This window comes from Artemia sp. Qi Xiang Cuo, chromosome 14 (genome assembly GCF_049724085.1).
Source record: "Artemia sp. Qi Xiang Cuo chromosome 14, ASM4972408v1, whole genome shotgun sequence".
NCBI lineage: Eukaryota > Metazoa > Arthropoda > Branchiopoda > Anostraca > Artemiidae > Artemia > Artemia sp. Qi Xiang Cuo.
Window position 1 is genome coordinate 41,640,343 of NC_142807.1, and position 144,179 is coordinate 41,784,521.

The 144,179-nt window shown below is 35.7% G+C and overlaps 1 protein-coding gene across 1 annotated transcript; it reads left to right on the forward strand.

Annotated features, from left to right (window-relative positions):
- The first annotated feature begins 29,911 nt into the window (after positions 1-29,911).
- On the forward strand, positions 29,912-82,235 carry LOC148944480 (putative RNA-binding protein CG14230). The gene is made up of 8 exons (XM_089099821.1): positions 29,912-30,087; positions 54,861-54,955; positions 57,305-57,922; positions 67,757-67,951; positions 73,097-73,287; positions 77,875-78,007; positions 80,940-81,192; positions 82,034-82,235. Exons 1-8 carry the CDS (start codon positions 29,922-29,924, stop codon positions 82,195-82,197), a joined length of 1,815 nt encoding a protein of 604 aa, XP_088955947.1. The 5' UTR covers positions 29,912-29,921; the 3' UTR covers positions 82,198-82,235.
- The last annotated feature ends 61,944 nt before the right edge of the window (positions 82,236-144,179 follow it).

Here is a 144,179-nt window from a genome sequence, read left to right on the forward strand (position 1 = left end):
CCTTCGAACCTTGCCAAACTTTATTCCCTCAAAGAAGAAGTGTAACATTGTAAACGGCATGTTATTCATGAAAATCCAGCTTTACACAAAAAGTATGCTATTTAAGAGTTCAAAAAAATATGTATTCATTAAGGCACGTATGAGTTTGAACTAGGGTTAATAAAAGAAAAACAAACATTTATACGGATTATGAAAAATTTAAAAATAGTTTCTAATGTAATCGGACAAAAGTGGAAACCGTAAATTGCCGAGATTTGGTGAATAGATGAATAGAATCATACCACCTGTAATGTGCTTTAACAAGGGCTTGATGTTAAAATTTATTTCTTCTTCAGAAACACGTTTGAATAACCCTGAATTGGAAAATATAACAATAAGGCTTAATTCCCGAGAATTTTCTCTTCAAATCAAATCCATGTAAAATCCTAACCTAGTAAAACAAATAAATAAATATATACAATATTTAAAGTAAATAATAGTTTGTGCCTCAGGATCCGAATAAATCTAAAAATTAGAACAAATCTGCCCCAAGACCATTTCAACACTCTGATAGCTTTAAAAGTGTAAAATATCGCGAGGGAAGAAAAAAAAAGTACCAGAGAATATAGGTAGTGTTATATTCAAATGTATGAACCCCCCCACTTTCATCGCGTGGCACCTTCGTATGGCACCCTCGTGGCACCAACGTGTGGCACCACGAAATCAGAGTAGGCATAACGAACGGATTCCTTTCAGAAATGTAATGAGTCAAAGCATAATACTACTTGAATGATTTATAAACAAAAGGAAAGAGAATAGTAAAATTGGAAATATATGATAATTCTGAGTCTTGTGGAAACAAGACTAGCCCAAGCTAAACTAAATAAGAACTCTAGTCACGTGGGCTAATTTTACGATAAAAATAATATAAGATAAATAAATTTTTATACCTTATGCCAGGCGCCCATTCAAACGCATACACATATCCATGCAAAATTTTAGGCAATATCATACCTCTGCCACGTGGCACTATCTCTGCCACTGAAGCAGAATAAGCCGACACATTAAACATTGATAAAGTATTCACTTGAACTGTAAAATCTATTCTTTATTAACTAGGCTTCGTATTCCACCAATTTAAGCACAATTCTGAAATAGCCTGAAATAAGGAGTTTATCCCTACATATTCTAACGGTAATATTTGAGTAAACATCAATGCACAATTCTTCATTCGATCTAACTTAAGAAATAGCTATCAAAATAAGCAATTAAGGAAGAACAGCCTTCAATATAAAATAAATTAACTCCCTTTAACTTAATCGAGTGCGAGACTGAAAAAAAAATCAATAGATAATTTAATAGCAGGAAATTATGAAAAAATAACCTTTAATCAAAGCTGAATAAAATGTGACAATAAATGAAAATGCCTTACAGTTTGCTAGCTTACTATTGCCCTGTAATAAGTATTAAGGCCTTAGTTCTCGATGGCCTTAGAAGATGAGTTTATATTTTCGAACTTCTGTGGTAACGAAATTTGTTTACGTTGGCAGGATACGCAATAACTACGGATGCTTAAAAGATTGTTGGATATGAGGATTCACCAAGTATTCATAATTGTGCATAAAAACAGGGATCGAATGCCCACATTAAATCCTAAAAGAAAATTTTAGAACTCCTTCAAACTGATCGTCGGTTCTCGCATTAATTAAATCCAGCTCTTTTGGAAATGTACCGTTTGTCTTTCTGTTAATTTCTCGTTCGCATTTATTCAGTACTAGTGCAGACGGGATTAACAGAGAGTAAAATTTCATTCTAATTTCGTCTATAACTTCCGTCACAAAAGATTAGACAGAGAATTTCTTCGTCACTAAAATTAAGATAATCTCGTGAACAGTCAAATGAACAAAATATTAACTATTCCTCACGAAAAAACACTACTATTCGCTTTTTATAATTCACGGTCGAGAACCCACTCAAAACTAAGTAAAAAGACACTTTTAGCTGAAAATCAGTAGGGATACCCCACACACTTTGGGAGGTAATGAGAATAATTTTGTTTACTCTTGATAAGCAGTGAAGGCTCAATATACACGTCGAATCTCCTTTATAAGAACAAAATAATCAAATAATGGGCGAAAACCCCCATGAAGTACTTGGAGAATGATGTCGGAGGAACTATTCAAAGTAACCATTGGAATTAAAGTGACATTTGTGAAAACAGACGGACCCCCAACCATGGGAGGTTGAGGCCATGGGTTGGCTTAGCGCATACTATCCTGCTACGCAAGCACTTGATCCTGATCTTCCTTTGAGTAACAACTATACAGATACGAGACGTGCATAACAAGAAATCATTGAGCTAGGGATTATTACTGTGATTCGACAAATTTTTTTTTAAAACAAGAGGATCATCAGTCGTGGGAAACCATGGCACGCGGGAGTGGTAATGGTGTCATTATCCTGTTTCCATTGCCATTTGGCCTTGGCTCTCTATGAGAAACAACTATACGGATACGAGTTGTGATTACATAACAAGGAAATAATTAAGAAATAGATGGATCCTCAGTCGTGGGAAGTCGTGGTCATGGCGACGGCGGTGGTGTCTACTAACCCTCTGCCGCCACCTTGGTCTCTGACTCTCTATGAGAAACAACTATACTGTTAGGAGAAATGATTGTTAAATAGTAAAGAGTTATAAATTATAGTTAAATCACACGACTCTACAACGTGGGGATCCGCTGGTCAACTGTTCTGACCTGTGGTGCTTTTATCCCATTGGTCATGACTGTTTGACCGAGGAACTTTCATGAAAAGATCAACCTATCTCTCGAGGAAAAGTGACCCGCAAGAATGACCCTACGTTACCCCTTCCATTAGAAGGACCACTTCAACAAAAGTGACCATACGAGAATCTGGAATGAAGATGGAAAGGAAGTCCGATACGTGGGGAATACCTTTGAAGGGCTTGGCTACACGGTTGATTGTTTTGTGGACAAACGCCCTGACAAAGTATTTCCTTACGAAGAACAAATTTTACAGAATAAGGAACCCAAGAAGACCAGTAAAATTAAATACCATAAAATTATAAAAGCCAAGTAAACAGCTATAACTAATGACAAACATCATCAAATTGAAAGTGCCTAACTATTACATAATCATTACTATACCTTAAACTACTATAGCTCAACATAATTACTTTGAAAATATACTACTACTACGTAATCATTTACTATGTAATCATTGATTAATGTTATATAATAACACATTTACAGATACGGTACGTTAGTAACCGTCGGCAACTGGTTAAGGAAAACGTCGAAACAAGCGACCATACGGTACGTTGCTAGTTTTAACCTAAAATCTAGTAGAATAATTCAAAAAAAAAACAGCAAAAAAACAGCAACTATGATAAGATTCCCAAGCCTGCCATAGTTAAGTAGTTGTAAACTAGAAAATATAACCTCATGGAAACTCAAGAAAAGCCATAGCACGGATAATATTAATGATTCCTTAGAATAATGGGTTCCTATCAAAACAGTGGAGAATCTTGACTGCCCCACACTACATTTCCTTTTAAAATCTCCAAGGAAAGTCTTGGAAGAAAAAATAATCCGAAGATTAATAGCAACCTTAGTGCTTTATAATTTTAGTGCACTTACAAGGACAAGAACAATCGAATACACCAGGCTAAGCGCCAACCTAGTATTCCAAATTTTAATACAAAGAATCCCAATGACCAAGTATGCCTCATTATCCGAGTACATTGCAAGCAACATTTGGTATGATCACGATGATCATAACGTCACTACAATTTGGCCTATTAAATTTCTCTCCATTCTAATAGACCGAGGGCACATGCTAGAGGGAGAAAGCTTCCTTAGGGCCCTGTGCGTCAAATGCGTAAATAACACATACCTAAACCCAATTAACCCTTCAACAGGATCTGCTATTTATCAAATCACCCCAAGGGATTATAAAGACATAAAGAAAGTAACCCTGAATTTCTTCCAACAAGACGGAAATTTTGGAATCAAAATATTCCCCGGCTTAGAAGAAATTAAGAAAATAGCAGAATTGTGGAATGAAGTAATTAACCCCAACATGGGCTTCTTACAGCCAACCTCACTAGCGGAAGATTTGACGCGATCAAGCGCCAATCTCAATATAACAAGAAATAATTCGGAAGAAAAATATTATGGATTCGCAGTGCGTAAAACAAAGATCCCACCAAAAACAATGCAAAGAGTTCAAATCTCACAAATGGTCACCCCCGTAAACGACAACTCCGAAATTTGGTTTGCATCCCCGTGTGGAGAAATCCCCGAAAATCTATTTTGTGAAGAACAGATAATTTTATACGAAAAAGGAGAGGGTTTTATTTGGTTGACAAATACACATGAAAATGATACGATTACATGAAAAAAGGGAACATGCCTTGTTGAAATACAAGTGATTTCTGAGTGCGAGCAAAACAAGTGGAAAAACTCCAAAATAAGCTTAGTTAATAGCATTGGGGTTAGTAATCCAAGGAATAGGTACCCACTAACAAGACCCCAATTTTTGGAAAAATTTAAATTAGACCATATCCAAGATACGGAATTAAGAAAAAAATTATTTGAATTGCTCTGGAACCTTAGAGATATATTTTCTACGTGTGAAGAGGACATTGGATTGATACCGTTCTATGAACATTCTATCCAAACTATAGGGCTGCCTGTCGCTAAACAGCCCTATCGTATCCCTCATCCCTACAAAAATTGGTTAAAAAATAAAATCTGCGAATTAGAGAGAAATAATATCATACGCCCAAGCATAAGCCCGTATTCAGCCCCTGTTATACTAGTGCCAAAAAAGAACAAGGACCTTAGGCTCGTTGTAGACTATATAGCTCTGAACAAGCAGGTAGTTAGCGACAAATTTCCCCTGCCCCAAATTGACGAGATCTTGGACTCCATCTCAAACAAAAATAAATTTTTTTACCTCTTTCGACCTCACACAAGGTTATCATCAAGTTAAGATAGCAGATAATGACGTTTATAAAACAGCATTTTCTACAACTGAATGTGGCTCTTATGAATATTTAAGAGTACCCTTCGGACTTAAAGCTAGTTTAAGTGCACTATGTAGACCTTTGTTACATTTATTAAGAGGTGTAAAGAATTTTATTCATTTTGTGGATGATGTAATTTGTGTAGGAGAAAACCCAGAGGATCATTTAGCCACATTAGCCAAAGTTTTTGAAAAATTCAGAGAATGTAATCTGAAATGTAGACCTGAAAAAGTAAATTTACTTCAATCCGAAACAAAATTCTTGGGAATGATAGTGACCCAAGGCCAGATATCACCGGACCCCGAGAAAATAAAATTTGCAGAAAACTTAAACCTCCGAAAACTATAAATTAATTGCGAGCCATTCTTGGTTTAACCAGTTATTTTAGAAAATTTATACGTAACTATGTACATATTGCAAAACGCCTATCGGATCTAACCAAAGGGACCCCCAAAAATATTACCTAGTCACAAGAATATCAAACTTCCTTAGACACTCTCAAGAAAGCACTTACTTCTGAACCAGTATTGTCGCTACCTGATTTCGGAAAACGACAATTTGCGGTCACCACAGACGCATAAGCTCTGGGCATCGGTGCAATCCTTTCCCAGTTAATCCCCATAGAAGACTACTCGGACCCCCTACACAAATCCCCTCAGTATATAGAGAAAGTCATATGCTATTCAAGTAGAACTCTATCAAAAGGCGAAAGCAGTTATTCTGCAACGCAATTGAAACTACTATCTATAATTTACCATTTAGACAAATTTAGATATTATTTAGAGGGTCAAAAATTTAAGCTACGTTCGGACCATAAAAGCCTACAGTACCTAAGCACATTCAAAAATCCAATGGAAATCTTAGCTAGATAGATAATGAAAATCCAAGATTGGGACTATGAATTTGAGCATTTGACCGGTAAACAAAATGCACCCTGTGATTACTTGAGTAGATACCCCGAAAACAACTCCTCAGATAACGAAAACAAAGAAGTAAATTCCGTTAATCCCAGTAAACGAAAACACAAGAAGAATAAACATAAAATCCAAATAGAAGAAAAAGAAATTAATCATAGCCCCTTATCGCTGGCTAACATTAAAAGAAACCAAATTAAGGACAAAATGTGTTCGACTCTCATTAATTATTTTGTGAATTTTAATAACCTCCCCGATAAGTTCAAAGCCCTGAGAAGGGAAATAGACAATTTTAATTATGATTTAGACGAAGAAATCCTTTGCAGGATAGTAACAGGCGATACAAATAGAAACCAAACCTTGATAATACCTGTATTACCCCAAAACCTAATAATACCTGCCTTCGAATATTTTCATTCAGATACAGGCGGACACTTGGGAATCACGAAAACCAATCACAGATTAAAAAAATATTTCTTTGTTCCTTCAGCACTAACCAAACTCAAGGATTTCATAAACAATTGCGAATCATGTAATTTAAGAAAGAATCCACAAACTTACCCCCATCCCCCGATGGGAAGAGCGCCAGTGGCGAGGTTTCCTTTCAATATTGTTTCATTTGATTTATATGGAGCCAATGGATGCTTACCTGTTTCCAACAGAGGCCATACTTGCATTCTTTCAGTAATAGATCACTTTTCTGGGTTCACTTTCGCTAAGGCATTGAAAAATCAATTTACTCGGCGCATACACTACGAGTAAAGCACTAGTGAAAATATTTCTAAAATTTGGCGTTCCTAACAAGGTTATAAGTGATAATGGAAGTAATTTTGTTTCAAAGGTAACAAAAGATTTAATGATTTTTCTTAACATAGAGAAATTGGTGACATCTCCCTATCACCCGCAAGCTAATGGGAAAATCGAAAACAGGCATAAAATATTTTCGAATATCTTGAGCATTTATACAAAAGATAACAGGAACGATTGGGATCAATTCCTACCTTACTTAACCAATGTAACTAATACTGCCTATTCAGAGACAACTAAAGAAAGTCCATTTTATCTTTTATTCGTGCGCGATTTTAAAATACCCTATCAGGAACTTTTAGAATCCAGACAGTATTACAATAATACAGAGGACTACAAACAAAATTTTATAAATAGGATGAAGAAAACCTATAAGGTAGTTAAACAAGAATTAGAAAAATGTAAAATAACCCAAGAGTTGAGAAACGAATCCAAAGTCAAAGGGAACATAAATTTTAAGATAGGAGATTGTGTCTACCTAAGGAATGAGTTAAAGGTGGAAGGCAAAAAACTTTCCAATAAATAATCTGGACCTTACAGAATAATCAAAAAATAAGGCAATGATTTTACTTTTAAAATGATAAACCCTGACAACGGAAGAACATATAAGGCACATGTTAGCCGTATAAAAGGGCCAAGTACCCGGACAGATGGACACTGAAACCTTCATCTACCGATTCGTCAAACGCGGAAAATGAATTCCCCAAGTCAAAGCTAGCCGAGTTAAAACCTTTCAATTTCAAACAAGACTATTTCGAAAATGATAGTGACGAGGAAAACTTTGAAGAATTTTTAGCCATGAAAAATCTAGTCATCCCCAAAAGAAAATCTTTAAAACCAATGGCAACAAAACCCCAAAAAGGTCCAAAAAGTTCATCGTCAGAAAGATCAGAAGAGTTAGACTATACAATGTCCCCAAAAACCCGATTTTTCCCCGATAGAATTTCAACCCCTTATCCCCCCCCAAAGATTTCCAGATGATATGGTATCACCAGCAACCCCGATCGAGAGGCCCCTATCGCTAAGGGATGAATTAAATAGAGCTGTGGAAACCCCGGGTGTAAAAATAAAGAAAACTCCACCCAAGGAAACAAACAAAAAAATTTGAGAGAAACTATGGACATTATTAATTACCCTATAAAAACAAGGCAAAGTACCTTGCCTTCGACCCAGGAATATCTTGAAGATGAAAATCTAGGACAATATCATCACATAACGGCATCCAAAGTCAAGTCCAAGGAATCAGCCTCCTGGCGACAGACTATGTTACAAAAAATACCCCCCCCCCCCCCGATGATAGGGCATTCAAACAATGGAAACACTCTCCACAAACATTTGACTCCTCCCAGAGTTCTTAAGAATCTTTTAACTCCCCCGAAACAGGAATTCAGCGTGAGAAAATGGAAAATAAACCCTCTACTTCGAGAGGAGACGAAATATATGAAGCAAGGGCTGGTGATACTCCAAAATTGCAAAGGACCACCCCGGAAAGCCCTAACGATGAATCCTCAGAGACCAGTTCTACTGAATCAGGCGAGGAATCAGCTCTAGACAAACCCCAAGATGCACAAAAACGAAAACCGACTTCGGCTACAGCTCAAGCGAAAGACGCTAAATTAAAAGGTCAAAAATTCTTATTGAAACAGTACAAGAAATTTGACCTAATCTCTATGGGAAGGTCAAAAAAGAATAGAACGCCAGAAAGCGAACAGGAAGTTACCACAAAATCTGACAAATCAATTAAAAAACCAGATAACTGGAAGTACGTCTAGAGATCAAGTACCCCAAAAAGTCATAAAATAATTTTAAGACGAAATGAGTAGGTTGAATAAGCAAAAAAAAACTTAAAACAAATGTGTATGGATACGACACTTCAACGAAAGCTATCCGTAAAAGGTCGAAGGAAAATAAGAGTTAACTTTTGCAGATAAACTGAATCCCGGCTTGATAGAAAACCCTGAGGATAGAAGTAGAACAAGAATTGTTCAACCCCTCTTCCCAAAAAAATACCTGGTGCCACCTCGTTACAGACGGAACGACTATGGTCCAGCTATTACAGGTGCGATCGAAACTCCTAGACGCTTCGGCACAATTAATAACAGAAAGAATGAAAATCGAGAATATGATAGAAGCCGTACTTAAATCTTTTAGTGAAGTTAAGGCTTCCAAAGAAAAAATTAACAAAAAAACAAATGAGATCCTAGTGACTATACAAATGGATAAATTAATCGAGACTGAGTTTATGGAAGTTAAGGAGCAGACCGCCAAAATCCAGAATGAAATGGAATCAATAAGCGGTGCCACGCTTGTTAAGGGATATAATTATCTCGATAAACTCCTAAAATTACAAGCATTATATAAGACAATGCAAGAAATCGGTAAAAAGTGGAAGATTATAGAAACAGTACTGTTCTATCTGGAACAATAGCGGTACAAGAAGCGCTGGCACCTGAACAAGTAAAGCTCCTAAACTTACAGCATGAATACGACCACTTAAAAGCACAGAAAGAAATAATTAAACTACAACAGGAGAGCTTAGAAAAACAACTGAAGGAAAACAAAGCCGAAATCAACAGAGAATTGCAAAAGCAAAGAGAATTCTGCTCAAACTTAGAGAAAATGGTGGAAACCTATTTCACAATTGAAGTTGACCTACCCCTAAACCCCCAATTGGAAAATATTTTTGCTAACAATTACAACGAAGGGTCACCACAACCCTTGTGTTTCACAATTCCAAATCAAGCCTGGCATCACCTTATAAAGCCACAAATGGAGTCTATTCAACAAAAGCCTCCAACGGACAATAACGTAACTATTAGGACCCAATACCCCACCATGTAAATAAATGATACAACTGGCCAGAATTCCTCAAAGATCTCTTCACCACAAGGAACACCCGAAACGCATCTATTACCAGACGATACAGAAAACTAAGAAAATATTAAACATGGCTGTTAATTAAACTCAAAAAGGAGGTAAAAATTCTTTTCTCGATTAAATACAAAAAAAGAAATATTTTTTACAACTTTAATATAATAAATTGTGTAAGCAAGGGTATAGCGATAATCTAATAGCCCGTGCACGATCACGTTAAACTAGAGGACTCGTATTTCTGCTGAGCAGAATATAGTATTTCCTGAATTTTGGACGAAGTACTATATTTTGGATTTAGCCGTAGAAGATAAAGTATAGTTGGAACAGCCGTCCTAGTTTTGCCTGTCCCAGATAGCCCCTGGAGTAGGTCAACATGAGGATCATTAGGGTTTCCCATGTACTAAATTCAATTATATGTCAATGCACAACCCCAAATCACAATAATTCAGAACATACTTTTTATCTTAATCGAGTATTCAAATGCGGATCTGAGGAGACTTTCGGTATGTCAAGCCTCGAATTTTTTTTTGTATTTCGAGGTTTGATATACTGAAGGTTTCCTTAGGGTCGATCCTACCTCTTCTGAAATTAATTTTATCTGATAACTTATCCGAATTCAAAAACCGCACGCGAACAAGATAATCAAACATCGAATCGTAGAGTATCCTAACCTTTCTCTTCTCACCCTCAGCATAAGGCGTATTCAGTATTTTTATTATTAAGACATTGGAATTCTTGACAAACCGCTAAAACAATTGATCAAACGTAAAACCTTAATTTCGCAATATCTTGTTATTATCATTAGTATTATCATAATAGCCACTCAGAAGACACGCGACGTTCAATTGCCTAAATAATAAATAACCGCTTCTAACAGTAACACAAAACTTTAAAAAAAACTTTAACACAAATATCAACAAAAAAAAAATTCTTTCAAGAAAAAAAAATATAATAAAGTAGTCCGAATTTAATCACAAGAAAAGATGACCGGAAGTAGCCATGCTAACTTGTTGTAAAATTTATAAAATACTAGACAACCTAAAATACATATTCGGCAAAAATATGTACGAGTCGTTATCGCAATAATTATAACCAAGGTTTCTCAGTTATTAGAACACACATTTGGTAATTAATGGATATGTAATAATCAAGCATATATATAAGGGTAGTAATGATGTGAGGCATGATTTGTTAGCATGCAGAAACATAATAGTTAACCAAGTCATAAATATAGAGTTTCTGTCAATCTAAATAACAGAAGCAGACTTGACTAATCTTTCAAATCTGTTCATTTACTAAAAGAAAAAAAAGCTATCACTAATTACCCGAATCAATATATGAACTCAAGAATTTGGCAGAAATTCCCTCATTGAAAATAAATGTAAGTAAAATTATATATCTTTTCTTTGATGACATAAATGGATCTTTAATCCGTACGTAAGACATGTGATGATGAGAAGCTTAAATTATCAAAACCATCCTTTATCAGTGAAATAAAAAGAAAATTAAAGGTGGTCAATGGGAAATGAGAGCATTCTTCTGAGCTTTAAAATAAATTCAGTTATTTAAAGAACCCCTGGAAATCACTAAACGAGACCAAGCAGATTCTCTTTTCGCAATTTTTTTACTAAACTAATCCTACTTCTCTTAGCGTTACAAATCATTTATGCAGTTCAAGTGGCCCTACGTATAATGCTAATTCTTGGGGACCACACCACACCAGTAACTTAACTATGCTTTCCAAAAACTCACAAAAACTGATGGGAAATTGATCGACTTATTTATGTGTTTCTCCGTCAAAATCGAAATACTTTCTCTCTTTTAAAAGTCAATACTAGCAATGCAGCTTAATTAACCCCGTGCAGTGCATTATATCTTAGAAATACTTTTGTAATAAACAACTCATGCTTCTAATATTATCAAAAGACAGTGGAGTGGTTTCAAAAAAATAGATAGATTTAAACTAGCGTTATTAGGAACTTCTAACAGGCGCTAGATAGTGAAAACGCGTACCTAACGGGGCAAAATATCCATCAACCCTACGTATAACCCGTGAACAAAACCGAGCCCACCATTTCCCAAACACATTAGAGTCATGATAGAATATAAAAGCAGCCTTAAAAGGCTCACCTTCCAGTCATCATAAATCCTAACCAAATGAACGCAACACAAAAAATCCAAGAACTCAAATACAATTCAAAAAGTACGAAAGCTAAATGACAAAATCTGATTAAAGCCCTTCCCGATTTCTGCGCGTTTTCATTTGTTTTCCTCAAAAATGCAAGCTCCAACAAATTAATTCAAAGATACCCTTAGTGCTGGTAGTAATAAGTAGTTGAACCGTGTACTATTTTATATTCTGAACTATTTTGATGCCCTTAATGAGCAGTCTATTTGCTTAAAAAAAAAGATCATAGTAATAAATAACTTACTGTGATAAAATTTTATTTAAATACCAAACAATAAAAACGCCAACTTCAGCAGTAAGATAAAATTACCCCGGAGCAAATGAGAAGATCAAAAAAATATATTTTGGTCTCAAACTATTGATATCTTCGATATATTTTTATTTATATATATATATATATATATATATATATATATATATATATATATATATATATATATATATATATATATATATATATATATATATATATATATATATATATTTGATTATATTTTGGCGTGGAATAATCCAAAATACATGAATTAGTGTACTAGTCTGTTTTGAAACCTAAATAAACAAAGAGGAATAATTGCTAAAGAATCGAAAAAAAAATCAATACCCTGAACGTAAAAATACATCAAAATTTTAGCATTTATAATGCTGATTTTTGCCCGTAATTATCAAACTAGAGAAATGCGATATAATCCTTACTATGAGACACGTTCGTAGATACAAACAAAACCTCAAGGGCAGTATAATTCTTAAGGTAAAAAAAAATTGAGCCCACAGAAGAGCGTAAAACATAGGAAGACCTGAAAGGAAAAGTTTTATGACCTTAGTCTATTAATCTTTTCGGCTTGATGTACTTTTTGTGTGACATAATCCAATTGTAATTCACAAATCTATTAAATCAAACGTTATTCATGTAGAACATACAGCTTAATGAAAAAGGCTATCCTTAAGCCCAAGATGCCGATATTTATGACACCCTATATCGTGCCATTAAATAGCGTAACGACCCTTGGTTTAACTTCAGCAGGAAAAACTTAACTTCAGCATAACTTCAGCATAAATTATTTATAAATTATTTTATAGCAAATTTTTGCCATATGCTAAATTAAGATTGAAATAGAAAAAGTTGCCATGGCTCCTTATCCCCTTGGTAATTTCAATATGATTATGATTATGATATGATTATGTATTATTTTTTTAATCGTCATCATTCAAGATATAGGAAGATTGGTTCGTAATAAGTTTGTCTTGAATGTTCAATTTAATTTCTTCTCACTTTAAGATTTTTTTTTCATCCATTTCCATAGAAGGAACATGAATGATGGATGAGAACGTAATTATAGCTACCTTAGACGACCAAAAAATCCAAGAGTGGCAAGCCCAAAAGGGCCAATCTATTTCTTTGAGTTTTTACTCCTGAGCTAAAGAGCTGTTAGGGAGGAAGTTTATTTTAAATTTGGGTTGATCCGAGAGGATTGGAAGAATTTGTTGGGGGTAAGGGGGATAGTTTGTATTTAAGAGAGAAAAGAAAAGTTCGAGGGAAAGTTTAAGCTGGTGGTCGGCCCTTACTTTTGCCCGATGTGTGGATGAAAATCTGTTTTATTTTGTATCCAGGTGTGAAGAGCTTTCTGAGTTATGGAATGAATGTCTTGTAAGAAAGTCTGGGCTTGATTGGATGTCTGAGAGAAACGCGCGTGCCACTAAACAGCTGTTTAAGTTTCTTCGTATAGGGGTTAAACATGGAGAATAATGGTTGAGTTGAGGTTTAACTTCAGCATAACTTCAGCAGGAAAAAAAAACAATGATAACTGCAATAAGATTAATGTCTCATGAGCTCCACAATAAAAATATTGCTCTACTTCAGAACCTAGATAAAGAAAGAAAGATACCTTGTAAAAGAAAGGAAATCGCTAAAGAATTAATCAAAACCCACCGCTGGGAATAAATCGAGAATTACCGCAGGTAAAACATAGGAATGGCCCGTAAATTCATCAAAAAAAGAAATATATATATATATATATATATATATATATATATATATATATATATATATATATATATATATATATATATATATATATATATATATATATATATATATATATATATATATATATATATATATATATATATATATATATATATATATATATATATATATATATATATATCTTGAAAAAAAAAAATAATAACCCGTAGAATAAGCAGAAGCCTAGAGGAGGTCAACCATAATGTAGGAGTTATTAAACTGAATATCCAAGAAACATAAGAAGTGTATACATATAAGCTTAGTTTTCCAGAGAAAGACTAGCCCAAGAAAAGCGTAAAACATAGGAAGACCTGAAAGGAAAAGTTTTATGACCTTAGTCTATTAATCCCTTCGGCTTGATGTACTTTTTGTGTGACATAATCCAATTATAATTCACACATCTTTTAAATCGAACATTATTCATGTAGAACAGACAGCTTAATGAAAAAGGCTATCCTTAAGCCCAAGATGCCGATATTTATGACACCCTATATCGTGCATTAAATAGCGTTACGACCCTTGGTTTAAATACCATAACTTCAGAACGAAAAAATAGACAATTATAACTACAATAAGATTAATGTCTAATGAGCTCCACAATAAAAATATTGCTCTACTTCAAAAACTAGACAAAGAAAGAAAGAAACCTTGTAAAAGAAAGGAAATCGCTAAAGAATTAATCAAAACCCACCGCTGGGAATAAATCGAGAATTACCGCAGGTAAAACATAGGAATGGCCCGTAAACTCATCAAAATAGAAAATATATATATATATATATATATATATATATATATATCTTGAAAAAAAATAATAACCCGTATAATAAGCAGAAGCCTAGAGGAGGTCAACCATAATGTAGGAGTTATTAAACTGAATATCCAAGAAACATAAGAAGTGTATACATATAACCTTAGTTTTCCAGAGAAAGACTAGAAGCCAATAATATGCACGCAGACACAAACATGTCGCAAGCCCTTTGTCAACAAGTGGTCAATCGCAAAAATCATAACCCTAATATCCTAAAAGATAGGACAAAACCCCCCTCCCCCCGTTCGTTAACAGGAACTTTTGAAACTAAATCCGCGCTATAGTTGTCACGACTGTAAGAATAATGTTGCGGTTTTAGCCTAATTCTCGTGGAATTGCGTAAAAATAATGTGTAATCCAATTTCTATAGGTTCTCACAAAAGACGCGAGTTCCACAACATGTCGTCCAGACGAGTAGGTCAAAATTGGACGAATATAGGCCTGCCAATGTGCAGACTAGCAGCCGAGACTAATCAAAAACTAACGAGTTAAAGTACAAATAAGCAAATTCTCCCAAAAATTATCGTAATTTGTGAACGCTCATATAATAAGAACCACGGTATTTAATAATTTTTAGTAACCTTATGAGCTGGTCACGGCCTTCGATCCTTGCCAAACTTTATTCCCTCAAAGAAGAAGTTTAACATAGTAAACGGCATGTTTTTCATGAAAATCCAGCCTTACAAAATGCATGCTATTTAAGATTTAAAAAAATATGTATTCATTAAGGCACGTATGAGTTTGAACTAAGGTTAATAAAGGAAAAACGAACATTTATACGGATTATGAAAAATTTAAAAATAGTTTCTAATATAATCGGACAAAATTAGAAGCCGTAAATCGCCGAGATTTGATGAATGGATTAATAGAATCATACCACCTGTAATGTGCTATAACCAAGGCCTGAAGTTAAAATTTATTTCTTGTTCAGAAACACGTTTGAATAACCCTGAATTAGAAGGTATAACAATAAAGCTTAATTCCCGAGAATTTTCTCTTCAAATCAAATCCCTGTAAAATCCTAACCTAGTAAAAACCAAAAAATATATACAATATTTAAAGTAAATAATTGTTTGTGCCTCAGGATCTGAATCAATATAAAAATTAGAACAAATCTGCCCCAAGACCATTTCAACACTCTGATAACGTCAAACTTGTAAAATATCGCAACAAAATTCAAAAAAAGTAACAGAGAATATAGGTAATGTTATATTCAAATGTATGACCCCCCCCCTTATCGCGTGGCACTTTCGTATGGAACCCTCGTGGCACCGACCTGTGGCACCACGAAATCAGAGTAGGCATATCGAATGGTTTCCTTTCAGAAATGTAATGAGTCAAAGCATAATACTACTTGAATGATTTATAAACAAAAGGAAAGAGATTAGTAAAATTGAAAATATATGACAATTCCGAGTTTTGTGGAGACAAGACTAGCCCACGCTAAACAAAATAAGAACTCTAGTCACGCGGGCTAATTTTACGATTAAAATGATATAAGATATATAAATTTTTATAACTTATGCCAGGCACCCATTCAAACACATACACACATCCATGCAAAATTTTAGGTAATATCATACCTCTGCCACGTGGCACTATCTCTGCCACTGAAGCAGAATAAGCCGACCCATTAAACATTGATAAAGTGTTCACTTGAACTGTAAAATCTATTCTTTATTAACTAGGCCCCGTATTCCACCAATTTAAGCACAATTCTGAAATAGCCTGAAATAAAGAGTTTATTCCTACGTATTCTAACGATATTATTTGAGTAAACATCAACGCACAACTCTTCATTCGATCTAACTTAAAAATTAACTATCAAAATAAGCAATTAAGGAAGAACAACTTTCAATGTAAAATAAATTAACCCCCTTTAAATTAATCGAGTTCGAGACTGAAAAAAAATAAATCAATAGATAATTTAATAGCAGGAAATTATGAAAAAAAACCTTTAATCAAAGCTGAATAAAATGTGACAATAAATGAAAATGCCTTACAGTTTACTAGCTTACTATTGCCCTGTAATAAGTATTAAGGCCTTAGTTTTCGATGGCCATAGAAGATGAGTTTATATTTTCGAACTTCTGTGGTAACGAAATTTGTTTACGTTGGCAGGATACGCAATAACTACGGATGCTTAAAAGATTGTTGGATATAAAGATTCACCAAGTTATCATATTTGTGCATAAAAACAGGGATCGAATGCCCACATTAAATCCTAAAAGAACATTTTAGAACTTTTTCAAACTGATCGTCGGTTCTCGCATTAATTAAATCCAGCTCTTTTGGAAATGTACCGTTTGTCTTTCTGTTAATTTCTCGTTCACATTTATTCAGTACTAGTGCAGACGGGATTAACAGAGAGTAAAATTCTATTCTAATTTCGTCTATAACTTCCGTCACAAAAGATTAGACAGAGAATTTCTTCGTCACTAAAATTAAGATAATCTCGTGAACAGTCAAATGAACAAAATATTAACTATTCCTCACGAAAAAACACTACTATTCCCTTTTTATAATTCACGGTCGAGAACCCACTCAAAACTAAGTAAAAAGACACTTTTAGCTGAAAATCAGTAGGGATACCCCACACACTTCGGGAGGTAATGAGAATAATTTTTTTTACTCGTGATAAGCAGTGAAGGCTCAATATACACGTCGAATCTCCTTTATAAGAACAAAATAATCAAATAATGGGCGAAAACCCCCATGAAGTACTTGGAGAATGATGTCGGAGGAACTATTCAAAGTAACCATTGGAATTAAAGTGACATTTGTGAAAACAGACGGACCCCCAACCATGGGAGGTTGAGGCCATGGGTTGGCTTAGCGCATACTATCCTGCTACGCAAGCACTTGATCCTCATCTTCCTCTGAGTAACAGCTATACCGATACGAGATGTGCATAACAAGAAATCATTTAGCTAGGGATTATAACTGTGATTCGACAAATTTTTTTTTAAAACAAGAGGATCATCCGTCGTGGGAAGCCATGGCAAAAGGAAGTGGTAATAGTGTCATTATCCTGTTTCCATTGCCGTTTGGCCTTAGCTCTCTATGAGAAACAACTATACGGATACGAGTTGTGATTAAATAACAAGGAAATAATTAAGAAATAGATGGATCCTCAGTCGTGGGAAATCGTGGTCATGGCGACGGCTGTGGTGTCTACTAACCCTCTGCCGCCGCCTTGGTCTCTGACTCTCTATGAGAAACAACTATACTGTTAGGAGAAACGATTGTTAAATAGTAAAGAATTAAAAATTATATTTAAATGAAACGACTCTGCAACGTGGGGATCCGCTGGTCAACTGTTCTGACCTGTGGTGCTTTTATCCCATTTGTCATGACTGTTTGACCGAGGAACTTTCATGAAAAGATCAACTCATCTCTCTATGAAAAGTGACTCGCAAGAATTACCCTACATTACCCCTTCTATTAGAAGAATCACTTTAACAAAAATGACCATACGGGAATCTGGAATGAAGATGGACAGAAAGTCCGATACGTGGGGAATACCTTTGCAGGGCGTGGCTACACGGTTGATTGTTTTGTGGACAAACGCCCTGCCAGAGTATTTCCTTACGAAGAACAACTTGTACAGAATAAGGAACCCAAGAAGACTAATAAAATTAAATACCATAAAATTATAAAAGCCAAGTAAACAGCTATAACTAATGACAAATATCATCAAATTAAAAGTGACGAACTATTACATAATCATTACTACACCTTAAATTACTGTAACTCAACATAATTACTTTGAAAATATACTACTACTACTACGTAATCATTTACTATGTAATCATTTATTAATTTTATATAATAACACATTTGCAGATACGGTACGTGAGTAACCGTTGGCAACTGGTTAAGGAAAACGTCGAAACAAGCGACCATACGGTACGTTGCTAGTTTTAACCTAAAATCTAGTAGAATAATTCAAAAAAAAACAGCAACTATGATAAGATTCCCATGACAGCCATAGTTAAGTAGTTGTAGACTAGAAAACATAACCTCATGGAAACTCAAGAAAAGCCATAGCACGGATAATATTAATGATTCCTTAAAATAATGGGTTCCTATCAAAACAGTGGAGAATCTTGACTGTCCTACGCTAGACTTTCTTTTAAAATCTCCAAGGAAAGTCTTGGAAGACAGAATGATCCTAAGATTAATAGCAACCATGGTTCATTATAATTTTAGTGCACGTACAATGACCAGAACGATCGAATACACCAGGCTAAGCGCCAACCTAGTATTCCAAATTTTAATACAAAGAATCCCAATGACCAAGTATGCCTCATTATCCGAGTACATCGCAAGCAACATTTGGTATGATCAGGATGATCATAACGTCACTACAATTTGGCCCATTAAATTTCTCTCCATCCTAATAGACCGAGGGCACATGCTAGAAGGAGAAAGCTTCCTTAGGGCCCTATGCGTCAACTGCGTAAATAACACATACCTAAACCCAATTAACCCTTCAACAGGATCTGCTATTTTTCAAATCACCCCAAGGGATTATAAATCACCCCAAGACGTAAAGAAAATAACCCTGAATTTCTTCCAATAAGACAGAAATTTCGGAATCAAAATATTCCCCGGCTTGGACGTAATTGTGCGCGAGCAACTATGTTGTTGCCAGTCGCACGTAAACTTACGTTTTTCCGTAGCAAAAATAATAAATGACCCGTTGTCAAGTCATTCGACAAAATATGCGAAGGTACGACATAACTGCCACATTGGAAGGCCTTCGCCTCCCAAACCAATTACTAGTGTATTTAATGTAATTGAATACGTCTGAAAGCGGTAAAAATAACGTAGTTTTAGAACTCAAATTTCTCAGTTAAAATGTATCATAATGGGAAAATAATCGACCTACCAATATGCTGACATCCTCAAGTTCAAAGGCGGCATTGCCTGATGATGCACCCATATTAAAATTAAAAGCCGATATCCGTGGAAGAAACTGTGTATATAAATAATCCCGTTAAATTAAATAATGGACAGGCTTGCCAATATTACCTGAAGTGTTATATCTAGATTAATGAGCCACTATTTAGAAAGTGCATTATATGAATAAACTAATAGTGTGCTAATATTTTATATCCAAGAATTTATATATTTAGTTCTTTAAATTGACAAAAAAAGGTAGTTTCTTGAAAATCTCAATACTTTTGAGCCTGTATGAAACTTTAGAGAATCGAATTACGTTTGAATACACGAATAGCCAAGTGCAAGGTGGCACTGGTGAAAAAGTAGTTGACCTCGACCTGAAGTTACCTTACATTCCATTCAAAGTATATACTCATTATTTGTTAATATGGAGCTTTAGAAGAATCGAATTATGTCGAACGAATAAGTACTTGAGTATGAGGAAATACTGGCGAAAAGGTAGTTTGACCTCGACCTAGAGTAAACCATGATTGTAACTAATATTGAAAAAAATAACTAGACAAAAGCCAATAGAAACTATCTTTCATTTCAGAACAATGGCCAAGGCAATTATTGACACAGAGTTTATAACTATCAAGTACGCAAAAGAAAATATGATATACTCTGCAGCAACCCTTATTGTGAATAAATCAGGGGAAGAAATGTTCGCGAAAAAATGGGATGTCAAATATAATTTAAGAGAATAAAACATAGGATCGTATCGTTTTGGACTACAATTGGCAAATACATCCAAATATCGGCCCGCGAGAGGAAAATTGGGAATAAAATATAACGGCAGAAAGGGCAAGTACCTTCTATATATACAATATGAGATAAGAAAATTGCAAAAAACAATATAAAGTTCAGTACTGGTTCGTTAAAGGTCCATGTCAGACAGATTTATTGCTTCTAGACAAATGCAGAAAACAAAAATTAGTCTACAAGATTGAGGGAAATCCAAACTGCGTAAAATATCAAGGTCAACACGACCAACTCCAAGAAATAAAATATTACAAACAATATCTCTACAACCCAAAAAGCGTAATATATAGAGCGAAAAGAAAAGAAATTATATTTAAAAGAATAAAAACCAATGAATCAAAATTAAAAGCAACCAAAAATTAATAGAACTTTCTCTATTGAAATAATTTGGTGCGCTATAAATCAAAGTCAACCCACATACCCTTTAGGTTAAAAGAAAAATTCTTGAATGAAACCATCCAAAATAACTATCATCCCGAACCTAACAATCAGCCGTATGTGTACCATAAGCAATCAATTAATTATATCGCCACGAATCTTAATTTTACCGTGTCAATTTCCCCGAAAAAAAATTCTTATAATAGGAATTTAAATTCTCATTCGATTAACAGTAATAAGGATTTGACCCATATTATAATTAATGACAAATTAATTCCAGAAACGACGAAAAAAAAGATGTGGCTAACAAATTTCATGACAATCTTCGTTGCCCAGACCATAGCCCAAGATATCGTAAAACATGGAATAATCTTCAAACACGAGAATTCGTTGCTTGCAAGTCACAATGCATGGAAAATATTTATGAAACTGGATCCCAAACCGTTCGAAACCTTGTTTCAACAAGTAATGAGACTAGAGAAAAATACTAATGAACTAAAGGACTTTATATTCCAATTCTTAAAATCGGACAAAAGCCTGCAATCAAAGAAAGACATGCACCACAAGGAAAATAAAGGAGATCTACCCCCCATTATTCCTAAACTAAAATCGAAATTCATAATAGATGAGTTTGACAAGAAAATGACAGAAATTGATAAGGCTCTAGGAACTAACAACAGAGGAATCCGAAGAAGAAGAGCATTAAGTAATGTGGACGGTTCCATGAGCGAACATACTACGATAAAATCTACCACAAGTTCCTCCTTGACTATCTCCAGGAAAAATAAACTCTATGATGAAAATTACGCCATGTTGAGTGAATTACCAAGCATATGGACATACCTTCAGCAACTATGGCAAGATCATACTGCGATCAACGTTACTAAGAAAATATCACCAAAAGAAAAAAGGAAAATATTGACAAGCCACAAAGAAAGAAAAATACCACAACAACCACATCCAAACTCGAGACAAGAACCGAGGAAATAAAGCCCTCACTAACGGACACCACAACCAATGCAAGTCCAGAGTTAATCAAACTCAATAAAGTATCGCAAGAAAAATTAGTTACCCTGACGCATTTGAAACCAACGACGTTTACAAAATGGACAAGGTCCACAGGACCAACATTTACAAAGAGCCCCTCTTTCGGCAAAATGTATATAAACTTAAGAGCAAGACTCCCAGTATTGCATACCAAGACACAAACTATATTAGTTCAAGGATACAATTCGGATAGGAAAAGGAAATTTTCTGAAAGTAAAAAGAAAGAAAAATACGTACCCGAGAAATGTTGGACAATTGACGGCAAATATACATGTGCCAGACTGGCCATGGACGACGAACCAACCAAAGACTACGTCAAATCATTACCGGGGCCAAAGGAGAAAAACGCCCTAAGAGTATTAATTCACCAATCCTTCTCAATATTGTATAGGCAGAGACTGCAAGCACTATTTGAATTATTCAATACAGAAATACAAAAGTTAAAGCAAAGTACCACAAGAATTTTCGAAGTATTCTTTCGAAAAGCAAATACCACAGATCAGCTAGTCTAATACCAATCGTAGGAGAATTGACTTCACGCTTATTTGGGCTGTCAACTGAAGAAGACCTGGATATCCTAAGGGAAAATGTGAGAAAACTAAATAACGCCATGAACGTGACCTTACATGTCCAAAAAATACAAGCCAGTATAGCCCATCATCAAAGAGACAAAATTGAGGCAATCTCAAAGAAAATCTCAAAGACAGTAAATATAATGAATTACTTGAAGAACGAAGTGGATCACGTAATATCTAATTAGAGCCTCAACATGGTGTCACTCGACATAGTGACAATGTCATTACTTAGCCTAGCAACTGATGTAAGCAAATTTAAATTCCCATTGTTTGCCCTTACTGGAGGAACCTTATCCTACGACCTGGTAGACCCTTCCAGCATAAAAAGTATCCTGGATGAAATAAAAACAGATCTAATATTCGGTCTACATCTACCCACAGAACCAGAAGTAGTATACCTATTCCACTATTACACTAAGCTAAAGGTTCACATCATGGAGATAAACGAACAACTATTTGCAGTAGTAACAATTCCATTAACGAATGAGCAATCTATACATGACGTATATGAAATTCATACATTCCCAGCGAATATAGGCAGAACCAGTTCATTTATGATATCAAACCTGAGTTGGAATGCTTTGTAGTCGATCAAGAAAGATGGAAACATGCTTCAACTAGCCCAGAGGACCTTAAGGAGTGTTTAGTATTCAAAATCTAGTATGTCAGCTAACTCAGCCTATTTATAACGTAAAATCTGGATCCTGTATGTTAGACATATTCTTAGAAGAAACTCAACAGTAAGAAATTCCCAATTCATACGAAGCGCTAGTAGGAGGTACAAAACGAGAGATATTTATTCATCTTAGAAACGACCTGTGGCTATTTTCTGTCCCAAAGGAAACAGTAGGAACCATCTCATGTTATAATAACACAGAAAGAATCGATCCAAGCTACAGAACTGAATTACTATTACAGGACGTGGGAACAATAACCATAAAACAAGGGTGTCGATTGGTAACCAAAGAAGCCACGGTACAAACACCATTGATAACCACGAGCACGAATATAATAAGCCCCAAGGTGATCAATTTCAAACCAGTCAATTTATCGCACACCATTCCAAATATTGATAACGAAGAAGTAAAAGCCAAAATATAGTCAAAAATAGAGAATGTCAAGGGAGCCTTACCACTAACAAAAATAAGAGAAGCTTTAGACTCTCAAATTCCCCTATTTACTAATGAAGACCAAAGATTGACGTATGTAGAAAGTAGATATGGAATATTCTCAAGAAATTTTCGGTGGAACATACTCCTGACAATAGGCTTCGTATTACTGATTTCTCTGACTATAAGAATAATATTAACCCTGAACTATGGAAAAATTATGACAACACGTAGAAAAAGAGCAAAGACAGATCACATCGAGTCGAGTGAGATGCAAAACCTAAACCCGGAACTCCCTGATAACCCTTAAGCCATAAAATACGGAAGGACATAATCGAGCGAATGGGAGTAGAGGTCCTCATTCGTGCCATGTCCAGTACCATCTCTCTATTTACTGTTAGCGTAAACCTATGCAACTACAAAGATAAAATGTGTATTTCATCGGCGGCATGGACGTACCCAAGCAGTAAAAGCATCAAAATTTATAGTAAATCAAGACCTCTCATAAAACCATGTAACCTACCTCATGTGTAGTTAGATAGCTGAAAAGTAAATGCTGAAGTAGTTGAGTGTTGAGTAACATTTAAAATATATTAAATGCTGAACATGTGCCAAATATCCATATATATATATATATATATATATATATATATATATATATATATATATATATATATATATATTATATATATATATTATATATATATAAGCATTAATCTTGATATTTTCATATTGTTTTATTTTTCGTATACTCAATCATTTTTTATGATTACTGAGCTTATCTCACAGTATTCCAATGTTGCTGCAATATGCATGTAAAAAGCACGAAAATTGCTCTTATTCGTTTTATCTCTAAGTTTAACTTTACCCATATTAAGTTGATATTGCTAGTGTTACTAATTACGACTATGACTTCAAACAATAGTACCTGTACAATATTCTATAAATTATGTATTATTGCTGTATGTGTTTTAACTTACGTAATTATAAAGAGCATATGATTCTGCCTAGATATTTATATTCTAGGAAGCGGAGTAATCAGTTGAAATTCATTAATGGTATACCAGCACGCAACACAGATACAACCTAGTAGCATCTACTCCCATCATTCGTCTACCACCGATAAATACTCACCAAAAAAAATCCCTGAAGACAATACCCTAATGACGATCCAAGTTACCAAAGCCTAGTACCAGGTAACACTTCCTCAAGCAATATCGTCAAGCCAAAAACCCCACATATATGTATATATCTGAACTAATGATTATCTAGAGAACCACCCCGACCCAAACATGTCGTAAAACTGCATAAAATTCCGTCAAATAACTATCCTTAGACGGCAAGGTCCCAAACATTAAATCCTAAGGACCAAGAATAATCCTAGAGTTAATCCCTCAAGAATTATGCATCTTAAACCCCAAATCAGAGACAATATGTTGAAACAAGATCCCAAGTTTAAGTTTTGACCCTATCCAATCATTATTAGATGTCGCAAAAACAAACCATCCTCCATGAGAAGAAGAACCAAACATGAACAATTGTCTGGGAAATATAAACTGTACGTGCTAAGTTTTTCCCAAAATGAAGTGTTCAGAGAAGAGACTCAACCAAGTTATTATTGTTATAATCCCCATGATTAATCCCTCAATGATTGTGTATCATTGAACCAGGAGTCAAAGACAATGAGTCGAGCAAAGGCCCTAAGATCAAGTTTTGATCCAACCATAGTTACCTTTACATGTCGTCACACAACGCTTTATTCAAATAAAAGAAGGACTGAACATGAACAATTTACGCGAAACATAAACTGTACGATAATTAAATTTCCCCGAGGATAAAATTGCCCAACAAGAGATACCCAGCCCAGCGATCAGGATACCCCTCCCCTGTAATGTCCCCAAGGTATATGTACCTTGTAAACATTTCCACGACTCTATAACACCAACCCCTCGTATATGACGTGACAAACCACGCACGGACAATTTTGTGCAAGTAATCATACTTATTAACAATATAAACGCTTATCCCAAGCAACAAGTGCCAAAAAGTGAAACACCACGAAGACAAAGCATAAAAAACTAGCCGACCCAGTAGTTAATTGAACGGAAGCACAAAATAAAATGACAACGTATGTGAGTATTATAGACACGTAGAATGATGTAGTAAGTGTGAAGTCATATGTATCTAACTCGTAACTTTAATGAATATTGAGAAACTTTTCATAAAACAGATGAAAACAAGTGCAAGCTACATTATCCCAGTGTTGCAATCAGATATTAAGTTTAAATCTATCAATGTGTCAAACTTTTTTTCTTGCAAATTATTTTAATTCATACCTATCAGTGTGTTAAAATTTAGATGTAATAAGATGCTCTTGAAGTCAGTTACTTATCGTATCAGTATAGCGTCAGGTAGAAGTGTAATCTAGTATTAGAAGTAGTGAACGTGTACTTTCAGTAATCAGTACCATGTCAGGTAGTAGAATAATTGCAATGGCAGAAATTAGAAAATTAAAACCATGTGGAATTATTAGCATATCAGGTGAAGGTAATTTTAGTATTAGGTGGAGGAAGGTATTAATTACATACGTAATCATATAACCAATGTGTTAGTCAATGGAAACTCTTTGGCCCTTTCGCCAAATAGAGTGAATAGGTGATGGACTTTTAAGTAATTTTTTCATATATGTAATCACACAAAGCAATCGGGAATATAAAAAAAATATACATCTTATTAAATGTGAGTTAATTCAAATAATAAGTGCCAATTTTAATTTTTTTTTTTAACAATGATGAAACGAAATCAAAATTCAAAAAATAGAGAGAAGTAGTAAACACAACGATGAGGAGATCGTTAACAATGGGAAGGAGGATATATAACGGGATCAAAATTCAAAACCTCAAAATTTGATAATTAAAGTTACTCAAGTAAAATAAAATCACCCAAAATATGAACCTAAAAATTCAAGTAACCTACAGATCGAGTTAGGCTTAAGCGTCCAGTTTAAAAATTAGCAAAACAAGTGTATTTTAATTGGACAAACTTTGTAAAATCTTTCCCATAGTCAGATCAATAGTAATGGATAAACCCGCACTGTGTCGCCTAAATACGCCCTAAATATCAGCATTACCAAGTGTTATACGAAAGGCGACCAACAATGTAGCTTTAATTTTTTGAGATAGAATTCACAAACTATCAAGAGAAGGTAGAATTTATCATACAAAAAATAGTCACTAGAGATACAAAGTATTTTCGTGTAATCTAGTTGCATTGTTCTGAAAACTAAGTTTAGGATTATGTATTCCAATGCAACTAAGTTGTATTGTCCCTTAACAAGTTTCACAGTGATATATAATAAGTCATCTGGAAACTAAGTGACAAGTCCTTAGCAGTAAAATTATAAAAGTAAAACTATTTTTTGTCAAGAAAAATTCCAAAGAGAAGTCATAGAGCTATAAATCGTATCAAAATTGAAGTAGCCAATTGGTGTATCCCTGTCCAATAGTAATATAGGAGATACGATGAACCAATAGGACAAATGTAACACATGTTTGAGCAACGCCTGAATATAACCTCTGGCGAAATTGGAGGGTATAGTTAGCAGAACTTAGCAGTTTTGCGCCAGTCTAGAAGGAGTTTTTAGAACGAGTTTAGAGTGAGACTTCGAATAGAGTTTGAGAACAATCAAATGTAAGCAATCTAACTATTGATAATTCTTGACATTGTTATCAGAACATTGTTAATCCCATGTTGCATTGTAATGCCTCAGTGTATAACATTGTCCTAGTGCCTATGATTGTGAAGTGTTATACAGATAATTGTGATATTCCTGAACCAACTTTGTACCGCTAATGTGAGTAAAAATAAATACATTACTTTCTTAATTTTGTCTCTTCATGTTAGTATTTCTCAAGATAATTAGTCCTTGTGGCTCCAACCGCTCTCAAGGGAACCTGAATCCTTTCAATCTGATTTCGACTCAGTATGGCCATTAACATATGCTCCCCGTTTGAGTCGCTATTTTAATTCCTCGCTACACGAAGCTCCCCCTCAAACTATGGTATAAAATATAAGAAAGATATAAAGAAAACCCCCTCATAAAATATAAGAAAAGAAATAATAAAGAAACCCCCCCCCCATTAGAACTGTTTGTGGTGAAAGCCACAAAATCCAACAAGGGTTATCCATGACTAATGTACCTTATACTATTTTATTGGGTTTTTTGGGAAAATAGGTCTAAACATGGTAGAAATAGTGGTAAATTTCTACCAAATCATATTATTCACTTACGCATAAAGTGAATATACCACTTGATGCCTTTTTTTATGCAGATTATAAATAAAGTAATCATTTCTATTGGAAATGAATTTCAGCCCCCCTATATATGCCAATTCAGGGTATATATTTCTACAACCTAACCTAACCCTGAATTGGCATATATAGGGGGGCTGAAATTCATTACTGATAGAAATGATTATTATATTTGTAATCAGCATAAAAAAAGGCATCGAATGGTGTATTCACTTTATTCCTAACTCAATAATATGATTTGGTAGAAATTTACCGAAATAGTTGATAAAGATCTTGGTAAGGATCTAGAATTGGGGCCATTGAGAAAGCACCATTTAAGAAAACAATTCTTAGGGCACTAGCCCCTTTTATAATCATCCTCAAAGACATAATTTCCGGATCCTTCCTTCAACTACATTGAAAAAATGGCTATCTCACAATTTTGATTGAATGTGTTTGGGTAAATGGTGAGCATGGGAAGGGGGTTAGTTTCCCTTTAGTCACTTTCAGCTATTAAAAAGGGTACTATCCCTTTCAATATCCAATCGAATTAGCCCTTTTTGAAGTTTCTACGATGATTCCTTTGGTATGAAGTGTCCTGGTCTAAACAAAAAAAAACAAAAAATAAGTACAAATAAAATAAATAATACAATATGCCCACATCGCTATTTACTTAGGCTGTGCTTTTGCACTGCCTATGATACAGACAGATTCCCTTGATAAATCTATTTATAATTAAATACTTTTAGGTGGTATGGGTCATCAGTAAAATCTAACAGAGACCACACAAAGTAACTGAAACTTTGTTTCAAGCTTGTTTGCAAAAAGAAACAGTCTTAATAATTAATAACATGTTAATAATTCAACTATTAAAAACTAATTACAAAAATAACTACATCCCAACCCCAGCTAGAGTAAGTGGGCCCAGCCCCAAACCCACCACTACGTTAAGAGGTGCATCCCCCTGGCCCCCACCTAGATCCGCCATTGAAGGGTGTATTTTACGTGAAGGATTTTTTTGTGAGGAGTTTTTCATAGAGTGAGAGAGAGAGAGGTGGATTCCGGCATGATTTTAAAAACCACCGGAAATTAATTTAAAAAAAACAACCTATTTTTCAACTGAAAGTGAGGAGCAACAAAAAACTTAAAACAAACAGAAATAGTTCAGCATATGAGTAGGCTGCCTCCTCCTTAATCCCTCTCTCTTTACACTAAAGTTTGAGTAGGATGATATCTGTAGGTAATTTTTCGGGGGGAGGAGGGATGGGGGTGTATTTTACATGAAGCATTTTTTTTGTCAGAGGTTTTTCAAAGAGAGGCAGGTTGATTCCAGCATGACTTTAAAAACAACCAGAAATTAAATTATAAAACAAACGGTTTTTTCAACTGAAAGTAAGTATGTAGAATTGGCATTTGAATTAGCACCAAAGACACCTATATTTTTATTGATAGACATGCACAATGGCGTCCACTCAAAAGATTTCTATGGGGATAGGCCAAATGCATTTTTGAAAATATATGGGAGGGTACCATTTTTCAATGAAGATACTCTAAAAAATATTTGTCAAAATCCTAGCAGATGCCCTAGTGATTACTTTACCTCAACTAGAGTAAAACGAAAATGATTTTTGATTTTCAGGGGGATTACAACTGATAAAGAAAAATTATAAGAAGAAAAAATAAGCATTTTGGTTAGACCACCACTGGTTATGATTCACCGACCGGCATGATAAGCCGAGGGTGCTAATTAAGGAAAATGTAGGGGGGCAGAGCAACGATTCTTTCATATTTCGCGATTATTGTGCCTTAGAAAAATATGAAGGTATGTTTCACAATTTAGGAAAGGACTGGCACTTTTCCCCGCGCTGGTGCCTTTGTGTTGAACATGCTAAATGAATTGCTTAAATTAAAAAAAAAAAAAAATAATAATCATATTGATAACAGTGAAACAGCAACAAAAATCTGAGGTTTCAGAGACAAAAGCATATTGCCTTTTAACCCAGCTAAATTGTAATTTTAATGATTTATTTGTTGATTTAGTGATTTTTATCAAGAATGTAGTGATTATTGCTGATTTAGTTGTTTTTCCTTTGAAGAATTATGTTCTTTGCCTGCTGCCAACCCTGCTCGTAGCAACTTGACTAGTTTAAAATTACAAAACGTGGCAGAAATGCCTGAAGCAAGATTGTTCATTGGGAATTTACCTGAAAATTTTGAAGAGTCTCAATTGGGAGAAATCTTGAATATATTTCAAAGCATAAAAGATGTGAAACTGAAGGAAAATAGAAATTTTGTTCATGTTACTGTTTGTGGCGAAAGCCACAAAATCCAACAAGGTTATCCATGACTAATGTACCTTATACTATTTTATTGGGGTTCTTGGGAAAATAGGTCTAAACATGGTAGAAATAGTTGATAAAGATCTTGGTAAGGATCTAGAATTGGGGCCATTGAGAAAGTACCAATTTAAGAAAACAATTCTTTAGGCTACTTCATAATAGCCTATGCAGAATAATTGTAGGCCTATCTTACACATTTTCACTACAGTTCCACTGTAATTTTCCCTCCCAACCCAAAAGCCTAGACAAGTTGACTTTTGCTAGCTTGGTAGGGGTTAGGAAAATGAAACTAAATTTTTCTGAAAGCTGCAATTTGAATTGAAATATACTAAATCTTGTTGAGCAGTGATTTGATATGAACAATACTAAATCTTGCTGAGCAGTGATTTGGGTAAAATTCTACTTTAGCTACTTTTGGCTATCTTGGAAGGGGTTTAGGTTAGGAAAATGAAACTTTCAGGCATGGTTCTACAGGCCAAAGAATGTCCTGGGAAGGTATTTGGGAGTACCTACCTCCACTCCTTCTCCCTCTAGAGGGTCCTGACATTTGCCTACATGACAGGTCTTTTCCCATTGAAATTTTGACAAAACAACATTTTACCTTAATTTTCAGTTGTCAGTTTTCTTTTCTCTGGCTTTTGCTCTGAAAATGCAATTTCAGTTATTTGAGCAGAATTTTAGGTCAATATATATGAAATCATATTATTGAGTTAGGACTAAAGTGAATACACCGTTTGATGCCTTTTTTATGCTGATTATAAATATAATAAGAATTTCTATCGGAAATGAATTTCAGCCCCCCCCCTAAATAGTCCCATTCAGTGTTAGGTTAGGTATATTAGACCGAGGGGGAGGGGGGGGGGGGGGGCTGAAATTAATTTCCGATAGAAATGCTTATTATATTTGTAATCAGCATAAAAAAAGGCATCGAATGGTGTATTCACTTTAGTCCTAACTCAATAATATGATTTCGTATATATTGACCGAATTTTAAGCCATATTAATGTTTTTTTTTCAAAATTTAAGAAATGTATTTGCATATCTTTAAAACATTATTAATTGGGATTGAGCAAAGTTTTGAAGCTTGAAACAATTTTATTGTACTTCAATTAAGCAGATGATCTATTTTGCAACGTTTCACTTTTATAACACACAGATTTTTAAAGGTCATCAAAGGTCAGGGCCCTCTAGAGGGAGAAGAGAAGGAGTGGAGGTAGGTACTTCAAAATACTTTCCCGGGACATACTTTAGCCTGTAGACCCATCCCTGAAAGTTTCATTTTCCTAACCTAACCCCTTTCTGAGATAGTCAAAAGTAGCTAAAGTAGAATTTTACTGTGATTTGATTTGAGAAATACTAAACAGTTTGAATTATTCATTTTTTTTGGGAAAAACTTACCACTAGCTTCTGAATTTCATCCTGAATCCAAATTTTACATTCATTTCTGTTGCAAATTATTTTCAAAATTGCATCGAAGCATCTTTAAAAACAGCAAAACTTCTTTCATCCAAACAAACATTTTATGACAGCTACATATGCAGTTTTATAAATATCAGATAATTAGCACTTAATGTAAACAAACTAATCACTCATATCTAACTCTTCATCATCACTTTCTGATGCACTAGGGGTGTCACTGTCTGGTGCTCTAGGGGCCCTATTGATTCCAAGGGGATAGAGCTTTGCAGGTTCAATCAAAAAATTATGAAGTTGGTCTTTTTGCTCAAAATTTTGCTGAAATAAGAAGCACAACACATACTGCTCCATGTATGCTGTTTGCATCCCTGGTCTATTAGAGTGCTTTTTGAAGCATCTACACAGACTTTCTATATTTTGAGTATGAATGGAACAGTCTATATTTTGAGTATGAATGGAAAAATAATTTGCAACAGAAAAATGAGTGTTATATTTGGACTCAGGACAAAATTCTGATGCTAGTGGTATGTTTTTTTTTATCTAGCTGATTAGTCTGTTAATGTAAACCCTAACCCTGATTTCTAGGTCTTAGAAATTTGCCTACTTGACAAGTCTATACCTAGTGGAATTTTGACAAAACAACATTATGTCTTAATTATCAGTTTTTTCTCGTGGTTTACTTTTAAAATGCAATTTCTGTTATTTGAGTAGAATTTTAACCCATATCAAAGTTTTTTTTTTATTTAGGAAATGTATTTGTAGATCTTTAAAACCCTATAAATTGGGATTGAGCAAAGTTGTGAAGCTGAAACATTTTTCATGTACTTCATTTAAGCAGAAGATCTATTTTGAAAGGTTTCAGTTTTACAAAACAAAATTTTTGAAGGTACCCTCTATACAGAGAAGGAATAGAGGTGGGTACTTCAAAATACTGTCCCATGACATACCTTAGTCTGTAGATCCATCCCTGAAAGTTTCATTTTTGTAACCTAACCCCTTTCCAAGATAGCAAAAAGGAGTTTAACTAGAATTTTACCCTAATGTGCAAATATATTACCTTTAATTGCAGCTGGGAACAATCTAAAGATTTTTCCTTGTAAAGCTCCAGAGTTAATGATATAAATTTCTTCATTGTTGTCTAGTGACCTAGTGCATTTGGATGATTAGTAGCCTCCCAGTCAAGTTTCCACTCCCTTGAGGACCACTCAGTATCTAGCCTTTGATTGAAGATGTCAACAGATTCAGCAGTAACTATGTCTTCAGAGAGTTTATTCTAATCATTGACATTTCTTAAGGAAAAGGATTGAGTGCAGACTCTGGTTAGGGTAGACTGCTTTACAAGTTTCAGCCAATGACCTCATATCTTGAATTATGACCAAAAGTAAGACATATCAGTGGAAACATGTTGGCCTTGTAAAAACTTGTTGTATAGCAAAAACTTTGTTCAATAATTGTAGAAACCCAAGTAACTAGAATAGAAAGATAATTTAGAATATTACATCTTTCCTCCTTTCCGAAACCAGTAGGCAGATACAAAAATATACTTATTTAGCAACAGAGGAATAACTAATTCAACTTTGGTAACATCAATGCTACTTGGGAATAATTCATATTTCCTTCTATAATTTCACTTTACTAATGAAAAGGCACTAGGCTCACTTCTTTTTTTTTCACAAAAATGAAAGAGGTCATCCTTTATAATGATTTATCTACAATGTCTTGACTTTAACTGGGACTTTTAGCATATTAAAACTCCATTTATCATCTTACTTCACTTTGCTTGGAATAAAGCATTCCACCTATTTTCTCTATATATCTCATTTGACTTTTGACACTTAAAGGTTAAGCTTCTTTACAAGCTTTACATAATTACCTGAGCGGGTTGAGTGAAAAGCAATCTGCAGATCTAAATGGGCTGCAAGATCAGTGCTGGTTGTGGGTATTGGAGTGTGAAAAGCTGGAGTGGTATTGTGGGCAACTTGTTGTGGGTGTAGCAGCCTGCTGAGCTTGCTTGCTTAATAATTGCTTGTGTGTTTTTAGTGTTGCTTTGCTTGTGGTGGTTATATTGTTTTATTTATAGGTGCTTGGGTCATATTAAAGAGTTACATTAACTTGAGCTATAGGAATTCTACATGGTATCAGAAGTGAGCAATTGAACAGCAAGCATGGATAGAGTAACCCCTCCAGCAATCAATTGGGAATCAGAGAATCTTGATGAAGAATGGTTGAAGTTTGAAGAACATACAAAAGTCATGTTTCTTGGCCCTCTCTCTGGTAAATCAGAGAAGATTCAGTGTGCCTATCTACTCATATGGACTAGTGAAAAGGGAAGAGATATTTTCAATACCCTGGATATTGAAGTAGCAAATACAGATAAATTAAGTCTTATTTTCTGAAGTTTTGTGAATATGCTGCTCCCAAAAAATAAGAACAAAGTGTTTGCCAGATACATCTTTCAGAAACATGATCAGCATGATGGAGAAACACTTGAGAAATACATAACATAACTGAAGTTATTAGTCAAGCTATGTGGATACCATGATCCAAAAGAGATGACCAGAGACAAAATCATCTGTAGCATCAGAAATCCAAGAATCCAGGAGAAATCATTGGCTGAAAGTAACACTTTAACACTAGAAAGGGCAGTAGAAGTTTGTAGAATTTATGAAACAACCCAAGCACAGCTGAAGTCATTGAAAAACCACCCTAGCCAAAACCCCAGAGTCAAACAAGAAGTGAATGCTGTATACAGAAAACAACATAAATCAGCAGATGCAGGATCAAGAGCAAAGGGCACAGAGTGCTACTTCTGTGGAGGAATTTATGGCCCTGGACACAGCTGTCCTGCAAAAGGTGAAACATGCACCAACTGCAGAAAATTAAACCACTTTGCCAAAGTATGCTGTAGTAAAGTTGTGAATGACAAGTGGAGCTAAATATCAGAAATTGCCAAAGACAGTGAAATACTGCTATATGCTCTGCAGCAAAATGGGAGTAAAGACGAGACATTTTTCCCACTAAAGATCAACAATCAGACTATTATAAGCTTCAAAATCCATACTGGGGCTCAGGCAAACATCATACCCCAACATTACTTCAATATCCTTGCTCCAAAGCTGCTTATACAGCCAACAAAGCAAAAGCTTACCAGCTACTGTGGCTCTACAATTCTAACAGTCAGAGTATGCCTCCTATCATGCAACTATAATGGAACCTTTGAGCAGTAGCATAGGTTTTTATAGTTGGAGGTAATTCTGTTCCCATCTTAGGATTCAAGTCTAGCAAAGACATGAACCTAGCAAAACTTGTCCATAATATAGATACCTCAGGTGATGGCAAGTTGATGCCAGATCTGAAGCCACTCCTCAAACAATACAGAGAGCTGTTCTTGGGCATCAGGAAAATACAAGGTGATTGCAAGATTCACCTAAAGGAAGGATTTATTCTGACAGCATATCCTGCCAGAAAAGCACCAATTGCAATGCATGAGAAACTCAAGGAAGAGTTAGACAGACTCAAAAGTCTGGGGATCATAGAAAAGGTGGAAGAACCCACAAAGTGGGTCAACTCAATGGTGCTTGTTGAAAAGAAGGATGGAAAAGAAGAAAGAAGGATAAGTCCATCAAGCACCCTCATTACCCAATTCTGACTTTTGAAGATGCCATTGCTGGTCTGAGTGGTGCAAATTATTTTTCTAAACTTGATGCCACCTTGGGGTGCTGATCGCTTGTGCTTTCAAGAGCAGTTTCAGTGCTCACAACATTCAACGCAATCTACAGGAGATATCAATGGAAGAGATACTCCTTTGGGTTGTTATTATCTGCACAGGACAAGTTCCAGAGGAAGACGGAAGAGATATTTTAAGGTCTGGAAGGTCTGAAAATACTTGTAGATGACCTACTTATCTATGGAGATACCCAAGAAGAACATGACAGGAGACTTGCAGCCACGCTAAAAAGAGCTGAACAGAAGGGTTTGAAATTCAACCAATCAAAGTGCCAGTTTGCAGTCCAGTCAGTCTGCTACTTTGGTCACATCATCAGCAATGCTGGCATTAAACTAAACCCTGAGAAACCCTGTGCCATGAATGAGATGCCTACCCTAAAGTCAAAGGAGGAATTCTAGACTCTTTGGAATGCTGGACTATCTTTTGAGATATATTCCAGACCTGGCAACCCAGAACCAGCCATTAAGGGACCTGATTATAGCAGAAGAGTTTGAGTGGAAAGAGCTCCACGCCACCAGTCTGAACCAGCTCAAAGAGTCCATAGTCACCAACTTGGCTTTCTTTGACAGCTCTAGCCCAACCCTTGAGCTCAAAGTGGATGCTTCAAGACATGGACTAGGAGCACAGATCTCTTTGAGCAGCAAAGTCTTTGCTTACACATCAAGATTGCTGAGCAAATCTGAATAGAACTACTTGCAGCTGGAGAAAGAACTATTTGCCATAGTATATAGATGCTGACATTTTCACCACTACATTTTCTTGATACTGCCATTTTCACCACATATATAAGAGAAAAGTACAAGTCATCACAGATCATCAACAACTTGAGTCCATACTAGTATTCCCCTCCATACAGCATCACCAAGGATTCAATGCCTGATGATGTATCGACAGCCTTATGGCTTGACTTTTAAGTACCATGCTGGTACATAAATTCCTGTTGCAGATATGCTCTCAAGACTTCATTTTCCAGATATTGACAAAGAATTACATGAAGAGATCAAAATCTTTGTACATTCATTTATGAAATCCATACCTGCAATCAGGATTAGACTTGGGGAGATCAAACAGGAGACCACAATTGAGATCAGTCCTCCCTGTCACACAGAAACATCTAGAGAAGAAAATCATGCCTGAAGTGAGCTTTTGGACTCAAAGAGAGAAATGTAGAATGGGACAGAAGGAGTACTATGATAGGTCTGCTAAATCCCTGCCCAAAATTCAAGCAGGGTCAAGAGTGAGTGTCCAGGCAACACCTAGCAGTCCTTGGAAGAGAGGAGCCATTTTTGAAGTTTGGCCCCAGCCATGATTGTACACAGTTGCTACTGACAATGGATCAATGCTTCAATGTAATAGGGGTAGACTATCCCACAGGAAATCAGACAATATTTTGAAATGACGGAACTCAAAACAAGCAGAAATTAACATGAGTAGGGCTCAAAACCCCTATGCCTTCCCAAGGCCAGAACATAATTTGCACTTTAATGAAAAAATATAAATGTTTTTACTTTTATAGTTTTAATAAATCAAATAATATTAACATTTTGATTACTAAATATCAGTATATTTATATTAAACTGACAATGCACATTCATTTGTATTGTGGTTATCTCAAAATTTTGAATGGATGTGTTTTGGGAAATGGTGGGTGTGACAGGGGGTTACTTGCCCTCCAAGGGCACTAGCTGTTTCAATTTCCAATCAAATGATTCCTTTATGAATTTTCTACAGCAATGCTTTCTATAAAAAAATACCTTATATGCCCCCAGGGCATAACTTACGACCCTTGCTGTGAGGGCTGTGGGGGGAGTGTCATCCTCAAAAACATAATTTCCGTACTTTTTAACTACGTTGAACAAAATGGCTATTTCAAAAATTTGATTGGATGTGTTTGGGGAAATAGTGGGTGTGAGAGGGGTGTTAGTTGCCTTCCAATCGCTTTTGACTATTAAAAAGGGTACAAGCCATTCCAATTTCCAATGAAATGAGCTTTTTCAAGTTTCTACAACAAAGCTTTTAAGAAAATCCTTATATGCCCCCAGGACATAACTTACAACCCTTACCCTGAGGGCTGTGGGGGAGTGTCATCCTCAAAGATATAATTTCTGGACCTTTCAACTACTTTGAACAAAATGCCCATCTCAAAATTTTTATTGGATGTGTTCAGATAAATAATGGGCGTGCAAGGGGTTTTAGTTGCCTTCCAATCACTTTTGCCTATTAAAAAGGGCACTAGCCATTTTAATTTCCATTCAAATGAGCCCTTTTTGAAGTTTCTACAACAATGCTTTCTATAAGAAACCTTATATAAGACTTAATTTCAAGAACTTTCAACTACGTTGAACAAGGTGGCTGTCTCAAAATTTTGATTGGATGTGTTTGGGGAAACGGTGGGCATGAGAGGGGGGTTAGTTGCCCTCCAATCACTTTCGACCTTAATAAGGGCACTAACCCTTTGAATTTCCAATAGAATGAGTCCTTTTTGAAGTTTCTACAACAAAGATTTCTATAAAAACTTTATAGGCCCCCAGGGCATAACTTATAACCCTTGCTCTGAGGGCTGTGGAGGAGTTTCCTTCTCAAAAACATAATTTCTATCTGGAAATCAATTATGGTGAATAAAATGGCTTTCTCAAAATTTTGATTGAATGTGTTTGGATAAATGGTGGGAGTGGAAAGGGTGTTAGTTGCCTTCCAATCAGTTTCGTCTATTAAAAAGGGCACTAGGCATTTCAATTTCCAATCAAATGAGTTCTTTTTGAAGTTTCTACGACAACGCTTTCTATAAAAACCTTATATACCCCCAGGGCATAACTTATAACCCAACCCTTGCCCTGAGGGCTGTGGGGGGTTGTCATCCTCAAAGACCTAATTTCCACAACTTTCAACTATGTTGAACAAAATGGCTATCTCAAAATTTTGATTGGATGTGTTTGGGGAAAAGGTGGGTGTAAGAGGGGGGTTAGTTGCCCTTCAATCACTTTCAACCTTAAGAAGGGCACTAGCCCTTTCAATTTCCAATGAAATTATCCCTTTTTGAAGTTTCTACAACAAAACTTTCTACAAAAAACATATATGCCCCCAGGGCATAACTTACAACCCTTGCCCTGAGAGTTGTGTGTGTGTGGGGGGGGGATTGCCATCCTCAAATTTAAGTTCCAGAACTTTCAACTATGTTGAAATAATGGGTAATAATAATGGGTTTTGGCTTAAGGGTGTCAAAGTTCCTTTCTGGTATAATATTGTCTGTCTTTTATAATTTATTCTTTCAAGGCAGCTGTTGTATACTCACATTCTCGAGCCAAAAACTTTAAGTCTGTGATATACTGATCAATAGTTTCACCTTCGTGTTGGTCTCTTTTGTGAAAAATATATCGCGAGTATACTGTAGGCCCGTTCTTTTGCACTAAGATCTTACATCTAAGATTTCACATCTTTCTGCAAAGATTTCCGTTCTTTTAACTCATCTTTGTTCTAAGATCTTACAGCTCACTGATGTTAGCAAATAGTATGAAAGACGCCATCTTTCTGCCATACAGAACAATAATGATACTCATCATTGTTCTTAGACCGCTGATCAGAGCAGTATGATGAAAGACGTTTGCAAAAGAACGCTATAAGATGTAAGATCTTAGTGCTAAGATTTCACTTTGAAGCGCTCTTTGTCACATAAAGAAAGAAAGACGAGCAAAAATGTGGTTTTTATAGGCCAAATGAAAATACTGAAAAAACAAAGCAAATATTTCGAGAGGACAAACGCCTCTCTTCTTCAGCGCGAAACGAAATTATGTAATCAAAGAAAGTGCCAAAGAAAAAAACAACAAAAACAAACGCGGAAAGTCAATGTGAAAAGAACCGAAAAATCAAAGAAAAAAATCAAAAACTTAAAAGATGAATAAAATTCAATAAAAGCCAAAAATTAAAGGAATTAAAGCCAAATACCTAACAACCATAAAAGCGAGCTATTCGCCAATATCCGCGATTTGCACAAAATCCAAAAAAAATATGAACTGCCATTGACGGATACTAGCGAACAACTGACAAAGAAAAGGAAACAATTCATTCACTCAAAAACAAAACGAACCAGCAATTAAATAAGTTGGAGAACTATGTCATCTGATTTCGGATTTTAATTAATGCATTTCTTGCAGACACCCTTTGAGACCTAAGGGGTTGTTCACATGTTTGATTAGATGATTGGGAAAGTGGCTCAAGGTTTATTTCAGGGATTACTAAAGTATCAGCTTCTCTTTTGAGAAAATCGAAATTTGACTCGTTTATTCTTAAATCACCAGAATCTCTGTTTAAAGCTAGACCTAAATGTTGGTATTTATAAATTTCAACAGCTTCTCTGTAGTGCTGGACAATACCTTTGTCATGCGAAATAAGGCTAGCTTGATTAAACAAAATAGTATGGTCTGGTTTTTGAAAAATGTGCTCTGCAAGGGCAGGGTCAAATTTCTCAGTTTTTTCCGCATTTTAAGTGTATTATTAATTGAACTAGAGTGCTGAGTTAATCTATCCGTAAGTCGTTGATCAGTTCTTCCGATATACCAAAAACCACACAAACAAGGAATTCTGTAGACACTGGAGTTTTCACCTATCGGGATAGGGTCTTTACCTTGATAAATTTGGGACCTGATAGTTTTTCTGGGTCTATACTAAGTGTAAATGTTATTTTTCCTTAGATTTTTTGAAATGTGGTCTGAAACCCCTTTAACATATGGGAGACCAAGATAAACCGAATTGTCCCTTTGATTTGTGTTTTCTGTGGAACTATCTGATAATTTTTTAATGCGTTTTGCAATTACAGAATTTATTAAACTAATTGGATAACCATTCCCAAATAAAATATCTCTAAGGAGGTTGAGCTCTAAATCCAAGAAGCGTGTTGAACAAACTTTCAATGCTCTATCAACTTGAGAAGTGACAACTCCTCTTTTCACAGCAGGAGAATGATTAGAGGAATAACTTAAGTAAAGGTCATTATTTGTGGGTTTTCTTTAGACACCAAATTCGAAACTACACTATAGAAAACCATAGAAACTATTGTACAGAAGACTAATGGCTTTGGGGGAGTGAGTAGAAAGGATATTCTTAATCAGACCCAGAGTTGAATTTGCACCAGTAGCTAGCAGACTTCCTAGCATTGGTACTGACTTTTAATTCATTGTCAGTAGTGACTCCAAGATCTCACTCATTATTTATAGAGGAGATTGGGTGGCCTGAGATAAAAAAAAAAGAGTGACAAGGGTTCTTTTGCCAAAGTGAATGACATAGCACATGGTAGCATTAAATTCAGGAAGCCAAGCCTTAGCCCATTGACTAAGCAATTTAAGATTATTTTGTACAATGGGGTGATCTTAACATGACAAGGCTGTTCCAAGAACCTTTGAGTTATGAATACAGAGCATCAATTTACTGTTGATAGTAGTAAGAGCATCATTAATAAAGATCTTCAATAGTGTAGGACCCAATAAACATCTGAGGAACTTTGCTCAAAACTTGTTTAGAAGCAGAAAGAATATTGTTACCAGAGCCATCAACTAGCTGAAAACACTGGGATTGCTGGTTAAAAAATAAAGGATCCAGAGCAGGGATTTCTCTCCAAGCTTGACTGCATGTAGCTTGATTGCAAGTTGTTTGTGACAAACTTTATCAAATGTTTTAAAAAGGTCAAGCAGAACCATGTCAGCAGATACTTCTGTATCAGGTAATTAATGACATGGTCATAGTCATACAATTCAAGGAGATTGGTATCAACAGACCTTCCAGAACAAAAGCCATGCTGTGAGCTGTGTAAGAGATTATTTGCTTCAAGATGGTGGATTATTCTTTCAAGAACTTTAACAACCACTGGTTTTATGCTTAAACATTGATAATTTTCAGCAAGGTCCTTTCTACCTTTTCTAAATATTGGAATGATATGGCAGTTTTCCAGTCCAGTGGTAGTCTAGAAAGATTCAATGATAAGTTGAGTAGAAAGGAAAGTGGTTGAGGTAAGACTGTTTGACATTCATACAGGATACAAAGTTGAATGCAGTGAGGACCAGCAGATTTGCTAGTTTTAATGGATGTAAAGCCCTTAAGATCTCTTATATAAGTAATTAAAGTTGGTTCCATCTCAAGCAATACTTCATATACAGGAGGAGTAAAACAGTGCTGGAATCAGAGGAAGAATGGATGAGAATTGTTGGATGAGAATCTCAAGTTTTAGCTCAAGATTAGCCACAAGTTGACTATTATGCAGGATATCAGGGACTGAGCATTTGCTACAGCATTTTTTGAGGCATAATACCAGAAATATTTTGGTTATCTTTGACATCCTCTGCCATTTTCTCCTCAACACCTTGATTTGGTTAGTTGCCTGGTTACAAAAAGTTTTGGAGACTTGATAATTTAACATTTTTTTTTTGTGTTAACAATTCCATGCTCAACGTTTTCTGTTAATTAGCCTACTAATTTCAGGAAGACTAAAGTCACCCAGAAAGACAAAATCATAGTTTGAAGAATCAGATTTCACTTCTTTGGCTTCTATACAAAACACCCACAACAATTGAGGATCTTTGGTTGTGTATTTTTATCCCAAAAGACTCAATCCACTTAATAGTCAGAGAGTTTAGATGAATGGCACTAACCTTTAGTCCATCTCTTACATAGAAGAACACTCTTCTGCAGCACATTAGGGAATTCAGGTTTGGAGAGATCTGATAACCACAGATTTCAACTTCATTAGGCGATATAGCCCAGATTACAAAATTTCCTATGCATTCTGCAATTCCACCATACTTTTGTTTTACTGGTTCTTGTTTTGCCATTGTGGATTCAGTTTTCAGGTACACAGGTTGAAACAAGAGAGATGCATTGAAAATATGTTTATTTGGGCTATACATATGCATATTAGGGGGGAGGGGGTAAAGGATAAAGTAGAGCTACAGTTAAAATGTGTTAACTACAGCGGTTTTGTAGGCTATATTCTGAAGCAAGAATTGTTTTCTTAACATGGTTTCTTCTCAATACCCCCAATTCTAGACCTTTACCCAACTCTTATTTTCAAGGTTGGACATCTTAAAATCTTTAGTTAGTGTAGCCAAGATTTTATTTCTTGTAAAACCTCTCTTTCTTTATACCATTGCACCTTACAACCTAGGTAAACAGTTGTAAAATAATTGAGAATTTTATAGGATGTGTATCATTAACATCTTTCGAATGATATGTTTCAACTAGTAGGCATGTCACATTAGATTCTATTTATTTCCTGAGTGGCTTTGGACAATGTTTAAAAACAGTGATAAATATACACAAAATTCCATAACTGGCATAGGGATAAGGCTAGTACACTACTTGATTCCTTGTTTGTGCTCTTCATCAAATCACTTGCAAATATTGCCTCCCCCTGATGGTCCCATATATAGCCCAAGGAATATCTAAAAACTAAAAGAAATGCTTAAGCAATGGAATTCTTGATTTAAAATATCCAGGATGCTTCTACACATCAGACTATGATGTTTCCTTCCATTATTGTACACTTTTTAAAAATTCTTTCAAATGATATCTTTGTAAATACCACTCTCAGTCCCACATGAAGATACATTGCAAACTGAGGAGATAACTGGTTTAATATAGAAGCTAGAAGGTACAACTGTATTTATAAAATGAAGAAATACATTGTTAGGGCTATAGGGTAAGACCCCCAGTACTCAGACAGTGCCTAATCTTTGACAGATATCCTAACCAAAAAGTATATTTCCTAAACATAGACAATAAGCTGCTAATCTTGGACATTAAGTATATAGGTTAGGCATTTGGGATTGGCTGATAGTTAGGACTAGACTGCTTTAGACCAGCTGATAACATTCTTCAAAAACTTATGTTTTTTCAAGACTTTAAGTTAGACAAAAGTTACCCTGACTGCCTATCTTATTTAAGTGCAATTATTCCATTTCTTAGATTAAATCTGTCTAAGATTGACTGTGTGGTTTGAATATTTTGCTTTAACTTTAAGATCTTTAGTCCAAGATTAGACAGCATGGTCCAACATCAGGCTCAATGTTTAAATTTATGTCCAAGATTAGACTCCACTCTTGTATATAAATATATTTGAAATTATGAATGTCATATATACTTCAAATATTCAAGGTAATTATATGCCTATTAGAAAGATTTTGACAAATCCAATGGTAAAATAACTTACTTTCTAGGTGGTATAATCAACATTTTACAATGATTTAATTGCTGAAGTGATTAGCAGCGCGTATAATCATGATTCTATCACGTGATTTTATCAATCGTGATCGGGGTTTTACATTGATTTAATTGTTGAAGTGATTAGCAGCATGACTATAGGGTATTTTTACCCTATATGGGACCATTAGGTGGGGAGGGGTGCATTTGCATGTGAATTGATTCGTATATTGGGACAGAGCATGCAAAAAGGAATAGTATTATCATTTTTTCCCTATGTCAGTTATAAAATCTTGTATATACTGAACAAAACATTAAATCACCGAAATTGTTTTCAGTAATAATAAGTTTCAGAAATTTAAATAAGTTACACTTTTGGTTGGATAGGGTTCACTAGATCCCAACCTAATATAGCTTCTTACCTAGGCCTATGAGAGATGTGTTTAACTCTGTCTGTCAGCTATCACAGCTCAGATATTACTGATAATACACATTAGATGGCCTTCTGAATAACATAGTAAACCTGAGACATAAAACACCATCCTATTTTGGGTCTATTAGACCCCGCCTGACCAATTAAGGGTTTAGTACAATTACTGTGCTTCACTACTCTTGCCTTATATGGAATGTATTTGTTACCGTCAATGTCCGCAAATTGGTGAATGTTGACATTCTCTGGTGAATGCCTAAAATACCTTTTTTTCTCCTTGGATTTAGTCAGCGTTGCCAGTCAACTTTTCAATCTAATGCAAGGCTTGATGATGACAGGTTAGGCTAGAATAGATTAGGTTTGGTGAGGATGGTTTTTTAACCCATTTCTGATATTTAGAACCAAATTTAGGTTAAAAATTAATATAACCTAACTTTAACTTTTAATATCCTAGCTTGTATAAGACTGAAAAAGCTGACTTACAAAGCTAATTGAATCCAAGCAGAGAAAAAGGAATTTTGAACATTTGCTGGTGAATGTCAACATTATCCAGATTTTGGACATTCACTGTAATATATCAATGATAGAGTCTGTGTATGATTTAGATACTTAGTCCTAATTTTAAGATCCTTTGTCCATGATTGGGCTGTATTTTCCAAGTTTATGTTCAAGCTTGAAGTGTGCATGTGTAATTAGGCTCCTTTGTTGGCTTTCAGTGCATTTAAAATAATTAGTGTTGTAAATAGTTAAACATTCAAGCTAATCATAAACTTATTGAGAAAATCTAGAAAACTCCAGTGATGAAACAATCCACTTTCTAGGTGGGATAATAGAGCTTTTATGGTGATTTTACTGTTAAAGTGGTGATTAGCTGTCCATTGCCCTATATAATTCCTAAGGATTGCTTTGCTTAACTTAATTCTCCCCCCTCCTAATGGAAAAGTATCTAGCCCAAGGCTATTGAAAATACAATGTGTATGTATAATATGGGCTGTATATTTGTTGATTATGAAGAGTATGATTATGGCCTGATGAGAGTAAAGTGAAGCAAAGCAGCCTTTAGGAATGATACAAGTAAGTATTTTAGAATGTAGCTTTTAGCAATGTAGTGTACTTTCAAGTACTTTTCAGAATTACGTGGTGTTTTCTTTACAAGTGGTCATGCACTAGACTGATAATTAAGTAGCGTTTCCTTTAAAACTGGTTATGCACTAGCCTGATGCCATATCCTTCCCTTATTTCATAGGCTTAGAAAAATTGCATGGGAGACTGGTAACAAATTCTTAAAAATCTAGGGGGGTAAGAATAAGTTTTTTGAACTCTAGGGGGTAACTTTTTGTTTTTTCCAACAAAAAACTAAAAAAAATTTTTGTCAAAATAAATAAGATACATTTACCCCCCCCCCCCCCCCCCAATTGGCACCAGTAGTCTATACCTATTTTTACTATGAGAAATGAATCTAGTTTAGAAAAGAACTTTAATAATTTAATTATTTAATAATTTAAATAATCTAATTTTAATTATTTAATTCCACTCTATCTAAATGTGCATATTAATTTCAAGTAAAGATGCAGAACAGGGAACCATTTGAAGATAAACCTAAAAAAAAAAAATCTGAAAACTACTTTAAAACAATAAAAACTACTTACTTGTCTCATTCTTAAAAAGGCATTGCTTCACTCCCCCCCCCTGACTGATAAATATACAACATGCTATACATGTTCCCTTTTGTAAGTGCAAACAGTTGTAACCCTCCCATTTATCTATCTTATCAGCAGGCATTACAACCATCTGTAAACATGGAGTTTTTTCCATTACTTACCTAGGAAGAATATGAGGTGTGGAAATTGCTAGGAAGCAATTGAGAATTTGCCCCCCTCCCCAGTTTTTCGTTTACCCCCTTCAACCACTTTAAGGATAAATCCTTTTTTATGAATGTGCCTTTGTATATCCTTCATTCAATGAAAGGTAAAACTTTTTTCCTATACAAAACCTTAAGGTATGCCCAGTATGCATTACAATTCTGTTCATTCCATTGACAAGTCAAATTATTCGCATTTTCTGGATATTCAATGAACAGGTTAGTTAATTGTAAATACTGTCATCTAACACACTTCTAAGATTATAAAAAAATCAATAATTTTTTCTGAATTTGGTATTTGGGACTTTCCAAATTTTAAAAAACTCTACACTGGGTAAACAGAAAATTTTTTGTTTTTAAATCGTCCAGGGTTTTCCAGCTGAATTAGACTAATTTTGATGCTCTGAGTGTGAAAATAACCTTGTTTTTGCTCAATTAGGTCAGGATATTTTGCTGCAGAAAAAAAAAAATTTGCATAAAAAAAACGAATTTCTGTGGATCACCAAAGGTAATTTCTTAAAACCCCTGAAGATTTTTTCCGTTTTCTTAAAAAATAACAGTCGACACATGCAAGTTCAGTTTTTATTTACTTCATCAAATTTGATGAGCATAATTCATGATATTATTAAAAGAATGAGCGTTACATGACACAAAATTTTATAGTTCACAGCATAAATGAGCGTTTCTTCGATTTCCGTGTGAACGCAGCTGCTCGGTTGTCTCTCTTCAGTGACCAGTAGTAGTCTGCCATCATGACTGCGTCCTACCTTCCCTGGTACCTCTCCTCCATTTGGCGCATGTCCTGATGGAACGTTTCTCCCTGCTTGTCGCTCATTACCCCAAGGTTTCTAGAAAACTTCTCTATGTGTGAAAACAGGAATTGCATCTTTATACTCATCAAATACCTGATTTTTTGGCAGGACTCTATCATGCTGCTGACGAGTAAGGCGTGGCTGCCTTTGTGTTCCCCAGGAAGCTGTTCACCACCTGCACAAACGATTTCAATTTGGCGCACCCTAGTGTGTTCATGGAGTTTTGGAACTCTGTCCTTTATGAGCTGCCGTATCGGTGGGTCATCGAAAATGCTGGTATTTAGCTTCTCAATGGTCAGTTGAGGAAAGGCACAGCACAGGTAGTTGAAGCACCTCCCATCCTTGTCCAGAGCGCGCATTAACTGTTTCATTAATCCAAGCTTCATGTGTAGTGGTGGGATCAATATCTTCTCCCAGTCAACAAGAGATTGGTTTATGAGGTTTGTTGCCCCAGGTACTAAGTGCTCTCGTGCCGGCCATTCTTTCTTTACACAGTGTTGGGCTCTGTCTCGACTGTTCCACATACATATAAAGCATGGGTACTTCGTGAACCCGGACTGCTGACCAAGTAGAAAGTTCACCACCTTGAAGTTGATGCAAATGATCCATTGGTGCTGCTCATATTGGACTCTGTCAAGTATGTACTTCACTGCTTCATGTTTCTCTTTGAGAGTTGTTGAATGCGCAAGAGGGATTGAGGAGAACTGGTTCCAGCTGTGGAGGAGCACACACTTCAAAGAGAACTTGTTACTGTCAATGAAGAGTCGCCAAACTCTCGGATCGTATTGATGAATGCCGAGTTTACCAAGAAGACCGGTGACATCTCAGCAGTACACGTGGTCTTCCTCCTGGCAGAAGTAGCACATATAGTCCTCATGCCTTCTATGAAAGAAAGTGATACGCGCGTCCTCACTAAGTAGATGTTTTTTTCTTTGAGTCTGGAGGCCAACAGCTTGAAGGAATTATGTCAGCTTGTCCTTCACAAGCTGAGATCTGAAACCCGATCATTAAGCTCGCATTGTGAAAAAAGATGCAGACCATCTTGTGCTTTATACTCCTCTTCTGTGTATCCTCCCTCGTCTGCACTAGTGGCCTCATCATCGCTGTGGGAAAGCTCTGTGAACGCTGGTGCAGGAATTTCTTTGCAGTGAGCAGCTGGATACCGAGCAGCTGGAAGGCTGGGGTACTGGAGGCTGTGCTGATTCTTTCAGTTGATACCAGTAGTATTGATGGCGCAGAAGTAACAATCTAATGCATGGTGTAACGGCTCCTTCCAAACCATTGGAATCCTAAACTTCAGTGAAGTTTTTGCGCCCTTCGTCCACCACCGGAGGCATTCCACACAAGTCTTGCAAACCATGTGCGGTGCCCAAGACTTATCTTGGCCACCCAGTTTGACTTCAAAGTAAGCCTCGTAAGTGTGCTTTACAAATCCTGTGATGTTTTTCCTGTCCACTGACAGCGTGTAATCTCTGCAGATGTAGCAGAAAACGTCAGGATCATTCCTGCATGACTGTCACGGCGAAAGCCATATCAATCAACTGAAAGAAATAGGAAAATGCAGGTTTCTGTCAGGCAATTAAATTTGGAATTAATTTGATTGGCTAAGGGGTAGAAGTTCCCATCCCTTTCCCCCTTTCACGGGTGTAGAACCATCACTGCATGGAGAGGAATTTTCCATGAAGGGAGTTTTTCCAGGGGGGATTTTACTTGATTTTTCTTTGCTCTGAGATCACAGCAACATGCAAGTGATAAGCTAGTAAAGTCTATTTGAAATTAAGATGATGAACTTCATGGAGCCTTAGTGACCAAGCCTATAAAGATTACAATGAATGGATTTATTTGTTGCCTTTGTCAGTATTATGCAATGAGTCAAAGTTAGATATTTGATATTTTTAATCCTGAGAAACCAGTTAAAAAAGCAAAGTTGATGAATATTTTAGCAGCACCAGAAGCTTTGTCAAATGAGGTATGTAAATTTGTTATTTATTGCAACAATTGAGAGAATCATAAAATTTTCAAACTTAAAAGTCAGACATTCTAAACTTCATAGTCAACCAGGTAACTTTGGAGCTGAGACGAAGGTTTAGAGGAAACTACTACTGCTGCTACTACTACTTACAACTCACCACAGCATCAAGCCGCCTGAGGCCGACACAGCTACGCACGCTCCTCCTCCATCCCAATCTATTCAAAGCCTCCCTCTTTACACCCTCCCAGGGAGTTCCCATTTCCTTTAAATCTTTCTTTATGACATCCTACCACTCCAGACGAGGACGATCTGCTTTCCGTTTTTGCCCTAGACGGTTGGCCGAAAAGAAAAATCTTCGGCAATCTGTCATCCTTCATCTGCAGAACGTGCCCTAGCCATCTCAACCTTTCTTACATTATAGCCCCAGAAAGCAGGATTGAACCTCATTTTCCGTACATCTCACAGTTTGAAGTACGGTCAGTCAGCCAGGTACCCAGAAAAATCCGTAGACAATTTCTCTGGAAAACATCTTGTAAATCTTAATCCGCTTTTCGGAGCGCCCATGTTTCTGAGCCATATTTGACCACTGTCATCACTGTACCTTCTAATATTCTAATCTTGGTTTTGCAGACTTATCTTCCTATTCTTCCAAACTTTTTTTTTACTGTGAAAAAACTTCCTTAGCCTTGGCTTCTACTTTTAATATCTTCACTGCTCCAACCGTCTTTACTAATACTATTACTAAGGTAAGTGATGCTGCCCACCTGATTAATCTTTTCGTTTCCCAACACCACCTTTTCATCTTCACATATTCCTAGCCTTAGTGACTTAGTCTTCTTAACATTAATTTTCAAACGTATTCTAGCACCCTGAACTCGCAGAACCTCTAAAAGGTCATTTATTTTGCTCACATTTTCATCCAGGATGCTTAAATCATCAGCATAATCTAAGTCCAGGAGAGTTTTTCCTCCCCCATTTGATTACGTGGTCTTCAATTGCCTTTCCTGTGCTCCTTAAGACATAGGTAATCAAAATGATCCATATTTAAGGGGGGATAGAACACAACCCTGCTTAATCCTTGATTTAATACAAAACCGGCTGCTAACCTCATTTCCTACCTTAACCGCAGAAGTGTTATTCTCGTATATATCACTAATCACTTTAATATATTTAGCTGGTATACCATGCAAGTATAAGACCTTTGCTAAAGCTCTTCTATCAACATAATTGAACGCTTGCTCATAATCTATAAAACTGAGGACCAATGGTGTTTGACAGCTAAGGCACTTCTCAATCATCAACCTAAGAGTGAAAATTTGATCGACACATCCTCTACCTTTTCTAAAACCGCACTGTTCTTCTCTTAAAACTTTGTCTACAGCACCTTTCAGTCCAAAAAGTATCATATTACTAAGTAATTTGCTACCTACAGAGACCAGACTAATGCCTCGATAATTACGACACTAATTTTTATTACCTTTCTTTATAGCGGTTTAATTAAGATTTTCCTAAAGTCGTTAGATACTTCTCTTTTTTCAAAAATCATATTCATAATATTCAGTAACTTATTTCTAACCTCAGAGCCACCATGGAAACTTCTTGGTAACTTCTTTGGAGGAAACTTCTTGGTAGTTTGAGACTTAGAAGTCTTGGACCCAACCTCGCCAAAGTTCCTTAATCCTAACCTTGTACAAGACTTTGTAAATGAATTTCCCTTGCTATCAGTCAAATGTGTTCATCTTTGAGTCAGGTATAACCTGTGCAAAACCTTATTTACAGAGTATGACGCCAGAATGCCCGTCAAAAGCTCTTGCATACCTTTACACAAACAAGGACGCCTTTGCTACCATCTTGGAGCCCTTTGCAATTGCTATAACACATATGTTTCGATTGCCTCAAATGAAATATTTTTTTCATTGCTTAAGAGGATTAAAACATATATCTGAACAGCTCTGACTTATGAGTGACAGCGTTTTATTGGTCATTGCAATCCAGCCAGAAAAATCTAAGAATTTTGACTACGATATTGCCATCAATGAGTTTGCTGCCCTGAAGCAACAGCTTTTCCCATTACAATAGTGGCTGGCTCTTCACTTACATTTGGAAAAAAAAAACGCCTGCAACAGCATAAGGATGACAAAACCAAGGCTTTAAATTCTAACTACGCACCTAGTTCTTTTGATTCAGGTATAAGCAGCGATATTGCTGGAAACCCTAGCCATGCAAAACTTTTTAAAACACCTCCCTCGCTAGTAACAGTAATGATTCGGGTATGAAACAAGTTGTTCAAAAGGCAATAGAAATTAAAGTGAAGTTAATTTATAATACTTCTTTAAATATAGAGTTTGGAGAATATTCACTCAGCACATTATGAATCTAATTTAAAATGATTTAGCAAATTACATTGCTAAGCCAGTACTTAATACCAATGAACTTGTATCAAAAGGCTTTAGAGGCTGGCTGCCAAACAGTGGCGGATCTAGGGGGTGAGGAGGGCGCTCCCCTAACATAGTCTAAAGTACTGTAATTTACTTGATTAACGCAAGTTTGCGTTAATTAAACTTGCTCCTAACGCAAGTTTATCAGATCAACCTATTTTGCACCCCCCCCCTAAAAAAGATCTTGATCCGCCACTGCTGCTAAAAAAGCAAGAATCATAGGCAGCCTAATAGTGCTGCCTAAGTAAAGAACGATGTTAGCACAATGTATTACTTATTTTTTAATTTTGTTTTTCCTAAAGGAAACTAGGGCACTTCGTATCGAAGGAGTTGTCGTAGAAACTTCGAAAAGGACTCTTTCGATTGGAAATTGGAATGGCTAGTGCCCTTTTCAATAGTCGAAAGTGATTGGAAGGCAACTAACACCCCTTCCACGCCCACCATTTCCCCAAACACATCCAATCAAAATTTTCAGATAGCTATTTTGTTAAATGTAGTTGATTTCCAAATGGAAATTATGTTTTTGAGGGGAACAGTCCCCCCACAGCCCTCAGGGCACGGGTTGTAAGTTTAGCCCTGGGGGCATATAAGGTTTATATAGAAAGTTTTGTTGTAGAAACTTCAAAAAGGGCTCATTCGATTCGAAATTCAAAGGGCTAGTGCCCTTTTTAAAAGTCGAAAGTGAACGGAGGGCAACTAATCCCCCTCTCACGCCCATTTTTTTCCCAAACACATCGAATCAAAATTTTGAGATAATTATTTTGTTCAACGTAGTTGAAAGTTCTGGAAATTAAGCCTTTGAGGATGATAACCCCCCCTCCCCCTCAGCCCTCAGGGTACGGTTTGTAAGTTATGCCCTGGGGCCATTTAAGGTTTTTATAGAAAGTGTTGTCGTAGAAACTTCAAAAAGGGCTCATTCGATTGGAAATTAAAATGGCTAGTGCTCTTTTTAATAGTCGAAAGTGATTGGAAGGTAACTAACACCCCTTCCACGCCCACCATTTCCCCAAACACATCCAATGAAAATTTTGGGATAGCCATTTTGAGCAACACAGTTGAAAGTTCTGGAAATTATATCTCTGAGCAGGAAATTCCCCTCACTGTAAGGGCAAGGAATGTAAGGACATTCCACCCCACTTTCTTCAGGGCAAGGGCTATAAGTTTTTATTATAAGGTTTTTATTATAAGGCATATAAGGTTTTTATTGAAAGCTTTATAGTAGAAACTTGAAAAAGGGCTCATTCTATTGTAAATTCAAAGGGCTAGTGCCCTTTTGATAGTCGAAAGTGATTGAATTGAAACTAACCCCTCTCTCACGCCCACCGTTTCCCCAAACACATCTAATCAAAATTTTTACATAGGCTAGTCACTTTGTTCAACGTTGTTGAAAGTTTCGGAAATTAGGTCTTTAAGAGGATGGTACCCCCCTCCCCCCACAGCCCTCAGTGCAAAGGTTGTAAGTTATGCCCTGGGGGCATGTAAGGTTCTTATAGAAAGCGTTGTCATAGAAACTTCCAATAGGGCTCATTCGATTGGGAATTGAAATGGCTAGTGCTCTTTTAATAGATGAAAATGATTTGAGGGCAACTAACCCCCTCTCATGCCCACCATTTCCCTAAACACATACAATCAAAATTGAGTTTGTCATTTTTTTCAACGTAGTTGAAAGTTCTGGAAATTATGTCTTTGAGGATGAGAACCCCCCCACAGCCCTCAGGGCAAGGGTTGTCAGTTATGCCCTGGGGATATATAAGGTTTTTATAGAAAGCGATGTTGTAGAAACTTCAAAACGGCCTCATTCAATTGGAAATTGAAAGGGCTAATGCCCTTTTTAATAGTCGAAATTGATTGATGGGAAACTAACCCCGCTCTCACGCCCGCCTTTTCTCCGAACCCCTCCAATAAAAGTTTTATGATAGTCCATTTTTTCAACGTAGTTGAAAGTCCTGTAAATTAACTCTTTTAGGATGAAAACCCCCCCACACCCCTCAGGACAAGAGTTGTAAGTTATGCCCTGGGGGCACATACGGTTTTTATTGAAAGCTTTGTTGTAGAAACTTGAAAAAATGGCTTGAATTCAAAGGGCTAGTGCCCTTTTTAATAGTCGAATGTGATTGGAGGGCAACTAACCCCTCTCTCACGCCCACCTTTTCCCCAAACACATTGAATCAAAAATTTTAGATAGCCATTTTGTTCAAGGTAGTTGAAATTTTTGGAAGCTAGGTCTTTGAGGATGACACCCCCGCCCCCACCACTGCCCTCAGAGCAAGGGTTGTAAGTTATGCATTGGGGGCATATATGGTATTTATAGAAATTGTTGTCGTAGAAACTTCAAAAAGGGCTAATTCGATTGGAAATTGAAATGGCTAGTGCCTTTTTAATAGTCGAAAGTGATTTGAAGGCAACTAACATCCCTTCCAAGCCCACCATTTCTCCAAACACATCCAATATAAAATTTTGAGATAGCCAATTTGTTCAACGCTGTTGAAAGTTCTGGAAATTATGCCTTTGAGCAGGACTCTCCCCTCACTGTCTTCAGGGCAATTCTATTTTTTCAATTCAATTCTATTTATTACAAAATGATATAACACATAACATTAATCTAAGTGGCTGCCCAAAGAAGGACATAAAAGCCCTTGATACTGGGCGACCACATAAATAACAAACACTTAACAAACAAAACTCTTAACAAACGAAAAAAAAAATGGAAATAAATAATAATAAATAACCAAATTATGACCAATCTCTAATCATAGAAAAAAAACATCTATGACCCAAGACCCAAAAGAAAATTTTTCATTTTTCTTTTAAACAAACCAAGGTGCTCCTCCGCCCGAATGCTCACTGGAAGATAATTCCAAACCTTAGGACCTATATATCTGACAACCTGCTCTAGTTCCACTCCTGTATTCAGTGACTAGATTGTCAGCATTGCGGGTACTATAACTATGAAGTAGTATATTTTTCTGTAAAAACCATGAAATACCTCAGAACTGATACAACTCCAACACTGATACGGGAATATTCCTGCTTATCAGTGTCATTGACTGTTTCTAAGTATCCAGCAATAAGTCGTATAGCTTTGTTCTGAAGAATTTTTACTCGTTTAGGATTTGAATAAAAGTTGCTTGACCACAACAAACATCTATATGAAATGTATGGGTGGACTAAAGCATTAAAAAAAAGGAATAAAATTTGTGGTGGTAAAAAATTCTTAAAATGTCGAATTGCTCCAACTCCTTGTGCAACTTTCGTTGCAACAACATCACTACGTCGTTTCCACGAAAGATTGTAATCCAGGTAGAATCCAAGGTATCGCGTTTCGTGCACTTCTTTCACTGGCTCCTTCGCAAACAAAATTTTTCCATTAATGCCCTGGGGCTCGACTACTCTTGAATATAAGGTAAACTAGTTTCCGCGATATTAACAGACAGTAAGCCTAAACTAGTAAAAATATGGAAACTTCTTAAAATGTGATTAACCTTCAAAATCAAACTATGTAAACACCGGCTAGAAAATGTTAATGCAGTGTCATCAGCAAACGAGGTGAGACAAGAACCTGGCAGATAAAACCTCATCGTATCAACATAAACCAAATAAACCAAATAAAGAAAAGACATTCAATATATGTTTTTTTTTTTATTTCGAACCTATTCAAGAGAATATAACATTCTGAAATAGTTCCTACTACCAGACTAGGGGACCAGGAACAGGTCAGCTAGACCAGGAGCAAAGAAAAGTAAAGAGTGCATCAGGTATTTAAAACAACATTGTTCTATATATATTGAAAAAAATAATAACTATAGTATAATTAACGAACCAGTAATATAGAAAACTGCGTTATTCTTCGAAGATTGAAAAGTAAAAATTAGTTCTGAACTTGAACCAATTGTAAGGAAAAAAAGCTAATGTCAGCTTCTCAACTTGCAGGCATCCAAAAACTGAACAATAGTCGCTACCACGGAAATATTATACGAGTGGAGGAAGCTAAAGAAAACTTCTTGGATCGCTTAAAGCGTGAACAGGTATAGACTTCGGCCTTTGAAGTTATTCTGTCTTATCACTCTGAAATAAACAGGTATCTGTGTATCCCTGTTTCATTCAGTCTCTTTCCCTATTAAGACTGTTTTGTACATGTGCTTTGAAGAGGATTATAGAATTATTCTTGTTGGTGCTAATTTGTGTTGGATGCTAATTCGAAAATAATAACTATTGCGGGTTTTAACTGAATAATGATTTTAATTATGGAAATTTATTTTAGAGAATTTTAAAAAGAGCTTGAAACCCACTAGACACTACTTGACGTCTAATCAAATCGCCTTCCTTGAAAAATATTATATAGCACTTTTTGGTCTCCTTTTCAATAAACCTCTAATAATTAAGCCGACCCGCTTTCTCAATTAGATTTCGGATCGAATCATGTTCACTTAACCTAGTTCATTATCTGCTTCGGAGATGTATATACTGTATGACCAAAAGTAATTTAGGTTTATTTATTATAAATTTCCCAGTTCCATATATCTTAGCATTAACATGTATGTCCATTGATGTGTCTTGAGGGACAAAAGATGTTAATACTCGATAAACACTCTATTTAAATACTGTAATACCTTCCATCATAAGCAGAAGAGCTCAGTTAAAAGCTAACCGTTTGATCTAAATGTTTTTTTTAATAGATTTGTCTTAATGATGCAATCGTAGAGTAACTCATCAGACCAAAAATGAGACCTATTTTGACATTTATGAAGTGGGAAGGCTGGGAAACAAATATAATGTACTATTGACATCTCTAAGGTCCGGAACGCTTAGGTGGATGTTTGATATTCCACCTGTTGAACACGCCCCCTCCCAGTTCCTTTAGTAAGTGGAAATTAAAAAAAGCTCTTAAAAAATATTTACTGCGTAGTTAAAAAAAAAAAAGATCTACGTTCATTGCTAAAGCATAGCAAAAAATAAGTTGACTTTTCCATATTATCAGTGATTTTTGAATATCCAATCCGAAGCTTAAGCCTAGTGTCGGAAACTGTACATGAACAAAATGACTGTAAATTATTTGTAATCATAAAACCAATCACGTGATTGGTTCAACATAAGATGTTGGAAATTTATTACAACTGAGTGATGAAATAGAATGAGCCTTGCAGCAAAAAAAATATTCAAATACTTTGGATAGAAAAATGTAACCGATTATAGAAAAATATGAAACAGGTATAGGAAGATAGGAGGAGGAGGAAAATGGGCCTTTTTCTACCCTTTAAAATACGAGCACCTATCAAGCAGCTAAATGGCGATTGAACATCAGAGCAACTGCAAATAGAACAATACTGGATCCCAATTATTGCATCAACGATCTTGAACAATCTCATTGAATCAACTGACTTGAATTTTAAACAAAAGTAAAAATAAAAAGTTTTCCTGATGGATAAAAGAGCGAAATTCCAACATCAAAGAAACCCAAATTATCCTATATATTCATGGGGATGCCTTCTGTCTTTATACTATGCATAATCCTGTACATTACACGGGTGCCTACCTCCAACAGTGACTACTCTTTACGGTAAAGTTTGACCATGGTTTCCCAGAAAAGATTGTAAAAAAGGAAATAAATAGCGGTTGCAATTATGAATTTTGCATTTGACGATCCATCAGTTTGATTAAAATTGTACTCAATTAAAAAAGGCAAATCTCATTCAAAAATACAAATTATTGGCTGGTACTATTCTGAAACATTTAAAACCTTAAAATAGACCGATGCTAATTGTAACTGTTTCTTTTTTCAATTACTTTCAAAATGTCTGAATCAACAATTCTATTTTTTTAAAAGATTCTATTGTTTCTTTTTTTTACATTCCCGAATTAGTTTTTTTTTTGTTCTGGAAATGAGGCTGTAGAAATGTCGTTTATTTTGCGACATTGTTCTTACGTTTAAGTTTATTTTCTTGAAACGTTGAGATAACAGGGTCAAACTTTAGCATAAACAGCAAGGAGTTTAAGAGGGCGACAGCCGCCCTAATATAGAGGACTATGTATAGTATAGGATTAAAGATGGGTTGCACACCCTGAATATACAGGATAATTATTCTCTTTATATGCATCATGAAGAATTTGTTTTTATTTTTTTATTTTTTTTCTTACGTGCCAGTGGTATCTGACAAAATCAGTTTATTTAACAGCGACATCTATACAAGCTCATTTGCTTTGTATAGTTTATTTACCTGCAATTGGCCTATCTTATTTGTTTGAAAAATATTTTATTGACATCTTGACATCTATACAAGCTCATTTGCTTTGTATAGTTTATTTACCTGCAATTGGCCTATCTTATTTGTTTGAAAAATATTAATGCCGAACTCTAAATATGTTTTTGGTTCCAGGAAGAAAAGAGGAAGAAAACAGAAACCGAAATTAAAGTTTCACCAGATTTGAGAACCGTTGTTACCGACAGCGGTGAAAGAGATGAGCATAAGGCAACTAGATGCATTGAGAAGAACAAAAGAAAAACACACAACTCGGAAAATGAAGAGTTCCAATGGAAGATCAAGCCTTTTAATGGTACTTGCGCTGTAACTACAGGAAAAATAGATGCTACTCAAATAGTATATAGTATAACTAGTAATCAAGGACATGAAAGCCAGACTACTGATCTAGTTAAAGAAGTATCAAGAAAGAAAAAGCGTGAAGTTGAAAACAAGAAAGATGTGTTAGAAAATGAGAAAATTGTCTGTGAAAACAAGAAATTTCAAGAGGGAAATTCTGACATTTTGAAGTCTCTTGAGAAGTTTTCTTCTGTGTGGGCTGATACTAACTCTGATAATGAAGTCAAAGTAAAAAAACCAAAGAAAAAAGAAAAGAAGGTAGATGACCAGAAGAAACATGTGGATAAATATTCTAAAAAGAAGAGTGATAATGAGAAGCGTTTAAAGTCACTTGAGGAAAGGAGTAAAGCTTTCTTAAGTCAAAAGAATCTGGTGAAGGCGGCTTTATCATTAGTGGTAAGTTTTTTTTTATTATTATGACAAATTAGTTGTTTTTATGATAGCTTATGGGGAAATTGCATCCAAGCAAAAAATAGAGGTAACAGCACCTCTTGTACAAGGTTATTCTCTTCCATACTTTGATAGAAATTTAGTTGCCCCTTGATCTCAACCTACTCTTACTCCTCTCTTAACTTTTAACCTTGTTATTAATAACAAAATTTTTTTTTTCATCCAAAAAATGGGGAAGGCAATGGTATTCAAAAAATAATAAACAGTGGAATCTTTTTCACGCTTTTGTTGTAACTTAAGGTTCTACAACTTGTTGATTTTGTTTTATTTTGTTAGGGTATGGCAAATTGTTTATTGGGTCTAAAGGATTTAAAAAATATGTATTTTAATTATAAAAAAAAATTGCTGAGAAAGAAAAGTGCACGTGCAAGGCCTAAGGAAATTCTAGAATAATTTAGAGGAATTGAGTTTGAAACGTGTTTGGCTAAGTCATAAAATTGGATGTATTAACAGATGAATGCCCTATGAGACCTCCCACGCCCTTCTTAGCTACCCTCCCCCCCCCTCCAAGACATCCGATTAAAACTTTGAGGTAGGCATTTTGTTTAAAATAGTCTGAGAACCAAATAACTATGTCTCTGGTGATTACATGACCCCAAATAGCCCCTGGGACAAGGGTTGTGAGTTATGCAAGTTTTTACTCTTACTACTTGCAACTGCGACCATTTTCGTCTATGACTGCGATTACTTACCTCTGCGACTATAACTATTTGCGACAACTTCTACTACTACTCCAGTTGCGACTGTGACTGTTACTGCTTTCGCTACTTCTCTTCCTGTTACTGCTACTACTATTGAAGTTAATCAAAAGAGTTTAAGTGTATCTAGATTGTCCAATGGGCTAAACTCCAATGTCTAAGGAATGACAAAGGTTATTAACTTGAAATTTTCAGGGAATGTTGAGGGAGATATGGAACTAAACCAAGGCTTCTTAAACTTTTCATTCACGACCCCATTTGCGATTCCGAGTTTCCTGGCGACCCCATATAAATATGAAACAAAAAGATTAATATTTTTTGTTTGATGATTTATTTATTAGGTAATAATATAAATATTCATACGAAAATTTATAGTATTAGAATTCGTTGAGAAACATGCAAAAATTTTAAATTAAAAACTGCACAAAAAGTTGCAAAATTGTATTTATCATGATTATAAAAAATATATGCCCTATTTCTCGCCAAAATTGCATTTTTTGCAATAAGACAAATAAAAAAGAATTCTGACCGTCTGATTTCGCTCGAATATATTCGAGTGCAGACATTGAGTGGTAAGTATTAAATGAAAATTAAAGGAAAAAATTTAATGAGATGGATGTGCCGGTTTTTTTTTATCGCATAACAAATTAAATCTTGGTGGGATGTTTGATGCTGCTGGACATAAGACCTCTTGAACATTTTTTTGTGATGAACAATATTGAGATTTAATACTAAGTAACTTGTGTAACTTAATAATTTATTTATGTTAAGGAACTTAACATAAATATGCGGTGTTGAATCGGAGAAAAAATATTTAACACCGTATCAGCGATTGTGGGCAATTCAGTTCAAGTTCTGATCCAGAATTCAGTGGAGGTTTTTTTGGAAGTTGTATTTTTAAGTCTGAGTCACTCGAAAGCCCATCAAATTCCTCTTGAACTTTAGGTGGCAGGTGATAAACCTTACTTAAGCCAATCCAAAAAGCTTTTGAATCCAAGCTACCTCTTTGAAATAAATATTTAATATAAATTATGTACAGAACTGTGTTTCCAGGGCTTTTAAGAGGATTTGATACTTTTAACATCATTTTGTGAGCCTCAATGTCGACTGACTGTCTCAAAGGCAAAGGGTCAATTAGCGACTTCTCCCAGGAATCTACTTATCATTGAAACCTATTGAGAATTTGTGATTTAATTATGAAGTTTGATTGACAAGGCAATGTATTTCTGTCGGCAAAGTTTTCAATCAAAGCGGGTTGTACAACAGAAAATTTGGAGAGCTGTCAGATTGATCAAATGATATTTCTTATAAGGTTATTTTGGGCATTTTCCTAGCAGATATACTAGAACGTTTTTAGGGACAACTCTTTCCTGAATTTTAAAAAGAAAATTTGGCTCCGTTTGATCGAAAAAAAGCGACAAAATTTACACTTCCTAATGATATAAGTTTCTCTAAAAGTAAATATATCTATCTCCAGCACAAAACAAGAGAAGTTACAAGGTTTTTCAAAGATTTCAGGGAAAGTAGATGTCGGCTTTTAGTTTTCTCCCGTTTATTTGGATTACTCATCCAAGCTCTACAGGTTATGGTAAGATCACCCAATAAATTCTAAATAGTTTGGCCACACAAACTAAAAAAAAAAAATATAGTTGACAAGCTAAGCTGATTCTTCATGGCATCAATTTCATCATTTTAAGTAAATTTATTGTATTTTCTTCCTTGAATAGATAAGATGAGATTGTTTAATTTTGCAAAGATGTCTGACAGATAACACAACTTGGATAGCCATAAGTCATTTTGAAAAAAAAACCCAGCAATTTCACATTTTTCCTTTGGTTAAAAATATTTCAATTTCGTCCTTTAATAAAAATAATCTTCTTAATCTTGATCTCTTGACAACAATCTTACTTTTGCATATAATAACAAAGTTTTGTGGTTGTAATCCGTATCCTTAAAGATATTTGAAAAAAAACGCCTGTTAAGGGCATGACTCTTAATAAAAATTTATAATCTCAACCGCATCCTGATGCAGATCGTTTAATTCTGGTGCTATGTTTTTCGTTTCAAAAAATATATTCTCTTGGAGAATAAGGCAGTGATTAAAATTTATATGATCATAATGAGCAGCTTGATGTAGAACCAATTGTTTTGCCCGTTATTGTTCTTGCACCATCTGAGCATATTCAACAGCAATTTTTCCATTCTAAACCTTCAGTATTAAAAATTTATCCACTTTACAATATATGTCTTTCCCTTTAGTACGATCCTTCATAGGACGTCAATAATTCTTCCTCCATGAATCTTTATAAATACACCTGATATATACTAACAACTGAGTCAATTTAGTAACAACAGTTGTTTCGTTCAACTGAATTTAAAATTTTGGGCTTTCTTTATTTCTTGTAATAAGTGTTAATATCAAAAATTCTATTCGAGACAGTGTCGTTTGATAAAGAATTTTTTTTAATATAATTGACATATTTACTTCCATATAGTATATCTACTATTTTTCTACAAATAGCAGGAGGCAATACAAGATCTTATCAAATGGTGAACGGCATTTTAATTTTAGCAATACTGTATGAAACTTCATATGACGCTAGTAAATATTTTTCATTAATTGTCATAAATTATTCAAAGGATTTTTTTTTGCTTTATTCAAAGATTTGTAAGGTCTTTCAAAATATTATTTTGGTTTATTGACATAAAAAAGTCTTTGATTCAAGACGTTTTAATTTTGAAGGTTTCATACTCTCTGGAGCCAATAATTTATTGTAGGCTAGATCAAACAAAGAGGTTTTTCATAGTTTTAAAATGTTAAGCAAAATTGAAGGAAAGACCCATCATATTTTCTGTTTCGCATATTAAATGTTTGTTTTTCAATACTTTGTCCTGTCTGAGCTGACTTTGTAGCATTATTATCTGCGTCATTACTATTTTTATTTAAGTTGAACCATTTATCCTGGCTAAACATTATTTTGATCCCAAAATCAAATAAATATATAAAATAAGATATTGCATATAATAATTGATTAATTAGTGAATAAATAAAAAACAAAAGGAAATCTCCTTACGGTGGAACACTCACAGTTGACTTCAGTAGAGGGCCCTGTGTTGTCAGAAGGTAGAAAAAATAAATCCGAACCCTGAAAAACCATTTTTACCGTGCCAAATGCAATATCTGAGAACATAACTCTGGATCTATTAGAAGAATTGACGAACAAAGGCCTTTACTTTGTCCTTTCCAGCCTTTCGAGCATACAGAGAGTACAGCTTCGTTATATGACGTAAAAACTTATTGGATTTAAATGATGTATGGATGTGTGAAGAAATTAATTTTTTCCCAAAAAAGTAGTTAATGCCAAAAAATAGGCCAGATCACAATAAAATTAGCCAAGATTTAAGCTGGTGGATAGATTAAAAAAATTCTCACCAGTCAACATCAAAATAAGCCAGTCTGGGGAGAAATAATCCAATGTGGTAACACTGGGAAGAGAGTCAATACTACACTAGTTCACATTGCAGCCAGTGTTACTGAATCATTGTCTCACTGAACGCGTGTGTGCACATTCCAACCTATTTTGTTTGCAGGTTTGTGAGAGTAACTTTGCAAAAATACAAATCTAGATGTTATGAAATCGTGTATTTAAATATTTAACATCAAAATCTTTCGCAACCCCAGAATTTTGCCACGCGACCCCATTTGGGATCGCGACCCATAGTTTAAAAAGGCCTGAACTAAACCAAAAGATACTACTTTGTGTATCCAGGTTCTCAGAAAGGCGTATTTGTGATATCTCTGGAACTGCAAAGGGTATAAACCTGAAGCTTTCAGAGAATGTTGAAGGTGGTATCGAACTTAGTCAAAGGATACTATGTTCATCCTAGTTATCAAAAGGGGGTATCTGCTATGTCTCAGGAGTAGCTAGGAGTATTAAGTTAAAACTGTCAGGAATCAATTGGGATTTTGAGCTTTATCAAAAGACATCATGTGCAGCCAGGTTGTCAAAAGTGTGCATCTGTAATATCTCATGAACAGTTAAGCGTATTGCATTAAAACTTCTAGGAAAATTGAGGGGGATGGTGAACTAAATCAAAAGATACCTTATGTATGCAGATTGTGAAACCGGCATATCCGTAATATATCAGGAACAGCAGAGGGGACTGGGTTGAAATTTTAGAGAATGATTTGAAGCGTTTTGAACTTAAAAAAAAACGATGTGCATTCCAGCTATCAAAAAGAGATACATGCAGTATTTCAGGAACAACTAAGAATATTAAGTTGAAACATATTTTCGATTGGGATATTGAACTAGATCATAAGAAACCATGTGCAACCATTTTGTTAAACGCGGGTATCTGCACCATCTCAGGAACGGCTAAGGGTATTAAGTTAAAACTTCCTGGGGATGTTGAACTACGCACATCGGAAGATACTATGTGTATGCAGGCTGTCAAAATGGTGTGCACAATACCTCAGGGACGGCTAAGAGTATTAAGATGAAAATACTAAAAAACACCCAAGGCTATTTAGTTGAAACTTTCAGGGAAACTTGAACTAAAGGAAAAGACTTTGTGTACAATTAGGTTTTCAAAATGGTTGTCAAAAGAGCATGTGTGGAAGATCTCAAGATTTGCTAGGGTATTAAGTTTGAACTTTCGGGAATGTTGAGAGGGACGTGGATCTCAGTCAAAAGACATCCTATGTATCCAGAATGTCAGAATGACATCTTTTCGACACTATACCAAGCAAGCCCTCATGCCAAAATCATAGAAAAAATTGCTGAAGGAGTATACCTCAACGCCGTGCCGGTTTTCTTTTCGGCGGCGAATACCGTCTTCCCTTAGCAAAACGGTAGTGCGCATTGGCGCGCCGCCACTCGACGTCAATTTTCTCCATCAAAAAGGTGTTTCAAGTCTGTTGAAAATACGGCGAGTGACGTATCGTTCAAATCTGAATAATCTGACGTGTCCATTAAAGCCCTTTTGGATCTCCAATTGATGCGCCTCCTACTTGGCCCTTGTTCTAGACGGCCGAAACATCTATTGATCCGTGTCAAAACAATGCAGAACGGGGCGATGAAAACATGGTTTAATGGAACATGGACAATCCTCCCCAAAGGTAAAATTGAGCGAACAAATTAAAATTAAGACAGATAAAAAGAAAGAAGAAAAGTGTTTAATTTTACATAACATATTATGAAGGAGAGGTGGTGGGTAACTTTTTTTCCGGGGGGGGGGGGGGGAATGGATGCCTCAAAATGTGCATCTTAATGAAGAAATATCTCAACTCTCTTTGAGCCTTCAAATAAACATAGAATTAGTTCTAGGGAGGGGAGAGGGAGGTAGAGACTGGTGCCTAATCTCTCTTGATTTCAGGGAATAATTCTTGACTACGCCTTTATTATTAAACTAAATAGTAACATTAAATCCTAAAATTAGCAGAATTTATCGTTTATAGAAGAGCGATACCCTCTTACCCCCCCCCCTCGTGGACGTGAAAACTTCGGAGATGCTCGGGTTTGAAAATTGATGTTAAGAAGACTAAATCGCTAAGGCTAGGAATAAGTGAAAATGAAAATGTGACGTTGGTTAACAAAAAGATCGATCAAGTGGACAGCTTCATACACCTTGACAGGGCTATTACTAAAGACAATGGGGGCAGTGAGATGTTAAAAGTAGAATAGCCAAGGCTCAAGGTGTTTCTTCGTAGTTGAAAAGAGTTTGAAAGATTAGGAAGATAAGTCTGCAAACCAAGATTAAAGTATTAGAAGCTACAGTGATGACAATGGTCAAGTGTGGTTATGAAGCATGGGCGCTCCGAAAAATGGAGGAAAATTTGTTAAATGTTTCCAAGAGAAATTGTCACGGATTGTTTGGGTGTCCGACTTAGTGACCGTATTTCAAACAGCAGGCTTTTTGAAAAGTGTGGTTCTATCCCGCTATCTAGGGCTATAGTGAGAGAAAGATTGATATGGCTAAGGCACCAGTGCTTCCACTTTTCGATTTCAATTTTCCCTATTTTTATATCAATTTTCCCTATGTTTAGGTCTGATTTCTCCCTATTTTTCTCCCTAGAAAGAAGGTATATTTTGCTTTACATTTCCATACAATCTACATGATTGCATGATTTGATGTTGCACAGCGCAGGATCAAATTGTTATTTTTTTACTTCAGATAATGATATATATGCGCTTCCGCAATTCCGGATACATGATTTCGCCACTGCGAGTCTCTAGACTAAATATCTCTATCCAGTACTGCTCGACTAACATGTCTTCAACATGGGTATCTCCCAAATGAAGCTCAGTGACATCAGTCATTGCTTGTAACCTCCATTCTATGTCCATTTTCTGGAGGCAACACTTTTCTCTTAGAACAGGAAATCTTACAAACAGTAGCCTTAGAGATTTTGGTTTCAAATTTCTTGCATCCCTTGGTTCAACCAAAGCCTCTTGGAAGGGTCTTGGATGTGCTTGTTTAGGACTATTTAGTGTCTTCAACAAGACTGATAAAAGAGATCTATATTATCACTTGGCCCTTGAGCATCTACGAGTCCTTGCATTGCATTGGTTACAGCTATTCCCAGATATGTCTGGTTTAAAGGCAGGTACTCACTTGAAAGGTAAGGATCCAGTTCGGTAAACAAAGCAACGCTGCGAATACAGTCCAGTTTCATGAAGTTAGACGCTTCATCATTCACAAGTTTGCTGACACTTGCCTTTAGGGAGTGAAAAACTTGAATTCGTTGGAGAGGCAAAGAGAGTAGTCCATGAATTCAGGTTATGGCTTTGTCAACTTGATTTGTAATGTTGACAAGATAAGGTCATTGGTTGCAGTTGGGTCGTCAAAATTGGTTTTTATGAAATACTGAGTAATAGCAACCTGATGCTTAATAAGTCTCTTTATGCAGGCCTGAAAGAACAACAAACGGGTTTATCCTGGTGCAAAAAATGAGAGTGCTTTGGATTGAAAGAACTCCTGAAATTCAGTATACTTATCTCCTAAGCATGCATAGGATGAACATAAGTGAATAATATGGCATGAGCATTTCACATTCAATATATGGGACACCATGGCATTCATTAGTGTTGAAGCAGGTCTATTGCCTCCAAACTGACATTAGTAGTATTTGTACAAAATTCAACAACAGTTTTTTTTTCAATGACTTGTTTGATACAGTTAGTGAGACCCTCAGCCAATCCATCACTAAATTAATTTTAGTGATGGTAAAGTTCAGGGGATAAAGTTTATTTCCGATGCAAATGCATGTTAAATTTTGATTCAGGATGCACTTTTGACTATAGAGGTAAGTTTATTTCTTAGCTACCTGAATAATCCGTTAATATAAACCTTGCCCACAATTGCTGCATAGCCTAACCAATAATCCCTTATGTCGGTAGTTTACCCCAATCATAGCCATCGCATAAAAAATAAAATAAATACTAGGCTACCTAAATAATGTTCCAGGGTTCAGCTTTTTGAAATATCGGCAATTACAGCACCGTAAAACTTTTTAAAAAACCGAGCATGCGCAATCTTTGAGAATTTTTCAGCCTTTTGTTTGAAAAAATTAAATTTTCCCTTAAAATACTTACTTTACCCCAGATTTTCCTAAAAATCCTGACTTTACCCCAGATTTCCCTTTGTCCCTAGATTCAAAAGAAGTGTCCCTAAAAGAAGTGATTTCTCCCTAAAATAGGGTAATCTCCCTAAAAGTGGAAGCCCTGTAAGGCACGTTCTGCGGATGAAGGACGACAGATTGCCAAAGATCTTCCTTTTTGAACAACCGTCTAGGGCTAAACGAAAAGCAGGTCGTCCTCGATTGGGAAGTTAAGATGTCGCACAGAAAGATAAAAGGCAAACTGGGATTTCCTGGGAGACTGTAAAGAAGGAGGTGTTGAATAGATTTGGATGGAGGTGGAGCGTGCGTAGCTGTGTTGGCCTCAGACGGTTTGGTGATGTGGTGATTTGTTAGTCGTAGTAGCTTTGACAGCTAAACTCTAAGAAACGGTTAAAAATAATTTAAATAAAGTAAAAATAAACACTATAAGATATTCTACATCGCATATTCTGTTTTTATTTTGGAATAATGGGAGAATCTTCCTGGCGGGGGGGGGGAGCCTAGCATAGAAAAAAAGAAACTAACATAAACAAACTTATAAAGTAAGAACAGGGATTTCACTGCGGTTTGCACCCCATTACTTTTTTATACGTATCGAGCGCTTTTGCACTGAACCACGATGGCTTAGGTATTTTCACTACTGCAAAACTTAAATATTATAAATTTTAATAAAACAGATTTCATTGCACCATGTCTAATTGTCCAATAGAGTTCATACTCATACCATAGAGCTCCTTTAACAAGACCTTTCTTAAGAGGGTTAATCAACTTCTTATCCTCCTCCCCCCGTTCTGGACATGGCACCAAAAGTGTCTTTCTAGGTGTCATATGACAATTTGTCTGGTTCTATCAGCCGCAATTTATACACAGCGACTATATGTAAACACTAGCTTTCGAATAAACCTTTAGTCATATCTCCATAACCATCCATTAAGCTGCAAGTGAGGATAAAAAAAAAATAAAAGAAAACAACCGACACAGGAAGGGTGATTCCGGGCTGGAATAGGATACTTGTTACTTCTCGTGATAGGGGGTGGTGAATCGAAAGTTAATGGTTTTCAGCCAGAGCGATTTCTTTTTCTTCCTAAAGGAATAAAATTTCGTTTTGTTCTTTGTTTTCTTCCTCATTGCTGACTGAGCTGAGCTCATGCCGTCAGATTAATCGGTGGCGTCCTGCCGCGCCGATGGTACCAACGGTTCGCTAGCGTGCTGCCGAAATTGTTTTCCTACCAGCGCGTATTTCATTGGCTTTTTGCCGCCGATGAATCGGAGTGGCGTCGGAGTCTAGTAACTAGTGAGAAATAAAGAAAACTGAGTTATTGTTCTTGATTATTTACTCTCCATTATCCCAACTGTCCTACTTCCCTTCTGCCCTATTCTCTGTGTCACTTTTGCTGCACTCTCTCTTTGCTTTGGTCCCTTGCTACTGCCTTAGCTAAATATTAACCTTATTTTCAGGATGCTCCAAAACCCACAAAGATGATTTTTAATGATGAAGGAGAAGAACAAGGCGATGGTAAAGGAACAGTGGCTACTGACACTTCAAATCTCAATATAGATAAAGCCAGACTCTTTGATGAAGAAGACGATGCTAGTGATTTTGAGGCCGATTTCACTGAGAGGCCGCAATTTGAAGGAAAGAAAGGGAAAGAGGTATCTTGGGAATCACTTTCAGGTCTAGTTTAAAATACAATTAATACATTAATAACAGCATTAAGCCAGCGTTAAGAATGTAAGTGTTGGTTTCGGCTCAGTGTGTCCATGAACTTTAGTTTTACAATGAGCCTAACAGTAAAATCAAGCTCTTTTCTGGCTAAACCTGTTTTTGCACACTTTCAAATGTCAATTTATTTAGAGTGTTAACTTGTTTTATGAATAAATCCCCGGGGGAGACCCTTAAATAGTTATTTGAAAGATTTTCTTAAAGTATGCTCAAATCTCCGCCATGAAAAACTTCGTATAAATGCCCGATTCTTTTTAAAAGCCTATTTTTTGTATAATCGATCATTCGCTTTTTCTATTCGAACAGCGTCGTGCATTGCCAGCCTTAATTTTGGTTTGATGGCTTGGAAAAGTTTTTGGTATATTGTGATCAGTACTGTAATATATCTTAAAATAATCAAGATTAAGAAAGTGTTTACGTTGCTCATTTGAAGAAAAAAACACTTGCATTAACTAGATAGTGTACCAAATAGCTCGCCAAAAGGATCATCTTGTTTTCCTGAAGCTGATAGATTTAGGCCAGTGGTGGTAGAATTGTACTGTTGTTTTGAAGGTGATTTGCCGATCTAAAGATTATAGCAAGAACCTCAATTTGTGCATCTTATATCAGTACATGCACGAGACTCATAGTCAAAACATAGTGGATTGTTTTTGTTTTTGTTTTTTACAGAGGGGGCTGAAATCTTGATTAGGTCTTGGAGTGGAATTGGTCCCTTGCTTCATTTTTTTTTTTTTTTTTTTTACGTCGGATAACAATCTCTATGCGTTCTACTGCTCAGAAATATTGAATGATGAGTGAAAGTTTGATGGGGTTGAAAATGCAAATAAAATTATGCGGTCATCCTACACTGTAAGCCAAAAGTTGGTGTAATTGAACAAATCATGGTAGGAGTTTCATGTAGTATCCCAGAAGATGTCTTAAATGTGACAAATACTGTTTCATCATGATGAATATCGTCCAATAAATTACCATTTCTTCAAGGGACATTTTTACTGTTTGCAATTTAATTTTCCCTTTGTTTTTGTAATTAAAAGGAATTTGTTTCTTTTCTCAACAGATTATTTATGTAAAACAAGTTGTGTTTTCGTTTTATCGTTTCATTTTTTTTCTTATCTTTCTCTCCTTTCTATCCAGATTCTTATTTTCTTCTTTTTTTTCTTATATTGTAAGCCAAATTTGTTATTTCCAATTAGTTAGGCTATGGACAAGATATATCCTGTGGTCCGTGGATGGACCACCTCTCTTTTTGCACAATCTAGACTGTCACTGGAAATAAAAGGTGCTTCCATGGCCTTTAATGGGAAACCAAAGAAGAAAACCATGAACAACAACGGATATGTGGCTAGTAGGGAGAAAAGAAGAACAATCACACTAATATTTCACCTGTATATGCCTACAACAAGACGTCCTCAAACTTTTTCTTAAATATATTTATAATGGGGAAGAGTAAATCATATCAATTGTAGTGCGTGTAAATGTTCTTTATTTTTTCTGTCTTATTTGAACTTACTCTTGCCACATCATTTGAGGTTAAAATCAAAAGACTTTGTATATTTAACAATATTCATATTTACTGCGTAAAATATGGTTTTATTTAATTGTCTCCCCTCAACTCTTCTTCCTTTTCAACTATGTGTTTCTCTTTTACTCTTTGCCTCTTTTTCCCCCTATGTTTTAATTTCACGGCAAAACTCCCGCTCGTAATTATCCACTGTCTTATCGTTTTGTTTCTTACCTAATTGCTTGTGTACATATCAGGGAAATGCAATTGATACTTGCTTGAATTATTCAATGTGCTGAATAAACTTATTCATTTTCAAGCTATCATTTTTCAATTATTTGAACCACTGTAATTTAGTCAGGACCAAACAGTTCGTGGTAACGAACTGTAAGTTCGGAGCGACTCAATAGTAAACGAAACTAAAAACGGAATTTTGATACTAATAGATATGTAAAAAGAATTGCATTTTTATGCTGATTTTAAATGTATAAGTTTTATTAAGTTTACTTATACCCATCAAAGGTTACGAGCCTGAGAAAATTCGCCTGATTTTTGAAAAAAAGGGGTAAACCCCCCTAAAATGCATATGATGGTAATGAAAATCACACCAACAGGTTCAGCGTATCAGAGAATCCTACTGTAGAGGTTGCAAGCTCCTATCTGCGAAAATGTCTTATTTTGTACTTTTTGCCAGAAGAAAGATCACGGATGCGTGTTTATTTGTTTTTTCTTCTTTTTTTTCCAGGGGTGATATTATCGACCCAGTGGGGCTAGAAAGTCAGGAGTTGGCTCATTCTAACGGAAATTAAAAATTCCAGTGCCCTTTTTAAGTGCCCCCCAAAAAATTGGAGGGCAACTAGGCCCCCTCCCACGCCATTTTTCTCCCCAAAATCGTCCGAACAATATTCTGAGATTCCTATTTTGTTCAGCGTATTTGAAAGGCCTAATAAGAAGGGGTTTAATAAGTTGAAAGGTCTTTAAGTTATAAAATTTGCCCATTGTTTACATATAGTATATGGTAGTATACGTATAGTGTTAGTATTTTGGGAAGTATGTATACATTTTTCCGGTGGGGAGAGGAAGACGAATTTTTGCTGGGGGGACTTCGCACGGGGAGGATTTTCCATGGAGAGCCAATTTTCTAGGGGGTAAACATTTCATGGGAAATTGTATACTGACAGAATTTGCCAAAATTCCTATAGGAAGTTTCTTTATATATCTTGCTTTCACTTTACTGACTCAATTTTACGCGTGGAGGCGTTAAGGTTAATTTTCCGGGGTAAATTTTTACTAGGGTTGAATTGTCCAGAGGATATTTCCGTGGAGAGGGGGATTTTTCTGTGGAGGTGGAGCCATATTTCCTGGCGTTTTTTAAAAAACGATAAGAAATTAAAAAAAAATTTTTTCAACTGAAAGTAAGGAGCAACATTAAAACTTAAAATGAACAGAAATTATTACGTATAGGCCTATGAGGGGGTTGCCCCCTCCTCAGTACCTTGATTTTTACGCTAAAGTATTTTTTTGAATTTTTTAAAAAGCTTATTATTCTAATCAAGCGATCCTTGTGTATCAGGAGCCATTCTTAAATAATTGGAACAAAAAGTACAACTTTAGCGTGAAGAGCGAGGTACTGAGGAGGGGGCAACCTTCTCTTATACATAATAATTTCTGTTCGTTTGAAGTTTTAATGTTGCTTCTTACTTCCAGTTGAAAAAACTTATTTTTTTGTTTAATTTGAAAAAGAGCAGTATATATTTCGAAAATATACAAATCATGTAGTTTGATGTTTGTATGGGTTAATCACGTTTTATGTGGAATCAAAGTCTTCTTTCAACCCTTTCAACAACGGCAGACAAGACAAGGATGTTCCCATTTTTTTTTTTACTGCATTTTTAAGTACACTGACGGGCTTCAATATCTGCATAGAGATTCTGCATGACTTCATCGTCAGCATGTACCACTGTATATAAATATAATACAGTGTGATCATTCCTTATCTTGACCATTATACAAAGCAGGACTGAGATGCAAGTTCCCCGGAGAATATTTAAGGAAGTATAAATATACGTGGTATAAGATTTTTCCGCAGGTAGACGACTCAGATTTCTCTTGAGCGCGAAGCTTGGCTTCACCTTAGTAGTACTAATTTTAAAGAATTTGGTTTTGAATTAATTTATTTCAATACATTTATAACGGTTATTATTAGTGCAATGTTATTATTAGATGTTCTTAGGAATTACAAGTAGGTTTCGAAGTATCGAGTTGGTTTCAAAGGCATTTTGAGAAAGTTTCTGCGAAAATACGTGTTCCAGGGTAATTTACACTTGACCGCTGATGGCAGATTAAATGGGATGAGCTGTTTGTACGTGCAGAGAATGTATTAGCCAAAAATCACTGAGCCGTGATCTTGCTGTTACATTATTTATGTACAGTGACATGTACAGACAACGATCGCCTCATACACAAAAGTGAGTTGGCCTACATTATAATAGAGGTAGCGCATAGTGAATTTCCGTCATCCTTTTTCTGCTACTCAGCCTTGCAGGTTCAAATTTGGCTCGGTAAACATAGTGGTATCCTTTGAATTGTATACGGGAGGGAGTAGTGCTGCCACTGATCTCACCTTTCCGATCTTAAGGGTTACATTTCAACTCTACTGAAAACAATGTCCATTATCAACAATGTGCTTTTATTCCAGTGTTTGAGAAATAAATGGGATTGGCAGGGTTGTTCGGAGTAGCACGTCGAGTTTTCACAACAGAAATAGTGACACTTTAGTTTTAATATTGGGTATGGATTAGATTGTCCTCTCCTCTCCTCATTTTATTCAGGATAATTTTCTGGTCGATTTAAGTTAACATAATTATCATTGGAAAAAAAAAAATTTTTCTCAAAAACTTTTCGATGACACACAAATAATTTCGAAGTACATCCAAAACGAAAGAGTAGAGTAACCACACAATGGAAGCAACCGAATCATATGCTCTAACGCATAAAAAAAAACTCTGTAGGTTTTCATTTGCGTGTGGAACAAGATAATTTTACGAGTTAGAGGTAGATTTCATTTTCTTTTCTTTTCGCTTTTATTGCTTTCTATGGATCACATTTCCCGTGCAACGGAATTTTCGCCTGACTTCTTACCACTGATTAGGATACATAACAACCCTGACGGATTGATCTGCCGTCGTACTGTAATATTTGAATTTTTTAATATGCTTTTGGACGTGTTTAGTAGGGTCTTTTAGAACCTCAGTTGTTTTGCTGTTGCGGAATTGACAAGTTAAGTGAAAGAAATTAACTAACTAAAATCCCGTCATAATTTGATTGAAAACATGCAAGTCCTTACAATTATCCAGCTATTAGACTAATTTGACTTATTACTCGTACCGATAACCTCATCTATTTCTCTCGTGCCTTCCCACTCTTCTTCTCCTTATCTTTTTATTACGTAGTAAGATCTTTAATTTCAGTTGCCCTTTGTTTTGCTTATCTCTACTCTTCATTCTCCATTGCTCTATCATTTGATGTTGATGTCTTTTTTATGGCTATAAAATTGTTTACTTCTTTTTCTTAGCTCTTTGACCTCCAGTCACGCTACAGTAAGGATGAGCGGTTTATTCTCGATCAACGTTTCCTAAAACAAGCCGTAGAAAATCCAACAGAAATTCCTGAGGATTTGGAAAAAGATAGACAATTGAAAATTCTTTCCGAAATTACTGGTAAAGAAGTCACTGCCGATAAAAGGAAAAATGATAATTTTGTCAAGTAAGGTTTTTTTATGTTAGGTTACGACTATCTAAAAATAAAAGCACCGAACAAAAGTTCATTTCTGTCTGATTATGTTATGTGTAAGGCCTTAATTTGACTTGTAGTTTAAATTTAGAAAATATGTAGTTTTCCAGTCTGGAATTTCGCTTTTCATCTGTGGTTCTCGGTCTCGGAAGAAAGAAAGTTGATCAAACGGAAGCTGAAAATTATGTGAATACCTAGGCTCTTTTTTTTCTTCTTTGACGTTTAGAGCTGAGAAAGACAATAAAACACTCTCATTTTAAATATTTTTAAAATGACGGTCATTTTAAGTACTTTTAAGTACTTTTCACTGTCTTTTTAGTACTTTTTAAATATTTCGTAATACAGAAAAATGTCTTAAAAATATAATAAAAATCAAATACTACTACTACTACTAACAATTCTCCGCAACACCAAGCCGCCTGAGGCCAACACAACTACGCACGCTCCTCCTCCATCCTAATTTATTCGAAACCTCCCTCTTTACACCCTCCCAGGAAGTTCCCATTTCCCTTAAATCCTTCCTTACGACATCCTCCCACCTAAACCTAGGATAACCTGCTTTTCGTTTAACCATAGGCAGTTGGACGAAAAGGACAATCTTTGGCAATATGTCATCCTTCATCCGCAGAACGTGTTCTAGCCATCTAAACCTTTTTCTCTTTATATCCATAGAAAGCGAAATTGAATCAGACTTATCGTACAGCCTACTTTTTAAAATACGGTCAGTCAGTCGGGTACGCAAAACAGTCATTAGGTAATTTCTCTGGAAAACATCTAGTAAATCTGCCTCCTTTTTTCGGAGCGCCCATCCTTCAGAACTTCACTTGATCACTGTCATCACTGGAGCTCCCAATATTCTAATCTTGATTTGAAGACATATCTTCCTATTCTTCTCTATTTTTTTCAACTGTGAAAAAACACCCTTGGCCTTGGCTATTCTACTTTTAACATCTTTACAGCACCCAGCGTCTTTCAAACTGAATATTTTCAAAACGCCATTAATATTAGTGTAATTCGAGAAAAGTAGTGTAATGGGAAAAAAATCATTGTCGTTTTCTCTGCTGTTGGTAGGGGACGGCCCCCTTCCTTTCGAACACACAGAGATCAGATAGACCCCTTGACTCAAAAAGGCCCAATTAGTACACTTATTTCCTTATCCTCACTAAGTGAACGATTATTGGCTCTAATTGAAAGATTCTTAATATTGGCTTGATTTTTTTTATTTTTTTTTATCAATATTTTATGACAAATGTTTTTTTTCTCATTTTGACTTACTGTTGTGTCTTTTTTCTCTGAGCTGCTTACGGAAAAGGTTATATATACACATAAAAATCCTATGATCTTCCTCCACAATAAGTTATCAATGTTTTGTGATAAATGTTTTTTCTCATTTTGCCTTGCTATTTTTTGTCTTTGTGGTCCATGCTGTTTGCGGAAAAAATTGTATTAGAAAAAATCCTCTGATCCACCTCAACACTAAGAGTAAATACTCTTGGAAACAAGACATCAAAGAGCTGAGCCATGCACACACAATAAAAAAAGTGCGCCTAATGATTCGGATTGACGTAGTATATATATATATATATATATATATATATATATATATATATATATATATATATATATATATCTTTGACTGAAAAAATACTTGAAATCAAACAGTTCGTGGTAACGAACTGTAACTAGGAGCGGTAACCGAAGCGGCTCAATGGTAACCGAAACTCTAAAAAACGTAAAAAAAAAATACATGCATCAAAAGAATTAGATTTTAATTCTGATTTCAAATATATAAGTTTCATCAAGTTTAGTCTTACCAATCAAAAGTTACGGGCCTGAGAAAATTTGGCTGATTTTAGAAAAAGGGGGAAAGACCCCCTAAAAGCTATTGAACCTTAATGAAAATCGCACATCATATTCAGCGTATAAGAGAACCCTACTGTAGAAGTTTCAAGCACCAATCTACAAAAAACTGGAATTTTGCATTTTTTTGCCAGAAGAAATCAGGGATGCGTGTTTATTTTATTTAATTTTTTTTCCAGGGGTGATCGTATCGACCCAGTGGTCCTAGAATTTCGTGAAAGGACTCATTCGATCGGAAATTAAAATTTCTAGTGCCATTTTTTAGTGACAAAAAAAATGAAGGGTAACCAGGCCCCCTCCCACTCTCATTTTTCCCCCAAATTCACCCGATCCAAATTTTGAGATAGCCATTTTGTTCAGCATGGTCGAAAATAGGATAACTATGTCTTTTAGAATGACTTAATCCCCCGAAGTCCCCAGGGAGAGGGCTGAAAGTTATGAACTTTACCTAATGTTGACATATAGCATAGGTTATTGGGAGGTATAAAGACGTTTTCAGGAGGGATTTTTTCTGGTAGGTGGGGGGGGGGGGGTCGGGGGTCATATGGGAAGATCTTTCCATAAAGGAAGTTTTCATGGGGAAAGGGACATTGCTATGAAGGGGGCGCCGGATTTCCCATCATTATTAGTGAAAAAGATCAGAAATTAAATTAAAAAAAACAGGTTTTTCAACTGAAAGTAAGGAGCAACATCAAAACTTAAAACGAACAGAAATTATTACGTATATGATTGGGTTCGCCCCCTAGTCAATACCTCGCTCTTTAAGCCAAAGATTTTTTTGTACTTTCATAAGAGCTATTTATTCTAATTAACGGTCTTTGTGATTAAGGGGTCATTTTTATAAGAATTGGTACAAAATTTGAACTTTAGCTTAAAGAGCAAGGTATTGACTAGGGGACGAACCCCCTAATATACGTATTAAAAATCTATGAATATAGAAGTTCGTTACATAAGTTAATTCGTAAGCTACGTATATTTATTACTAATAAAAACATTCGCAAATAAAATTAAACAAGTTTCGAGAAAGCCATTTAACAAAATAAAAGTAAAATTAATATGCAAATTTTGTTTTAATTATTCATGTACGGGGAGCCAAAATCAAAAATTAAATAAGAAAAACAAGTTTTTTTAACTGAAAGTAAGGAACGACGTTAAAACTTAAAACCAACATAAATTATTCCGTATATGAAAGGGGCTATCCCCTCCTCAACGCCTCGCTCTTTACGCTAAAGTTTGACTTTCTCACAACTCTATTTTTTTTAAACAATAAAAAACTTTAGCGTAGAGAGCGACGCGCTGAGGAGGGGATAGCCCCTTTCATATACGGAATAATTTCTGTTCGTTTTAAGTTTTAACGTCGTTCCTTACTTTCAGTTAAAAAAACTTGTTTTTTTTTATTTAATTAACATACAAGAAGCTAGTGCTCGAAAAATCAGATTTGGCTTTAGTTCAGGATATAAACTGTGCTAGAAAACTTTACTAAAGTAAAGATTCTATTAATCGTTCCAAAACACCTACCAAACTTTGAACAAGATTACCTAAAAATTGTGTAAGATTCCTAAGTCCTAAAAAATATAGAGAATAAATTTGAATTCAGCGTAAAAACCCCTATTGCAACTAAATATTTTAGTATCATATTTGCGCTTCATGTAAGACTAAAATTTTGAAGAAACTTAAATTAGAAATGACTAATTACGTGTAACAACATTTAATACTTGAATTACTTCGTTTCTATTTTTCTACTTCCTAAGTTTTAAGTGTTAGGTTTGTTATAAGATTATTAAATTGCTACATTATTGTAACAAAACCACTGGTTTTTTTATAAGATTATTTCCTTACTAAATTATTGTTCTCTTTATTGGTGTATCAAGTGTATGAAACCGTAACGGAACCCTGCTTCTGGTGATCAGCATATTGGTGAATCCACCGACCTCAAAGAGTATGAGTAACTTCTAAGAGTGGAAACTGGCACTAGTGTCGACAAAAAAAAATATCAACACCATCTTGCATGTGGTGACAATTGGCATTTTTTACATGGTAATAATAAGGATACTTAATTTAGTTAGTATAATTGGTAAAATTAGAATAGTAATAAGTATCTGATATCAGTTCCTGACAGAAAATCCATTATAAAGCTCGAAAAAATACCATGTGTCGCCAGACGCTAGATGGGTTTGACAGTTAATTTTTTGTCGACGCTAGCCCCAGTTTCCGTTCTTATAAGTTACCAATGCTCTTTGACCTACTTTTAATAGGAAGAAGGTTTTTCAGCCTACCTGCTGCTACGGATGACCAGGGATCAAATATTGAAATCAGGAATATTTCGACGGGTCCTCTACTGTCATCGTCAGGCTTGTTTTAATTCGCTGCCAAAAATTGTGTTTGGGAGAGAACAGAGCTGTAGTTGACTGGAACACCATCTTTCTTTCATGCTTAGCAATCAGGCTGGCCTGAGAAATTATTTCACCTACATTTGCTACTACAGATGCATATGAGTTTATTTTTAAATGAGGTATACGTAGCCTCTCTGCTAATACTAGGTCCGCAGAGGAGCAATATGTTAGTGCAAAAACGGCCTAACCATAAGTAATATTATCTACCCTAGATATCGGAAAATTGTTCTTTTCAGTAGACTGAGACTGGGATTTATCCCGCTGGCCTCTGTTTTCCCAGATAAATTACTTACTCTCTTTTTTTCAGAACATCAATGTTAGCCAGGTACGACCCCACCAAAACAGAAAATTCAATAGAAAAGAACAAAAAAATGAAATCAGATGAAGAAACCAGCGATAGATACGAAACTTTAGCTACAACGTGTACCCAGAACAGTGAGGTAATAGACTAAGATCATTTTCGGGAATCCTGACCATATAAACCCGTATTTTGTCCTGAAAAAGCACTCACTCATGGGGAGGGGGGTATGGTGGTTATAGCAATTTTATCCCCAACGTTCTACAACTCTCTTGTTTTGATGTTTTGCTGTTCAGAAGAATCCTCCACTTCTAAACAAGCGATTTTGAATCTACCAGAAGGGATAATTTACTGGTAATGGGTTGGGTGGTTAACTAATTCTTTCCGCTGAATGTTACCCGCTAAAATTTTTTCCTTTATACATTCAAATTGATTTCTGATTGTGAATGATGATTGTTTAACTTACAGCCTTTTCCGTTGCTTACGAAGAATTTGTAACCGATTTTTTCTTTACTTAAGCATATGTCTGACCATATACGTGGAGGAGAGGGGGGGAACATTGAACCTTTATCTCTGATTCACAATTTCGAGATTATTTGATGTTCCCATCATTTCTTTGGTATTTTCGATATAATTCTAATATTTTTGGCTTTTTTCATAAATTGTCCCCCTTCCCTCTTTTTTGCTAAATAAACCATATTAGTCTTCCATATCGCTATTTAATATAATGCAATCCATCATGAATAGAAAGATATTTCAGTTGCAACGTAAACAGCACAAACCGTTTAATTAGATATGTGTGCCGCTTTCTCCACGGAAGTATTGCAGCAGCCTTTGGTTGGCTTCGCTGATGAATGTTTTGTGGGAAAGTGTTGTGGTTTTGTTTCTTTGCCATTATTAAATGCTATATTTGTCAACGCTCTGAAACCTTCACAATGGTATGTCCTAAGAAGATTTTTTTTTCGAAAAAGATTATGACCTCTTCCTTTAAATACAGTCTCAAAACGTGCTGTTTCCTCTTAAAACCTATTGTGTTCTCTATTTCTTGATACCTAATCAATGTTGTTACTTCTAAAAACATTCCACACCTTGTATACAAACTAAGACTGTGTTACTTTACCCCTAAATATAAAACCTAACTCAGTCTGTGTTGCTATTTCAAAAAAAAAAAAAAAAATACAAGCTAAGGCTACGTTACACTGTCAAATATACCACCTGCTATTAGTTTCTCTTAAATTAGATAGTAAGATCAGTTTTTTTTTTTATGTTTTCTATTTACCTTTCAGATTTCAGGAGTAATACTTCATAATCCACGCAAAACCAGGTCATGTCGTTGGATTATTATTCTTATCATTGCGTAACCACTTGAATTAAGACAAATTTACCCTTAAATGTATCAGAAACACATCAAAGATTGAGCAGCTAGCCCAAGTAGTTAACCCCTTACCCGTGGAGTTGAATAAGGTCAGACTTTTGATTACAAGATAATAATTGAGCGAAAATCCTTGAACAGTGAAACTGGAATTTTGAGATTGATATCCCCAGTATCGTAAAGGTTAATAGTCTAAACTTTCTTGGGCGTAGTCTTCTTGGCTATAGGCACCTGGCTGTCAAATTCCAAGCAAATTCCGGCACTGTCGGGTGGATGGTAGGTGGGGGATGGAAATAGAGTACGACTATAAAAATCCGTCCCCTCTGCCCCCTTGGCCTAAGGAAATTCCACCATTAACTTGAAGTGGGTGATCTATGAAAAGGTTGACTTACCTCTCTGAAAATCGTCATTTCCATCTCTAATTCATCCAAGATAATTGTCTCATAAGTTTCAAGCCGACTGGGGAAAAAACATCCTTCAATCGCACAGATTGAAAATCTTTTTGATGATTTAGGTTTAAAAAAAAAAGAAAAAGCACAACATGCCTACCTTTCTGCTAAAAAGTAGAGATTTCGGCGTGTGAGGATTTACATGTTCCACGAGCCCAATTTATGATATCATTAATGCATGTTGAAAATGCGCGCGTGATTGCGATTCGTAACAGGGCCCACATGCCTAATTTTTAAGGGAAAATTATACGCAGCGCTGCAAAATGAAATGTCATATTCGTATATTATTATGTTCGACTATACGATAATTACAAGTCTACCTCACAAGGGTATTATAAAAACCCTTTTATATAGAAAGACAGGGCATTACAGAAAAGTCAATTATTTGAAACTTTTTTTTTTCAGTTTATTACAGACTACATCTTAACTGTATAGACTGAGAGTTGACGTTTGATGTGTGTTTAATTGGAGGGGTGGGGACAATTTTTGCTGGAAAATATTTTTGATGTCATTCTTTCTCTTTTTGTATTTCATGCAAGGATCCTCTTCTCTTCAAATTTAAGGAGTGTTATTCTTACACAACTTTTGTTTTCATATAACCTATTTTGGCATTTTTTTCTTTTTTTAGTTTTTACTTGGAATTCCACATTTTGGGCCCCTTAAAATTCCTTGTTTTTGCTGTGAAGTGTAAAATTATATCTGAAACAAACTGAGGGGTCTGACTAAAATTAATCCCCTAGTCTCCTTAATGATTTAGGAATGGCCAATCGTTTTCTTCTTTTCTTGGGAAAGATATTGGTAACTAATTCCTAACCTCAGCTCTTCTTTTTCTTCGTTTTCCGTGGGATCGGTTTGTTTTCTTCTATACTCACCATACACTAAATCGTTGATGCTGAAATTATGTTAAACCGACCAGAAATCCAAGTTTTCCTTTTCTTATAGCCCTCTAATTTTTTTGTAACCTTTACTAAGCTTGGTTTTTATTTGTCTTATTTGTTAAAGGTTTTAATATAAATAAAAATTAATTATGATTAGTAGTGATTTCATTTTGAATTGAGAAAAATACTACACGTGTTGTTTCATTAATAGTATGATAATATTGTAAGATAAATTCATTTGTACGTATTCCCTAGTTTCTAATTATGCAGTTAAAAAGTAAGTGCAGTTTCACTCTATAGGATTGAAGTTAGTTCAAGATCTGTCCAAGAGAAATCCCCCATGAAAAATCCCCCTTAGCATTTTATCTTCCTTAGGTGTCCCAAGAGCGGTTCTTTGAGACAACAGATAATCTTTCGGGACTGTTTGCTAAAAAAGAGAGTTTCAGCCTCCTGCAAAACTTTGGAAGTGAGACCACTGTAGAAACGGAAATTGCGGAAGTTCCTATTGACCAAGATGAATCCCCTGAGAAAAAGGAACAAGCTACTACAGAAAAAAAGGTATTGGTACCTTCGAAAAGCCTATGGATTGAACCATTCTTCTTCAAGAGAAAGGACGAACGCCTGCAAGGTAACATGCTTGCTTTTTCTCTTTTTTCGTTTCTTTTCTTGCCTTTTCTTCCTTTTGTACCTAGTGAGTAAATTTCTTATCTGCAAATCTGCGTGTCAGAAACCCTACTAAAAGTCAATGAAAGAAAAAAAAGTCCCATAGATGAAATAACTTAGCCTGAAATCTAAATTGAGCAAAGTATGGTACAGAATGTTTGTTTTATCTCGAAATTGTTTTGAATTTGATATTATAGGGCTAGTCTTAAGTCAAGTTTGTGGCTATTTCCAAGTTAGTATGGTATTGTACGTATGTAATATATTATTCCAAAGGGAGAAGGAGTATGTATCAATGGCTTTCAATAAAAATTTTTGCCTGAAGGACGTGGTACACTTGTGGCCTTCAGTTTCTCGAGCTATATGTTATATTGAATAAATCCGTCGTCATACGATTTATGTTATTGCCGGTGTATTATTTTTATAGCCTGTTTATTACTGATAACTGCATCTTGTTTCATTTGTTATTTTTTAGCTGTTCTTATGTCAATCTAACTCACTTTTAAACTCTACTCTGGCGAGTGTGAATTTTAATCTTCTTTTAATGTTTTCTTTGAAGAATTTTTCGATTTTTTTTTAACTTTGTTTCTAGGTTATTGTCCGTTGTTTCGTTTACTTTTTTCCAGTTCTTTAATCTCCTTTCCTCCAACTTGTTATTCTTGTTTGGCCCGTTTCTATCCTCTTTTTTTCTCTTTCCTTCTCTCTCTTTCTTTCTCTTCTCATCTCTCTCTCTCTCTCTCTCTCTCTCTCTCTCTTTCTCTCAGTTTTTTTCATGCGTTTTATTAAAATAAGCAATGTTTTCATTTCAGAAGGCCAAAATTTCTTCTTTGGTCGAGTCGATGATCCTGAGGAATATAGACTGAAGTGGCAAACCAAGCGTCAAGATTTAGTGAAAATCTACAGAAGTCATCATCGTCATTCTTCCCAGATTCGAGCGTTTAAAAAGAAACATGCTTTTAGAAAACGTCATTGACTGTAAAAAAAAAGCTGAAATAAAGTTTTACACTGAGATAAAAAATGAGTTCAATGGTCTGTAAGTGAGGATGAAATTATTTGTGAAGAAATTAATCGATTATAGGTAGAAATGGTGTTTTCTTTTCCAATTTTCATGGCAAAACAACCATTGTGAGTTGTTTCTCGCTGTTTGACAGACATGGCAGGTAAAAAAAAAAGAAAGTAGATACAAAACAAAACTTGTGTGTAGTTTAAACATTGAAGGTCACTTATAAATATTTTGTCAATATTTATGAGTAAATCTTCGTTATTTTGGTAAGTAATGCATGTGTCGAACATCAAAAACAAGAAGAACAATTAGGAATTCTTTTCATAAGACAGTTAAGACAATTTGAATGAATATTTCGGCCCTATGTCCAAGGGTCGTCTTCAGCAAAACAAAAATATACAAAAGTAGAAAGACTCACAACAACATGCGACCAATAAAACTAAAATGCAGAATTTTTTCAAAATAGTCCTGGTATCCTTACTAAGGCATGGTTATTTAAGGCATGTCTGGCTTTTTCTATTGTTGGCCTTCTGTGTAAATTTGAAAGTTATCATGGTTAATATCATTATTTAATCGTAATTAAAATAATATTTAATTTTTATCTTAACTAATTAAATTGCCATTCATATAATTTTTACTAGCCAGTTTGTTCCTTTGGTCAATTTGTTAACTAGATTGGTCAAGGCATTAATTTGGGAGGGGAGGGAGGGGGTTACCGTTACTGATTTGAATACCCCACTCCCTCTTTAAACTTCAAAACAGTGGCCTGAAAGATGCAAGTATTCCGATTTTAACTGGTAATTAATTAAAAGAAACTTTCCGAAAAAGAAGTTTTTCAAAGAAAAGTAAAGGCCATTTTAAACTTAAGATCAGTAGATACAAATACCTGTTAAAATTCAAACTCAAAACGACCAGAAATTACTATTAAAGAATAAATGATACCCAAAACGAACAGAAATCAAATAAACAAACATAACGAAAAAACATAAAAGTAATAATATAAATGAATAAACAAATCTTTAAGCGAGTGATGCTTAAATTGACTATGCAAATCAAGCCTCAAACGAAAAAAAATATTTTGCTATTGAAGTATAAATGAAAGCCAAAACGAACAGAAATTAAATAAACAGTCAATGCGAACAAACATACAATAGATACTAATGTAAATGATTAAATAAATCCTAAAACGTGCGAAACTTAAATTGAATATGCAAATCAAGCTTGAAACGAACAAAAGATCACTACAAACAAGAGTTTGGGTATCCGCTCCTTCTCTCACTGTAAAAGTCTAATACCTAATGCGTCACTGGCGCTTTACTGAAAACGAATTGTATTACAATATTTTCGTTTGTACTTAATATTGAAAATAAACATTAGAATTACAGTAAAATTTTGAACTGATGAACTTTTAGCAATTAATATCATTATACATCAAATATTCAGTTTAATTTATTAGTTCTTCCTAAAATTGTTCAAGACGCATGTAGTTTCACTACAAACAAGAGTTTGGATACTGCCCCCTTCCTTAACTGTAAAAACTTAAGCCTACTGCGTCATTGGCGCTTCACTGAAAAAGAACTATATTACAAGTATTTTCTTTTTCAGTTCATTTGATTTTGTTTACACTTTCCAAGACTGTTGAAGACATATATAGTTTTCAGTAAAGTGCTAATGACGCAGTAGGTCAGACTTTTACAGTGACAGAAAGAGGCAATACCCAAACTCTTGTTTGTAGTGATTTTTGTTTGTTTCAAGCTTGATTTGTATATTCAATTTAAATTTCAATCGCTTTAAGATTTATTTATTCATTTACATTAGTATCTATTGTATGTTTGTTTGCACTGATTTTTAATTACTTTCTGTTCGTTTTGGGTTTCATTTATACTTCAATAGCAAAATATTTTTTTTTCGTTTTAAGCTAGATTTGCGTATTCAATTGAGGAATTATTCGCTTTAAGATTTATTTATTCATTTAGATTATTACTTGTATGTTTTTTCGCTATGATTGTTTATTTAATTTCTATTCGTTTTGGGTATCATTTACTCTTTAATAGTACTTTCTGGTCGTTTTGACTTTGAATTTTGACAGATATTTGAAAGTGCTGATCTTAAGTTTGAAATGGCCTTTACTTTTCTTTGAAAAACTTCTTTTTCAGGAAGTTTTTCTTTAATTAATTTTTGTTCGTTTTTGATTGCAAAAAGTTTCAAGGTTTTAAAAATTCTTTATTTCAAAATGGGTTTGTGTCAACCCAAGTTTTTACTATCCGATGTTTGAACTATTTTTAACAAAATGGCTATCTAAAAATGTTTATTGGATGGGTTTGGGGATAAAATTGGCGTGTGGGGTGGGGGGATAATTTGCCCTTCGATCTCTTTTGACTCTTCAAAAGTAAACTAGAACTTCCCATTTCTAATCAGATGAGCCCTCTCTGAAGTTTATACGAGCATCCCTTCTATAAGAACCATATATGTCCCCAGGGCATAACTTACAACACCTGTCCCAGGGCCCTGGGGGGTTTGTGTCGACCTCGGAGTTTTAATATCTGATGTTTGAACTATTTTTAACCAAATGGTCACGTCAAAATTTTTATCGGATGGGTTTGTTACATTCTTTATCTAGAGTGTAATCTGCTCAGAAATACCTAGTTTGATCCTTACTAAGTCCAAAAATTTTTAACTCGTTAGCTATTTAAAAAAATACAAGGTACTGAATACCGGGAACGGTATGCTGAACATTTTATACACTCTGAACTCGTCCTGTTTGTTTGAGACAGAAATCGCAAACTACTACTAGTTTTAGTTGTTGGGTGGCCGCATTACCAGGGGTTGCTTTATAAAGTTCCAATAGCCCGTAACTTCTATAATTAACAGATATTCTGTAACCTATTGGTAATGCCCTTTCAATCTCAAAAATTGTTTTAAGCATATCAGCAGGATTTGTAACAAGAAATAGAAACCTTCTACTTTCCGCCCAATGAATAGAAAGAATTATCCTTTCAATCTTCTTTCCTAATTTCTTAATCTGAATTGAATTTCTTGTATTTTTTTTTGTTTACTTGTAGTCGTAGAAAACTTATCTCATTATTCCATTTAAATAAATATTCAATAATTCGTCTTGAAATTCCTCCCAAGATTTCTAAGATTTTGTTTCTTTCCATTTATACTTCTCTGTCTAGGTCATTCACTAATGAGATAGACCGGTCAGACAGGTGAATTAACTTTTCATTCCTTGCTGACGAATAATCGACTTCTTGGAGAGTTGTTTCTACTTCTCCTTCAGTTGCTAACCCTGTTACCCATCCTATAGTTTGCCCTAGAAGGGGTAATAGGCTTATTTTGTTCCTTTTTGCATTATAAGTCTTTAATGATTCTATTATTTTTATAATCCCATCACTTTCATTCAATTCTTCATGTGATATTTTGCACTTATCTGTTACTTATTTCTTTAAATCATTTATTACCCTAAGATCAGTGAAATTCCTTTTTCCCTTTTCTAAACCTTTTTCCATTATTGGTTCCACAGAATTTATATTTCGACACTCGAAATGATCGAATTTAGTTCGTCTAAATCTGATCGAAGGGTTTTCATATTAACATACCATATTACCTGGTGTACACCATTAATGGGAAAAATTTGGCCAATATTCTTGAAGGCTAGTTGGTTATGTATTTCGGTTCCCTTAAGGGTTATGCCTCCTGCAAGCAAGGTCATCCATGCAGATAGGTTCAGTATCATTTTCTGAAACGGGTTGAATTCCTTCAGTTACAATTGAAAATTTATCATGGCTAGTTATAAATGTATATTGTTTCTATCCCAAGAATGAGAGAATTTAAACACCCACGATACCATTAGCCCTGAAGGGGTTAACAGACTTACTATAAGGAGTGCCGTTAATCCCTGTGAACTACGTGCTCGCGACAATAGATGTGTTGACATGGTTATAACTGTATTCCATGGGTGTCGTCCCCTTGGCAGAATGTCTCGCAAGAGTCATAGAATATTACATTTTCACACTACCCACGTTGAGACAAAGACTAAGTACTGTATAATTCAATTAGTTGATTTAGACCTTGGCGGTTTTTGACAGCATCCAGAGGATTCCCCACTTATTCCTCTGTAATTTTTTTAAATTTATTTGTTAGTGTTTATTAGTTTTTTATAAGTGATATTTAGTGTTAAGTGTTAATTTTTTTAACGAACGACAGGCAAATTATTTTACACACTCCCCATACGGTTAGTTTAGAAGAAACCGATAATCTTGGGATCTGGAACATTTCGTCTTGTGAGGATTGCCCAGATAATTGTGGGTGTATGAATTTATTTCGTTTTAGACTTTCATTGGCTAAGCTTGAAAATTTCCATACTCATTTGACGCGAAAGGAAACCCAGCATTATACTGTGCAGGTGTCAGATTTCTGAGGTTTTTGTACGGAAGATACCGGCTTAGAACGGCCCTCTGGAGGATTGACTTAAGAATAAATTATGTGTATCACTTATTAAGGTTTTGTCGCCTTGCCGCCAAGAAAATCCTTTAAGCTAGGATCCCTATTATTTAGTGATTTTGTTTTAGCTCTTATTTCGCGAGTGCCCTTTTTTCCTGTTCATAATTAGCAAAACTAAATTGTAATAACGTCGTTGCCTTCGAGGTTCCGTTTATATTATCGCTATTATTCCTGATTATAGTTTCACCTTGGTTATCTTCCATACCGAAACCTGAGGTATTGGCCACTGGGCTCTCATTTATTTTAACAAACATCCTTGTGGTCCACTGTCCTCAACGGTGGCTGTGTTGGGGAAATTTGAAGCCCAAGGATTGTTAAGTTATTTGTAATTACCACACAGCAAAGAGAAGTGAGACATTGCCGACGGATAAAAGGAATTCATATAAAAAAACTGCATCAGACTTTACACCGGAGTTTTGTCCAGTCAAATCAGTTTTCAAGATACGTTCCCCGTGGAAAACATAGCCTCCCATCATTGATCTTTCTACAAATAGATGCTGATCCACTTCGATGATCAGACTTTTTTTTCTTTGCTGGTTTTTAGAATTAAATCCATCACCATATGAGGAGTTGAAAAATAATAACCCAAATCCATCCCAAATTCCAAATATATTTTATCCGTGTTCTTACAGATCTAATAACGTTAATACATACAATACAATATCTAATAACGTTCATACATCACTTGCCAAGTACATTTTGCAATAATCCCACCAATTTTTATATCCACCCTTTGCCCAAGCCCTCTTGGCAAATTCATAGTCAGCAGTGGTGCATTGACGATCACGAAGTGAATCATAAAACACTTTGATGGCCGTTAATTTCTTCTCACCTAGCCTCAAGGCGGAGTTCCAGTAATAATACGGATATATGGCCTTACATGTTAATAAATCCTACATTTCATAATTTGGAAAGCACTGTATAAGGAGGGGAAAACTATCAAAACTGTCGCTTTTCTGTAATTGAAGCAATTGGCTTACGGATTTGGGGAAAAAACTAAAGGAGTCTAAAAACGGATTTTATTCAATTACGTATGACCAATATCTATTGTTTTCCATTTGAATTCAAAGAGCAGCAATTTCTCAGATGATTTGGGTATGAAATTATAGGAAAAAGAACCATCTACCCATGTGCCATCTACAACTTCATCTTTCTGCATACGTACCAACACTCTTAAAACGAACTCCAAATCATAATTGGAGTCGTGTATAAATACAAGTAGACAATATTGTTGACTAACATTTACATTACATAATTAATGGGTCACTAGATGAAAGTTACTCCCTCCCGATGATATTTCTTGCCAAAAATAATCTATGATCACGGGCTTTCTCCTTATCTCCCTTTCCTTTACCTTTATCAGATTTACCCTTACAAACCCAACATATTTTCTAACGTTAATGGCCAACCTGTCCTCTGGTGATAGAATCATTGGATAATTTGTGTTGCGCAACCTTGAGATTGCCTTATTTGCTTTTATAATAAGTGCAGACAAGGTTGTGGGCATAAAATCTGGCCCATCCAGTGTCTGAACTAGATTTACCACTTGCATGGTATTACTTGAGTCTCTTTGAGTATGGGCATAAGAGACTGCTATGGCCTGATCTTCTTTGACATGATTTGGAATTGATGAATTGCACATATCTGTCAGTTTGGCCTTGCAGTCTAAGGCAATCTTGTCACTCTGTAAGTGTGATTTCTGAAAATATCTGAAACGCAAGATTTCCCTGTCACCACTAACCGTTTTCACAGACTTGTACCCATGACGTTTTTACAGTGTCTCATGTGATGCTTTAGCTTCGAAATCTAGATAGACGTGTTGGACAATAGTAGCAGACACCCACACGTTTTATCCTCCCCCAAAATCCAACTAATATCTGAAATTAGATTAAAATGTCCAAATTAATCAGGTTGCGCAACAGGCGTGTAAAGATGCCATACCAAGTGCATCACTGATTCAATCGACGGAGCCCTCACTGGAAATATAACCCCCTTTTTATCTAAGCGCTCAACCTCCTCAAATTCTGTTTTGTATTGTAACACAGTAACACCAATCTTTATCTGTTTATTAGGTCACTCAAAAATATCTATTCCCTTTATTGTTACTTGATATTGACCATTTAAACAATTGAAATTTACTTCCCAAAAAAGGAAAAAGATGTACAATGGCATCACAACAAAATCTGCCATACAATTTTCCTTAAATATAAATTAAATTTTAGTTTTCTTTTTCATGAAATGAAACGGTTAGAAATACCTTTTAGTTTCGATATGTGATGTGCGCCCCCCACCTCACTTAAACATCCCTTTATATTCCTCGAGTCATATTTTACAGTTCTTCTTTCATATACCCTCTGAAAATTTCACCTTGAAAGTACTAGGCACTTTCCACGCAACTTTTCCTCCGAAGATTTTCGATCAAAATTTTGCATTGACCTAAAGTACAAATTATTTTTTGGTCTTTAAGGGAGAGGGGGCTGTCAGCCGTACTCCTATTAGTTTCTTTTTGCTTTGAGTTTTAGTCGGTTATTTAAATCCTTCAATTGTGGTCTTATTAAGAGGAATTTTCTTCGAAAATAAACTTGTGGCAATTTCAAACATTTCCGAGAGTGCCTTGAAAATGGTGTTGAATGAAAATATAAACTGAACCATTTAAATCGTCATATTTGAAACCCCTAAGAACTATATTCCTATGGAATTATAAACCCTAAGAATTCCTTGAGCAAAGAGGAAATTCAATTCTTTGCATTTTTCCCTGAAAAAAGAACATCCTTCAATTATGGTCTTATTAATAAAACTTTTCTGTGAAACTAAATATTTAGCAATTTCAAACATTGCCGAGAGCCCCTAGAAAATGAGACTGAATGGAAACATAAATTGACCATTTGAATCATCATATCTGAAAACCCTAAGCTTTCAAGTTTATGCATACACCAATATTATGTAACCATTTTCAAAGGGTATTGGCTAAGAGTGTGCATACCCTTAGATTTCACTCTGTTCGGAAATTTAAATAATTATTGTCAAGACATCCACCCCAAAAAAATATGGTACTGATTTTTGAGCATATGGTGTAAAATAATACATAACTCCTTTTGCTTAAATTTTGTAGGGATATATTACACCATAATCAACTGGTTTCAACATGATAGTATATTTAAGCTTCATTTTAAGAAAGAATGTTTGCACAGCGCTGATGAATCAAATTGAAAACAGTCAAAAATTATAATACGACCTAATTTCCACTCTTAACCCGTTTGATACAAACGCAAAGCCGTCACCTAGTTGGAATCAGATAAAAACAGTTTGAGCAATGAACTAGCTTTTAATTGTTCATCAGTGTTATGTGTGACTTCATAGAACACACAAGGATTATCGTATTTTTGAAAATTTGTATTCTAAGAACACATAAATGGATGGTAATAATAAAGTAATACATAAAATTCCTAAGAAAAACTTACAAGAAGTCATCTTGAGAGGTTCTATCAAACTGTATTTGAAATCACACGCGTACTAGCTATATATATATCGCAAAAAAGAAAACCGGTATTCATATGCTATGTATTTTAACCTGAATATATTAGCCACTAGGTTGATATATGCAAGCTCTAGTGACCAAAATAGTGACAGTAAAATAATACATAACTCCTTTTGCTTAAACTTTGTAGGGATATATTACACCATAATCAACTGGTTTCAACATGATAGTATATTTAAGCTTCATTTTAAGAAAGAATGTTTGCACAGCGCTGACGAATCAAATTGAAAACAATCAAAAATTATAATACGACCTAGTTTCCACTCTTAACCCGTTTGATACAAAAGCAAAGCCGTCACCTAGTTGGAATCAGATAAAAACAGTTCGAGCAATAAACTAGCTTTTAATTGTTCATCAGTGTTATGTGTGACTTCATAGGACACACAAGGATTATTGTATTTTCGAAAATTTGGATTCTAATAACACATAAATGGATGGTAATAATAAAGTAATACATAAAATTCCTAAGAAAAACTTACAAGAATATTGCGTTTAGTCATCTTGAGAGGTTCTATCAAACTGTATTTGAAATCACACGCGTACTAGCTATATATATCGCAAAAAAGAAAACCGGTATTCATATGCTATGTATTTTAACCTGAATATATTAGCCACTAGGTTGATATATGCAAGCTCTAGTGACCAAAATACAGGTTGGTAAGCTGGAACAATGGCATGATTAAGTCCCTCAGGGGTCTTACCTCTGTATAGTATACCATTTGGTCAGAATAGAACGCGTTCTGGTTGGTTTATATGGTTCACATGTCGTGGTTTATACAGCCATACTACTAAGGACTATTTGAGCTCCACATATTTTAACTAGCATATACATTCAGCTAATTCCAGTGCTTTCACTTTTGTGCTTGTCATTGAATATTTGAAAACTAATTTGTATATTTCCATAAAATAAAGAGGTAACTAAGTAAAATCTCGATATATTAATATTTAAGGAATATGCATAATTCAGTAACTCATGGTAGATTTTGGTTTTCTGCGACTGTTTGAGGTCTGTTCCAAAACAACTTCGTATAGTGTTGTTAGTGTATGCAAAGACGTTGTACGATGATATAGTATATTTCATTCCACAATAGGGTAAGGTTGAATAACTTGTCCTCTTTTAAAAAGCAAGTGTCTATTGCATATCAGAAAAACTATGGGGAAAAGTAAAGTATCTGAGAAGTTGTAGAGTGGTGTAAGTATGTCATAAACTATGGAGGGCCAGCCAAAATAAAGAAGTGGCATAATTTTTAAAAGTACAAATTTGCGGAAAGTCGTATCTAACGAATAAATGCAACACACTGCAAAAGGAAGGCCAATATAACATTTAGGCTTTTGTGGATCTGATAGAAGTTGTTTCCTGTGCAAACGTTTCTCTAGTATGATTAGATAAAATGCCATACAAAGGTATATAAATATGCAAAAAGGTAAGTAGATCGCCAAAGCCCATTTCTTCGACAGAGGAATTTGCTTGCATACTTGAAAATTCCCCGAACAAAGGCAGTAAGTATTTTGAGGGGCCAATTGTCTCAGATTGTAATACAATGGCACTAAACTGAATATGACAACACTCAACACTGAAATATATCTTCGCATATATTCTCTTTTTGTGTAAAAATTTGTAACAGTCATAAGAGTAAGAAAAGTGGCGTGAAAATGAGTTAAAAAGTGGCGTGAAAATCGAAATTTGACTTCATAATGCCGTTAGCTTACAGTCTAATTTCGTTAGGCCAAGGAAGTATATTGCATTAAAAACACAGCAGTAGGGTATCTCTACATAAAAAATTAATTTTAAATGATTGTTTAGATTTCTTGATAGCCCAGCAATTTGTAAAATCCTAAAACTAGAAAATATTATCCAACAGGCAATTAATGTAGAAATAATAACAGCAACTGCACCGTACAAAATGAGATACATTTTCGTTCTGGGAACGAAGTTGAGATTGAAGGATCATGTTTACGTGGTTTTTACTAGTTGCTATTGGATCCAATTGTATTATACTGTCAAGAGATTTTCCTCAAGGAAATTATAATAATTGGCTTGCTGGTTGCAATACTTTTAGAGTTAGTTGCTATTGGATCTAATTGTATTAGATTGTCAAGGGATCTTCCTCTAGGAAATTTTAATAATTGGCTTGCTGGTTTCAATACTTTTAGGTACAATCCTCAGAGATTGATTAAATAGACCATTTGAGAAGAATGCATGCTTGCTTATGTCTACTGATGACTCTATTATGATTCAAGCGAAAGGCTGAGGATTGAACAGTAATGGAGAATGAACAAGAAACCTAATAAAAAAAAAAAAATTATATTTACGTTTATTTTCCATTTTGACATAGGTTTGAAAATAATTTCCCCAGTTGCTTCCCATCGAACGATCGAGCCCATAAAAGGATTGGAGTAAAATAACGAAAAGCAAAATATCCCAGATTGCTTTGATTTTAACAAACATTTAAATGCAGTACAAAATAACTAGCACTCATTTCAGGCAGCCCTAAGATGATTTGCCCCAGTGTTCGCTAAGGTTAAATAGATTAAATATACGTTTTTGGTTCAACTTTACTGTTATATTCCAGCAACCACTAATGGCAAAAGAAACAACATAATTATAATTTATTTCACTTCCGGAAAGTTTTCATTGCACCTACTTTTTCGGTTCGTATATATTAAATTCTCACTCTTTCGGCGTTTCATTGTCCAAAGTATTCGGTTTATTGTAAAGTTGTTTACTTATGGCCCCAATTGACTTGGTAGTGGATGATTAAGTTGTACCCACCTTCTAAGACTGAAACTTATATTGATGGCTCTTGTAGGCAAATGCAATCCAACTGCTCAAAAGGATGAAGTCTCAAAAACTAGGCAAAAAACAAATTCGGCAAAAGATACATAAAAGTAAATAAATCAAACCTAAAATGGAAAGATGCCATTCCTTAGAATATTATTCCTAAGGTTATATGACTATCTTTCCAAGATAGCGTAAACATCTTATTTTTTTCATAGATTTTAACAATTTAAATAAAAATTATGTAGATTTTCAAAATCAAATAAATCTCCGTTTTCATATCCAAATTGTTTCATAGAAAAAAAGTTAATATATTAAACAATTTGACTTTTGGTATAAAAGTCCAATTCGCCAAACAAGGATTTAAAGACCTGATGCGTGTAATATCTATTTCTGATGATCCTCAAAAAGGACTTTCGGGATGCAACAAATCTGAACAATCTTTTAATTCGACTTTTGATTCTGGCATTAAATGTCATCAGTTCGTTATATCTATTAATTACTAAGTAACTTTCCTAAAAATGAGTTTTTCAAAGAACAGTAAAGGCCCTTTTAAACTTAAGATCACCAGAGTTAAAAACCTATAATAATTCAAGCTCAAAACGACCAGAAATCATAGGCAGCGCAATTGCCCTGCCCAAGTAATGAACGTTGTTGGTGCTATGTATTATTATATTTTTTTCCTTTAGACCAGGGCACTTCGTATCGAAAGAGTTGTCGTAGAAACTTCGGAAAGGGTTCATTCGATTGGAAATTGGAATAGCTAGTTTCCTTTTTAATAGTCGAAAGTGATTGGAGGGCAACTAACTCCCCTTCCACGCCCACCATTTCCCCAAACACATCCAATCAAAATTTTTAGATAGTTATTTTGTTTAACATAGTTGATTTCCAGATAGAAATTATGTTTTTGAGGAAGACACTCCCCCCCACAGCCCTCAAGGCAAGGGTTGTAAGCTATGCCCAGGGGCATACAAGGTCTTTATAGAAGGCTTTGTCGTAGAAACTTCAATAACGGCTCATTCGATTGGAAATTCAAAGAGATAGTGCCTTTTTTAATAGTCGAAAGTGATTGGAGGGCAACTAACCCCCTCTCACACCCACCTTTACCCCAAACACATCCAACCAGAATTTTGAGATAGTCATTTTGTTCAACGTTGTTGAAAGTTCTGGAAATTAGATCTTTCAGGATGACCATCCCCCCAAAGTACTCAGGGCAAGGGTTGTAAGTTATGCCCTGTGGGCATATAAGGTGTAGGAAGCGTTGTCATAGAAACTTCAAAAAGGGCTCATTCGATTGGAAATTGAAATGACTTTTGTCCTTTTTAACAGTCTAAAGGGATTGGAAGGCAACTAACACCTCTTCCACACCCACCGTTTATCCAAACACATCCAATCGAAATTTTGAGACAGCCATTTTGTTCAACGCAGTTGAAAGTTCTGGAAATTATATCTTTGAGCAGGACACTCCCCCCCCCCCCCCCAAAAAAAAGTCTTCAGGGCAAATGTTATAAGTTATGCCCTGGTGCCATATAAGGTTTTTATTGAAAGCTTTGTGGTAGAAACTTGAAAAAGGGCTCATTCTATTGGAAATTCAAAGGGCTAGTGCTCTTTTTAATAGTCAAAAGTTATTGGAGGGTAACTAACCCCCCTCTCAAGCCCACCTTTTCCCCAAGCACATCCAATCAAAATTTTTAGATACCTATTTTGTTAAACGTAGTTGAAAGTTTTTGACATTAGGTCTTTAAGTATGACAACCCCCCCCCCCAAAAAAAACCCTCGGGGCAATGGTCTAAACAGTCTAAACAGTTCAACAGTCTAAAGTGATTGGAAGGCAACTAACACGCCTTCCATGCCCACCATTTATTAAACACATCTAATCAAAATTTCGAGATAGCCATTTTGTTTAACGCAGTTGAAAGTTCTTCAAATTATATCTTTGAACAGGACACTCCCCTCCCCCCCACAGCCTTCAGGGAAAGGCTTATAAGTTGCACTGGGGGCATATAAGGTTTTTATTGAAAGCTTTGTCGTAGAAACTAGAAAAAGGGCTTATTCTATTGCAAATTCAAAGGGCTAGTGCTCTTTTTAATAGTCGAAAGTTATTGGAGGGCAACTAACCCCCTCTCATGCCTACCTTTTCCCCAAACACATCCAAACCAAATTTTTAGATGGCCATTTTGTTCAACGTAGTTGAAAGTTTTGGAAATTAGGTCTTTTAGGATGAAAAGCTCCCCCCTCCACAGTCCTAAGGGCAAGTGCTGTAAGTTATGCCCTGGGGGCATGTAAGATTCTTATAGAAAGTTTTGTCGTAGAAACTTCAAAACGACTCATCCGATGGGAAGTTCAAATGGCTAGTGCCCTTTTTAATAGTTGAAAATGATTGGAGGGCAACAAACCCCCTATCACGCCTACTATTTCCCCAAACATATACAATCAAAATTTTGAAATAGTCATTTTTTCAACGTAGTTGAAAGTTCTGGAAATTATGTTTTTGAGGATGACAACCCCCCACAGCCGTCCTGGCAAGGACTGTCAGTTATGCCCTGGGGGAATATGAGGTTTTTATATAAAGCGATGTTGTAGAAACTTCAAAAAGGGCCCATTCGATTAGAATTTGAAAGAGTTACCCCAAAAATATTCAAACGAAGTTTTGAGACAGCCATTTTGTTCAACGTAGTTGAAAGTTCTGAAAATTATGTATATTGGAGGATGACAAACCCCCCAGAGCCCCTAGGGCTAAAGTTGTAAGTTACGCCTTTGGGGCACATAAGGTTTTTTATTGAAAGGTTTGTCGTAGAGACTTAAAAAGGGCTCATTCGATTGAAAATTCAAAGGGCTAGTGTCCTTTTAATAGTCGAAAGTGACTGGAGGGCAACTAACCCCCCTCTCACGAATACTTTTTCCCCAAACACATCCAAGCAAAATTTTGAGATACCCATTTTGTTCAACGTAGTTGAAAGTTTTGGAAATAAGGTCTTTGAGGACGAAAACCCCCCACAACCCTCAGGGCAAGAGTTGTGAGTTATGTCCTGGGGGCATATAAGGTTTTTTATAGAAAGCTTTGTCATATAAACTTCGAAAAGGGCTCATTCGATTGGAGATTCAAAAGGGGCAGTGTCATTTTTAATAGTCAAAAGTAATTGGAGGGTAACTACTAGGCCTCTCACGCCCACATTTTCCCCAAACACATTCAATCCAAATTTTGAGATAGCCATTTTGTTCAAGGCAGTTGAAAGTTCTGGAAATTAGGTCTTTGAGGATGACAAGGGGCCCCCCCCCCCTGCAGCCCTTTTTTTAAGGCAAGGGTTGTAAGTTATGCCCTGGGGGCATATAAGGTTTTTATAGAAAGCGTTGTCGTAGCAACTTCAAAAAGGGCTCATTCGATTGGAAATTGAAATAACTAGGTCCCTTTTTAACATTCTAAAGTGATTGGAAGGCAACTAACACCCCTTCCGAGCGCACTATTTATCCAAACACATCCAATGAAAATTTTGAGATAACCATTTTGTTCAGCGTAGTTGATTTCCAGATAGAAATTATGTTTTTGAGGAGGACACTCCCCCCACAGGCCTCAGGGCAAGGGTTGTAAGTTATGCCTAGTGGCATATAAGGTTTTATACAAAGTTTTGTCGTAGAAATTTCAAAAACGACTCATTCGATTGGAAATTCAAAGGGATAGTGCCCTTTTTAAAAGTTGAAAGGGATTGGAGGGCAACTAACCCCCCTCTCTTGCCAACCTTTACCCCAAACACATCCAATCAAAGTTTTGAGATTGCCATTTTGTTCAACGTAGTTGAAAGTTCTGGAAATTAGGTCTTTCAGGATGTCCCCCCCCCCAGAACTCTCATGGCAAGGGTTGTAAGTTATGCCCTAGGGGCATTTAAGTTATAGAAAGAGTTGTCGTAGAGACTACAAAAAGGGCTTATTCGATTGGAAATTGAAATGGCTTTTGCCCTTTTTGACAGTATAAAGTGATTGGAAGGCAACTAACACCCCTTCCACGCCCACCATTTATCCAAACACATCCCATCAAAATTTTTAGATAGTATTTTTTTTCAACACAGTTGAAAGTTCTGGATATTATATCTTTGAGCAGGATACTCTCCCCCCCCCCCACCGAAGTCTTTAAAGGTTATAATTTATGCCCTGGGGGCATATAAGTTTTTTATTGAAAGCTTTGTCGTAAAAACTTGGAAAAGGGCTAATTCTATTGGAAATTCAAAGGGCTAGTGCTCTTTTTTATAGTCAAATATTGGAGGGCAACTAATCCCCCTCTCACGCCCACCTGTTCCCTAAACACATCCAATCAAATTTTTCAGATAGACATTTTGTTCAACGCAATTGAAAGTTTTTGAAAAAATTAGGTCTTTAAGTGTGACAAGCCCTCCCCCACAGCCCTCAGGACAAGGGTTGTAAGTTATGTCCTGGGGGCATATAAGTGTCTTATAGAAAATATTGTCTTAGAAACTTCAAAAAGGGCTCATTCAATTGGAAATTGAAATGCTAGTGCCCTTTTTAATAGTTGAAAATGATCGGAGGGCAACTAATCTCCTCTCACGCTCACCATTTCCCCAAACACATATAATCAAAATTTTGAAATAGTAATTTTTTCAATGTATTTGAAAGTTCTGGAAGTTATGTCTTTGAGGATGACATACCCCCGCCCCCCTCACAGCCCTCAGGGCAAGGATTGTCAGTTAAGCCCTGGGAGCATATAAGGTTTTATAGAAATCTTTGTCGTAGAAACTTCAAAAACGGCTCATTCAATTGAAAATTAAAAGGGGCAGTGCCCTTTTTAATAGTCAAAAGTGATTGGAGGGCAACTAACCCCCTCTCACGCCCACCTTTACCCAAAACACATCCCATCAAAATTTTGAGATAGTCATTTTGTTCAACTTAGTTGAAAGTTCTGGAAATTAGGTCTTTGAGGATGACAACCTCCCCCCCCCCCACCAGCCCTCAGGGCAAGTGTTCTAAGTTATGCCCTGGGGTCATATAAGGTTTTTATAGAAAGCGTTGTCATAGAAACTTCAAAAAGGGCTCATTCGATTGGAAATTGAAATGCCTAGTGCCCTTTTTAATAGTTGAAAATGATTGGAGGGCATCTACTCCCCTCTCACGCTCACCATTTCCCAAAACACATACAATAAAAATTTTGAAAAAGTAATTCTTTCAACGCAGTTGACAGTACTGGAAATTATGTCTGTGAGGATGACAACCCCCCCAGCCCTCAGGGCAAGGATTATCAGTTAAGCCCTGGGAGCATATAAGGTTTTATAGAAATCTTTGTCGTAGAAACTTCAAAAACAGCTCATTCAATTGAAAATTAAAAGGGCCAGTGCTCTTTTTAATAGTCGAAAGTGATTGGAGGACAGCTAACCCCCCTCTCACGCCCACCTTTACCCAAAACACATCCTTAACTGACAATCCTTGCCCTGAGGGCTGTGGGGGTTGTCATCCTCAAAGACATAATTTCCAGAACTTTCAACTACGTTGAAAAAATTACTTTTTCAAAATTTTTGATTTTATGTGTTTTGGGAAATGGTGAGCGTGAGAGGGGATTAGTTGCCCTCCGATCATTTTCAACTATTAAAAAGGGCACTAGCATTTCAATTTCCAATTGAATGAGCCCTTTTTGAAGTTTCTAAGACAACATTTTCTATAAGACACTTATATGCCCCCAGGACATAACTTACAACCTTTGTCCTGAGGGCTGTGGGGGAGGGCTTGTCACACTTAAAGACCTAATTTTTTCAAAAACTTTCAATTGCGTTGAACAAAATGGCTATCTAAAAAATTTGATTGGATGTGTTTAGGGAACAGGTGGGCGTGAGAGGGGGATTAGTTGCCCTCCAATATTTGACTATAAAAAAGAGCACTAGCCCTTTGAATTTCCAATAGAATTAGCCATTTTCCAAGTTTTCACGACAAAGCTTTCAATAAAAATCTTATATGCCCCCAGGGCATAAATTATAACCTTTAAAGACTTCAGTGGGGGGGGGGGAGAGTATCCTGCTCAAAGATATAATATCCAGAACTTTCAACTGCGTTGAAAAAAAATGCTATCTAAAAATTTTGATTGGATGTGTTTGGATAAATGGTGGGCGTGGAAGGGGTGTTAGTTGCCTTCCAATCACTTTATACTGTCAAAAAGGGCAAAAGCCATTTCAATTTCCACTCGAATAAGCCCTTTTTGTAGTCTCTACGACAACTCTTTCTATACCTTAAATGCCCCTAGGGCATAACTTACCACCCTTGCCATGAGAGTTCTGGGGGGGGGGTCATCCTGAAAGACCTAATTTCCAGAACTTTCAACTACGTTGAACAAAACGGCAATCTCAAAATTTTGATTGGATGTGTTTGGGGGAATGGTGGGCATGAGAGGGGGGTTAGTTGCCCTCCAATCCCTTTCGACTATTAAATAGGGCACTATCCTTTTGAATTTCCAATCGAATGAGTCGTTTTTGAAATTTCTACGACAAAACTTTGTATAAAACCTTATATGCCACTAGGCATAACTTACAACCCATGCCCTGAGGCCTGTGGGGGGAGTGTCCTCCTCAAAAACATAATTTCTATCTGGAAATCAACTACGCTGAACAAAATGGTTATCTCAAAATTTTCATTGGATGTGTTTGGATAAATAGTGCCCTCGGAAGGGGTGTTAGTTGCCTTCCAATCACTTTAGAATGTTAAAAAGGGACCTAGTTATTTCAATTTCCAATCGAATGAGCCCTTTTTGAAGTTGCTACGACAACGCTTTCTATAAAAACCTTATATGCCCCCAGTGCATAAGTTACAACCCTTGCCTTGAGGGCTTCGGGGGGGGGGGGGGCTTGTCATCCTCAAATACCTAATTTCCAGAACTTTCAACTGCCTTGAACAAAATGGCTATCTCAAAATTTGGATTGAATGTGTTTGGGGAAAATGTGGGCGTGAGAGGCCTAGTAGTTACCCTCCAATTACTTTTGACTATTAAAAAGGACACTGCCCCTTTTGAATCTCCAATCGAATGAGCCCTTTTCGAAGTTTATATGACAAAGCTTTCTATAAAAAAAAACTTATATGCCCCCAGGGCATAACTCACAACTCTTGCCCTGAGGGTTGTGGGGGGTTTTCGTCCTCAAAGACCTTATTTCCAAAACTTTCAACTACGTTGAACAAAATGGGTATCTCAAAATTTTGCTTGGATGTGTTTGGGGAAAAAGTATTCGTGAGAGGGGGGTTAGTTGCCCTCCAGTCACTTTCGACTATTAAAAGGACACTAGCCCTTTGAATTTTCAATCGAATGAGCCCTTTTTAAGTCTCTACGACAAACCTTTCAATAAAAACCTTATGTGCCCCAAAGGCGTAACTTACAACTTTAGCCCTAGGGGTTCTGGGGGGTTTGTCATCCTCCAATATACATAATTTCCAGAACTTTCAACTACGTTGAACAAAATGGCTGTCTCAAAACTTCGTTTGAATATTTTTGGGGTAACTCTTTCAAATTCTAATCGAATGGGCCCTTTTTGAAGTTTCTACAACATCGCTTTATATAAAAACCTCATATTCCCCCAGGGCATAACTGACAGTCCTCGCCAGGACGGCTGTGGGGGGTTGTCATCCTCAAAAACATAATTTCCAGAACTTTCAACTACGTTGAAAAAATGACTATTTCAAAATTTTGATTGTATATGTTTGGGGAAATAGTAGGCGTGATAGGGGGTTTGTTGCCCTCCAATAACTTTTAACTATTAAAAAGGGCACTAGCCATTTGAACTTCCCATCGGATGAGTCGTTTTGAAGTTTCTACAACAAAACTTTTTATAAAAACCTTACATGCCCCCAGGGCATAACTTACAGCACTTCCCCTTAGGACTGTGGAGGGGGGAGCTTTTCATCCTAAAAGACCTAATTTCCAAAACTTTCAACTACGTTGAACAAAATGGCCATCTAAAAATTTGGTTTGGATGTGTTTGGGGAAAAGGTTGGCATGAGAGGGGGTTAGTTGCCCTCCAATAACTTTGAACTATTAAAAAGAGCACTAGCCCTTTGAATTTGCAATAGAATAAGCCCTTTTTCTAGTTTCTACGACAAAGCTTTCAATAAAAACCTTATATGCCCCCAGTGCAACTTATAAGCCTTGCCCTGAAGGCTGTGGGGGGGGGAGTGTCCTGTTCAAAGATATAATTTGAAGAACTTTCAACTGCGTTAAACAAAATGGCTATCTCGAAATTTTGATTAGATGTGTTTAATAAATGGTGGGCATGGAAGGCGTGTTAGTTGCCTTCCAATCACTTTAGACTGTTGAACTGTTTAGACTGTTTAGACCATTGCCCCGAGTGTTTTGGGGGGGGGGGGTTGTCATACTTAAATACCTAATTTCCAAAAATTTCAACTACGTTGAACAAAATAGGTATCTAAAAATTTTGATTGGATGTGCTTGGGGAAAAGGTGGGCTTGAGAGGGGGGTTAGTTACCCTCCAATAACTTTTGACTATTAAAAAGAGCACTAGCCCTTTGAATTTCCAATAGAATGAGCCCTTTTTCAAGTTTCTTCCACAAAGCTTTCAATAAAAACCTTATATGGCACCAGGGCATAACTTATAACATTTTCCCTGAAGACTTTTTTTTTGGGGGGGGGGAGGAGTGTCCTGCTCAAAGATATAATTTTAAGAACTTTTAACTGCGTTGAACAAAATGCCTACCCCAAACGATTGATTTGATGTGTTTGGAGAAATGGTGGGCGTAGAAGGGGTGTTAGTTGCCTTCCAATCACTTTAGACTGTTAAAAAGGACAAAAGTCATTTCAATTTCCAATCGAATGAGCCCTTTTTGAAGTTTCTATGACAACGCTTCCTACACCTTATATGCCCACAGGGCATAACTTACAACCCTTGCCCTGAGTACTTTGGGGGGATGGTCATCCTGAAAGATCTAATTTCCAGAACTTTCAACTACGTTGAACAAAATGGCTATCTCAAAATTCTGGTTGGATGTGTTTGGGGTAAAGGTGGGTGTGAGAGGGGGTTAGTTGCCCTCCAATCACTTTCGACTATTAAAAAAGGCACTATCTCTTTGAATTTCCAATCGAATGAGCCGTTATTGAAGTTTCTACGACAAAGCCTTCTATAAAGACCTTGTATGCCCCAGGGCATAACTTACAACCCTTGCCTTGAGGGCTGTGGGGGGAGTGTCTTCCTCAAAAACATAATTTCTATCTGGAAATCAACTACGTTGAACAAAATAACTATCTCAAAATTTTGATTGGATGTGTTTGGGGAAATCGTGGGCTTGGAAGGGGTATTGGTTGCCTTCCAATCGCTTTCGACTATTAAAAAGGAAACTAGCTATTCCAATTTCCAATCGAATGAACCCTTTCCGAAGTTTCTACGACAGCTCTTTCGATACGAAGTGCCCTGGTCTAAAGGAAAAAAAAAATAATACATAGTACCAACAACGTTCATTACTTGGGCAGGGCAATTGCGCTGCTTAGGATTTCTGGTCGTTTTGAGCTTGAATTATTATAGGTTTTTAACTCTGGTGATCTTAAGTTTAAAAGGGCCTTTACTGTTCTTTGAAAAACTCATTTTTAGGAAAGTTCCTTATTAATTAATAGATATAAAGAACTGATGACATTTAATGCCAGAATCAAAAGTCGAATTAAAAGACTGTTCAGATTTGTTGCATCCCGAAAGTCCTTTTTGAGGATCATCAGAAATAGATATTACACGCATCAGGTCTTTAAATCCTTGTTTGGCGAATTGGACTTTTATACCAAAAGTCAAATTGTTTAATATATTAACTTTTTTTATATGAAACAATTTGGATATGAAAACGGAGATTTATTTGATTTTGAAAATTTACATAATTTTTATTTAAATTGTTAAAATCTAGGAAAAAAATAAGATGTTTACGCTATCTTGGAAAGATAGTCATATAACCTTAGGAATAATATTCTAAGGAATGGTATCTTTCCATTTTAGGGTTGATTTATTTACTTTTATGTATCTTTTGCCGAATTTGTTTTTTGCCTAGTTTTTGAGACTTCATCCTTTTGAGCAGTTGGATTGCATATGCCTACAAGAGCCATCAATATAAGTTTCAGTCTTAGAAGGTGGGTACAACTTAATCATCCACTACCAAGTCAATTGGGGCCATAAGTAAACAACTTTACAATAAACCGAATACTTTGGACAACTAAACGCCGAAAGAGTGAGAGTTTAATATATACGAACCGAAAAAGTAGGTGCAATGAAAACTTTCCGCAAGTGAAATAAATTATAATTATGTTGTTTCTTTTGCCATTAGTGGTTGCTGGAATATAACAGTAAAGTTGAACCAAAAACATATATTTAATCTATTTAACCTTTGCGAACACTGGGGCAAATCATCTTAGGGCTGCCTGAAATGAGTGCTAGTTATTTTGTGCTGCATTTGAATGTTTGTTAAAATCAAAGCAATCTGGGATATTTTGTTTTTCGTTATTTTACTCCAATCCTTTTATGGGCTCGATCGTTCGATGGGAAGCAAATGGGGAAATTATTTTCAAACCTATGTCAAAATGGAAAATAAAAGTAAATATAATTATTTTTTTTATTATTAGGTTTCTTGTTCATTCTCCTTTACTGTTCAATCCTCAGTCTTTCACTTGAATCATAATAGAGTCATCAGTAGACATAAGCAAGCATGCATTCTTCTCAAATGGTGTATTTAATCAATCTCTGAGGTTAGTACCTAAAAGTATTGAAACCAGCAAGCCAAGTATTAAAATTTCCTAGAGGAAGATCCCTTGCCAATCTAATACAATTAGATCCAATAGCAACTAACTCTAAAAGTATTGCAACCAGCAAGCCAATTATTATAATTTCCTTGAGGAAAATCTCTTGACAGTATAATACAATTGGATCCAATAGCAACTAGTAAAAACCACGTAAACATGATCCTTCAATCTCAACTTCGTTCCCAGAACGAAAATGTATCTCATTTTGTACGGTGCAGTTGCTGTTATTATTTCTACATTAATTGCCTGTTGGATAATATTTTCTAGTTTTAGGATTTTACAAATTGCTGGGCTATCAAGAAATCTAAACAATCATTTAAAATTAATTTTTTATGTAGAGATACCCTACTGCTGTGTTTTTAATGCAATATACTTCCTTGGTCTAACGAAATTAGACTGTAAGCTAACGGCATTATTAAGTCAAATTTCGCTTGTATCTTTAACTCATTTTCACGCCACTTTTCTTACTCTTATGACTGTTACAAATTTTTACACAAAAAGAGAATATATGCGAAGATATATTTCAGTGTTGAGTGTTGTCATATTCAGTTTAGTGCCATTGTATACTTACTGCCTTTGTTCGGGGAATTTTCAAGTATGCAAGCAAATTCCTCTGTCGAAGAAATGGGCTTTGGCGATCTACTTACCTTTTTGCATATGTATATACCTTTGTATGGCATTTTATCTAATCATACTAGAGAAACGTTTGCACGGGAAACAACTTCTATCAGATCCACAAAAGCCTAAATGTTATATTGGCCTTCCTTTTGCAGTGTGTAGCATTTATTCGTTAGATACGACTTTCCGCAAAATTGTACTTTTAAAAATTATGCCACTTCTTTATTTTGGCTGGCCCTCCATAGTTTATGACATACTTACACCACTCTACAACTTCTCAGATACTTTACTTTTCCCCATAGTTTTTCTGATATGCAATAGACACTTGCTTTTTAAAAGAGGACAAGTTATTCAACCTTACCTTATTGTGGAATGAAATATACTATATCATCGTACAACGTCTTTGCATACACTAACAACACTATACGTAGTTGTTTGGGAACAGACATCAAACAGTCGCAGAAAACCAAAATCTACCATGAGTTACTGAATTATGCATATTCCTTAAATATTAATATATCGAGATTCTACTTAGTTACCTATTTATTTTATGGAAATATACAAATTAGTTTTCAAATATTCAATGACAAGCACAAAAGTGAAAGCACTGGAATTAGCTGAATGTATATGCTAGTTAAAATATGTGGAGCTCAAATAGTCCTCAGTAGTATGGCTTTATAAACCACGGCATGTGCACCATATAAACCGACCATGAACGCGTTCTATTCTGACCAAATGGTATACTATACAGAGGTAAGACCCCTGAGGGACTTAATCATGCCATTGTTCCAGCTTACCAACCTGTATTTTGGTCACTAGAGCTTGCATATATCAACCTAGTGGCTAATATATTCAGGTTAAAATACATAGCATATGAATACCGGTTTTCTTTTTTTGCGATATATATAGCTAGTACGCGTGTGATTTCAAATACAGTTTGATAGAACCTCTCAAGATGACTAAACGCAATATTCTTGTAAGTTTTTCTTAGGAATTTTATGTATTACTTTATTATTACCATCCATTTATGTGTTATTAGAATCCAAATTTTCGAAAATACAATAATCCTTGTGTGTCCTATGAAGTCACACATAACACTGATGAACAATTAAAAGCTAGTTTATTGCTCGAACTGTTTTTATCTTATTCCAACTAGGTGACGGCTTTGCGTTTGTATCAAACGGGTTAAGAGTGGAAACTAGGTCGTATTATAATTTTTGATTGTTTTCAATTTGATTCGTCAGCGCTGTGCAAACATTCTTTCTTAAAATGAAGCTTAAATATACTATCATGTTGAAACCAGTTGATTATGGTGTAATATATCCCTACAAAGTTTAAGCAAAAGGAGTTATGTATTATTTTACTGTCACTAGAGCTTGCATATATCAACCTAGTGGCTAATATATTCAGGTTAAAATACATAGCATATGAATACAGGTTTTCTTTTTTGCGATATATATATAGCTAGTACGCGTGTGATTTCAAATACAGTTTGATAGAACCTCTCAAGATGACTTCTTGTAAGTTTTTCTTAGGAATTTTATGTATTACTTTATTATTACCATCCATTTATGTGTTATTACAATCCAAATTTTCAAAAATACGATAATCCTTGTGTGTTCTATGAAGTCACACATAACACTGATGAACAATTAAAAGCTAGTTCATTGCTCGAACTGTTTTTATCTGATTCTAACTAGGTGACGGCTTTGCGTTTGTACCAAACGGGTTAAGAGTGGAAATTAGGTCGTATTATAATTTTTGACTGTTTTCAATTTGATTCATCAGCGCTGTGCAAACATTCTTTCTTAAAATGAAGCTTAAATATACTATCATGTTGAAACCAATTTGATTATGGTGTACTATATCCCTACAAAGTTTAAGCAAAAGGAGTTATGTATTATTTTACACCATATGCTCAAAAATCAGTACCATATTTTCTTGGGGTGGATGTCTTGACAATAATTATTTAAATTTCCGAACAGAGTGAAGACTAAGGGTATGCACACTCTTAGCCAATACCCTTTGAAAATGGTTACATAATATTGGTGTATGCATAAACTTGAAAGATTAGGGTTTTCAGATATGATGATTCAAATGGTCAATTTATGTTTCCATTCAGTCTCATTTTCTAGGGGCTCTCGGCGATGTTTGAAATTGCTAAATATTTAGCTTCACAGAAAAGTTTTATTAATAAGACCATAATTGAAGGATGTTCTTTTTTCAGGGAAAAATGCAAAGAATTGAATTTCCTCTTTGCTCAAGGAATTCTTAGGGTTTATAATTCCATGGGAATATAGTTCTTAGGGGTTTCAAGTTTGACGATTTAAATGGTTCAGTTTATATTTTCATTCAACACCATTTTCTAGGCACTCTCGGAAATGTTTGAAATTGCCACAAATTTATTTTCGAAGAAAACTCCTCTTAATAAGACCACAACTGAAGGATTTAAATAACCGAGTAAAACTCAAAGCAAAAAGAAACTAATAGGAGTACGGCTGACAGGCCTACTCTCCCTTAAAGACCAAAACATAATTTGTACTTTAGGTCAATGCAAAATTTTGATCGAAAATCTTCGGAGGAAAAGTTGCGTGGAAAGTGCCTAGTACTTTCAAGGTGAAATTTTCAGAGGGTATATGAAAGAAGAACTGTAAAATATGACTCGAGGAATATAAAGGGATGTTTAAGTGAGGGGGGGGGGCGCACATCACATATCGAAACTAAAAGGTATTTCTAACCGTTTCATTTCATGAAAAAGAAAACTAAAATTTAATTTATATTTAAGGAAAATTGTATGGCAGATTTTGTTGCGATGCCATTGTACATCTTTTTCCTTTTTTGGGAAGTAAATTTCAATTGTTTAAATGGTCAATATCAAGTAACAATAAAGGGAATAGATATTTTTGAGTGACCTAATAAACAGCTAAGGATTGGTGTTACTATGTTACAATACAAAACAGAATTTGAGGAGGTTGAGCGCTTAGATAAAAAGGGGGTTATATTTCCAGTGAGGGCTCCGTCGATTGAATTAGTGATGCACTTGGTATGGCATCTTTACACGCCTGTTGCGCAACCTGATTCATTTGGACATTTTAATCCAATTTCAGATATTAGTTGGATTTTGGGGGAGGATAAAACGTGTGGGTGTCCGCTACTATTGTCCAACACGTCTATCTAGATTTCGAAGCTAAAGCATCACATGAGACACTGTAAAAACGTCATGGGTACAAGTCTGTGAAAACGGTTAGTGGTGACAGGGAAATCTTGCGTTTCAGATATTTTCAGAAATCACACTTACAGAGTGACAAGATTGCCTTAGACTGCAAGGCCAAACTGACAGATATGTGCAATTCATCAATTCCAAATCATGTCAAAGAAGATCAGGCCATAGCAGTCTCTTATGCCCATACTCAAAGAGACTCAAGTAATACAATGCAAGTGGTAAATCTAGTTCAGACACTGGATAGGCCAGATTTTATGCCCACAACCTTGTCTGCACTTATTATAAAAGCAAATAAGGCAATCTCAAGGTTGCGCAACACAAATTATCCAATGATTCTATCACCGGAGGACAGCTTTGCCATTAAAATTAGACAATATGTTGGGTGTGTAAAGGTAAATCTGATAAAGGTAAAGGAAAGGGAGATAAGGAGAAAGCCCGTGATCATAGATTATTTTTGGCAAGAAATATCATCGGGAGGGAGTAACTTTCATCTAGTGACCCATTAATTATGTAATGTAAATGTTAGTCAACAATATTGTCTACTTGTATTTATACACGACTCCAATTATGATTCGGAGTTCGTTTTAAGAGTGTTGGTACGTATGCAGAAAGATGAAGTTGTAGATGACACATGGGTAGATGGTTCTTTTTCCTATAATTTCATACCCAAATCATCTGAGAAATTGCTGCTCTTTGAATTCAAATGGAAAACAATAGATATTGGTCATACGTGCTTGAATAAAATCCGTTTTTAGACTCCTTTAGTTTTTTCCCCAAATCCGTAAGCCAATTGATTTAATTACAGAAAAGCGACAGTTTTGATAGTTTTCCCCTCCTTATACAGTGCTTTCCGAATTATGAAATGTAGGATTTATTAACATTTAAGGCCATATATCCGTATGATTACTGGAACTCCGCCTTGAGGCTAGGTGAGAAGAAATTAACGGCCATCAAAGTGTTTTATGATTCACTTCGTGATCGTCAATGCACCACTGCTGACTATGAATTTGCCAAGAGGGCTTGGGCAAAGGATGGATATAAAAATTGGTGGGATTATTGCAAAATGTACTTGGCAAGTGATGTATGAACGTTATTAGATATTGTCTGTAAGAACACGGATAAAATATATTTGGAATTTGGGTTGGATTAGGGTTATTATTTTTCAACTTCTCATCTGGGGATGGATTTAATTCTAAAAACCAGCAAAGAAAAAAAGTCTGATCACCGAAGTGGATCAGCATCTATTTGTAGAAAGATCAATGATGGGAGGCTATGTTTTCCACGGGGAACGTATCTTGAAAACTGATTTGACTGGACAAAACTCCGGTGTAAAGTCTGATGCAGTTTTTTTTATATGAATTCCTTTTATCCGTCGGCAAAGTCTCACTTCTCTTTGCCGTTTGGTAATTACAAATAACTTAACAATCCTTGGGCTTCAAATTTCCCCAACACAGCCACCGTTGAGGACAGTGGACCACAAGGATGTTTTTTAAATTGATGGTGAAGTACAGATGGAACTCCATGACTCATTAAAGGATTTTGTTTTCACCTGCATAAATAGACCGGTGACTGAGGACTCTTGAGTCCATACTATTTATCTTTGGTAGAGGATGGGGGTATGCACTGGACGTCTTTAAAGCAAAAACTTATTGCCGACCTTAATCCAAAACAAAAGATTGTTGTTCATCATGTGCTATTGCGATGGATAATAGATAATGGCTTCAGGGTCACAAAGATACATAGAGCCCTCAAAATCGATCAGAAACCATATTTGAAAACGTTTATTGACACTTTTGTCAGTAAACGTTCACAAGCGACAACGAAGGTTGAAAAAATCTTTAAACTCATTTTAAATTCAGCCGTTGGTAGAATGTGCGAAAGCGTACGAAACAGGCGTCGATATGACGTTGTAACCAATCCAAAAGAATGTGCTCGAATCATTGTCGATCCCAACTTCATCTCATTCACTATTAATAGACTCCAATACAATATGGTCCTCCTACAAAGAAGGAAAAGAAATATCATTTTAAATAAAAATATTGCTGGTAGTAGCTCAATAACAGAAATCTCCAAGAAACTCATGCTGTAATTCTTTCACAACGTGTATAAGGTACACTGGCAGAGGGAGGTGGAAGTTCAAGTGTATTATGGAGACACTAATTCACTCCTGTTAGAAGTTAAAACTGAAAACTGAGAACAGAAATGGGGAATCCCATTTCTAAGTGTATTGGTTTATAAGAAAAAATTTATTGTGTATGTGTACTTATTATTGTTGTAAGTAAAATGAAAAAAATAATGTTGATTTTCGAACTGTGATATTATGTTGATTACAAAAAGCATGTGCTGTATAAAATATTTATTTATGTTTTAAATAAAATAAAATGAAAAAAGGTGTTGTTTTTTAAACTGTGATATTATTTTTATGTTGATTAAAAAGCAAGTGTTGTATAAATATATATTTATTGTTAAATAAAAGTGCTGCTGCTTTTAAATTGTATTTTTTTTATTCCGTTGATTAATAATATTTATTCTGTTGAATAAAAATATTTATTTGTAAAATAAGTACTATTTTTTGTGTTAAGAAAAAAGAGAAATCACAACTACAATTACAATTATCTAAATTCTTATATATTTATTATACATAAGTAAAAGAAAACATTATTCTAAATTGTTGCTGTTGTTGTTCTTCTTGAACAGCGTCGTAGTAGGACTGATAGCAAAATTGTTTATTTATTAGGCAACTATAGTTTATAGTTAGTTGTAGTCCAGCTGTTGAAACCAAAACAATATTTATCAATTTAAAACACCATTCAGATCATTTCTTTATGGTCCCTCAATGTCGAGAAAGACAACACTTTTAACTAAAATAATTAGAAATTGTGATAAAATGTTTATGGAAAAGCCGAAAAAATCTACTATTACTACAGTGTTTGGCAAGAGGCATATGATAAAATAAAAGCTATTGCTGTATCAGATATTGTGCAGGTGCAGTTCATACAGGGAGTGGATGTTTTCAACATTATTGAACAAAAGTCTTGGCTTATTATTGATGATTCTGCTGAATCCATTGAACAGTGGTCTCAGGAAATGCTACAATTGTTTACTGTTTGCTCACATCATGAATCGATCTCCGAAACTCTACTTCTACACAATCTCTTTCATCAGAGCAAATATATGAGGACACTTGCTTTTAACTGTACCTACCATATCATTTACGGAGTTGTTCGTGATTCAAGTTTTCTAATAACTCTCAATAAACAAATATTTATTTCTACTTTCTTTTCTACTTTCAGCGTAGAGTCAGGCAACAAATAAACCCTATGGTTACATTGAATTGGATTTTAATCAAAATACACCCAAGGAATTGCGTGTGGTCACAGATATATTTGACAATGAAATTACAGTATATCTTCCAGTGAACAGTAAAAAAGGTTATTAGTTGCCATCATGACACTGAAGAAACTACATGAAAATAGACATTTATTTTCCGTTCTAAGCACTTCAAAAGCCCCGCTTAGGAAAGCCATACTCAAACATGGTATTGATAGAGAATTAATTCATCTAATGTCATCTAATTAATTCATCTTAATTCATCTAATTTCTAATGTCTTGTTTAAATTTAACTGAGGGCAATATTCAATTGCCAGAAGTAGTTAAGCAACAGACAAAGCAGCCTCGTTCCTTTGTACGTGCCTTGGCTTGCAAAAAGAAAGGAAAAGATTTTAAAGGGAAACGTCTTCTCTTAGCGGATGGTAGCTTTTTTACACTTTTACTGCCAATAATTAAAGGACTTGTAAATAGTTTTCTTTAGATGGCTAAACCCTACAAATTGACCCGAATAGAACTCTTCCTTTCACCAATGGAACACTTCGAGGATAATCTAAGTAAATTCATTAATGATGAGAGTACAGTCGATGATAATAACTACTTTTACTTCATGATGCACTTTGACGAGTGGACAAACATAAACCGTATCATGTAAGACCAGTCAATGAAAAAGTCATTGATCACAAAAAAGAAACATCCCTTCAAGATTCTGGAAAAATAATAGAATCAAAGGAGGAAGTGAATTCAATAGTGTCAAATATTGAAAATCTACTGCCACACTTATATCGTGAAGAAAGTAAAAGAGTCTTAACATATCTTATGGAAAGCGGTTAAGATCAGATTCAAGTTGACAGTAATGGAAATGATTTATAATTCAAGGGAAATTTTATAGTTTACTTGATTTAATTTATGATATGGTTAAAAATAGTAAAGGAGTTTTATCATTTGACAATCATCTATACAACATTTTAAATACATTAAACTTCCCGAAAAGACTTATTACCATTAAGCAAGTTTTAAAGAAATTAAAAGAACATACTGCCAATCCACCACCACCACTAATATTAAAAGAACGAGCAGAAGAAGATTTTAAATCAATATTAGAAAATACTAGCATACCTAGTAGCAGTAGAAACATGAATTTGATGACACTGGTGGCATCTATGGCTGGAAAAAAGCAAAAACTTACTGATATCAACTCATTGCCATCATAACCCACTGTTATGCAAAAGGGTAGCGGACATTACACTACGTGTCTGCGTTCAAAATGGTTGAAGTTTTGGAACATCTTTATGAAAATTTTGGTGAAGTGGGAAGTTTAAGTTTCCCCACCAAAATTTCTAAAGTCACTGGTATTGGCACTAAAAGTGCTAAGGATTATCTACAAAATGAACCAAGTTACACTTTACATCGAAATCATAGGGTTCGTGGTAATCATTTTTGGAAAATTAAAGCCTTTATCCCACTGCATATAATGCTAACAGATTTTTTAAGTCTAGATGAGATTCAAGGAAGTCACAATACACCCTTATTGGGGTGCAAGTTACGGGGGTCGCCACTTATTAATGCAAAAGTGGTGAAAAAAGGTTGTGATGCCACTTATTCGAAGGGGAGAACCCCTTGTCGGCTCCAATGTTAGTGGGATTCCCGCTCTTGCCCCAACTGTTCCGTAAATGACGGATTTACTGATAGGACCTTTTCTGGATCCCACCATTGTTCGTGGCGTTTAACCACTGGCGGTAATACCGGTAGGCCACAACTCCACTGGCGTGGTAATATACGGGTGTCACCACTTATTGGAGGGGAAAGCCCCGGCTCCAAATTATAATGCTATGCCCGTGTCTACCACACCGGTTCTGCAAATAGCGGGTTTGGTACTACCCGATTTACAGTATACCCTGTCCCAGGGTATGATAACGCGATCAAGTGGTCAAATGGCCACTTTCTAAAGCCAAATGTACCCGCCTTGGGTTACGGCTAGAAAATCTCTAACTCTCTCCTTGGAGGTAACAAATCTTCCTGTCAATATAATAATGACGGTACCTCGTAGCTCTGTTCCTACCCTGCCTGGGTTACGGAAACTAGTACACATTTTGTAGAAAATACCTTACTTGTATTCTTCCAAAAGGGTCACATATAACAACACAAATATCCTTCCCCAAACGGGGTCGAAAAGCAGACTAAAAACAAAATAATATTTTTCACACAACTGTTCATATGGGTGGACCTTCCCTTGGCCCAGCCAATCAGCTACATCCCCATTCAAACCCAATTTTACCTCTTAGATTTATCTTTCAATGACTCCCAAACCAGGAAGTACAAAAATAGAACTTGGTTCAAAGCTTACTTATTGCAACTCCTCTAACTTAACAACGAGAATTTAACCTGTCTTTTGAAATTATACTATAGGCAAATGTAATTAAGAAAACGAAAACAGGTCATTTATCTGAAAGGAAAAGAAACAGGGGTGGAACCCCAACAACCCTACAAATATATTCTACTTGCAATCAGTGTCTTTAGTCGCTATGCATATACTACTCTATTGCGTAAAAAGAGAGGTGTTGAAGTTGGTCAGGCTATAGAAAGTATTCTAGAAAACGATTGTTATAGAAAAATTCAAACGGATCATGGTAGTGAATTTGTCAATCCACATGTTGAAAAGGCATTACTCAGGAAGTTCATTGAGGTGATCATACTACACGTGAGAGTTTTCTTAAACAGTATTCAAGTTCCAGTGAAAAGTTTGTGAAGAAAAAATTCAATGCCGGTGATACTGTTTGAATTAATAGAACGACTAATATTTTTGAAAAGGGGAATTACTTACGGTCCACTGACCTTTTTAAAGTGTCAAAAATCCTAGACACTAAACCCATAACATATCGTTTACGAGACACCAAAGATGAAGAGATTATCGGTGGTTTTTATGACTATGAAGTACAAAAAGTTAAAAATAATAGTGAAATCTATCAAATTTCAAAGATATTAAAGAGTCGTACACAGAAGGGCAAAAGACAATTTCTTGTTCGTTGGCTAGGATGTAACTTTGATTTTGATTCTTGGGTAGCAGTTGAAGACATAAATATTGCCTAATGATTTCTATGTGACATTCATGTCCAATGTGTCTGATCCACTCTACAATGATTTGAAAAAACCAGTGATTTTTGGACAAAACTCTCTTTGACGATTAAATTCAATGGCGAGTATTAAGTTGCTCTTGTCGATTGTATTCTCAAAAAATACATATGATATACTGAGAAAAGATCACATACATGATACATAATTTAGACCAAATCATTGGCCACTCGTTAGTGATCAACAGATAGAAGATATAAATTCATCTGAATATCCCTTCGTCACATTATTATACGAGGAGCTTGTTAGTAAGAATAATTTGTGTCGTGCTATCAATAGAAGAACTTCCACTTGTAAAAAAGGAGCCTTTCAATTCAACTATTCTAAGGAAGAGGGCAAGATCTACAAGATCTACAACAGCTCACCCATTGACGGTGAAAAAGTTATTGTCAATGATAATCTAAGAGATATTCTTGAATCTAAACACAATATAATTAATGGTAAAGTACAGAAAGCACTAGTGGTATGGATCGTGTGACTTTCAATGACTATCCACCTGGCTTCTCCTCGGACAGTTTTATATTCTTTACGAGTCATTCGTTGAATCATCCAGAGTTGGTTATAGTAAGGTTCCCCTCCTACCAGCTCTTGAATGAAAAACCAGTCATGATTATATTCATCACTCGCATCGAAGGAGTTGTCGTAGGAACTTGGAAAAGGGCTCATTGGATTGGACATTGGAATGGCTAGTGTCCTTTTTAATTTTCGAAAGTGATTAGAAGGCAACTAACACCCCTTCCACGCCCATCACTTCCCCAAACACATTCAACTAAAATTTTGAGATATCCATTTTGTTCAGCGTATTTGATTTCCATGAATTTATGATGAAAATTATGTTTTTGATAGATAATTAAAAATTATGAAATGGAAATTATGCCTTTGACGAGGACACTCCCCCACGGCCCTCAGGGCAAGGGTTGTAAGTTATGCACTGGGGGCATATAAGGTTTTTTATAGAAAGCTTTATCATAAAAACTTCAAAAAGGGCTCATTTGATTGGAAACTCAAAAGACTAGAGCTCTTTTTAATAGTCGAAAGTGATTCGAGGGCAACTAACAACCCCTCTCACGCCCACCTTTTCCCCAAACACATCCAGTCAAAATTTTGAGATAGCCATTTGTTCAACGTAGTTGAAAGTCCTGGAAATTAGGTCTTTGAGGATGACACCCCCCCCCCCCTCACAGTCCTCAGAGCAAGGGTTGTGAGTTATGCCCTGGGGGCATACAAGGTTTTTATAGATAGGGTTGTCGTAGAAAATTCAAAAAGGGCTCATTTGATTGGCAATTGAAATGGCTAGTGCCCTTTTTAATAGTCGAAAGTGGTTGAAGGAGAACTAAGCCCTCTAACGCCTACCATTTCCCCAAACACATCTAATCAAAATTTGGAGATATACATTTTGTTCAACGTAGTTGAAAGTTCTGGAAATTAGGTCTTTGAGGATGATAACCCCCTCAGAGCCATCAGGGTTATGGTTGTAAGTTATGCCCAGGGGTTATGTAAGGTATGTATAAAAAGTTTTGTTCTAGAAACTTCAAAAAGGACTCATTTGATTGGATATTGAAAGAGCTAATGCCCTTTTTAATAGCCGAAAGTGAAAGAAAAGTAATTGACCCCCCTCTCGCGCCCACCATTTCCCCAAACAAATTCAATCAAAGTTTAGAGATATCCGTTTTATTCAACGTAGTTGAAAGTTCTGGAAGTTAGAACTGGAATCGGAGAACAAATGCCCCCCTCCGTCACACCCATCATTTCCTCAAACACTTCCAATCAACATTTTGATATAGAAATTTTGTTGAAGGTAGTTGAAGGGTCCGAAAATTATAATTTTTTGTATGACCACCCCCTACATCCCTCAGTGCTAAGGTTGTAAGTTATGCCCCGGGGCATAAAAGGTTTTATAGAAAGCACCATCGTAAAAATTTCAAAAGGGCTATTTTTTGGAAATTGGGAGGCCTATTGTCCTTTTTAATAGTCGAATGTAATTGGAGGGGAAATCATCCCCCTCTCTTCCACGCCCATCATTTCCCCAAAAACATTTCCGATCAACATTTTGATATATCTATGTTGTTCAACGTAGTTGAAAGATCTGGAAATTTGAGGATGACACCCTCCCCCCGATAGCCCTCAGGACAAGGGTCTTAAGTTATGCCCTTGGGGCATATAAGGTTTTTATAGAAAGCTTTCTTTCGTAGAAGCTTCAAAAAGGGCTCATTCGGTTGGAAATTGAGAAGACTAGCGCCTTTTTATTATTCAAAAGTAATCGGAGGGCATATGCCCCCCCCATGCCCATCATTTCCCCAAACACTTCCAATCAAAATTTGATATAATCATTTTGTTCAACATATTAAAAGAGCTCATTCGTAAAATTGCTCTTTTGATTGGAAATCGAACGGGGCTAGTACCCTTTTTAGTAGTCGAAAGTGTTCGGATTGCAACTAAACCCCCTCCCACGCCTCAATTTCCCCAAACACATCCAATCAAAATTTTTAGACAGATATTTTGTCCAACATAATTGAAAGGTCCATAATTATGTCTTTGAGGATGACAATACCCCACCACCCCCCCCCACAGCAGCCCTCAGGGCACGGGCTTTAAGGTATGCCCTAGGGCAGATAAGGTTTATATAGAAAGACTGATAGTATATACTTCGGACGGGGGCTCATTGGATTGGTAATCAGAAGTTCTAGTGTCCTTTTTAAGACTGACAGTGATCGAAAGGTGGATAGCCCCCTCTCCTACAGCCTCGTATTTTAACGATCACGATGAGAAACATAATCGGAATGGGAATATTTGTATGCTACCACTGCTATTACAATTAATTATAGCAGAGTTAATTATTAGTAGTATTTTTATTCGTCGAAAATTACTGTATACAAAACTTCGAATACCTTATCACAAAATTCATCATTTATATTGGAATATTAGTGCAAGTCGAAAAAAAAACTCCTTCAGGCAAACTTCGGAAGTTTATTAGAACTGCGCGGCAGGGCTATAGTTATTGTAAATGTATCCACTCTGTGTGGACTGAGGCCATTTCTCCTCTAAGTCACTATCATATTCACTATCAGGCCTACTACCGAAAATAGTATTTCTGCGGTCACACTAGTCGCAGGAATAGAAAATAACTTTCTGGCAAGTGTGGTGACGTTCGAAACTTCATCGCGAGTGTGTCTTCGGAACTGAAGAAAGTTGCCGTTACCGTCGTCTTCGGTTTCTTCCTATGTCTTTAAAAGGATAAAGTATAGTGCAACTTGATTCCTGATTGTTTCCAGCTCTTCCTGACTCCCATCTCTTTTTAGACAACCTCCTTGTCCTCTCTTTCAGCCTTCTTTCTTTTGGAAATGTTTCTTCAACCTAGAAAAATGTCACAGAAAATTATTTTTCACACGACCTCTTTTCTACTCCACCCAAAAGGTAGAGGTCAAGGAGCATTTTTTTTATAGAGGTATCGCCGGTAGCCACTAATCCTCTGCTTAATTTTCATTAAAAACAATTATTGAAAATTTCAATAATTGTTTTTAATGAAAATTAAGTAAAACAAGTTCTTACTAAGCCAAATTTAATGAATATATATTTAAAAAAATAAATTCGGTATGGTCCACTAAGCCTCCTTTAGAACCCGTGGTTTACAAGTAGGGAAGCCCTAATATCTCCCACTGATACATAATTTATTCAAGGATTATTGATCGAGTCTAATGGGGTCAATGCCCCCTTTTTCAAGGTCGATTTATTTGTTGTTTATGGGTGTAATGACTCCGGGGTGAAGTTTGCACCTGCGCATTAACGGGAAGAGATGTATTGATCGACTCGAGAGGAACTGGATTTTCGAGAAATTGATTACATAATCGGTGGGGAATGTATTGATCGAGTCTAACGGGAACAGGATCACGTGTCTTTTTCTAAGCCAATCAGGGAGTTGGAAATATTAGTGGGACAGGATTGTAGAGAATATAAGGAAAGGATTTTTGCTATAGTTTTATTAGTGTGTGAATAGAATTCATGAGAGTGAGAACAATTTGACTTTACTTATTAGGATATATTTGTAATAATGATGAGTGGAATGTTTTCCCTATTAGAAGTTGATAGTAGAGTTGGTAGCAATGATACAAGAGTCCCAAAAACTGCGGTGGAAATCACGAGAGGATCACGGCTTTTTCTGGAATGGGATGAAGTATAAGCAAGATATGTGATATCCTTGAGCAAATTAAAAATGGAGGATCAATTATGCTTCGCTGCAAAAGTTGATATAGCGTATGTGAATAGACTTCAATGTGCTTTAAGTGCATTAGTGAAGCATATCGAAGACAATAAGCTGTATCGCTAAATGTACATGTCTAGTATTATTGTTGTAATTATACAATAAAATAGTTTGGAAATCGAAAATGTTCCATTTCTTTTTGTTAGAATGTTAGGCTAACGAATCATGGTCAGTCTAAAGTCATTAGTCAGAGTGATAGGATTGAAAAATGAATAAATTTGAGAAAGAGAGAATTAGATCGAATCTGGTGTTTATGGAAAAACATTTGATTTTGGATGATAATTTTCTCGAGTTATCCCTTCAACGAAAGATATTCTCTCGGGGAACACTTGACAATATAATGAAAACTGATTCTCCCCCATTGGACTATTGTATGAAACTATGTCGACGTGACTCAAATGCTTATACTCAATTTATTGATTTATTAATTGGAACAAAACAGAATAATATCGTAGATATACTTTTGAAAAAATTGCCATAGATTCAATGTAGATGGCTCCCCCCCATTCGAAAGAGGTAACGTCATAGAGTTACTCCTCTCCCATTCCTCCCTCTGACTTTATAGAACAAGGATAATCAGTTTCGTTTTAGCTGTGAGAGAGTTGACATCGGAAACCGAAAAATGTTCTATACATGTCCGCTATGCATGTACACTCTTGGCAGTTGGACACAATGTGAGAATTGTGACAATTATTGATGACTATAATGAAAAATGCAAATTATGTAATCCTTGTAAATTACAAAGAGGCTATGCAGTACAAATTAAAGGATGTAATTCATGTCTTGAAGAGATTTGTGGCTCTCACCCTAGAGGACATCTGTGCTCCAATTGTCACTATGACAAATGTGATCAGTGGGAGAATACTTACCCCGCTATGATTGGAAAGAATCCCAAACGTGATTGTAGTTTATTTCTACGATATTGGTATCGTCGTGGATTTAAATTATTCTGGGAGTAAGAATCTGGTCTACGATTCAACTGTTGGGGTAACAAGACAATTTGGTTTCTACGTCATCGTTGTGACGACACTGCCTATTATGACTATAAACCAAGTGATTTTTATTTGGCAGTTACCGAATGTGATTCATCATTTGAAACCACTGTATGTGATATTGCTTCAAATAGACAGATTGAAACTCGTGAATATCATAATATGAATGCAAATAGTATCATTGACTATACAAAGAGATATGACAAGAGTGAAGTTACATTATACTGTAGAAAATTTGACCCTGACTTTGCAGCCAATCAAGATCAATATACAATAAATCCAAATGCTTTACCGGCATTAGTGGTTCACGACAGTTGCCTATACACAGAAGAAGAAATCTAAAGTGAAGAATAAAGACATTTTTGTATATATTCATTTTTCATTTATTAATAAACGAATTTACATACATTTTTTAAGGACTTTACTCGTAGGGCACTGAAATCAATATTATACAGGTCAGAGAGGATATTTTCCACTATAAAGTCGTTTAGACGTGGATTGGCTACATAAATGTTGAGAAACTGCTTGTAAGTATAGCCACGACATCGGAACACAAAATATAGTAGTGGATGGAAGCCACAGCTTTTAGTCGTCACATCTGGCATTCTCTTCCAATTTTGAATAATAGCTTTCCCACTGCTCTCAATATAGTTGCTGATGTGGGGTGTGTAGAATGTATAGGATAGGCCATGAGGATCAAAAAATTCAATCGTCTTCATTGTTTGAAAGATGTACAGCCAATGATCCGTGTGCACAGTCGATGGACTGCTATTAACAATAATTAGTGTATTGTTGACACTTTGAATTTTTCCAAGAAAGTCCGAGGGCAGACAATAGAATTTGTATTTGGACATGTAGGGATCCATATTAAATACATTGATTAATTGACTGGTGTTCATGGTGCCAAGTCTAGTAGAACACTGCCTTCGGGAGTGATTTCCCAATAGGTTTCATATTGATTTAGCGAGATTAGTGCAATACTCTCAGCTAACGGATCGGCAAATGTACACTCTAAACGCACACTCCCCGTACGTACTATACTCAGATCCAGGGTGCCAGACAAATCCAATACAATGATACCACGTGTTTTTAGCAAACATTTCTTCGGTTATACTATTTTCAAATAGTTGTGAATCATGATCTAGGGTTTGCATGGTCAACTCATACAATGTTCTATAGGATTTATCAAAAGATAGATTGTAGAGTGCGATTCCATTAACTTTAGAGACAAGAGATGAAAGCCCAAACATTTCAAATTTATTTGGGCATCCCGTCCACGAGCCTATTGCACTAGCGCTTCTTAGAAATGCCAAAGCGAGTTTTGATGGAATTTCGCCATTGATAAAGGATGGGTCGGTGAAAGTGCGTGACCCCACGGCAATATGACGTTGATTGGTGATTGTATGAGGAACAAGTAGTTTAATATTATTTCCACTGGCTCTCAGTTTTTCCACTGCCAAAGCAACAGAACTCATAACTTGCTGTTTGCGTACATGTAGTATTGCCGAAGTGAGAGAGAGAGAGTTACATCTGAATTGGCAGCAAGTTCTTTTCTCAATATGAAATTGGATGGAGCAAGCGTCAATTTTATATCCAATTTAATATTGGGTGGTAGCCATTGGGGTAAATTAAATATTTCATGATATATTTTTCCAACTAGATGTAATTAACTAGTTGTAGCATTTTTAAGTCCATCTGTACTCTCAGTATTAGTAATATATTCATATCCATTGGAGGTGCCTCTCAATTCCTTGTATGACTTGGGTGTCATCAGCATGAATTGTATATAGCTTGTATAATTTGAGAGATTGTTGCTTGTGCTCACCAGTGTGCCATTGATGTAGACACTGATTTGACGAAATAAATTATGTAATATACAATTTTCATAGGATATTTCATCGGCAAGAATTGGTAATGTATTATCGGATTTCCGGACTTTTATTTGTAAATCTATAAATGTCGAAGACATGTCCATAAAGTAGTCTTCAGTGGAATAAATTTGAACGTAAATAAAGTGGAATAAATTTGAACTTGGATATTATTGGAGAGGGGTTGTTGTGGATAAAATTGTTCATAGTATCCATGCTTTACACTCACATCAACATTTTCTGCATTGAATAGATTCAATGAGGAGGTGATTGAAGGTTGAGAATCCTTATGCGGTAGGTAGGACATCTTAGGAAAAGAAATCTTGTTTCGATGTAACAATTCTCTTCCTGGGGCATCTTCTTCTGCTGTTTACTGTACGTGTCGGCTTTTTCCTTCTTTTCTTTGACAGGGGTGATGTCTTACGTTTCTGACCTGACTAGAGACTGATGAGTGATGCATTGTTTCTCGACCTATTTAAACCTTTTCCATTTTGTTGTAATCTCTCGCCAAGGGTTCGCGCACTGGACCTAAGATTTTCCGAAGCACTTTTTTTAATATCCTTGCCAGAGCCCCAATCGTATAGTGTAGAGGATGCAAAATCTATCGCAGCCGGTATAATATATTTTCTAGCCAGAGGTAGTGCAGAGCAAAACAGCTTAGCAATCCAACTGCCAAGACCGTAGCCAGACATTGAAAAAGCGACCTTTGTAATAGTCCATTCCATTGCCCTGTTGTCTTGGGCCAAGAGTATTAACATAGCAGTCAATATCAGGAAAAATGAATACCACTTTTCTATTAGACATCTTGTTGAACGATGGGTCAAAAATGGCATGTAATCACAGCCAAAACTTTTGATATTGCTAGGGGATCACCTAATTCAGTTCTTAGTGTTAACTGACAGAGTTTCAAATAGGAAGTGTTTACGGGGATATACTGAAGATGCTTTATATTGTAGTGGTGAATATGTTCTTGATTGGTTTTTCGTTCAAGAACTCGTAGGAGGGGAACATTGCTATTGCCAACCCGAGATGTTTCCACAAATGAAGCTTAGAAAAATATACAAGTGTCCGTGGAGAAGGGAGGCGGGTAGTCAGCAAAAATAAAATTAGTGTTTCCAGCACTTTTACCGTTGATTATATTGAGCTTAAAGCCAAGAATATCTTTTAGATTATCATTGAGAATAACCTTTTCATCAGCAATAGGTGAACTAATGTAGATCTTGCCCTCCTCCTTTGAATAGTTGAAATGAAAAGCTCCTTTTTTACGAGTGGAAATTCTTTTATTAATAGAACGACATAAATCATTCATACAGGTGAGTTCTTCATAGGGTAATTCAATATATGGATAATTCATCCAATTGATCTTTTGAATTTGTTCTTGATTACCTGAGGGTGGGGGCCAATCATAGGGTCTAATTTTTATTTCATGTTTACGATCTTTTCTCAGGATGTCATATGTATTTTTGAGAATACAGTCAACAAGAGCCACTTCATACGTGCCGTCGAATTTGATGGTAAGGAGAGTTTCGTCCAAAAATCACTTGTTCTATTCAAATCATTGTAGAGAGGATCAGAAACATTGGACATGAAAGTCACATAAAAATCATTGGGCATTGTTAATATCTTCAACACTGACCCAAGAATCAAAATCAGAGTTTTATCCTAGCCAGCGAACAAGCAACTGTCTCTTGCCCCTGTGAGTACGACTCTTTAATATCTTTTCAATTTGATAAATTTCACTAGTGTTTCTAACTTTTTGCAGTTCGTGTTCATAAAAACTACCGAGAAACTCAACACCTTTGTTGTCTCGCAGTCGATATGTCGTAGGTATATTGTCTATGATTTTTGGACGCTTTAAATAGCTCAGTGCTCCATAGAAAATTCCCCTTTTCAAAACTATTTGTGGTTCTACTAATTCGAACCGTATCACAAACATTGAATTTCTTCTTTTTCTTCTTCTCATTGCCGTTGGAATATTGCTTTAGAAAAGCATCAAATGTATTTTCACTGCAATGAAATTCCCAAAGGCTAGAGTTGGACAGGGATCGATGTGGTCGTTGGTTGTATATTTCCATGATTTCATCGAAATCGTGAATAAAAACCGCAGTATTTTTCAGTGTACAATATCTTGAAATTAATAGACGAATCGTTCTTATCAATCGTTCAGCCAATGCAGCCTTTATCGGGCTATGACTATGATAGAGTGTTGTATTATATTTCAATAGAACCTTTTGAGCATGAGGATTAACAAATTTGCTACCGCGATCTGATTGAATTTTTCTATAGCAATCCAGTTCAAGAATACTTTCTAAAGCATGAGCAACTTACACCTCTCTTTGATTGCAATGGAATGGCGTAGGCATAGCGACTAAAGACACTGATTGCCACCAGAATATATTCGTAGGGTGCATTATGACGCCGTTGAATCGCGTCTCAAGTTAAAAGATCAGTTAGTATTGTATGCAGAGGGAAAAAGACTTTAGTTTGACGATATTGTTTGCCACAAAGCCTGCGATTCCGATACAGTGTGTAACTCGGTTCATTTTCTAGATACTCTTTCTTTTTTTAATATGCTACCATCTATGTCAGAGGCAACTTTAGAAAGCGTTGTCGGGAAACTTAGAATTCCCGCTTTACCAATATTTTCATAGACATGCTTCAGAACTTCAACCATTTTGAACGTAAAAACGTAGTGTAATGTCCACTCCCCTTTTGCACACTGGAGGGTGAATCAATATGTCTTCACTTTTGACTAGCCACCATCGTTGGTGTTATAAAATCATTGCTGCTGCTGCTAGTATTTTCCAATATTGAATCATCTTCTTTTTTAAATGGTGTTGGTGTTGTTGGAAGACTATATTCTCTTAGTTTCTTAAGAATTTGCTTATTACCAATAAGACTTTTGTGGAAGTTAGATACATTTAGAAAGGTGTATAGATTATTGTCAAATGATAAAAGTCCTTCACGATTCGTCACCATATCACAAATTAAATAACCAGATTATAATCTTTTCCCTGAATCATAATTCGCTTCCCTGCACTGTCAACTTGAACTTGATCACCACCAGTTTCCAACAAGAGATCTGCTAATACTCTTTTACTCTGTTCTCGATAGGTCACTGGCAATAGGTTTTCAATTGTTGACACTACAGAATTCAATTCCTTCTCCTTTGATTGCACTGCTGAACCTTGAGGGAATGTTTCCTGTTTAGGAGGATTTTTGACAGTGACAGCAGATCTCTCACGATAAGGTCTATGATTATCCACACGTCACAATGCACCTTGAAGTAAAACTAGCTTTTTGTCATCAGCAATATTTTCATCATTAATGAATTTGCTTAGATTGTCTTCAAAATGTTCCACGGGCGAGAAGATAAGTTCAAATGGTGTCAATTTATAGAGTTTAGCCATTTAGGAAAAACTGTATACAAGTTCTGCAAAGATTGGCAGCAAAAGTGTGAGACGCCTATAACCTGTTTGAAGGAGACGTTTTCTTTCAAAAAAGTTCCCCTTTTTTTAGAAGCCAAGGCACGTAATGCATAATAATGCTACTTTATTTATTGTCTAACACCTTTTCGCAAGTGTACATTGCCCTCAGTTAAATTTAAACAAAGTTCCGATATTAGATTAATGAAATCATTGTCAACACCATGTTTGAGTATAGCCTTCCTGAGTGGAGGTTTTGAAGTGCCTAAAACGGAAAATAAATGCCGTTGTTCGTGTAGTTTCTTCAGTTTCATAATGGCAACTAATAGCTTTTTCTACTGTTCACTGGAAGATATACTGTAATTTCTTTGTCGAAAATATCTGTGACTACACGTAGATCCTCGGGTGTGCTCTGATTAAGATCTAGCAAAATGTAGCCATAGGGCTTATTTGTCACCTGAGTGTACGCTGACAGCAGAAATTAGGGGGTGCCTGGATATATTTGCTTATTGAGAGTTATTAGCGAGCTAGAATCACGAACAACTCGATAGATAATTATAGATGGTGCAATTTAAAGCAAGGGTTTTCATACATTTGCTCTGATGGAACAGATTGTGTAGAGCTAGGGCTATGGAAATGTGGTCATGATGAGAGTGAACGGTAAACAGCTGTAGCATTTCCTGTGAGAACTGTTCAATTGATTCAGCCAAATCATCAATAATCAGCCACGAGTTTGGTTCAATACTATTGAAAACATCAAGTCCCCGTATGAATTGTATTGGTATGGATATGGCAATAGCTTTTATTTGATCGTAGGACTCTTGCCAAATACTATAGCAATAATAAATTTTCTTTGGTTTATCCAAAAACATTTTATTACAATTTTGAATTATTTTAGCTAAAAGTGTCGTTTTCCCAGACATTGATGGACCACACAGAAACGATCTGAATGGTATTTTAAATTGATACATAGTGCTGTTGACAACAGTCGGACTACAAATAACTGTAAACCATACTTGTTCAATGAATAAGTAGTAATTTTTGCCATTGTACCTTGCACACATTGTATAAAAACGACAACATGAGCTTTTTGGAAATTTCAAGTACTGAACTACCTCCTACTATATTCTTGTTCAGTACCACATTTCTCTTTTTCCTGTGTAGAAGAACCATGCTTGTCTCTATGCTCGTGAACGATGTAAAATTGGGGTCTGCTATAATTCGTGCACACTCTTGAGGGTCAGTCACGCCGTCGCAACGAGATCTGTTGCGTACGCTTTCACACATTTTGCCTAATGCTGAATTTAGAATTAGCTTTTACATTTCCTTCTCCAATTTAGTGTTTGCCCGAGAGTGTTTATCAACAAAGGTGTCGATAAACGTCTTTAAATAAGGTTTTTGATTGAATTGCAGGACCATATGTATTTTGGTGATCTTGAAACCATTGTTCCCCATCCAGTGCAAAAGCACATGGTGAACAACGATATTCTCTTTAGATCCGCAATCAGTTTTTGCTTAGAGGGGGTCCAGTGCATCCCCATATCCTCGACCAATGATCGATTGTAGGGATTCAGTGAGTCCTATGTCACTGGTCGATTGATACAGGGGAAAACAAAATCTCTGACTGAATCATGAAGCGTCAATGGAATGTGACCGTCAATTTCAAAGAACCATCCTTGTGGCCCATTGTCCTCAACAGTGTTAATGTCGGGGAACTCACAAGGATTCTCAAGCCATTTATAGTTTACACACGGCAAAGAGTAGTGAGACATTGCCGAGGGATAAAACGAGTTCATGTCCAAGAAAACTGCATTCCCCACCGATGATGTAATCAATTTCTCGGAAATCGAGTTCCCCTCGAGTCGATCAATACATCTCTTCCCGTTAATTCGCATGTGCAAACTTCGCCCCGGAGTCATTACACCTAGAAACAACAAATAAATCGACCTTGAAAAGGGGGGCATTGACCCCATTAGACTCGATCAACAATCCTTTAATAAATTATGTATCAGTGGGAGATATTAGGGCTTCCCTAATTTTACATTTATAAAATTTACATATATTGCATATTATATTTTAAAAAAAACCTCTTTTCATACCATCCAAGAGGCAGAGATCTAGGTACATCTTTTTTAGAGTTTTCATCAGTTTATTTTACTCGTTAATATTAGTCCAATATTACTTGTAATTAGTGCAAGCAAGTGAACTAGTAGTAGAAACTAGTAGCCAACTTACTAGTTGTCTACTATAGCCACTAATCCTCTCTGATTTTTATCAATTATATTTAATCAAATTTAATATATATACATTTTGAAAAAGTATCGAGTATCTTCCGCTAAGTTTTCCAGAGTCCAAGTTTTCCCATACGAAGTAACTTTAAGGGGCGTGTTTATTTCTAAAATAATTTAAATAAAACACGTAACAATCAGTGTAATTTTAATAAGACATTCCAGTTTTCGAACTCTTTTAGATATTTTCAAGGGTGGATCTTTAATATAGACCAAAATACTTTGAGCCTTATAGCAGTAAGATTTTGAATGTTTATTAAAAGTCCTATTCACTAAAAAAAAGCACTGGGTATCAACCATGGGCTCCCATATGGGGGAGGGGAGATGGGAGACTGGCTGACTGGAGCTGCCTTATATTTTATATTTTTGTATTGAGATTTCTATTATACAGCATTGGAAGTTACGATTAGACCAGGTAAGTCCCCCCTGAAATTCAGCTTATGGGCGCTAATCGTATCATCCACTAAGCATACATAAAAACTCCATTTAGCAGTAATAAAAATTATCTTTGTTAGCAGCAATTCTTGTTAATATTTGTATCTTAAACGTGTAGTTAATTTACCTTGGACGGTATACAGATAATTTTGTCATACCTAAAATACTGATTACTTAATTTTCATTGATGATTGATGGGAATGCATGGTTGTGTTCTTACAAAATACAAAATAATTCTGAAAAATCAGGAAAGGCTTTTAAAAAATACAAAATACTTAAAACACAAAAATGTTTTTACAAAAGTGTTCATACAAAATACAAAATGTCTTATAAAAATATATCCACTAAGGCTACATCTTCTTTTTTAAGAAAATGAAAATGTATTTTGAAACAGGCTTCTTTTGGCTACCAAACACACTTTTTCACATTCAGAATATATTGTAAAAAATACACAATAAAACATTCACATACAATTCGAGACATAATACATAATTTGATTGGCCTGAGGAAAGTGCAAGTACTCGAGATCCCTCTTCCCCGCGGTTTAAGGCCTGATGGCCGACTGGTTAGCGATACGGCAGTTCCTGCTCGCTCAAGCTCTTTTCCAAATAAGTTTAAAATAAATGTGGTTTTGTTATAATACATGGTTTTGTTCTTACAACATCCAAAATAGTTCTTACAAAATACAAAACAATTCTTACAAATATTAGGGCAACTAATCCCCCTTTCAGGCCCAAAATTTCCCCAAACACATCCAATGAAAATTTTGAGATAGAAATTTTGTTGGACGTAGTTGAAAGTTCTGGAAATTAGGTCTTTGAGGATGACAACCCCCCCCCTCGCCCTCAGGGCAAGAGTTGTGAGTTATGCCCTGGGGGCATATAAGGTTTTTATAGAAACATTTGTCGTAGAAACTTCAAAAGGACTCGTTCGATTTGAAATTGAAAGGGCTTGTGCCTCTTTTAATAGTTGAAAGTGATTGGAGAGCAACTAACGGCCCACTCACGCCTACCATTTCCCCAAACATATCCATTGAAAATTTTGAGATAGCCAGTTTGTTCAACGTAGTTGAAAATTCTGGAAATTGGGTCTTTGAGGATGTCAACCCCCTAACAGCCCTTGGGGCAAGGGTTGTAATTTATGCCCTGGGGCATATAAGGTTTTTATAGAAAGTGTTGACGTAGAAACTCAAAAAGGGCTCATTAGATTGGAAATTGAAGGGGCTAGTGCCTTTTTGAATAGTCGAAAGTGATTGGAAGGCTTGACATTTTTATAGTAAAGGGCGATGTGGGTACAATGTATTATCATTATTTTTTTTTTGTTTAGACCAGGGCACTTCGTATCGAAGAAGTTGTCGTAGAAACTACGGAAAAAGCTCATTCGATTGAATATAGAAAAGGCTAGTTACCTTTTTAATAGTTGAAAGTGATTGGAGGGCAACTAATCACCCTCCCACGCCCACCCTCCCATTTGCCCATTATGTTTAAAAACTAAATGTTGCCTTAAGATTAAATCAAAATGCACTGTGTTAATGCTAATTCCTAATAAGGCATCTCAGCAGTATCCCAAGAACCACTGAGGGTATTATGTTCAAACTTCCGGGGCTACTTCTGCTCTTAACATTTAACCAAATCAAAATAGCGTAAGTGTATCCAAGCTATCAAAGGAAGTAAACAGATGTTTGCCAAATGGTATCAAGTTTTCTATTTCAGGTCAACTAGAGGAGGTAAGAAACTAAATTAAACATGACTATTTGTGTCCAGATTTTTGAAAGGGTGTATGTTGTTAAAAATTGCTGAAAATTTTTCTGCAGCATACAAATAGCAAGCCAAACTATAAAGTCTTAAAAAATTTAAAGATTTAAACTATTATTTTCTTTTTCCCTGAAAAGACTATGTCAATATAAAACGAACAGAAATTAAGTAAAAAAAAACTTTTTCCACAATATAAGTTTTTCAAAGAAAAGTAAAGAACTTCATTCGACCAAAAATGAGCAAAAATAAAATCAAATAATCTACGAAGCGTGGAACTACCACAAATCAGTATCGATAAATAAATGAAACATAAAACGAACAGAAACTAGAATAAATAACCGAGTCAAACTCAAAACAAGCAGAAACTAATATGAGCAGGCCTCAAAACCCTTATGTCTTCCCAAGGCCAGAACATAACATGCACTTTACTGAAAAAATTCAAATGAATATGCATTGTCAGTTTAATATACATATACTGATAATTAGTTAATATTATTTGATTTATTAAAGTTATAAAAGCAAAAACATTTATATTTTTTCAGTAAAGTGAAAATTACGTTCTGACCCTGGGAAGGCATAGGGGTTTTGAGCCTTACTAATGTTAATTTCTGCTCGTTTTGAGTTTGAGATTATTTGATTTTAATTTTGCTCATTTTTGGTTTAATGGATTTCTTTACTTTTCTTTGAAAAATTTATTTATGGAAAAAGTTTTTTTTAATTAATAACACTAAGGATTGAATTAAGTGATCCCTTAGCAATAACAACTGCCTCCCTATCAATTTTAATTTGATATATATTAGCATTTCTTTTTCTATATATCCCTGGCGCTCTCTATCGTCTGCCTCTCTACGGGCCACGTTTTCCTTCTCAGCTGTTTTATTTTACCTTGTAAAAACTTTTCAATACTAGATATCCGAGAACTACGATTAAGTGTGAGCTAGCACTTTTAAGGCAAGGTCGTCCCTCTGAATCTAGAAATTAAATAGTTTCATGCTCCAATAATATCCGTTACTGAATGCACTTAAAATTTAATTTAAATCTGAAAATATGTGATACGTTTGTATGTGATGCAGCTTCTTACTCAGGTGATCTATAGTGGCAAACTCAATAATTGACACGTAACAAAAAGTGGTGATATGCAATATACTAATTATTATTGATACAATACTCATCATTATAATATCATATATTTCCGGGAATATCTGAAATTCACCAAAATATGGAGTAGCGATTCAATCCATCTAAATCAAATTGCAAAACGTGAAATATATCTCCATAATTTCAGTGTGTATAATTCACAGGAAAAAAACGCATATATTTATTACGTGGTAACGGAATCGTTTTAATGAATAAGCAGGACTATAGAGTAACCAGGGCAAATCCACCTTGTTAGTAGAGTGCTAACTTATACTTCTATGAAACTATGTTCCTTCCTGTGCTATTTGGGGCCTTTACGTTCCTTGGCACCTTTCCAAGGCAGATCACCAGACAGGTTATTGCTATTGATATCAATTGCACATGGAATTATCACATGCACATTGCAAAAAAAAAGTTGGCAAGGTAACAACTATACGCGTGGACATTTTATCGTTGCGATCATAGCTAAAAAAAAGGGTTTAGCATTTGCAAATTTGATCCTATTAAGGTGGAATAAAAGAGTTTAGCATTTGCGAATACTTCAATGTGTTCTGTATAATACACAAGTGAAGTTTGAACAGGGTTGTCAGTTTAAAATAGAGTGTAACGAGGGCTTGTTAACTCAGGCAATTTGTTATAAATTTGGGGCAATATAAATCTATGAAAATGGTTAATGATGATAGAATGACATTGTGAGTTGACCTAGCTCTACCTCTCCGATGTATTTCTGTATAATACACAAGTGGTTTCAAACTTTTTTGTCTTCTTTTTAAGGAGGAAAATTCCTACAATTACTCTCATCCTCCAAAGAGAGTTAGGATTAATGACATTATTCCAGTACAATAAGTGGAGATAACTGGCACTGCTCTGTAAAAATAGTTATTTCCTTCAACAAATATCCTTTTTCCCCATTACCAAAAATCTTTTAAAATCTTTTCCGATGTAACTAAAAGGCATCTGTCTTTGTTATTAGAGAAATGCTCCCTTTTGGAAAAACGGGCATCGCAAGCTTGTGTTATCTTAGAGATTAATGCGTAACTCGAGACATCTTGGCAAAGTTTTTAATAGAGGCTGTTTCCAAAGATTTAGGATTCATTAACTTTTTGTTGCCAGTCAAAAGCTATGAGCTTGAGAAAATTGCGTGATTATTGAAAAATGGAGAAACACCGTCCAAAACTCGACTGGAATGGAATTGTCTTGAGGGGGGGATTTTCCATGGAAGAGGGGAAGGGTATTTTTACGTGAAAACAACTTCAACCGTAGCCCGCTTCCCGTGATCAGAAATTAAATTATAAAAAAGTTTCTTCAACTGAAAGTAAGGAGCAACATCAAAACTTAACCGGACAGAAATAGACGCTGTTTCCAAAAGATTTACGATTCATTAACTTTAGTGTTGCCATTCAACAGCTATGGGCTTCAGAAAATTGCCGGATTGTTGAAAAAGGGAGAAACATCCTCCAAAAGTCAACAGGACTGGAATTGTCTTGAGGGGGGATTTTCCATGGAAGAGGGGAAGGATATTTTTATATGAAAAAAACTTCATCCGTGGCCCGCCCCCCGAGATCAGAAATTAAATTATAATAAAATTTCTTCAACTGAAAGTAAGGAGCAACATCAAAACTTAAACGGGCAGAAATAGAGGCTGTTTCCATAGATTTAGGATTCATTAACTTTAGTGTTACCAATCAAAAGCTATAAGCTTGAGAAAATTGCCTGATTATCGAAAAATGGGGAAATACGCTCCAAAAGTCGACAGGAATGGGATTGTCTTGAGGGGGGAATTTTCCATGGAAAAGGGGAAGGGTATTTTTACATGAAAACAACTTCAACCGTGGCCCCATCCCCCGCGATCAGAAATTGAATGAAAAAATGTTTCTTCAACTGAAAGTAAGGAGCAACATCAAAACTTAAACGGGCAGAAATAGAGGCTGTTTTCAAAGATTTAGGATTCATTATCAAAAATTTTAACAAGAAATCTCTGAATAAAATATTTTTGGAGGGATGGGAGCGGGGTGTCAATTTTTGGAGGGATTATGCGCTACCTTGCGATGACTATAAATGGCTCAATGACCCTCAAGCTCCCCATTTCCCCAACAGTGACAGCGTTGAGGAGAATGGGCCGGTTGGATGGTTTTTTGAAATCGATGGGGAGATACCAGTTGAGCGTCACGATTCAGCAAAGGATTTTTTTTCCGTGCATCAATAGGCATGAATTGCTTTCGAAAACCCGGATGAATTAGTTGAAAATAAAGTTTTAACAAGAAATGTCTGAAAAGCGCGATCAGAAATTAAGAATTGTCTTGAGGGGGAATTTTCCATGGAAGAGTGGAAGGGTATTTTTACGCGAAAACAACTTCAACCATGCCCCGCCCCCTGTGATAAGAAATTAAATTATAGAAAAGTTTCTTCAACTGAAAGTAAGGAGCAACATCAAAACTTAAACGGACAGAAATAGACGCTGTTTCCAAAGATTTAGGATTCATTAACTTTAGTGTTGCCAGTCAAAAGCTATGAGCTTGAGAAAATTGCCTGATTATTGAAAAATGGAGAAACATCCCTCCAAAAGTCGACGGGACTGGAATTGTCTTGAGGGGGAATTTTCCATGGAAGAGGGGAAGGGTATTTTTACGTGAAAACAACTTCAACCGTGGCCCGCTCCCCGAGATCAGAAATTAAATTATAAAAATTTTCTTCAACTGAAAGTAAGGAGCAGCATCAAAACTTAACTGGACAGAAATAGAGGCCTTTTCCAAAGATATTGGATTCGTTAACCTTAGTGTTACCAATCCCCAGCAAAGAGCTTGAGATAATTGCCTGTATTTCGTACTATGGAGACACACCCTCCAAAAGACATCCGGACCGGAATTGTCTTGAGGGGGGACTTTTTCATGGAGAAGGGGAAAGATACTTTTATATGAAAAAAACTTCAATTCTGGCCCGCCCCCGTGTGCGGAAATTAAATTATAAAAATGTTTCTTCAACTAAAGTAAGGAGCAGCTTTAAAACTTAAACGGGCAAAAAGAGACGCTGTTTCCAAATATTTAGGATTCATTATAAAAAATTTTAACAAGAAATCTCTGAATAAAATATTTTTGGAGGGAATGGGAGCGGGGTGTCAATTTTTGGAGGGATTATGCGCTACCTTGCGATGACTATAAATGGCTCAATGGCCCTCAAGCTCCCCATTTCCCCAACATTGACAGTGTTGAGGAGAATGGGCCGGTTGGATGTTTTTTTAAATTGACGGGGAGATACCAGTTGAGCTTCACGATTCAGTAAAGGATTTTGTTTTTCTTTGCATCAATAGGCATGAATTGCTTTCGAAAACCTGGATGAATTAGTTGAAAATAAAGTTGTAACAAGAAATGTCTGAAAAGCGCGATTAGAAATTAAGAATTGTCTTGAGGGGGAGATTTCCATGGAAGAGTGGAAGGGTATTTTTACGTGAAAACAACTTCAACCGTGGCCCGCCCCCCAGGATCAGAAATTAAATTATAAAAAAGTTTCTTAAACGGAAAGTAAGGAGCAACATCAAAACTTAAACGGGTAGAAATATAGACTATTTCCAAAGATTTAGGATTCATTAACTTTAGTGTTGCCATTCAACAGCTATGAGCTTGAGAAAATTGCCTGATTATTGAAAAATGGAGAAACACCCTCCAAAAGTCGACGTGAATGGAATTGTCTTGAGGGGGGGATTTTCCATGGAAGAGGGGAAGGGTATTTTTACGTGAAAACAACTTCAACCGTGGCCCGCTCCCCGCGATCAGAAATTAAATTATAAAAAATTTCTTCAACTGAAAGTAAGGAGCAGCATCAAAACTTAAACGGGCAGAAATAGAGGCTGTTTCCATAGATTTAGGATTCATTATAAAAAATTTTAACAAGAAATCTGTTGAATAAAATTTTTTATAATTTTATTTCTGATCGCGGGGAGCGGACCACGGTTGAAGTTGTTTTCAGGTAAAGATACCCTTCCCCAATTCCATGGAAAATTCCCCCCTCAAGACAATCCCATTCCCGTCGACTTTTGGAGGGTGTTTCTCCATTTTTCAATAATCAGGCAATTTTCTCAAGCTCATAGCTTTTGACTGGCAACGATAAATTTAATGAATCCTAATTCTATGGAAACTGCCTCTATTTCTGTCCGTTTAAATTTTGATATTGCTCCTTACTTTCAGTAGAAGAAACTTTTTAATAATTTAGCTTCTGATCGCGGGGAGTTGGCCACGGTTGAAGTTGTTTTCACGTAAAAATACCCTTCCCCTCTTCCATGGAAAATCCCCCTCAAGACAATTCCATTCCTGGTGACTTTTGGAGGTCGTTTCTCCATTTTTCGATAATCAGGCAATTTTCTCAAGCTCACAGCTTTTGACTGGCAACACTAAAGTTAATGAATCCTAAATCTTTGGAAACAGCCTCTATTAAAAACTTTGCCAAGATGTCTCGAGTTACGCATTAATCTCTAAGATAACACAAGCTTGCGATGCCCGTTTTTCCAAAAGGGAGCATTTCTCTAATTACAAAGACAGATGCCTTTTAGTTACATCGGAAAAGATTTTAAAAGATTTTTGGTAATGGGAAAAAAGGATATTTTTTGAAGGAAATAACTATTTCTACAGAGCAGTGCCAGTTATCTCCACTTGTTGCATTGGACTAATACCATTAGCCTTAGCTCTCTTTGGAGGAGGAGAGTAATTGTAGGAATTTTCCTCCTTAAAAAGAAGACAAACAAGTTTGAAACCACTTGTGTATTATACAGAAATACATCGGAGAGGTAGAGCTAGGTCAACTCACAATGTCATTCTATCATCATTAACAATTTTCATAGATTTATATTGTTACAAATTTATAACAAATTGCCTGAATTAGCAAGCTCTCGTTACAATATTTTAAACTGATAACCCTGTTCAAACTTTAATCGTGCATTATACAGAATTCATTGAAGTATTCACAAATTCTAAACCCTTTTTTTCCACCTTAATAGGATCAAATTTGCAAATGCTAAACCCTTTTTTTTAGAGCTATGATCGCAACGATAAAATGTCCACGCGTATGGTTGTTACCTTGCCAACTTTTTTTGCAATGTGCATGTGATAATTCCATGTGCAATTGATATCAATAGCAATAACCAGTCTGGTAATCTGCCTTGGAAAGGTGCCAAGGAACGTAAAGGCCCCAAATAGTACAGGAAGGAACATAGTTCCATAGAAGTATAAGTTAGCACTCTACTCTTGTTTCACAAACTCAATTCAATTCAGTTATTTAACACCATGCAATCTATCTCTAATGCAACAAAATACAACGAAAACAAAAGAGTAAAACGAAAAAGAAAACATACATAGCGGATATTGCAGCCCCAAAAGCTGAGTTAATATCTGGACTTTATAATTTATTCTTCGGCATTAACCAGCAGATTTACACTAAAACTATCTAATTTGCAACCTCTAAACTGGAAAGCTACCTCTATGGGACAGGCTTTACACTCCCTCTGTACGACTGATATCGAAATCTCCGAACAGGTGGATTACGACCAAAGGACAGGTTCCACACCTTCTTCCACAAAATCACGGAAATTTCCAAATAAGTTGCCGAAACTATTTTTAACGAAATGGCTATCTCAAAATTTTCATCGGATGAGTTTGGGGAAAAAAGGGTGTGTGTGGGTGGGGGAGGGGGGCTAGCTGCCCTCGGATATCTTTTGACTCTTAAAGAGTAAGCTAGAACTTTCAGTTTCCAATCAAATGAGCATAAGAACCATATACACCCCCAGGACATCACACGCCTACCCCCGGGCCCTGGAAGGTTCTGTTGACACCGGAGTTTTTGTTATCTAATTTTTGAATAATTTAAAAAAAAATGGCTACCTCAAAATTTGGAGCGTATAGGTTTGGGGAAAAGGGCGTGACGGGGGTGCTAGTTGCCCTTCAATCCCTTCACTCTTAAAAGGGGAACTAGAACTTTCAATTTCCAATCAAATGATCTTTCTATGAAGTTTATATTAGCATCCCTTTCATAAGAACCATACATGCTGTCACGGCATAACTTAGAACATCTTCCCCTGGGCCCTGGGGGTTTGTATTGACACCGGAGTTTTTCCTATCCGATCTTTGAACTATTTTTAACAAAATGTTTATCTCAAAATTTTCATCAGATAGGTTTGGAAAAAGAAGGCGTGGGGATGGGGCTAGTTGCCCTCGGATCTCTTTTGTCTCTTAAAAAGTGAACTCGATTTTTCAATTTCCAATCAAATTAGCCCTCTTTGAAGTTTCTATGAGCGTCCTTTCCATAAGAACCATTTATACCCCTAGGTCATAACTTACAACGCCTTCCCACCGGCCCTGGGGGGTTGTGTCGACACCGGAGTTTTTGTTATCTGATCTTTGAACTATTTTTAAAAAAATGGCTATCTCGAAATTTTTATCATATGTATTTGGAAAAAAAAGATGGGAAGAGAGGGGCTTGTTACCCTCCGATTTCTTTTGACCCTTAAAGTGAACTAGAACTTTCAATTTTCAATCAAATGAGCCCTCTCTGAAGTTTACACGAGCATTCCTTCCATAAGACCTATATATGCCCCCAGGGTATAACTTACAACGCTTGCTCTCGGGCCCTTGGGGGTTATGTCGTCACCGGAGTTTTTGTTATGGAATCATTGAACTGTTTTTAACAAAATTGCTATCTCAAGATTTGTGACGCATGCCTCTGGAAAAAAGAGCGGAGGGGCTAGTTGCCCTCCGAATCACTTTTGAATCTTAAAAGGGCACTAGAACTCTCAATTTCCAATCGAATGAGCCCCCTTTGAAATTTATACAACGACCTCTTCCATATGTAGTGCCTCTGGGAAAAAAATAACAATAAAACATTGGAGCCGTATGGCCTTTACTATGCCTCTGATTAGACCTTCGTGCCTTTCTTCCGTGCCTTGTTCAAATGTTTTTTTTTTCCAGAGGCACTTCATTTGGAAGAGTTTGTCGTATAAATTTCAGAAGGGGCTCATTCGATTGAAAATCAGAAGTTTTAGTGCCCTTTTTAAGAGTCAAGAGTGATGGGAGGGCAACAAGCCCCCTCCCCCGACCTATTTACCCTAAATACATCTGATAAATTTTTGAAATAGCCATTTTCTTAAAAATAGTTCAAAGATCATACAACAAAAACTCCGGGGTCGACACATCCCCCCAGGGCCGGGGGTAGGCGTTGTAAGTTATACCCTGGAGGCATTTCGAAGAGCAACTAGCCCCCCCACGCTCTTTTTTCCTCAAACCCATCCGATAAACATTTTGAGATAGCCATTTTGTTAAAAATAGTTCAAACATCAGATAATGAAAACTCCAGGGTAGACAAAAATCCAGGGTAGACAAAAGTCTCCAGGGTAGACAGAGCCTGGAGGCAAGTGTTTTAAGTAATGTTCCAGGGGTATATAAAGTTTTTATGTAAGGGGAGGTCGTATAAACTTCAGAAATCGCTCTGATTGGATATAGAAAGTTCTAGTTACCTTTTTTATGAGTCAAAAAGGATTGGAGAGAGCATATACCCCCCCCCCCCACCTCCAGACACACACCCTCCTTTCCCCAAATGCATCCGATCAAAATTTTAAGATCGCCAGTTTATTTGAAATAGTCCAACGATCAGATAAAAAAACCTTGGGGTCAACGTACCCTCCAGAGCCCAGGGAAGACTTATAACTTATGATCTAGGGGTATATAGTTTTTATAGAAGAAGTGGCTGTGTTAACCTCGAAGGAGACTCACATAATTACAAATTGAAAGTTCTAATTCCCTTTTAAGAGTCAAAAGTGACCTGATGGCAACTATCCCCCCCGCCCACCCTCTTTTCCCCAAATGCGTCCCATCATATTTTTACACAGATATTTTGTTCAAAATAGACCAAAGATCATATAACAAATACTCCAGGGATGACACAGCCCACGAGAACTGTGGGCAAGTGTTAAAAGTTATGCCCCCGAGCATATAAGGTTTTTATGGAAGGGATAGTAGTATAAACTTCGGAGACCCCCCCCCCCACCAACTTTGAGAGAACCATTTTGTTCAAAATAGTTTAAAGATAAATTATCAAAAACTTTGGTCTTGACACAACCCCCCAGAGCCAGTGGGTAAGTTTTGTAAGTTATGAACCGGGGGGATATAAGGTTCTCATGTAAGGGGTAATTGTATAAACTTCAGAAGGGGCTCATTTTATTGGAAATTAAAAGTTCTAGTTTCATTTTTAGAGTCAAAAGTGAACGGAGGGCATATATCTTCCCTCCCCCGTCACACACACCCTCTATTCCCCAAACGCATTCAATCAAAATTTTAAATAGTCATTATTTTAAACAGTCCAACAAATAGATAAAGAAAAATCCGCCTCAACATACCCTCCCCTCCAGAGGCTGGGGGAAGTGTTGTAACTTATGGTCAGAGGGCATATAAAGTTGTTATTGAAGAAGTGGTTGCATAAACTTCGGAGGGTACTCAAATGATTAGATATTGAAAGTTCCAATTTCCTTTTTAAGAGTCAAAAGTGATCTAGTGGCAACTATTCCCCCGCCAACCCTCTTTTCCCCAAATGCATCCGATCGTATTTTTATAAAGCCATTTTGTTCAAAATAGACCAAAGATCATATAACAAAGACTTCAGGGATAACACGGCCCATCAGAATTTGGGGGCAAGTGTTGTAAGTTATGCCCCGGGCTATATAAGGTTTTATTGAAGGTATGGTAGCACAAACTTCTGTGGGGGCTCATTCGATTGTAAATTGGAAGTTCTAGTGCCTTTTTCAAGAGTCGAAAATGATCGAAGGGCAACTAGCCCCCTCCCCCAATTTTGGGAGAGCCATTTTATTCAAAATAGTTTAAAGAAAAAATATCAAAAATTCCAGGTTTGAAACAACCCCCCAGAGCCAGTGGGCAAGTGTTGTAAGTTATGAACCGGGAGGATATAAGGTTCTCATATAAGGGGTGATCGTATAAATTTCAGAAGTGGCTCATTTTATTGGAAACTGAAAGTTCTAGTTACCTTTTTAAGAGTCAAAAGTGAATAGAGGGTATCTATCCCCCTCCCCTCACACACGCATCCTCTATTCCTCTAACTTATTCAATCAAAATTTTGATATAGACATTTTTTTTAAATAGTCCAACAATCAGATAACAAAAACTTAGGGGTTAACATACCCCCCCCCCAGAGCCCGGAGAAGGGTTGTAAATTATGCCCCGTGGGCATATAATGTTTTTATGGAAGTAATGATCATATAACTTTGTTTGAGGCTTATTGTATTGGAAATTGAAAGTTCTAGTTCCTTTTTTGAGAGTCAAAAGGGACCGGCACGCAAACAGCCCTCGTGCCTTCTTTACCCCAAATCCATCGGATCGAATTTTTGAGATAGCCATTTTGCTAAAATAAGTTAAAAGATAGGATAACAAAAACTCCAGGGTCACCACAACCCCCCAGAGCCCTGGGGCAAGTGTGGTATGTTATGTCCGGGGGGCATATACGGTTCTTATGGGAAGGTTTTGAAAACAGTTCGGATAAACCAAACCTCAACCCCCATTCAAAAAACTTATGAACGGTATTTTATTACAAAGCCTAAGCGAGCTGATGCCTGGCTTTCTCTTCATAGCCCGAAACCCCCCCCCCCTAAAAAAACTTATTATTAATAATGTATTATTAAACTTAAGGGAGCTGTCCCTTGGTCCTCCATGGCCCATTATCTCTCCCTCTCCCCAAAAATTATCAATGATAAATCATGGGAACTAACCTCTAGCCCTGCCTCTATGACCTGACCCCCCCCCCCACACACACAAAAAAACTTATTAACGATATTTTATTCAAACATCGTGGGAGCTGACCCACTCCCCATGGGTGCTGAAAACCTTATTAAAAAACTTTCCGAAAAAGAATTTTCTAAAGAAAAGTAAAGACCATATTAAACTTAAGATCAGAAGAAATAGAAACCTACAATAACTCAAACTCAAAATGACCTGAAATTATTACTTAAGAATAAATGGAATCCAAAACAAACAGAAATTAAACAAACAATCATAGCAAAAAAACATGCAGCATGTTCTAATATAAATGAATATATAAATCTCAAAATGAGTAAAGCTTAAGTTGAATACGCAAATCAAGCTTAAAACGAACAAAAATATGTTGCTATTGAGGTATATAAGAAACCCAAAACGAACCGAAATTAAATAAGCAATCATAGCGAACCAACATAGGTACTAATATAAATGAGTAAATAAATTTTAAAAAGAGTGACACTTAAATTGAACTTGCAAATCAAGCTTGAAACGAACAAAAATCTCTTAAAACAAGAGTTTGGGTTTTGCCTCCTTCTATCACTGTAAAAGTCTAAACCCTACTGCGTCATTGGCACTTTAGTGAAAACTAATTATAGTATAAATATTTTATTTTGAACTTATTCCAACATTGAAAATAAAAATGAAAATTACAGTGAAATTAAAATTTTAACAAACGAGGTTTCAGCAATTAATGTCATTATAATCAAATATTCAATTTAATTTTATTAGCTCTTTCTAAGACTGTTCAAGACAAATATAGATTCACTTCAAACAAGAGTTTAGATACTGCCCCCTTCCCTGAAAACTAATTATATTACAAATATTTTCTTTCCCAGTTATTGCAGCATTGAAAATGAAAATAAAATTAGAGTGAAATAAATTCTTAAACTGACGATCTTTCAACAATTAATAGCATAATATATCAAACATTTAGTTTGATTTTATTTGTACTTTCCAAGATTGTGAAAAAAAACATATAGTTTTCAGTAAAGTGCCAATGAAGCAGTAGGTTTTAGACTTTTACAGTGTGAGATGGAGGCAAAACCCCAACTCTTGTTTGTAGAGATTTTTGTTCGTTTCAAGCTTGATTTGTATATTCAATTTAAGTTTCACTCATTTTAAGATCTATCTACTCATTTACTTTAGTACCTATTGAGTGTTTGTTTGCTATGATTTTTTATTTAATTTTTGTTTGTTTTGAGTTTCATTTATGCTTCAATAGCAAAATGTTTTTGTTCGTTTTAAGCTTGATTTGCATATAAACTTAAGCCTTACTTGTTTTAAGATTTATTTATTCGTTTATATTAGTACCTGCTGTATGTTTTTTACTATGATTGTTTATTTAATTTCTGTTCGTTTTGGGTTTCATTTATTCTTTAATAGTAATGTCTGGTCGTTTTGAGTTTGAGTTATTGTATGTTTCAATTTCTTCTGATCATACGCTTAATATGGCCTTACTTTTCCTTAGAAAACTTCTTTTTCGTTTTTTTTTTAATTAATCTTGAGAAAGGCTTGGGAGGTCGAGTTGAAACTTTCATGGAGTTGATTTTTTTTGGGGGGGGGGGATGGGGAATCATTTAGACCTTTAATTTTAACTTGGGATAGTGGAAGGAGGGGGAATAAATATATCTTGTCTCAAATCTCTCTAAAAATTTCGGTAGTAACTGGACTCTATTCTTGGTGAAGTAGTAGCATGAGCCAAAGGCCTAAAATGAACCTACAGTAATTAGACACATTATTTTTTTTCGATTATCACCCTACTTTGCCACTTGATTAACTAGTCATTTCTGCTAGGAGTATTCTCCCAGTGTCTCAAGTTAGCGCAAGTGATAGCTCTCTTTAAAAGAGGTTGTCGTAAGAAACATGAAAACTACAGGATCTCTCTTCTGTCTGTGTTCTCTAAGTTATATCAAAAGCCGAAGCTTCAGCGTCTGGTAAGCTTCCTAGAAGTAAAGAATTTTCCCACCAGTATCAGTTTGTATTTAGTGCAAAAAATTGAACAGAACATGCATGTGATAGACTTCTTCAGTTTATTAAAATCTTAGATTCACCTATTGCGTCATTGGCGCTTTACAGAAAACTATATGCGTCTTGAACCGTCTTGGAAAGTATAAACAACATCAAATTGAATATTTGATGTATAATGATATTAATTAATGAAAGATCCATCAGTTCAAGAATTTATTTTACTGTAATTGTATTTTTATTTTCAATGCTGTAAGAACTGGAAAAGAAAATATTTCTAATATAATCCGTTTTCTGTTAAGCGCCAATGAAGCAGTAGGGTTTTGGATTTTATTTACAGCTAGGAAACGAGGCAGTATCCAAACACTTGTCTGTAGGGATACTATATTCGTCTTTAACAACTTTAAAAAGAGCTAATAAATTAAAATGAATGTTTGATGTATAATGATATCAATTGCTGAAAGCTCATCAGTTCAAAATGTTACTATAATTTTTATGTTTATTTTCAATATTAAGTACAAAAGAAAACATTTGTCATAAAATTTGTTTTCAGTAAAGCGCCAATGACGCAGTAGGTTTTAGACTTTTACAATGAGAGAAGGAGGTCATGCCCAAACTTTTGTTTGTGGTGATTTTTTTTCGTTTCAAGCTTGATTTGCATATTCAATTTAAGTTTCACTCGTTTTAAGATTTATTTATTAATTTACATTAATATCTAGGCTATTTTACATTTTTGCATTGATTGTTTTTTTAATTTCTGTTCGTTTTAAGTTTCATTTATACTTCAATAGGAAAATGTTTTTTCGTTTTAAGCTTGATTTTCATATTCAATCTAAGAATTACTCGCTTTAAGATCTATTTATTCATTTATATTATTACTTGTTGTGTGTTTTTGCTATGATTGTTTATTTAATTTCTGTTCGTTTTGGGTTTAATTTTTTCTTTAATATTAATTTCTGGTCGTTTTGACTTTGAATTTTAAAAGCTATTAGTATCTGCTGAGCTTAAGTCAAAATGGCCTTTACTCTTCTTTGAAAAACTTGTTTTTCGGAAAGTTTTTTTTAATTTATTTTTGTTCGTTTTTGATTGCAAAAAATTTAAAGTTCTTAAAAATTCTTTATTTCATAATCAAACTTAAAAAAAATCAAATATTCATCAATTTATCAAAACTGATATCAAAGTAACAATATCAAAGTGAAAAAATGGGTTTGGGTCAACCTCGGAGTTTTTATTATCTGATGTTTAAACTATTTTTAACAAAATTGCTATCTAAAAATTTTATCGGATGGGTTTGGGGAAAAAGGGCGTGGGGGACTAGATTAAGCTTTGGTCTCTTTTGACTCTTTAAAAGTGAACTAGAACTTTCTATTTTCAATCAAATGAGTCCTCTCTGAAGTTTATACGAGTATCCCTTCTATAAGAACCATATATATCCCCAGAGTATAACTTACAACGCCTCTCCCTGGGCCCTGGGGGATTGTGTCGACCCTGGAGTTTTAATATCTGACGGTTGAACCATTTTTGAGAAAATGGTCACCTGAAATTTTTATCGGATGGGTTTATCCATCCGATACACCCAAAGACATGGAGGGTGGGAGGGACTAGTTGCCCCCTGATCTCTTTTCACTCTGAGAAAATGAATTACAACTTTTAATTTCCATTCAAATGAACCGTCTCTGAAGTTTATACGAGCATACCTTCCATAAGAACCATATATGCCCCCGGAGCAATACTTACAACGCCGGCCCTGGCCCTGGGGGGGTGGGGGTGGTTGAGTTGACACAGGAGATTTCTTATCTGATCTTTGAACTATTTTTAAAAGACCATACGTAAAGGTGCTTTTGTTATATTATCTTAGAACTATTTTTAACAAAATCGCTACCTCAAATTTTTTATCAGATGTATTTGGAGAAAAAGGGCTTGGGGGGGGCCAGTTGCCCTTTGATCACTTTTGACTCTTAAAAAGGGCACTAGAACTCTCGATTCCTAATCGAACGAAGCCCCTTTGAAGTTTTTACGACAACCTCTTCTATATGAAGTGCCTCTGGGAAAAAAAATAATTGGAGTGTGGGGGGAGGCTAGCTGCCCTCCAATCACTTTTGACTCTTAAAAATTGAATTACAACTTTCAATTTCCAATCAAATG

Bases quoted from the DNA above. Each gene is read 5' to 3' on its own strand.
- LOC148944480 (XM_089099821.1), top strand. From the start codon at position 29,922: ATGCCTGAAGCAAGATTGTTCATTGGGAATTTACCTGAAAATTTTGAA. The intron at 73,288-77,874 runs GTAAGGTTTTTT...TCTTTTTTTCAG, and splicing joins AAAAATGATAATTTTGTCAA to AACATCAATGTTAGCCAGGT. The intron at 81,193-82,033 runs GTAACATGCTTG...TTTTCATTTCAG, and splicing joins AAAGGACGAACGCCTGCAAG to AAGGCCAAAATTTCTTCTTT.